This window comes from Lactuca sativa, chromosome 5, assembly GCF_002870075.4.
Source record: "Lactuca sativa cultivar Salinas chromosome 5, Lsat_Salinas_v11, whole genome shotgun sequence".
In the NCBI taxonomy this organism is placed as follows: Eukaryota; Viridiplantae; Streptophyta; class Magnoliopsida; order Asterales; family Asteraceae; genus Lactuca; species Lactuca sativa.
This window is the reverse complement of record NC_056627.2, coordinates 292,217,601-292,358,809: the sequence shown is the minus strand read 5'-3', so window position 1 is coordinate 292,358,809 and position 141,209 is coordinate 292,217,601. Positions and strand designations below refer to the sequence as shown.

The following is a 141,209-nucleotide window of genomic DNA, read 5'->3' as shown; positions in this document are numbered from 1 at the left end:
ACCATAAAGTTGGAAACTTTATGGTCAAAGACATCGTTTTGGACTTGGATCTAGAAAATGGAGTTAAGGGATTAAGGGTTAAGCTCTTAATGAGTTGGGTTGGTAGCCAACTACGTACGTTGGGCGTACATGGAATATGATGCGCGTATGTGGTTACCAGCTTCGTGTCTGGTCAATCATCGTGTATGTTGGGTGTACAACTGAGTATGTTGGGCGTACTCAGCTGGGTTAACTCACTTGACTTTTTGGGAATGTTGACTTTTACCTGCTGTTGACCAAGTTTGAACTAGGGGTATTTTGGATTGTGTTTGAGAATTGTCCATTTGGATGAATATGTGAGGGTTAAATTTGAGATTCGAAGTTGGGACCTCATCAGCTACTGTTCAGACTATGAGGTGAGTCTTCCTCACTATACTTGCGGGCCGAAGGCACCAATGGCGGCCCATTTGATTGATATTCTGTTATACATTAGTTTATGATATGCTGAGTAAGGAAAGACCTGTATGATTATATGATAGTTGTTGATATGCTTAAACCGGTAGATCTATAGGACTACCTGTGATTTTTGGTTGCAAGATTATCTGTCTATTGATTTTGTTTGTTATCTGTTATATGTCGACATATGGTGTGGGATTCTAGCCCGATGGATGAGTGTACTAGAGGGTATTCTAGTATGATGACTGAGTAGGCCCCTATATATTGGTATTCCAGTCCGATGACTAAGTGGACCTGTACTATATTGGCATTCTGGTCCGATGACTAATTGGGCCAGGGGTAATCCAGACCGATGGATATGGACCCGGGGGTATTACAGTCCGATGACTGATTGGACCCAACATGCTTGCTTGTATATGATATGTGTTTTATGTATTGGTACTTTGGAGGAAACTCACTAAGTGTTGGTTTACAGTTTTTGGTTATGGTTTTCGGTACCTCCGAGGATCGTGGGAAGGCAAAGACATTACCATACACATCCTGATTTTATGTTATTGATCTTGAGAAACTATGTTTTGAACAATGTTTTGAAAATAATGGTTTTGTATACACTTTTATTAGTAAATGGTTGATTTGAAAAGTTTAAATTGGCTGTGATTTTTTAGACGTTACAAATTGGTATCAGAGCCCTAGTTTGAGAGAATTAAATGAGCATTCGTGCGAATCCAAACTCAAACTAAGGATATGTAAAAGTTTTCAAAATAATTTCCAAAACAAATTCCAAATGGTTTTCAAAAGTTGCTTCCAAAATTGTTTTCAAAAGTAACCAAGAAAGGATATGATGTGTACGATCAACCGAAGCCAGTAAGTAGACCCCAAATTACCACACTATTATTTAATATTATGATATGTTAGAATAGCATGCTAGTGATAGGCTAGGGATCTTCAGGAATTGCATGATAAAATTGCCTAATTACAAGATGCCTTATTTCCTATAGAGTTTTCTTGTTGATTGTTGTATAACTCTTTCGGGTGTGAACTAACTACTAATTGAATACGTTAAGTCACATGTTGCATGGGTTAAACAATTTTAGGGTAAAGGATTTGATCCTACCGTGCAGCTCTTACTTGAGTACAACCGTTGTAGGGCTGAATCTTTTATTTTAAGATTATTTAAGTTATGTTGCATGTGATTGTATTCATGTAGTAGTTAACTGGCACCGATGGGGGTCGTTTGACAGTTGATGGCAAGGTGATGTATGGATCCTAGGATAGGATAGGGAGTACATAGTACTCATTATGTGCTATTTATCAAGTGTTGGGAGTATCATTATGAATGAGTATGTCTGTGAGCGGTCTGCGTGAGGAGGAATGTTTTAGCCACTCTCGAGAGAGTAAGATAGGATGTATGCATATCTCCGTTGTTGTATTAGTTTTAGGTGGTCGTGATGATCCTTGAGAAAAATACGAGTAGGTGTGGAAGGTAGTATGAGCCCGTACTGCTGAAAGCACATGACCCGTGCGCACAGTGTTGTAAAACTCGCCGAGTTGGCCGATTACTCCTTCAAGTACTTGCTACTCCCCCCTTGCCGAGGCGAGTTACATAATCTCGAGTACTCCCCGATCGGCCCCTTACGAACTGAGTAATGTTGTGAAATTCAGTCAACTCAGTGATTAATATGTATAATATACTTAATGATTTATTATTTAACACACACATGTGATTATTACTACATATATATCTTAAATTTTCAGTAATTATTCACAAAGTGAGACCGTTATGTGTTTTTCATTTTTTGTGTATTCACATATATCCAATTTTGTTATATATTTCAATCAACTTATGAATTTATCTTATGATTTTGACATATATAATTTCCTTAAAAAAATTTCTACACAAATTTCCAAATTTGAGTACTCCCCGAGTACTCCCGAGTACTCGCTACTCGGTAGTCGGCCGAACAGGTACCGAGTAACAAGTTCTACAACCTTGCGTACACATAACAACGAAGTCACAACCCCAAGGGGTAGTCTCGTTGTGTGGTTGTAGCAAGATATATTGTCGCATTTCTGATGCTTTTGGTTCATTTTCAGTATGGAGTTCACGAGGGGATCTGGAGCTGATGGCTAGGATATGTCAAGGTGGACTTTCGATCAAATGTGGGAGATGATTACCGTTGAGGTTTCACAGATATTGCATAAAGAATTATTGGGTATCGTCGATCAGGTCACTAGCAGGCTAATTGCCAAGCTCAAGGAGCGAACTGCAGCCTTGCAGCCTGTGGGGGGGACCACTGAGATGACTACTGGGGGAGATCTTGATGTATGGGCACGACTCGGAAAGAGAAGGAAGGCTCTTTCAGCAATGGATGAAGAGTTCGAGGTTGCTAACATGGGCAATGGAAGTCAAGGGAGCTATGATATCTGCGAGAAGTGTGGGGGAACCCACGGGTTTGCTTGTCTCATGCTCAAATGTTATATGTATGGAGAGAGAGGGCATGTCTTTCGCGACTGAAAGAAGGATCGAATGTGTTTCCACTAACACCATCTGGGTCATCTCAAACATGACTTTCCTACATGGGTAGCGGAGGGAGTGCAAACCCAAATGTCCACCATCCGACAGGAGGTCAAGGTTGAAACGCAAGAAGGCACAGGTATGAAATTTTGATCATCCGTTCAATTTCGAATAGATAGTTATTCGTGTAGTAGCTTGTTAGAACTTTTATGCTAGCATCTTTAGGCCGTAATGGGTCAGGGATTCGGATGTATGGGTGCTTTGTGAATCATAAGGTATGAGGACCATTCCTGAAGGGTTGGAAACGGTAATGATGGAAAGGTTTCTTACATACTCATATAAGGTTTGGGATTTTCCTTGTGATTTCTAATTATTATTCAGGAATTGTTATATTCCATTTTGTATACAAAGAGTTGGAAGATCCGTCGCGGATTTCTATCGCCAACGAACATGGGGTTTCTACATCCAAAGTGTATCAGGGTTGCGTATTGGAGATCTTTGGGGTGCCTTATCCAATTGATCTGATCCCTATTCCAATGAGGGATGTATTTGTGATAGTGGGGATGGATTAGCTAAGCAGGTTTGGTGCCATGATAGCAAGTAGTAGTTAAAACCCTAAGTGGGGGAGAACTGGTTATCTATGAAAAGGGTACCAGGGTTGGCTCAGGGTTTTGTTCGACAGCCAGGGCTCGATAGTGCATTCAACATGGTTTTATGGGTTATCTTGTCTATGTGGTTGATACACGGGTTGGGGAGCAGACATCGGTTTCAGATGGGCCAATTGTGGATGCATTTCTGGAGGAGTTACCCGGCGTGCCTCCTAATAGGCAGGTTGAGTTCAGGATTGACCTAGTGCTAGGTACGACTCCGATTGCAAAGGCACCATGCCGTTTGGCACCACCTAATACGTAGGAGTTGTCCTCTCAACTTTAGGATCTGTTAGGCAAGCAGTTTATCCCACCAAGCAATTTTCTATGAGGATCACTGCTATTATTCGTCAAGAGGAATGATGGTTCACACCGGATGTGCCTTGATTACCGGGAGTTGAACGAGTTGAAGGTGAAGGACTGCTATCCCCTTCTAGGGATTGATAACCTCTTTGATCATCTGCAAGGAGAATCTTGGTTCTTCAAGATCGATATGAGGTCGGGATATCACCAGGTGACGGTTACAGAGGATGACATGTAGAAGACTGCATTTCGGTTCAAGATTTGGTCAAGTCAAGGTTGTAGAGCAAGTGGCTATTGGATGAATGTGTTTAGTAAATATATGATTTGTCTCTCAATAGGAAGTAATTAGCTAGGGAGCTCATTTTAGCCATTGGCTCCATTTAGGATGCCAATGAATAGATGAGGAGGCGCTAGGATCGCTCATGTTGAGTGTCGGTTATTGAAGGATTTATTAGCTCGTTGTATGGACTACTATTTACAGTCTAGATTGGGCAGTTGTCAATCGATAAATCAGTTTCAAAGATGGGTATGTTCAGCTCCGCGTGGGTTTGGTTCACTAGATTATGTGTCAATGTATTCTCGACAATTGGTAATTTCATACATCATCAAAGCTAAGATTCTTCGGAACTTTTGAGATGCATCAATTAAATTTCAACAGATTCATCAACCTATCATCAAGTTCGCCTCGAGTTTGGAAGATGTCCTTGGTTATTGGGAGTCTAGAATTTGGGACAATGCTTCTCAGTTTTCCAGAAGAAACATTAAATCTTTGTGGATTCTAATTTTTGTCATGTCGTGCTGGTAGGGTTGGTATTTGGGTGGATCCGACTAGACTCTTAGCAGTATTTCTGGATAACCTTAAAAGTTTTATCGAGCTAGTTACGTATTGATGGGATCCATTTAGTCTCAATCAAGGTATTTGATCTTGTTTCTATCATTTATAAGGATGTTTTATGTTAATGATTGAGGATCATCATTTTGTTAGAACTCAGGTACTTCACCACATTTGGGTAAGGTTATGGGTTCCCTAAGGGTGTGTATTATGGTAAGTTCATTAGATATTGTCGTGAGGGGTGTGTGTGGGATGGGTAAGATATCAATGGAGCACTTGGTTTGAACTATATGCATGGTTCTTATTTTGGGTTATAGACTCTGAATTGGAACAAGAGTGCGACCGATTATTCCATTCTCGGTTCGTTTGCGGCCATGTTTTCATCGGATTTTACATTGGTAGCAGCTTATACTGTGAAAGGAATTGTGCATGGTAAAAGAGTATGGCATTGTTGTGCTTGGTTGGCACTGAGAGGGACGTTGATTGGGTGCCTGCAAGGCGATGGAACGAGGTTCAATATCTTTAGGCCCCCGTGCTATTGGTCGTGAGTTTCCATACGAATGATAGAATGTTAACAAGATCGGCGTAATAACGGGAGCATGCCAGACATAGAATGTGGGCCCAGTGATCAAGTCTGTTTATTTATGCTTGTAATTTGTTGGATCTTAGTGCATTTTTGGGAGTCAGGAGACTCAGGGACTAGCTGGTTGGATCACATGGTCAGAAAAGTTGATGGTTGATGTATTGGTTGTGCATCGAAGACCGCTTGACGAATGTTTGCCTTAGTGAACCGCCTTATGAGCGTCTGTATGGTTGGTGATTTGGTGCCACTGAAGGTCTCACCCTATAAGGGTGTGATATGCTTCAGGAATAGGGGGAATGGATCCCCAGTATATTGGATCGTTCCGTGTGATTTCCAGGGTAGGCAAGGTAGCCTACTAGTTGGATTTTTTGAGTGAGCTCAGTCAGATCCACAACACTTTCCATGTCTCCCAGTTTCGAAAGTCTGTGTTGGACAGAGAGACAGTGGTTCCTTTAGATGATATTCAGGTTGATGAGCACCTAAATTATATTGAGAGGTCAATGGCTAAATTGGAGAAAAAGATGAAGGTCATGTGCAACAAGGAGATACCTTTGGTAAAGTTTCAGTGTCAACATTGGAGAGGCTCCGAGTGGACCTAGGAACCCGAGGATGAGATGTGGGAGCACTACCAAGAGTTATTTATTGCAGCAAACTTCAAGTACAAATTCTAGGTTAAGTGGGGGAGAATTGTAACATATGGTTTTGAGGCACTTTCGCTTTTGACCCTTATATTGAGATTTATTACATTTTGGTTCTTAAAATGTAAGATTTGTGGCTGGGAAGGGGTTAATATTGCCATTTTTGGAACTATGGGGCGCAGCAACGTGCGCTGGGCATACGGGATGAAGTCCCAAACCCTAATATTTAGCGTTTGGACCATATTTGTTCTTTATTAACTATCAAACCTAGTTCCTTTCATCAACCTCCATACTCTCAAAACGTTTTTGCAAAACCTAATCTACCTTGTGAGCATTTTTAAGCTTGAGTGTGTTTGTTTGTGCCTTTGAAGAAGACGGAAGAAAGTAGAAACCATCTTGGAGGAGTGAAGCACTTTAGATTCAGAATCACACCATCATTTTGGCACCACTTGGAGGTATAAATTTCTAAACTTGGTGAAGTTATACTTAGATCTTGGTTTGGGCTTGATTTTATGTTGTTTTGGTCCCATAATCTTGGTATTATGAGTAGGGGTTACTACAATCCATTCGATTTGTCCTTTCAGTGGTTTTAGAGCCTCTTTAGTCATAAAAATGTAATCTTGGACACTAGTTTCTTCCCGTGCAGGGTCTTAATGCATTAATAGGTTAGGATCTTTGGTGTTGGGCACTTAATGGCCATGCAAGACCATAAAGTTGGAAACTTTATGGTCAAATACATCATTTTGGACTTGGATCTGGAAAATTGACTTATGGGCTTAAGGGTTAAGCTCTTAATGAGTTGGGTTGGTGTAACACCCCCCTCTGGCACGTATCACAATATTGTCCGCTTTGGGCCACTCGGTACGAGGACTTCCCAGGGGGTCACCCATCCTGGTACTACTCCCGCCCGAGCACGCTTAACTGCAGAGTTCTTATGGGATCTGCTGCCCTCACGACTTTAAAACGCGTTGTTATAGGGAAGGTATCCACACCCCTTATAAGGAATGCTTAGTTCTCCTTCCCAGCCGATGTGGGATCAGATCTAACCCACTTTCACCCCCCATTATAGGGTTCGACGCCAATTTGAAATAATAAAATGTATTATTTGTGAATTTGTGTGTTATATGTTTATTTGCTTAATTTTGTGATGTAATTAAATTAAGAATAAAATAAGCGTCAAAATTTAAGTGTGAGATAAGCCTGATATCTTTGCATAAAGTTGTAGTGGTTGAAACAAGGATTCCGGAGATATAAGGAATGCCAAAATCCGAGTTATAACGAAGAAGTTATGATTTTCTGAAGTTTCGACTGGGCAGTATGCAGCCCGAATACTCGATTTGAGATCGAGCGATTTCTAGCCGAAACAATCTAAATGAGAATCGAAGATCTCGTTGTTAGTAGCGAAACGATGAAAAGATAGGCGAGAACGGACATCGGACGAAGAAGTTATGATTTTATAACGAAGTTTTTCTGTCCGAGCCTTCTAAAAATAATTAATAAAAATAAAAGTCAAAATTAGCCGACGGAGTCTAAACGAAAGTTGTAGAGCGTAGTCTCACCTTCGCGTGGATATAAAGAACGTCGAAAACGGAGTTCGTATGAAGGAGATATGAATTTTTGAAGTTTAATAAATATTTAATATTTATTTTTATCTCCGATATTATCCGAAGAAGGATGAGGCGGTCTATCCGAAGTACGTAGCGCGTACTGCTGTACGCCCCGCGTACAGCGTAGGGCACTCGAGTTCTGCGGAGTAGTGAGTCGTAAGCGATGACGTAGAGGGCCCGGTGACACAAGCGCTGACGACCACCGAGGCGTACGCCCCGCGTAGCGTCGTACGCCCCGCGTACGTGCGAGGGTTCAGCACCTATAAAAGGAGATCCGAAGCAGCCGAGTTTCCTTTGCAAATTCCCTCATTCTCTCTAGCCCTTTGCCTCGTTTTGCGTGCCGTTTGTACCCCGAAGCCCCGGTAATATTCCCGAGCCCCGAAGCGAGATCCGAAGCCCCGAGAATCCCGAAGAGCGTTATTCCCGAGCCGAAGCCCTGCCCGCGAGGAGCCGGTTTTTTGTGAAGATCTTCCAGATCTGCGGAGAGACGCTACTTCTATAAGCCGTAGTGTTGTCGGATCATCTTCTGATCAAGTGAGTGTGTAGTTATTTTCTCTCCAACGCAATATTATAAAGTATTTAATATAAAATACGTGCTACGTGTATATATTTTGTGGTTATATGTGTGAATGTATATTCTCTATGAAATACGTGTTATGTGTGTATGCCTCATCTGTTATGTGGAATGTGTATTGATTAAAGCATGCTATACAGGTTTTTAAACAATGTATAAAAATGTATATTTTTATCTACTAATATGTTGGGTAGAACATGGGTAGATAATTGGTGTGAAATAAACAGATGAGAGGCCTCGATGTTATTGGTGTTATTCTAGTCATTCAGCAGAGTATGGATGACGACCACGGACTATTCTAGACTGTCCTGTGGAACACTAGCAGGCTCATTACCTATAGGTGTTGTGAACGACGTGTTCACCGGTGTACTCTATCCCCCACATGGTTGCCTTTAGGACACTTATCGTTGAGGAAGCCCCTCTGCAGTAATGTCCGTCCCGATGAAAATCCTGAAATAAGTTCCTTATAATAGACGTTATTTTTAGGAACGTAAGGTGAGGATAACGGGAATGGGTAATCGGGTTTATTGTTGATTGTTGTAATTAAATATAATTATTGTGGGTTTGAAAACCCTATATGCTCACCAGGCTCCCAAGCCTGACCCACTCAGTTTAATTGTATTACAGGAAGTGGCGCAAGAGCTTAAGATGGGCGAATCATCAAGTTGTTTAGTTTACAAGTCTGTATATGTATATATTTGATGAACGACTTGTAATGTTATCGTTTATGCTTTATGATCTATATCGGAACATGACATCCCGACTTTTGATTTATGAAATGAAATCATATTTCTATATGAAATGTTTTGATAAATTTATATTTTATCATGTTTTGTTTTTGGGAACAAATTCCGCATCTCTTTTAAAATCAAACGGATTTACTCTGAAAATGTTTTAAAAAGCATAAATGAAATCGGTCTTTTCTGTCGAGATTTTGGGGATGTCACAGTTGGTATCAGAGCCAGGGCACGGGTCAATGTGTTCGACGGGGACGTCGAACCCTATAATGGGGGGTGAAAGTGGGTTAGATCTGATCCCACATCGGCTTGGAAGGGGAACTAAACACTCCTTATAAGGGGTGTGGATACCTTACTTGTCACAACGCGTTTTAAAGCCGTGAGGGCAGCAGATCCCATAAGAACTCTGCAGTTAAGCGTGCTCGGGCAGGAGTAGTACCAGGATGTGTGACCCCCTGGGAAGTCCTCGTGCCAAGTGGCCCAAAGCGGATAATATTGTGATACGTGCCAGAGGGGGATGTTACAGTTGGCAGCCAGCTGCATACGTTGGGCGTACAAGGCATATGATGCACGTTCGTGGTTACCAGGTCTGTACATGTTCAATCATCGTGTATGCTGGGCGTACTCATCTGGGCTGGCTCAATTGACTTTTTGGGAATATTGTCTTTTAACGGGTTTTGACCTAGGCATATTTTGGTTATTTTCGATTATGTTTGAGAATTGGGCATTTGGATGAATAAGTGAGTGTTAGAGTTGAGATTCGAAGTCGTGTCCTCATCAACTATTGTTCAGACTGTGTGGTGAGTCTTCCTCACTATACTTGCGGGTCGAAGGCACCAAGGCCGGTGGATGTTATTCTGTTATACATTGGTTTATAGTATGTTGAGTATGGAATAGACCTGTATGATTAAATGACAGTTGCTAATATGCGTAGGTCGGTAGATCTGTAGGACTACCTGTAATTTCTGACTGCATGATTATATGTATGTTGATTTTGTTTGTTATCTGTTATATGTTGACATATTGTATGGGATTGAGACTCTACTGCTTTGTGCCTGAGTCAACAGACCAGGGGTATTCCAGCCCAATAGATGAGTAGACCCGAGGGTATTCAAGTCTGATGACTGAGTGGGCCCACTGTATATTGGTATTCCAGCCTAATGACTGAGTGGACCTGTAGTATATTGGGCCAGGGGTAAACCAGACCTATGGTTGTGGACCTGGGGATATTCCAGTCCGATGATTGATTGGACCCAACATGCTTTTTTGTATACGATATGTGTTTTGTGTGGTGGTACTTTGGGGGAAACTCACCAAGCATTGACTTATAGTTTTTGGTTATGGTTTTAGGTACCTCCGAGGATCACGGGAAGGAGAAGGCATCACCATACACATCCTGATTTTATGTTATTGATCTTGGGAAACTCTATTTTGAATAATGTTTTGAAAACAATGGTTTTGTAAACACTTGTATTAGTAAATGGGTTAATTTGAAAAGTTTAAACTGGTTATGATTTTGAGATGTTACGAAAGCAAAAAGGTTTTAGTAATAATATATTTTCTATTATTCTAAGTATTTCCTCAAAAGTTTCAACACATTGTCACTTTTGTTCCCTCCTCAACTTTTTCAAAGTTTTGCCACAAAAGTTTCAACACTTTACCATTTTTGGTCCATCATCAACTTTTTACCATATTAGTTTGTGGAGATGAGACTTTTGGTGCCCCAACTTCGATATCCTCTACTGCTAGACATAAAGGGTTCAAAAGATTCCCACTTTTGGTCTCTTGCATTTACCAAATGTGACACCTCAAGTTTTTGCCACATTAATTTATGTATTGTCGCTTTTGGTGCCCCCCCCCCCTTCGATATTCTACTAAACTGTCTTATTTTCCTCAAATAAATACACATATATTTAATCACCAATGATAGCAATGGATATTATATTATGCATTTGTAGCACTATATAAGAACGTTGCTACTCTAGGTAAAAATAAACTTTGTTAAAGTACGGTGCCCTTATTGGAAAAAAGGTTTAAAAAAATACCGATCCGGAGCGAAGCCCGAGTTTTTTTTACTATTTTATTATTAAATCTTATATGCGTTGAAAAATTATAAAAAATATATTAAAATTTATGATTATTAATTTTTTATAAATAGAATATAATACTGATATGTATTATTTATACATATTTAAAACTCTCTCAAATATATATATATATATATAAGGAAATGTGGGTTGCACCTGATCCCACGTCGACTTGGAAGGAGAACGAAACATTTCCTTATAAGGGGTGTGGATACCTTTCTTGTCACAATGTGTTTTAAAGCCGTGAGGGTGACGGACTACATAAGAACTCTGCAGTTAAGTGTGCTGGGCGAGAGTAACCCAGGGATGGGTGACCCCATGGGAAGTTTTCATGCCGAGAGCCCAAAGCGGACAATATTGTGATACGTTCCAGAGGGATGGGTGACCCCCTGGTCTTTCATACAAGTATCACAGAAAGACCTAGTATTCCACATAACAAGTAATGGGCCGACATTAGTACCTTCGACCCATTAATATAGTGAGAAAACTCACCTCACAAAAAGATAAGCAAATTGAATAGCACATTGAATAGCACGCTGCTCCTAGATCAATGTTACCAATCACCTTAATAAATTAAATGACACAGTCTTAGCATATAGGTCAAAATACCTAAAATACCCCTAGGTCAAACCCTAGTAAAAATCTAGGTCAAAGTCAACCAAGTTGACTCGGTGAGTACGTGGGGTGTACTAAGTGATTGACCAAGGATCGGGGAGCTGACCATGTACGTACAACATACCCCTTGGTACGCCCAACATATGTTGTTGCTCACCACCTTACCATTAAGTGCTTAATCCTTAATTATTGACATCCAAAATCCAGTTCTAGGCTCAAAAGGATGTTCTTAACTATAAAGTTTCCAACTTCATGGTTTAGCATCGCTATTAAGACCTTAGCTTCAAAAACCCTAGCTTATTTACCCATTAAGACAATCTAGCTCAATCATGGAGAGAAACTAATGACCAAAAACACTATTTTATGACTTAACACACCCTAAAACCTCTTAAAGGACAACTCAAACGTCATAGAGTACCTCTTACTCACAAGGACCAAGTTTGGGACAAAAAGGTGGCAACTTTGAGCTAAAACTAAATTAATAAGAAACATACACCAAGGTTGAAGCTTTTTACATCCACAAGATGCATAATGAAGAGAAAATGTTGGATCCAAAGTCTTGAGAGCAAATCCACTTCCTCGATGATCTTCCTTCACAACCAAGAAAGCCCACTATTCACTCCAAAAGCTCATAATGCTCAAAATAGATTAGGGTTTGCAAGGAGGGTCGATTTTAGGATGGAGGCTAATAAGAGGAAAGGTTTTGGGACTATAATGGTGCTTATATAGTGTACACACCCTAAATATTAAGGTTGAGTCCATGTTGCGTATTCCCTGCGTACCAATGTGTACGCCCAATGTACATGCACGGGGCCAAGTACGCCTAACGTACCAATGTGTATGCGCAGCGTAATCATGTTGCACCCTCTATTACAAAATGGAGGACCAAACTTGCAAACAAATCTTAACTCAAGGGTCAAAAGTAAAAACATGGAAATGAGATGTCACATTATCAGTGGTCCCAATGGGTTAACAACACGCCACGTGTATTAACAGCACACCTCACAAGTTATCAACAACCTTGGAGACTATTAGTAGTCCCATGGACATATAACAGTCTAGAAGTTAGCAACAACTCATTTCACATATAACAAAAATCAACAAATAAGACCCAACAGGTCGACTACATATACTACTATACATGCAAGTATAGTAGAAGACCCACATCACAGGTAATAACTAAAACACAATAGCTCTCACATGGTGAAGGATGGTACTACAAAACACCTAAATAACAATAAAGAAGTACCCACTCAGTCTACACCCTAAAACCTATAAATTGACCAAAAGTCAACCTTGGTCAAAAGTCAACGATCAAACTCAACAATCAGCTCTCCCATTGACTGGCCATCATGTCATGACTAATCCTTGGTCACGTCATCAGAAAGCGAGTCCAACCTAATCACTAACTAAATATCGGTTTAACTTGATCATCCTCAAATCAACAGTCACATTGTGACAAAACTTATGTCATGCCATGAGAATTCTCAAACAAAACAGTTAGGACACCCAGACTATCCTCACGTCGTGAAGGCCAACCCTTCACGTCATGAGAACTGATATGGATTCCTAATTGCATTAAGTCCTTAATCATCCCAACCATTCATTCATACTTCCTTAGTGGCTTTCCGACTCCAAATACAAAATAAGAATCGGTGCTTTATGGACATGTATGTCCACTGCATGTCCCTTTCTCCCTAGGGTATAATCATGGAAGAAATGGACCCAAACTTGCACCAAAGATCCAAAATCATCAAAAGGGCATAAATCTGGAACATCAAACCTAAAAGGGATCCCAAGGATCCATAAAGTTGCCAACTTTATGGAACCTTGTCACTCAAAACTTCACAAACATGGAGAAAAGGGGCAAATGAGACTAGATCTAGCAACTTATAAGCATAAATGTGGAAACTTGAATCATACCCAAGGTCCAAAAGATAATTGGAAGTTGAGATCTTCTTATACAAGGCTCCAAAAATCCATATTGAAAAAGCTTCATTCCAAAATCCACTAAGAAATCCAAAAATAAATAAGAGAGGAGATGGGAGACTCAAAGTGGTGGTCAAAGTGAACAGTCATCTTTCCTATTGATTGACCCTCACGTCGTGACCAATCCTTAGTCACAACATCAGAAAGTGAGTCTATCCTTATCACTAACTTAGTCCTGATTCAACTCGATCATCCTCAAATCAACAGTCATGTCATGAGAATCCTCAAACAAAATAGTCAGGACATCCATCTTACCCTCATGTTGTGATGGGAAACCCTTCATGTCGTGAGAACTTGTAACATCCTGTTCAGGATCGTTATGTCATTTAAGGCCCATGGGTCGTAATCCGGGTATGATAAGGTTTTGAGGCTTTAAGGGAGAAAGTCTAGGCCAACTTTGGATATGGATAAGGTAGTTTGTGTGATAAAAGAGTACACCATGCGTACCTAAAGGTACACCCCGTGTAATGATCAAGATGCCAAACCTAATTTTTAGGGTTTGGGCACTATATAAAGATCATTATAACTTCAAGACTCCTTTATGTATCAACCTCCATGGTTCTAAAACCCTAATTATGAACCCTAGCCTCCCCCAAGAATGTTGTGAGCTCCTTGTGTGCATCTTTAGTGGGTTTTGGTGTTCATTTAAGAATTGAGACTTGATAAAAGTTGGTGGATCAAAGGGAAGGCTTGTAGATCTGGACTCTCTTCTTTATTTCCAGCTCATTAGAGGTATAAAGCTCCAACCTTGCTCAATTGAAACTTAAATATAGTATTATATGAGTTTTGGTCCCATTTTGTCTCATGCGTGAGATCTAGTGGTTTGCCACCACTCCAGGGGATTTGAGATGCTACTCTTAGTATCTCTGAGGTCATTAGTTCATAAAGGTGCTTGCTTGATGCTTATGAATGGACCATGCATATGTTAAGGTGGTTTTATGGATCTTAAAGGATTAAATTGCATTGTTAGGCCTCTTTAAGACATGCAAACTGATAAAGTTTCCAACTTTATCAGTTAAGAGTGAATTTCGAAGGTTCCCTGAAGTTTGGGTGCAAAGAGCTTAAGTGGTTAAGTCATGAAATCAATTTTGGTTAATCCGAGTTACGCCCCACATAAGATTTGGTACTCCCAATGTACCATGCATGAGTCGTGATTTGGTTCGTTGTGTACGCCCAGCGTAGTTGAACGTATGCCCAGCGTACGACGTTCAGTCGGGCTTAGGCTTGTGGTGTTTTGGGCTTTGCGTTCTTGGGCCACTTTGTTGCGTTGAGCCTTTTTGGGCCATTTGAGATCAACTTTTTGGGACTAAGGATTATTGGGCTTTAGGTTTAGGTCTATATAGGGTTGGGCCCAATTTGGAAAATTGGACCGTTAGTGGGCCCTTGTGAATCCTTTGGTTTTGGGCCTTGGTGGCCCCAATAGGTTTAGGTCGTTAGTGGGCTTGCTTATCTGGGCTATCTTTAGGCCTAGGTCTGGATTCTAGCTTTGTTCAGTTATTGATTATGGCTTTGGTTGTTTGGCTCAGATCGGGAGTGGTTAGCAGCAACAGCGGCAGAGTAGGATTAATCGCTAAGCGTTGAGATGAGTCTTCTCACTATACTTACCTGTGTGGTAATACATGAGTGAATGGAGGGTCTAATTGTGTTATTAACATGAGGGTCTTATTTATGTTGTTGACCGGAGGGTCTTATTTATATTATTGACCGGATGGTCTTATTTGTATTACTGACCGGAGGGTCTTATCCTCTTTATGTGTTATTATGCATTCTGTCTTTGTGACTTATGTTGTTATATATATATATATATATATATATATATATATATATATATATATATATATATATATATATATATATGCATATGTTGAGCTATGACCGGAGGGTCTTCACCGAGACACATGACCGGAGGGTCTACATTGAGACACTTGACGGGAGGGTCCAAACCGAGACATAGCCATGAGAGGTTTATTATTTGTGTATGTGGTATTTTCGGGAACTCACTAAGCTTTGTTTTTACAGTGTTTGTGTAAAATGTGTTTCAGGTACATCTCAGGATCGCGGGAAGGCGGAGACATTATTGCACACATCCGTCGGCTTATGGAGATTTGAGGATTTTGGGATACTATGATATTGTTTTGATAATAACATACAATATATGTGATGACTCGAATTTATGAGTAATATTTTAAGAATTAAAAATGAGAAATTTGTCTTGAAATTTGAGGTGTTACAATTTGGTATCAAAGCCTTGGTTTGAGGGATTCGGGCACACCCTCGGGTATGTATGGACTCAAACTGAGGAGTTGATAACTTTTCAACAGAGAATGATTTTTCATCACACGATTTTTCAAAGAGATTAAAGAGTTTTGAAAACAGATCCAAAGTGGTGTGTACAATCAACCAGAGCCCGAGCGGTGATTTCCCAAAATACCCTTACATTATTATGTGTTGTTATTATGAGCTGATAGAATTACCTGCTAGTTTAGGGCTAGGGACTTGCTCAAAATTGCATGCTAGTGTGCCTGCTTAGGAGAGATGCCTTTATGCTCGTTATGTGAGTTGTTGGTGTTGCATATGTATGATTAGAGATCTTCAACGAGTTGAGAGGTAGGATTGTCTGAGTTCGGTAATGCCTTTTGTGTTGTGGATAGAGCAATTGGAATTGTATGCTAGAGTGGTCATATGAGCTGGTGGAGGTCGCTCGATGCCCGAATACTGCTTCCTTTGTGCTTGGTGGAACTCATGAGTGATGCAAGTTAGCTAGAATAGCTAGTTGACATTGTGAGGAGTTCCTCAGCAGCTTGTGGCAGAGAAGTGTAGGAACCTAGGAGATCCTAGGGAGTAATTTCATTCCGATGAGTGTGTTGTTTAGAGGTGAGTATTCACTGGGGAGCGAGCATGTGGAATAGGATTGGTCGATCGGGAAGGTTGATCAGCTACTTAGGAATTCTGGGATGATCCTTGTGGTAAGTATGGGTAGATGTGGAAGGTAGTATTGGGCCCGTACTAAAGAAAGCAGAGGACCCATACTTGAAACAAGAAGAATTTCAAAGGTTCTAAGTAGCACGTTGAGGGGAGATAACATGGTTCGGGTACCATCATTTCTAGCAGAGTGTGTTTCCGTCTTTACCGGTTATCTGGTTGTGTTTGTTCAGAATGAGAGTGGATATGGTAAATTGTGGGGCTAGAGGGCCATGTCGGTTGAGCTTAAATGGAGTATACCTTGTGAGGAAAATCTAAGTTTAGATCTCGAGGGATTTGACTGGTGAGGTGCCAATTAGAGTCGCAGGACTCAAAAAGGAAGTGGAGATGATGCGTTGTGGAGGATTGCAGTCTGAGCTGAGTGATCGGCCGATGGATTGTGATGGAAAATTCTATGTAAAGGATTTTATTATTATCGCTTTTCGTTTTAGAAGGAAAGATGAGTGAGCTTTTGATTCTAGAGATTTGAGGAAGACCCCGTGGGGTACTAGATAGTTACGGTATTAGCACCAAAGGTATTTTTGTGGTATGAGTGCCTTGAGTTATTCGTATGCCCGGAAGAAATCATCAGTGGGGACTGTGATAGATGAGGACAAGGATACGCCTCAAATGAGCATGGTAAGGTGTGTTCTAGCAACAGTTCCAGGTAACCAGGGGAAGTATCTCGGGACGAAGACCTTTGTTATCTATGCTGGGAATCGACTGTGAGAGTGAGGTCTCCTGTTTTTATGTCGATTCTTGCGATGGGGTGTTGGTTAAGGATTCAGAGAATCAAGTGTGCGATAGTCCATTATTTCCAGATAAAGAGTTAGTGTTATTTTAGGACTGTCGAAATATCTGTTTGTGCAACCGAGTAAGATTTTGGGTGACTGGAAGCAGTCACATTGGAAAGTTTCCGAGGTTTCCATATGAGATTCAGAATACGTGGAGTTGCTTGGTCTTTATCTGGAAGATCATCGAGTGTTGCGTGGTACGCCCCAAGAGTCGAGTATGGTATATATGGTGATCCAGTCTATAGTGTAGTCTGTTTGGTATGCAAATTAGCGATGGTTCAAACCCTAACTGGGGGAGAACTGGGTATTATGTTAGGAGGATCAGCAATCCATTTAAGTTGCAGTGCAAAAGATTGGTTTATGGGGATCTGCGGTCCAGGTATATAAGGCTTGGGTCTTGTGGTAGTCAAGGCAACATACATAGTGAGATGATGCATGTTGTATGTACTCGGGAGAGAATGAGTATCTTCACGGCAGGTAGTCATTGGACAGGGATCTTATTGTGGTCAGTGTTTCTTTCGGGTTCACCAATGTTCCAGTTTCGAGGAGGTTGGGTCGTTGAGGTCAAGTTTCGATTGTTGAGAGATTTTCTAGTTCAACGTATAGATTGCTATCTATACTCCAGGAGGAGCAACAGTTGATCAACTTTAGAGTTGGTATGTGTAGTTTCGCACGGGTTTCGATCAGTAGAGGTTGGGGTTTTGGATTGTCGTCAATGTGTTCTCATTCATTGACGATTCCTCCGTACTTAAAATTATGAGTTTGAGTACTTTAAAGGTTTCGAGTCGTGTAAGTTGAAGATCAGTGGTTGTGGCAAGCTATTGTGAGATTATGTGATGGTGTATCGTGGTATCCCAGTATGATGACCTAAATTGTTGGATTATTATAAGACTCGGGTTTGTTAGACGGCAAGTGGAGTATCACGCGACTATTATCTATTCTAGTTGTGGACCCATCAATTAATTGTCGCTAGACGGGGATTGTCCAAGGATGTAATTTGTATTGAGGGAAAGTGCTTTGTTTCCATAATTGTCGTCAGGAGTAGTGATGCTTAATCTGGGTGGGTGTGCGCACTTATCTATGTTGGATCGCAGAGCATGAGTTTAGTGAACTCAATATGGTGATGGTTTGATTATGAGATTGTGGGATTGTTCGGTAAACTAATGGATGTGAGGTGATAAGAGAATAGATGGATCCAGGTGGGAGTAATCAATTAGGAATGTCGGGGAAAACCACAGGGTGAGCCCATGTTGAGGGAGGGAGTGTCGTAGACTGCGGGGAGCCGTAGCATTCACTAGTCGGTGAGAGAGTGTTGTAAGGCTGCAGGGAGCCGTAGCATTAACTAGTCAGTGTGTGACACAGAGGGTTAGGCTTGGTTAGCTTTGCCATTTAAGTCTTTGGGAACCTGGTGGCTGGACCAGGGGAGAGACTGGGGTCTCAGTGATGGTCGAAACCATTATATCTTGATTTAGGGAGGGGTTTCCACAATTCGGAAAGATTGGATTGTAATACACGCATAGATTCGCGGATCTCAGGTCATGAGTTGAGTATCAAATTGAATATGAGTGGGTTCATTTTTTTGTTGTCGGACCAAACTCTTGTGCTTGAGTTTGGATCTATCTGTGTAAAGGATAAGCAGGTTGGGATTTCGGATTGTTAGATGGATTTCATTTTGAGTCGTTATGGTTTCCATCTGATGTCTTAGACCAGGGTGGGTCGGTTCATTTGTCTTAGGGAGGACCGCAACACACATGGAATTAGTAAGTGGCAAATGACAGACGTTGGAGGTGAGGTGTGACTTCAGATCGGTTGTAATATTCGTTTGGGGTAAAGCGAACTTAGTGATTGCATATGCAATGTGATTGGTTGAGATGGCCCTGTTGGGTTGAACGACTGATGGAGTCGTTCTGGAGGATAGGCTAAAGCAGCCTTTAGCGGTTCAACTTTTGGGTTGGGTGTCGATCTTGTATTCGGATTTGGTGTTAAGCATTGGAAGGTAGCTGGGGCTTATATTTGCATATATCAGTGGATAGTTCCAATCGGGCATGGTCATTTAGTTTGGGGTCGAAGCTAAATCGTCCTGAGTTTGGTATTGGAATGGTCCTGTCTGACAGGAGGTCAGACATAGGCAGGTTATTCTTTTAATGTCCGAGGGCAGAGTATCGAGGTCCATTCCTCAGATGGGGTTTGACAGTTTTATCGGTGGTTGGTCCTTGGTACGAGGAGACCCCTCCGTTCAGTAGTTGATTATGTTCAACGACTTGATTCCATCAATCGCATCGAGATATTCAGGGTTGGAAGTGTTTTGTTAGGTCTGTTATTCGATGAGGGATTGATATGGTGATGTTTTGCATGGACGGTCTGTCGGGGAGACAGACCAATATAGATTCTAGGTTTTGGAGAGGCGGAAGTGTTTCTACATCTGCAAAGGGTTCGTCCTTCTTCGGGTTGGAAGTTTCTGATTAGTTTCGGTTATCTTGGGGAGATCGTTCTATGTTTTGAGTTTTCCGGTTGTGCTTCTAGGGTTGTTTGATTCGTTCTACGTGTTGATAAGGCGTGATCGATGGCAAAATCTAATTTAAGTGGGGCAGAATTGTAACATCCTGTTTCGAATCATTTTATGATTTAAGGCTCGTGGGTCGTAATCCGGGTATGGGAAGGTTTTGAGGCTTTAAGGGAGAAAGTCTAGGCCAACTTTTGATATGGATAAGGTAGCTTGTGTGATAAAAGAGTTCGGGTTGTGCTTTAGAGCCCAAGAGTATCGGTAAAGGCATCGAACCAGTCTTTTATGAATATTGAGTTTTTTGTTCGAGGAGTTTTAAGGCTATGATGTGTTGCTAGAAGCGTGGGGCTTCTTGCCACCTTTCTGTGGATATAAGGTTCATTAGAAATGGACTTATAACGAAGGAGTTCTGATAGTTTGAAGTTTTGGCAAGTTTGGCCCTTGGTGGAATAAGTTGGTAGATTAGTCCTATGTGCCGAGAAAAGGGACGCGCGGATGAACTCGGTACGCCCAGCGTACCTAAAGGTACACCACGCGTAATGATCAAGATGCCAAACCTAATTTTTAGGGTTTGGGCACTATATAAAGATCATTATAACTTCAAGACTCCTTTATGTATCAACCTCCATGGTTCTAAAACCCTAATTATGAACCCTAGCCTCCCCCAAGAATGTTGTGAGCTCCTTGTGTGCATATTTAGTGGGTTTTGGTGTTCATTTAAGAATTGAGACTTGATAAAAGTTGGTGGATCAAAGGGAAGGCTTGTAGATCTGGACTCTCTTCTTTATTTCCAGCTCATTAGAGGTATAAAGCTCCAACCTTGCTCAATTGAAACTTAAATATAGTATTATATGAGTTTTGGTCCCATTTTGTCTCATGCGTGAGATCTAGTGGTTTGCCACCACTCCAGGGGCTTTGAGATGCTACTCTTAGTATCTCTGAGGTCATTAGTTCATAAAGGTGCTTGCTTGATGCTTATGAATGGACCATGCATATGTTAAGGTGGTTTTATGGATCTTAAAGGATTAAATTGCATTGTTAGGCCCCTTTAAGACATGCAAACTGATAAAGTTGCCAACTTTATTAGTTAAGAGTGAATTTCAAAGGTTCCCTGAAGTTTGGGTGCAAAGAGCTTAAGTCGTTAAGTTAGGAAATCAATTTTAGTTCGTAAGAGTTGGTACACCCAGTGTACCGTGTATGAGTCGCGATCTGGTTTGCCGTGTACGCCTAACGTAGCCGAACGTACGCCCAACGTACGACGTTCAGCTGGGCTTGGGCTTGTGGTGTTTCAGGCTTCGTGTTCTTGGGCCACTTTGTTGCGTTGGGCCTTTTTGGGCCATCTGAGATCAACTTTTTGGGACTAAGGATTATTGGGCTTTAGGTTTGGGTCTATATAGGGTTGGGCCTAATTTGGAAAATTGGCCATTAGTGGGCCCTTATGAATCCTTTGGTTTTGGGCCTAATATGTTTGGGTCATTAGTGGGCTTGCTTATATGGGCTATCTTTGGGCCTATGGCTGGATTCTAGCCTTGCTTGGTTATTGATTATGGCATTGGGTGTTTGTCCCAAATCGGGAGTGGTTAGCAGCAGAAGCGGCAGTGTAGGATTAATCGCGAAGAGTTGAGGTGAGTCTTCTCACCATACTTACATGTGTGGTAATGCATGAGTGACCGGAGGGTCTTATTGTGTTATTGACAGGAGGGTCTTATTTATGTTGTTGACCAGAGGGTCTTATTGATATTATTGACTCGAGGATCTTATTTGTATTACTGACCGGAGGGTCTTATTTGCTTTATGTGTTATTATGCATTCTATCTTTGTGACTTATTTTGTTATATTATTTTGTATATATGTTGAGCTATGAACAGGGGGTCCATACTGAGCCGTGAGACTGGAGGGTCTTCATTGAGACACATGACCGGAGGGTCCAAACCGAGCTGTGAGACTAGAGGGTCTTCACTGAGACACATGACCGGAGGGTCCATATCGAGACATAGCCATGGGAGGCTTATTATTTGTGTATGTGATATTTTGGGGAACTCACTAAGCTTCGTGCTTACAGTGTTTGTGTAAAATGTGTTTCAGGTACATCTCAGGATCGCGGGAAGGCGGAGGCACGATTGTACACATCCGTCGGCTTATGGAGATTTGAGGATTTTAGGATACTATGATATTGTTTTGATAATAACTTACAATATATGTGATCACTCGAATTTATGAGTAATATTTTGAGAATTAAAAATGAAAATTTTTTCTTGAAATTTGAGGTGTTAAGATTTGGTATCAGAGCTTTGGTTTGAGGGATTCGGGCACACCCTCAGGTATGTATGGACTCAAACTAAGGAGTTGATAACTTTTCAAAAGAGAATGATTTTTCATCACACTATTTTTCAAAGAGATTAAAGAGTTTTGAAACCAGATCCAAAGTGATGTGTACAATCAACCAGAGCTCGAGCGGTGATTTCCCAAAATACCCGTACTTGATTATGTGTTGTTATTATGAGCTGATAGAACTACATGCTAGTTTAGGGCTAGGGATCTGCTCAAAATTGCATGCTAGTATGCCTGCTTAGGAGAGATGCCTTTGTGCCTTAATTTTTTTGGTGCTTTATGAGGGCATAAAGTTATTTTTTCGGGTCTAATTGGTCATTTTGGACAAATAAAAGGGATAACCTGGTTACCCCTTTGCCATATAGACCCATTTTCCCTTAACCCATGTTAACTTTGAAAAGTCTCGAATTTCCCATTACTCATTCTTCTCTCTCAATTCTCAATCTAATCATACGTTTTCATCTTCTTTACAAACACCCTCATACTTTCTCTTACTTAACACATTTCACCAGAAAACAACACATTTCAACACATTAGATCACAGGAACTATAGTTTAAACATACGATTACTACACCACCAAAGTTCTCCTCTTCCAAATCCATGCTTTCACGATTAGAAATTCTATTTACAAGAACAAAAAACATGCTTTCCAAATCCATCGCCGTATGTTCCTCCATAGTTGTTAAACGAATTACCACCTCATCTGAAAATGCAACCGATCTCATACGATATGCCCACAAACTATTCAATCATATGCCTAATAAACATGACACCTTTATCAACAACACCATGATGGCAACTCATCTCGGTATTCAACATTTAGGAAGAAGGGGTAACTTTAAACTAGATGGTTATATGTTCTTGACTTTGGGAAACTTGTGTACTTCAAATCTAGATGTCCGGAGAATCCACCAAGTGCATGAACATGTTGTTAAAGAAGGTTTTGGACATAACTTGTTTGTAGCTAAATCATTAGTTGATATGTATGTAAAACCAGGTCAGATGAATTATGCACAAAAATTGTTCGATGAAATGCCTGAAAGAAGTCAAGTTTCTTGGATTGTGTTAGTTGGTGGGTATGCAAAGTGTGGAGATAGATAACGCAAGGATGTATTTCAACCAGATGTCTAATAAGGATACACCTGCAGTTTCTTGAATCATTTTCATCGGATATGAATTGCTAAACAGTTGAGCAAGTATAGGTACATATTCATTGTTTAATGGAGGAGTCCAGGCAACAGTAAGAAGATCAATTATAGTTGTATTGGTGGTATCTTAAAGAAACAGAAGGATCGGAAGACGAGATCAAAGTTGAGGAAAATTCACAAAAGTATTGATAAGATTTTCAATGATATTTTTGAAGAAAGGAAAATCAAAAGAGAAAGAAGCGAAGGATCGTAATATATATATATATATATATATATATATATATATATATATATATATATATATATATATATATATATATATATATATATATATGGTGGGATGTCAAACCCACCAAGCAAATTACACCCTTTGATTGCTAAATAAACGTAATATAATGGTAAAAAGGGGTATCGATCCTCGGGGAAATGGTTGTATTCAATCACCAATGCAATTCAATAGAACTAGTGAAATTAAACTAACTAACTACAATTAAACTAAAAGGGGGTGTTTGATTACTTGAAAACTAAAATACTTGAATAACTAAAAACCTTGCAATTAAGAAAGTTGATGAGATGCTCAAAGGTTGGGAATAATTGGTTAACTAAGGCAATTCAACACAATGAACATTTGTGTGTTTATCATTAGGATCTAATACAAAGCTTATCCTTCATCCAAAATTGGTTATAGCAATCATGAAGCATGATATGCCAAGATTCCTCATAGGTAGTATGGAGGTTGGGGAAGCCCACAACACACCTTCTTAATTAAGATCAAGGGTCAATTGAAGCAATTAATCCCATGAAATCAATTAGCCTTAAGAATGAAGGAGTCCCCAATTCCTAGAGGATGTCAAATGCTTACACATCCATAAAGGAGATATGATTCATAAGCTAGAGATGATTTCTACCATCATAAAGCCTTTGTTCTAGATAAATTCAATGATCCAATGCAAAATCAATGAAACAAATCAACCATTGCTCAATCAAATACTAAGCTCATGATCAAAGCATCAAATAAGCATAAGAATAGTAAACTAGAATCATAAACATGGAATAAATTATAATCAACATAAATCCTTCAAAACCCACAAACATTCATTGGTTTTCAGCCAAAGTCAACCAAATAAGAGTATTAGCCACTCATGGCAACAAAGTAACCAGAACAATAATCTAATTGCATAAAGAAACTACCTAAGATTTGGAAAGATGAAAGGAAATGATTTCTAACTCCCAAAATCGCCTCTTGCAGGTCTCCAATGGTGGAAAAACGTGAATGAGCCTCTAGATCTGATCCCCAAGAGTTATGGTGAGCCAAATGACCATAATGCCCAAACTGGGCAGTTGCGCGGGTACCCGCGTGACGAAAATTCCACCCGCGCAAATGTTGCTGTGTTGCCATTGGTCCACCAAGTCACTTCACCCTTCCACTACCAAAGATTCCTTTGGTCCCCCCTTGTCCATGTAATTTGAAATGCACCAATCATCATTTAGCCATCAAATGGATACTCCAAGCCCAAATTAGAAATTTATGATCCATCTTCACAAGCCCAAATAATCCAAGCCAATAACTTTCAAAGCCCAATTCTTCTTCTTTGATTCCGCCAAGCCCAATAATGCCTCGGGAGCCCACTAAGTTCGTCTCCAATCAACCCGCAACCGCAACAAGCACCGAAAAACCTACAAAATATCTCATGCAACATAACAAGCACCCGGTACGATCCATACTAAAGAAAAATAAATAAAATGCAATGCATTAATGATAAAAAGATTTAAAATTTTGAAATAAACTAATAAAAATAAGGAAATAAAATAAGCTATCAAATCACCCCAAGCTTAAACCTAACTTGTCCTCAAGTTAGAACAAGACTAATAATGAGCTCGGGATGAACTATCTAAAAAGGAAAAAGAAAGATACCATAGAACTTGGTCAACATCAGTCAACATGGTCAGAATTAGTCCTTTAATGGACCCTACGCATCTTCTAAATGTTCCCCGCTTTAGAACCATAAACCACATTCTTAACCACTTGATGGGCGAATAGATCACGGCTGGATGCGGTCGCGGTGTGCAAGACAAAGGAAACAGAGATGCGCCCAGTGGGGGCACTTTAAATCACCAATGTAGACCATAGTGCACGAAGGAAAGGCGCCTCTTCACACACTATGATTCCTACATTTGTCAGGCCAAAGTGTATAATAATGAAATAGGGTTTTGTAGCATGGCCTCCGGGAAAACATCCGATTTTAGAGGCTTCTCCCTTGTACTGTCCTTTACACTCTACCGTCTCATCGTCGGGGCCTTTTCTCATCAAAAATCAAAAATAAAACAAAAAACATAAAATTTCTACTTAACCTAAATCTAAACCTAACAACCTAAATCTTCAATCTTGAACTTCTTTTATTTGGTCTTCAGTCACATTTGCTGCTTGACATCCTTTTTTTTTTTTGAAAACTAGATATATAACATAAGTCTTGAACTTGGAACCTTGTTCTTCTTTTTGTGTTGCTCTTTTTCTTCATTTTTCTTCTTTGTTTTTGTTACTTTTCTTGAATCATCTTTAATAAGCTCTTATTGTCTTCACTTTTTCAAATTTCTTCATTCTTTGTGTTGCTTCTTGGAAGGTCTAAGGAATTTCACCAAGTAACATAGGACTCCAATAGTGAAAATTGAGTGGTAGATAGAGGCTAATATGAACACCTAATGATCATTGACAATGTGCCAAGATCAACTAAAAAGGGGTGGGATATGACTCAAAAATGGGTGTTACCGAAAAAACTTGGTCCCAAAAGATGTGAATTGGGGGACCCACTTCAAATTTCATCAAGCACCTCAATGCAAGGTGTGATAAACAAAATCTATCTAAGTATCTACTCTAGACTCCTAAAAAAATAACCTATCTTAAAAAGGTGGTGAGAATCTAAATAAGCAAGGCTCGGACGAGACTCGAGAGTACTAAGGAGTACTCCCTCAAAAACCAAGATGCGAGTCTTCAATATCTTCAATGTCTTCAAAATACCTTACCGGGCTAGTCTTTGCTCGCACACATTGGCATGACCAACCACATCCCTCCGCACCTAGACCCAATCAAGCTACTTGCATCTGACCCTCACACAAGCGGTCTCAAAGTGGTCTGTGAGGCTCAAAACGTGTCCCATTCATCAAATACAAGGAATTCCATATCAAGACCCGGGACCAATCTATGATTCAATACTTATGACTCGACGCTATGGTACTTGTAGGGATGAGAAGACAACAGAGAACAAAAATGCATGAACCTAACCTAGAATGCATCTAAAAAGTATGAAAATTAGAAAAGAAAGAAACAAAATATGCAATATTTTTATTTTTTTTTTTGGATTTTTAATGCAATTTTTTATAAATGCCCTAAATGACTAACTCTAAATGCAACTATATACAACCTAAATGCAATAAAAATAAAAGATTAAATTACCTCACCCCAAGCTTAAAATTAAGCATTGTCCTCAATTCTTAGGATGAGAGTAAGGAAGGATCATACCGGGATCAGGGTGGAGGAGGCCCGCAAGGACGGTATGGAAGCAACACATGGGTCGCATAATGATGCTTGGATGGAGTTCTTGGCTGCCCAAATACACATGGATGAAAGCTTGGTTACGCAAAGGACGCATATGAAATGACTCGAAATTTTTTTATGAAATGACATATTTGCGCGGGTACCCTCGCAAACTTTACGCGGGTGGGGGGCGGCCGCGCGCACATGTCAGAATACATCCCATGTTGGGGTAATTTGGAACTCGAAATCTGTGCGGCTGGGGGTCGGTCACGCAACGGCTGCGCGGGCACCCGTGCGCAGCAATCAGAGAGCACCCCATGTTGGGGTAATTTGGAACTCGGGACCTGCGCGGCTGGGGTCGGTCGCGCAAAGTCTGCGCGGGCACCCGCGCAAAAGTCAAATTTTTGGAATTTTTCAAACTTCACCAAAATCACTAGAAGACTTCTATATGCTTATTTTTAGGTCAACTTCAAGTTTAGAAACTCCCAATACTTCAAGCGGAGATTAGTTATTCACAATGCATTTATTTAACGTCTTTGCCAATACATAGCCCCGCTTCCGTCAACCTTCGTAAATCGGTGTTTCCATTGTTACGTTGTCGAATTCTCCCGTGTCAAAGCCTTCATAAAATAGTTTCAAATGGTGCCCATTCACTTTGAAGATTTGGTTTGTTTCCAAACTCTTGATTTCAACCACACTAGGATCAAACACTTTTATAACAATAAAAGGTCCATGCCATCGAGATCGGAATTTTCCCGGGAATAGCTTTAAGCGTGAATGATAAAGAACTTTTTGACCAGGAATAAAGTGTTTTTGGGTTATGTGCTTGTCATGAAATGCCTTTTTCTTCTCTTTGCACCTTTTGAACCTTTTAATTATCTTCTTCTTGACCACTTCCATCATTGGAGGATCCAATCTTCTTTGAGGTTCCCTCTTAGGATTACAATCATCTTCCATAATTATCTTGTCTGTGCATACATTAGGGCTTATCTTGTTTATTGGCTCAATCACATCAACCCGATACAATGGAGAAATGTTACTAGGGTACCTCATTCCTTCAAAGATGTTGAAGTGAATGGTTTCTCCATCAAACTCCATAGTTATTTTTCCTTTATAGACATCAATGATTGTGTGAGTGGTATGCATGAAAGGTCTTCCAAGGAGGATCATAGATGATTTGGAAGGAGTCTTCTCTTCAAGATCAATGACATAAAAATCCGCCGGAAAAACAAGTTGATTAACTTGTACTAACACATCCTCCAACACTCCTCTTGGAGACACACTTGACTTGTCTGCTAGTTGAATGATTACTCCAGTTTCTTCCAAAGGTCCAACATTGAGAGATTGAAAAACCGAATATGGCATCACATTGATCGAGGCTCCAAGATCTAGCATGGCACTTTCGACATGCAAATCACCAATGGTACAAGGGATAGAAAATATTCCTGGATCCTTGCATTTGGGAGGTAAATTCTTTTGGATAACCACAGACACATTTGTATTGACTTGAATCTTTTCATTTGCCTTGAGTTTTCTCTTCTCGGTGCATAAATCCTTGAGGAATTTTGCATAACTTGGAATTTGCTTAATAGCATTCAATAGTGGAATGTTGATTTGGACCTTGCGAAAAGTTTCAAATAATTCATTTTCTTCTTCTATCTTCTTGGAAAAGGCTAACCGGGAAGGGAAGGGTGGTGGTATGACCAATGGTTTGATGGGTTTGTTGGAAGAGTCGGGTTGATCAACGTTTGGCACAACCGGTTCCTTTGGGGGAGCTACAACTTTTGAAGATTCCACAATGATCACTTCATATTCGACTTCTCTTGAAACTCTTTTAGGTTGACTTTCTCCAAGTGTTTTCCCACTTCGCAAGGTGATGGCACTCACATTGGGGTTCTTCTCGGTTTGTGATAGAAGTTTACCCCTTTGTTCTATCTTGCTGAGAGCGGTTGCCAAGTCTCCAATTTGTGCTCGAATGCTGGAGAAAGTATTCTTGGTTTCTTGTTGAAATTGGGTTTGGCTTTGAGCAAGAGAAGTGACAAGTTCTTGAAGGCTCATTTGATGGGTACCACTTGATTGGCCTTGTTGTGGAGGTTGTTGGTAATTAGGAGAGTTATAAGAATTTTGTGGATATGGAGGTTTTTGGGATTGGTATTGTGGATGTTGGGGTCTCATCAAAAGATTTGGTGGATTTTGCTTTGGTGGATAAGGGTTTTTTTGGTTATTCCTCCAATTTGGGTTGAAATTGTTTTGAAATCCCGTGGGTCTTGGTTGACCTTGATATCCGCTCATTGCATTCACATCTTCCGGTTCACTTCCAAGTGTGGGACACTTATCCGTATAATGGCCTGTAATTGCACAAATACCACATACCATCAATTGTTGACCACTTCCCACCACCATTTGACTTAACACATTAGTCAAATCCAAGAGCTTTGATTCCAAGTGTTGAGTGTTGGTAACTTCACCAACCACTTGTGTAGAAAGTTGACTTCAATTCAATCCCTCGGCAGTTTGCGGGATAAACAATAGCAAGAGGTGTATGAGTAACATCCGTTTCCATCATTTGTCAAAGTGTCAACTCTTGAGGGGATTGGGTGGATTGGGGTTGTTGGGATTTGGTTGCAAGTAATTGAGTGGCTGATGATAAGGTGGATATGGGTATTGTTGGGGATTGTAGATTGGTGGTGGATAAGGTTGGTAGTTAGGGTATTGGTTGTAAGGAGGTTGTTGTTATGGGTACATTGGGTTTTGGTACATTGGAGGGTGTTGGTAATTGGGTTGATTTGGGTAATGTACTTGTTGAACTTGAAAAACATTGTTTTGAGGTTGGTTGTTTTGGTGGAAGTGTTGGTTTTGTAGTCGTGGTGGTTGATAATTGGGTTGGTTTTGAGGATGGGCTTGATTCCAAGGTGGCATATCAATGAGAGGTTCTTGTGGTTGTTGTCTTGGTTGATGGGGTGGGGTATTAGCATCTTGATTGATTGAGTTTGCGTTGGGATTGTGAGGTGGAGTGTGATTCATGGCTATGTGGTTTTCAAACGGAATGTCTTCAAAGGAATGACCAACAATTGGAGAACTCGGTTCGGTGTCGGTATCACTTGAAGTATGAACTTGATCTTCTATGTTTATTAGTGGAGAAGAGGAAGAAGCTTGAACTAGTTGTTGTTTCTTTGCTTGTTTGGCTAACTTTTTCAACCTTTTTGCTTCTCTTTCAATTTCCGGATTGTAGATTAGTTCACTGGTTCTTGTAGACCTAGGCATAAACAATCAAATAACAATAACCAATTTCCCCGGCAACGGCGCCAAAACTTGGTGGGATGTCAAACCCACCAAGCAAATTACACCCTTTGATTGCTAAATAAACGTAATATAATGGTAAAAAGGGGTATCGATCCTCGGGGAAATGGTTGTATTCAATCACCAATGCAATTCAACAGAACTAGTGAAATTAAACTAACTAACTACAATTAAACTAAAAGGGGGTGTTTGATTACTTGAAAACTAAAATACTTGAATAACTAAAAACCTTGCAATTAAGAAAGTTGATGAGATGCTGAAAGGTTGGGAATAATTGGTTAACTAAGGCAATTCAACACAATGAACATTTGTGTGTTTATCATTAGGATCTAATACAAAGCTTATCCTTCATCCAAAATTGGTTATAGCAATCACGAAGCATGATATGCCAAGATTCCTCATAGGTAGTATGGAGGTTGGGGAAGCCCACAACACACCTTCTTAATTAAGATCAAGGGTCAATTGAAGCAATTAATCCCATGAAATCAATTAGCCTTAAGAATGAAGGAATCCCCAATTCCTAGAGGATGTCAAATGCTTACACATCCATAAAGGAGATATGATTCATAAGCTAGAGATGATTTCTACCATCATAAAGCCTTTGTTCTAGATAAATTCAATGATCCAATGCAAAATCAATGAAACAAATCAACCATTGCTCAATCAAATACTAAGCTCATGATCAAAGCATCAAATAAGCATAAGAATAGTAAACTAGAATCATAAACATGGAATAAATTATAATCAACATAAATCCTTCAAAACCCACAAACATTCATTGGTTTTCAGCCAAAGTCAACCAAATAAGAGTATTAGCCACTCATGGCAACAAAGTAACCAGAACAATAATCTAATTGCATAAAGAAACTACCTAAGATTTGGAAAGATGAAAGGAAATGATTTCTAGCTCCCAAAATCGCCTCTTGCAGGTCTCCAATGGTGGAAAAACGTGAATGAGCCTCTAGATCTGATCCCCAAGAGTTATGGTGAGCCAAATGACCAAAATGCCCAAACTGGGCAGTTGCGCGGGTACCCGCGTGACGAAAATTCCACCCGCGCAAATGTTGCTGTGTTGTCATTGGTCCACCAAGCCACTCCACCCTTCCACTACCAAAGATTCCTTTGGTCCCCCCTTGTCTATGTAATTTGAAATGCACCAATCATCATTTAGCCACCAAATGGATGCTCCAAGCCCAAATTAGAAATTTATGATCCATCTTCACACGCCCAAATAATCCAAGCCAATAACTTTCAAAGCCCAATTCTTCTTCTTTGATTCCGCCAAACCCAAATAATGCCTCGGGAGCCCACTAAGCCCGTCTCCAATCAACCCGCAACCGCAACAAGCACCAAAAAACCTACAAAATATATCATGCAACATAACAAGCACCCGGTACGATCCATACTAAAGAAAAATAAATAAAATGCAATGCAGTAATGATAAAAAGATCTAAAAATCTGAAATAAACTAATAAAAATAAGGAAATAAAATAAGCTATCAATATATATATATATATATATATATATATATATATATGTGTGTGTGTGTGTGTGTGTGTGTGTGTGTGTGTGTGAAATACCCTTATTACCCTCTTAATAAACTTAGGTCCAAATGGATTGCCACGTGCCAGCCACATCATGCTAATTCGCGCAACCACATATTCTCCAACTAATTGTATGTCATAGTGAACATGTTATATCATGTTAGAGATACTAAATAAACATGTTAACTTCTATTTTATGTCCTCATAAAGCAACAAAGAAAATTAAGGGACTAATTCAACAAATTCCAAAAATATTGTTAGGCTAATGTGTCATTATCCCTATTAGTTTATATGTTGCAAACTCATTTGAATGATTCTTTTGATATTACAACAAAGGCTTATATACATGAATAACTTACTTTTGTTATAAATTTGTAAAAAAAAAAAAAAAAAAATTTATAAAGTTATAGCAATAAAAAGATATGGGTCAAATTCGTGAAAACCAATAAATAGCAGGGTTGTTTTTTTTAAATCTGTAAAAATAGTGAAAAAAAAAACACAAAATATTTGTCGGTGCAACTTAGTTTAAAGTAGGGCCGAGCTACATACACCTTAGGTGGGTTTTAAGACCTATCTAATTTTAATATGGAACCACATGGTTTTTTTGTTTTAAATTTGCCACTTGGTTAGAGGTATGATCCAACATTAACATGAAAGTGGCTTTGTTATAACTCTTTGCAAAATCTTTCTTAGTAATCTGATAAAAATGTAAAAGTAAGCAACTTCTCAACTTATGTTTGTTAAAAGTCTTAATTTAGTGGAAGAGATAGAATATGTAACAACCAAATCAACTCTGAGGAAACTGGTGATCAACACCCTCCGCTTAACTATTTGAAGGAATTCTCAACGTTTTGACATTTTCAAATGTTGTTTAACCAATATCAACTACTCAATAACCAAAAAATGATAACATGCTTATGAGACTTTCCAATTTGATTTTGGATCGATGGAGTTATACAATTTGCTGAATGATAAAAAATAATAATGTCAACTGTACTATCCATTCATAAACAATTATTGCTGAATCAAACAGCCTGCAACCCCAAAAAGTAATGACATCAACAACATAAGGTATTAAAGTGGCTAATTATAATAAGTTGCATAACTTTTTAGTATACGAGTATTTGGGAATATTCTTGGTCTCTTTCCACTTTTATATTTGTTCCCTTTTCTCAAATGACTTCCACATAGCTGGGATGGCGTTTGTTTAATGAGTTGCATTTTTATTTGAATGCTGGTGGTGTGACAGATGTTGCATTTGATAGCTTTAGTAACGCGACTCCTGATTTACAGATTCTTGATTTTGCTTTGTTTGCAAATGATTTTTTGCCTTTTTTGTTGTGGAGGTGAAGGTGACTACTTTCGTTGATGATGCTACTGTGAATTGAAGAAGCTTAAGGAACCATTAATCTTTTATGTTGATTAATTTACCTGTCTTTTTGTGTCTGTTTTCAATAACTTAATGATTATGGCATGCAAGTCAACCCCTATGTATATAGGATTATGTTGGTCTTAAGTGTTCTTCATCACAAGTTTGATGTACTATTGTCTCAATTCCATTCTTTTTTCTGATTTTGTTTTCTGGATTAATTAGTATTAACAAAGGTATTATATACTAGATTCCCATATTGGTGAACTAATAATTAAGGTTGCGCAATGCACTCGTATTATCAAATGAAAGAAAAGATTCATATTTGACATTAACTACTATTTTCTCAATTGCGACTTTCCAAAAATTGATTCTAAATGGAGTCATACAATTTATTGAATGACAAAAATAATATTGTCAACTGTGCTACTTATTCATAAAAAATTAAGACTAGATCAAACAGCCTGCAAACCGCTAATTAAGTGAGCAATATCCATAGATAAAGTGTGTAATTAAGTTGCATAATACATTTTTAGTAAATGTACTTGAGGGAACATTCTATGTTTGCTATGTTTATATCTAAGAAAGCATTTGCATATTTTGGTCTCTTTCCACTTTTATATAACTTTTGTTTCCCTTTTAGAAATGACTTCCACTCCAAATAGCTGGGATGGGGTTTCTTTAATGAATTATTTAAGGTAGGCCAAAAAGTCAAATCTAATCTTGAGCCAATCTTAAATTTTCCAAATTTAAAATCTTCCCAACATAAACATCATGACGTAATCTCATCTAATCAAATGTTTTAAAACTTTCAATTTATGTAATATAATACAAACCCGACAAGTTATCATCATTAAACCAGGCCAAAAATATTTTAATTAGCTAATAAGACAGGAAGGAGTAGACCCACACAAGAACAACTTGTTTAATACCTAATTAATCCTATAAAAATACAAAATTGCCGTCTTGATTACAAAAATTAAATCAAAAAAGCCGATTGTTGTAATACCTTTCTAACTATCATACAAATTAATGAAACATATATATTTTATATGAATGAATCAATTTTTATCCACATAAAATAAAACAATGTTGCAGTTATATACAAATCCGTTAAACATATATTTCATATGGATGATCCAATTTGTGGGTTTTTGATTCATCCACATAAGATAGACTATCTTTCGGAGAATCATACAAATACAAATCGGTAAAAGATATATATATATATATTTTATTTGGATGAAATCAAAATAGTTTCCAAAAGATTTCTTTCAAACTCCCCCTTTTTTGTCTTTTAAGATTGATTTTAATAATAATTACCAACATCATATCTTCCAAAAAACAGCACACCCATCTCACCTTAATTATGCTTTTCATCCTCCAATCCCCTCCTATATATATTCTTAATTATCCTCTGATCACAATCAAGATCACAACCTTCTTCCTCTATTCACAAAACTTGTAGTATCATTTCTTGTTTCAGATATATCCAATGATTAAGCAAGATTCCCTGTTGTTATCTTCTTTTCCCCTAAACACAAACCCAGTTTCTGAAACCATGTTGTTTGGAGAACCAGATCCATATCCGGATCTCAGCTCGGGTCAAATCATGGATTGGTTAGAAGAGTCATTACCTTACCTTCCATCTCTTTTAGATGATCTATATGACTCCACTGATATCATCGATGATCCATGGTGGGCACCATTGGAAGAGCTAGAACATGACGTCATCAATGCTAATACTATCTCTACTTGTAACTCCGTAGAAAACTTAATCACTACAGTCAGCAGTTGTACTACTACAGCACCTACTCATCTTCTCAATGTCCCTGAACAACCGGTGGTTGACTTGTCAAAGAAACGAAAAGCAACAGAAGAAGGAAAAAGATCCGGTGGACACAAGAAGGGGACAGGAAAAGCCACCAAAGATAACTGTAATGGCGGGAAGAATGATGGGAGCTGGGCGGAGCAGTTGTTGAATCCATGTGCTGCAGCAATCACCGCCGGAAATGTGACACGTGTCCAGCATCTACTCTTTGTTCTTCACGAGCTGGCGTCACCAACCGGAGATGCTAACTACAGGTTGGCGTCTCACGGGCTGCAAGCGCTCCTGCACCACCTCTCTTCCTCCACCGGAAAGGTGGTGACCCGGACCCCTGCCAATGCCATGAATTTCACCACGGCGACACCTAAATTCTTCCAACGATCTTTAATAAATTTTAATGATATAAATCCATGGTTCACGATTCCTTTCAACATTGCCAACAACGCGATCCTACAAGTGTTGTCGGAGCAAGTCAATAACAGGACTCTTCATATCCTCGATATCGGAGTCTCTCATGGATTCCAGTGGCCTACGCTTCTAGAAGCACTGAGTCGCCGGCCTGGAGGTCCACCGCCGTTGGTTCGACTCACTGTTGTCTCACCGGAAAACCGACAATTTCCTTTCGCAAACTGCCCTCCTGGTTACGACTTCACCTCAAACATCCTCCGTTTCGCGAAAGATATCAATGTCAATTTACAGATCAACACACTCGACGATTGTCCTTTGAATAATCTAAATCCCCAAATCATCAATTCATCCCCAGATGAAACCCTAATCGTATGTGCTCAATTTAGACTCCACGACCTAAACCACCACACGAAACCAGACAACAGAACAGAGTTCTTGAAACTGATGCGAAGTATGAACCCCCAAGGAGTGATTTTGAGCGATAACAACATGGATTGCAGCTGCAAAAGCTGTAGCAGCTTCGATGCAGGTTTTTCCCGGAGCTTGGACTACTTATGGAGGTTTTTAGACTCCACAAGTGTGGCATTTAAAGGGAGAGAAATGGAAGAACGGAAAGTGATGGAAGGGGAAGCTGCAAAGGCTCTGGTTAACATGTGTGAAATGAATGAAACGAAAGAGAAGTGGGGAGAGAGGATGAGGGGCGTTGGATTTGTAGAGAATGCATTTGGAGAAGATGCCATGGATCAAGCTCGTGCATTGTTGAAAAAGTATGACAGTCACTGGGAAATGAGAGTTGAGGAAAAAGATGAGTCTATTGGGTTACGGTGGAAAGAGCAATCTGTGTCGTTCTGTTCTTTATGGAAAATAGATCCAAAAACTAGTGATTTGTAGAATTATTAGTAGAATAAAGTCTGGATTGTGCTGATTTTGTATCAGTTTTTTCTCTCTTTTTGTGTAGAGCAAAACTAAGCCTTAAACTGCACTTCTTATTCTCATTTGTTAGTTAGATTGTTACTACTCCATTTTTGCTAATTTTCCTTGCCATTATCATCAAAGATTTCAATGTCTGAATCACCTTAATCGCATTTATCAAAAGGTGAAAAAGGGAAGTAACCAATTAGCAATGCTCAAGATTTGTAAATTAAATACATGTATTTGTGAATACCATAAAAAGGGAAAATCTCCTTAACAAACGAATTTTTTTTTCTATATATCAATCTTTCATGAGTTTTGATATTTATCATTTTATGATATTTTTAAAATAAATATTATCTATTTGTCATTTTTTAATTTGTTTAAATTTTTAATATTAAAATCATATACCTATATATGTAAAATATTAAATATCATATATATGATATTAAATTGCAATAAATACGTTTTTTTTTTATTTTAAAGTTGTACATTAAAAAATATTTTTTGTTTACATTTTAATGTTTAATTTTTTTTAAATCAATCCGTATAATACACGGATTTCACACCTAGTGTTTAATAAACTTAAAAATCATACTACTTTGGTCGTGTATACAAAAGATAACTAAACGAACACCACTAAAACAAATGATTCTCGTACAACATGACACCGAACATAGGATTCTGAGGCATTGGCCAACAATAAAAAGTGATTATGATATACTAGTTTTCATACATAACAATTTATTATAAAACAATTTACAACGTAACATTTTTAAACACAAATTTTTGTATAAAAAACTGTTTTGTGTACGAATAATTCCTTTTGCCAATATACCTGGCTTACCTATGATGTCATAACTTTTTGCATATTAAATATTATGTCTAATGTCTAACGTTAAATAAAAGTCGTTCAGTTTTGATATGCCAACAACTATTAGTTGGATCCAATCATTTTACCATTTCAAAATTATTTTGATATATAAAACTAAATTTTTTGTTTTTTTTTTGTCCAATTCAATAAATACGACAAATACTATGGTCCAAAGCCCAAACTCTAAAAAACTATAAATAGGCATCTTTCCCACTTTTGACTCGACCACTAGTCCACTACAACGCATGCTAGATTAATTTGTCGACTTTCGTAATTTAAAAAGTAATGAAGACGATAATATTTATAAATATATCTTGTAATATAATATGGTAAATGTGATAGAAACCTTACATTTATAAATTTGTTTTTTTTCAGTTAAAAACTGATTATTTCTTCATGCTTTGTATGGGCAAACTTTTTTACAAATTGAAGATGAATTTAATATCTAATTTAGTATATTATTTCAGCAATAACATATGAAAACACGTTATGTTGGTTTTAAATTAACTCAGGTGATAATAAATTCGTATCAACAACTCAGCTTAAACTAAAAATAAAAAATAAAAAATTTGAACCAGCAATATATTAATAAAAAAAAGTAGAAATAACCCCACTAGCGAGTAGCTAGTAGAGGTGTTAGTCTACAACAATATATAAGGGAAGAAATTCATATTCTCCAATCTTTACTATCTTTGGCTCCCTTATTTTTAACCCACACATATGTCAACGATTTCACACCCCCCCCCCCCAATATCCTCTCCAAATTCAACGAAATTTTTTAAAAAATTCTATCATTACGGGCTTTCCATAAACACCATATAGCTCCAAATAATATCGTCGTTAATCTTCTTCTCTTCTTAGGACAATTGCCCCATCTAGACGCATAATCGATAATGTCTGATACCGAATGAAAGTCCATCCCCGGTAATCCACACCGGTGAAGAATCATTCGCAATACGTTCCTCGCCAATGAGCATGTTACAAGGATATGGTCACCAGTTTCTTCTGTCGTATTACATACACCACAAACAGTTGATTCCAATGCAACACCTCTGTTATTGAGTGCTGCTGCCGAGGGTATTCGACTTTTTTTTGCTCTCCAAATAAATCCCAATACTTTTAATGGGATCATTTTTAGCCACGAGAAGTTCCCATCACAAACCGGGAAGTATGCTCTTTCGATTCTGTCACGTAGGGCTGCCACACATAATTTCCCATCATTGACGAATGAAGATACCCATGTACCACCAGCCTCCTCATGCCGCATTACATCTTTGAATGAATTATTTAATTTCTCTAACTTTTTTTGCAATACTATATTATTCTATACACTGCTCCAAGGATTTTTTGCTCCAAATCTATTATTTGTATCCACTAATTTATGAAGCCCATTGATAATCTGAACCCAAAAGGAGTTGGGTTCGTTTTTTAGCCGCCATAACCATTTGGTTAGTAACGCCAAATTTAGAGATCGAATAGAGCCGATACCCAAACCACCAACCGCTTTTGGAGCTATAACATTTTCCCAGGCCACCCATTTTATGCTATTCTTGCAAGTAGGACCTCCCCCAAATGAACTGTCTACGGATTTTCTCCAATGAGCTTATGACTCCATTCGGGGCTCCAAAAATGGATAGGAAGAATGTGGGTAAGCTTCCCAGTACCGTTTTGGCAAGAGTAATTCTTCCTCTGAAACTGAGGGTTTTGGCTTTCCAAGTTGAAAGTTTTGACCTCAGTTTTTCCATTACAATGTTCCATGAGGTCTTTCGGTTCATATTTGATCCTACCGGGATGCCAAGGTAGGTGAAGGGGAGCACTGCAGGTTCACAACTAAGGGGGGTCGCCCAGTTAACAACATCATGGGACGGGACACCAATACCATAAACTTTGGATTTTGTGAAATTGACTTTTAAACCGGATCAAACATAAAAGCATCTAAGAATTCTGGCGAGATTTGCAACATTTATGTATGACCAATCCCCCTAGAATAAAACATCATCTGCGTACAGAAGGTGAGATAGACATACACCTGTATTAGGGATATGGATACCATCAGATATACCTTTAGATGTTGCAGATTTCATTGCAATATTAATTCCCTCCATCGCAATGATAAATAAGAACGGATATAAAGGGTCTTCTTGTCTCACCACCTTTGTCATTGAGACTTCGGCAGTGGGGCTCCCATTAATAATGATAGAAGCCCTATCCGATACCAAACAGCCTTGTATCAACGATCTCCATTTACACCAAAAATTCATATGAGCCATTATGGAGTCTATGTATCCCCAGTTGACTGAGTCAAAAGCCTTGTTAAAATCTACCTTTAATAACAAAATTTTCCTTCCATTTGATTTCGCCCAAGAGAAAATTTCGTTTACTATTAAGGGCCCCTCTAATATGTTCCTCCCCTCCACAAAGGCAGATTGCACTTCATCAATCACATTGGCAATCACCTTTTTAATATGCAGGGCAAGAATTTTTGTGATGACTTTATACATCGAACCGATCAGGCTAATTGGTCGATAGTCATCAAGCCGAAGCGAGTCCTTTATCTTTGCAGCCAACGTGATGAAAGAGGCATTGCAACCTCTTGAAAATTTACCCCATCTTTCAAAATGTTTGACCGAAGCTAGCACATCACCTTTAATGATCTCCCAATATTTCTTGAAGAATTTCATGGTGAAACCATCCGGCCCCAGGGCCTTCTCACTACCACAAGACCATATGGCGTTTATTATTTCATTCATCATTATCGGGGCCTCAAGAAATTCAGAATCTGATGAGGATAATTTTCTAAAAAAATCACTTCTAAAGCTTGGTCTGTCCACCCACTTCTCATGGAACTTGTTTGAGAAAAATGTTACTGCTGCGTTTTTCATCTCTATAGGTCGAGATTTCCATTCACTATTTATCACAAAACCATGGATTTGGTTTCTCCTATTCCTGTTGTTTACGTATCCATGGAAGAAACTAGTGTTTTCGTCACCATCTACCACCCATTTAATCCTTGCTTTTTGCCTTCGGTCTAGAGAGGCAAATCTTTCCAATTCCATAATTCTACTATAGTCCCTCGTCCTGTCATCCATTTCAATTTCGGATAATTGTCTCGATTCCGCCATTAGATCCGTTTCTGCCATTCTTTTTTTCGCCTCCAGGAGCTCGTGATTCTCCTTTCTATACTCAGTGGCTCTCCATTTTTTATTTCACCTTTTAGATGTTTAGGTTTACAAGCTAAAATGGTGTCCGCCGCTCCAAAACCATTAAATTCTTCCTAAGCCTTAATCACAATCTGCTCAAATCCATCGCGCATCATCCAAGAATTAAACAACATAAAAGGAGGTGGTCCAAAATCTACCACCTCCGTTTTAAGTATCACCGGTGAATGATCTGAGATTTCTTTCGGGAGAGCAGTGGAAGAGGCCAAAGGAAAATGAATCATGAATTTTTCACAAACTAAGATTCGGTCTAACTTACTCAACTTTGCCCCATATTGTTGAAAGTAAGTAAACCTAAATCCCCACATCTTTAAATCATGTAATTCTGCCCTCTGAATGAAATGATTGAAACATTCTGTGCTTGACTTACAGAAGGTAGAGTTTATTCTTTCATCAGGACTTCGAACTTCGTTGAAATCGCCAAGAATTATCCAGGTAGCCATTCTTTGTTGTTTCAGGTTCAATAGATCCCACCATAGTTGCAGTTTATCAGGGGAGGATTTAGGGCCATAAACATTAACAATCACTACTTGACCATCAATAGATGTACAAGTACCAATTATCATTAAGAAGTACATGGATTTAACCGTTGCTTCAATGTTAAAGAAGTTTGAGTCCCATATTGTGAGTAGTCCCCCTGATCTGCCAGTAGCGTTGACATACTCGAAACCATGATTAAAATTGCCCCAGCAACTTGAGACGTCAAGTGAGTTATGGAGGTCACTAAGTTGGGTTTCTTGAATCGCCATAAGAACTAGATTATGAGATCTTCGGAGCCTACATGCCCATTCTGCCTTGTGCTTCTCTCCTAACCCACGAACATTGAGGGTCACCAGGTTCATTTGGGAATATGATTCTCGCCAACATCACCCATAGCCTCAGTGAGGATCGGATCCCCATACTCAATCTCAAAACCAAGGATTTGACCGATCTCCACCGTTTTTAGTGCTTCATCATTTGGCGATAGCGATTCAGGGGAGTCCGGGAGCAGGATTTGTTCAGGAGAAATTATGTTTGGACAATTTAAATCAATTGATAGTGGAATTGGTGGTGAATCTGTAATAGGGGACCTATTTATTCTGTGCCTTTTATCAATAGTGCTACCTGATTCATACCTTGTTGTGACCCCTTGTACCTTTGTTGGGTCTAAAGGTCGGTTATGATTCCCACCAGAAGGAAATGGCCCAAAACATCTCGTGGCAGCTAACGAGCTAAGTTGGCAGCCAGCCCAAAAAGAACTTGCTCCGTATGTAACACCCCAAAGTTTGGAAAGTCAAGAAAAGAAAGAAGACCTCAATTTTAAGGGGAGACTCGGCGAGTCCTAGGAGGGACTCAGCGAGTCCGAGCGGGATCCGGGTCGAGGTGTAAGCGACTGACTCGGCGAGTCGGCCAAGGAGACTCGACGAGTTGGGTCTGAACGAGGAAAACCCTAAATCCGGGACTTGGAGCCTATTTAAGCGTCTCATTCTCCTTCCTAGGGTTCCTTTACTGCCTCTCTACCCCAGAACACCAAACCCTAGCCACCATATCCGTTTTAGAGCTAGATCTTGCCTTGAAGAGTGCACTAAAGCTTGGAAAAGGAAGAAAGGCTTTGGAGGTGCAAGAAGGGACTGTAGATCCGGGATTGAGAAGACATTTCAGACCAATTGGAGGTAATAAGCTGTTGCTTGGAATCCCTTTGCACCTAGATCTATTCTCATGTGTGAGTTTTGGACATTTTGGCATGATAAGTAACCATTTCGAGTTAGAGGTCCAGATCTGAGGTTGCTACCTCAGATCCATATTTGTTTTGGTCTAGAATCCCCTAAAGTATCAGCCCTTGGTATGTTGAAGAAGTATGTTGCCATAAACCCTAGTTTGAATGTGTTTTAAGCCTAGATCTCTTGATCTACACGTAAAGTTTGCCACTTTACGTGGGGGATAGGCCTTAGAAGTATGGATCTATGAGTTGGAAGCCCTGCTTGGCTCGAAAAGCCACTGCATGGATTAAGGACTGAATAGACTCGGCGAGTCCTTCGAGTGGACTCGGCGAGTATCTTGAAGATGAGGAGGAACTCGACGAGTGGGATGAACAGCTCGTCGAGTCGGATGAAGTTAGGCATTAACTTGGCGAGTTGGAAGAACAACTCGACGAGTTGGTTGAAGATTGCCTTGGACTCAGCGAGTCTATTAGTGGACTCGGCGAGTCAGGTCGCGAGACCTCAAACCCTTCGAGTTGAGACTCGAATCAGTGAGTCGGGTGGTGACTCAGCGAGTTGGACAGGACAGGACTTGGAACTAGTTGGACTCGGCGAGTCATAGAATGACTCGGCGAGTCGAGTCGCGAATAGAAAGACCCTGAGCTTATGAACTCGGCGAGTCATTAGGAGGACTCGGCGAGTAGGGTTGACCTGGAAGGTTGACTTTGACCAGAGTTGACTTAGTTGACTGTCAGACTAAGTGATATATGTATATTGATAGCTCGGAGAGCTAGAGGAGCAGCGGTTCAGGGGATTGTCGAGTAGCAACCAGAGGTTTATCAGCAGAGCTCAGCAGTTCAGGTGAGTTTTCTTCCAGTAGGAACAGGTCTAAGGCCACAATGTCGGCCCGTTTAACTAGCAGTAGTATCTGGATTTTGATCTGATGCAGTAGTTAGCATGTTTGATGCCTTCGTGGCTCAGACAGGATTTATGTGTTCATGCTAGTAGATATGTTTATGATATGTTCAGTCAGCTTCGGACTTCGGTCCGATGTAGGGGACAAGGTCCCAGTCAGCTTTGGACTTCGGTCTGATGTAGTAGTTAGTATGTTTAATGCCTTCGTGGCTCAGACAGGATGTATGTGTTTATGCTAGTAGATATGTTTATGATATGTTCAGTCAGCTTCGGACTTCGGTCCGATGTAGGGGACAGAGGTCCCAGTCAGCTTTGGACTTCGGTCCGATGTAGTAGTTAGTATGTTTAACGCCTTCGTGGCTCAGACAGGATTTATGTGTTTATGATAGTTGATATGTTTATGCTATGTTCAGTCAGCTTCGGACTTCGGTCCGATGTAGGGGACAAGGTCCCAGTCAGCTTCGGACTTCGGTCCGATGTCAGCTTCGGACTTCGATTCAATGTAGGGGACAAAGTCCCAGTCAGCTTCGGACTTCGGTCCGATGTAGGGGGCAAGGCCCCAATTAGTCCGGACTTCGGTCCGATGCAGTGGGCAAGGCCCAGTATGTGCTTTATATGTTATTGTGTGGTAGTGGTAGATTGGGGGAGCTCACTAAGCTTCGTGCTTACGGTTTTCAGTTTGGGTTTCAGGTACTCGGTTTTCAAAAGAGGAGCTCGGGAAGATTGCAGAGCACACACCATAGTCAGTTAGCCTGGGAATGTTTGACTCTGATAATGATATTATGTTTTGAATTCAATACTCGAAAGTTATGTTTAACTATTGATACATTTTTATAAATCTAGTTTTAGTAATGTTTTAAAAGAAATTTTTAGTCGTGATTTTTGGGTCGTTACACCGTATTTATTGGGCTTTGATAATTCCCAACGCCTGGGTTATTAGCCACTGCATCTTGATTGTATTTATCATTAATTGCCTCCTTATCGATACAATTTTTTAATTCTTTTAGTGGTGGCGATTGACTATCGCATACTGGCTGTTGAACTTCTAACGGCTTCTCAGCTCCCAGCATCTTAACTTCTTGGTCCAAGTCCAACGTCGCCGGAATGACAGACTCTCCGGCAGCTTCATCTTGGATTTCTCCTTCCTCTAACAACCCCTCATCAACATTCATCACTGTGTTACTAAAATCATTCGCTTCTCTGACGTGATCAGACTCACTATTTTCAATTGTGTCACATGGTCCAGATAGGAAAGGGGACCAATCGAAATCTCTTTCCACTACCCCATATTAAAGATATTTCGATTAAATTCCACTTGTATTTCTTCATTAATTCTCAACTTCTTTCCCATCAATATACAAATGTTTCCAATAGATAAATCTTGAGAGCTTGGAAGGATCTTAACTGGTTCAAGAATTTTACCGAATTCTCCAGCGATTCTAGAAAAGTTTTCCTCGTTCCATAGACTAAGGGGGTGTTTGGATAGGAAAAAAAGAGGGTGTTTATTGTTTATTGCTTACTCCCACCACAATAAGCTAACTTTGAGTGTTTTGATAAAATCTTTAAAAATCAGCTTATTAAGCTAAATAAGCTAATTTTAATAAGCATCTCTCCTCATGCTTATTGCTTATTGTTTATTCTCACCACAAATAAGCTAATAAGCAATAAGCTAATAAGTTAATCCAAACACCCCCTAATTGGGAGCCCAATAATTTGCAACCAAGCTATTCTATCAAAATTTTCAATTATTTTATCCCCATTCTTGAAGTCCTTGAACCATGCATTCCAAACATTCTTCTTTGATAAGAATTCACTGACATCAGACGGGGATCGGAAACGGATTCCCACCATTAAACCACCCAGATATTTCATTGCGTAAGCTTGTTCATTTCCCAGTCTCATGGAGAGTGGAATTTTCCTTAGTTTTTCCAGGAAATGGGCTTCACCAATTAGAGTTAGGGGACTATGTAACCATTCTGCCATACAAGCCCCATTTACAAGTGTCACCGGTTTCTTTGAAAGTGGTGGAGGTTGATGATTCCTCCCTGTCACAGCCTCCACAAAGGATCTACTATCACGTACTGATAGCATCGACGGTCTTTGAACAAACTGGGGTTTTGTTTTCACCCCTTCATCCATCACAGCAGCCGTCTTTCTTTTAAATTTTGCAATATTAACATAAAGCAACGTACCTGAGCACATAATCTTCTGTAACGCCGCTTCCATTTCCCATTCCCTGCTAAACTTTATGTATCTGACAAATGTAAAGTTCTTCTTTCTTGAATCCTTCTTGGTTGCCATGTACACATCTATTAACTCTCCATATTTACTGAATATTCTTCTTATAATTTCCTTACTTACACCGTTGGGAATGTTTGATACAAACATGGTGATTACCCCTTTGTGGTCCCATCTTTTACTCACAGATTTGTTTCTCTGTGGATTCACCACTATCCATTCACCTTTTTCTGTTCGTTGTGCTATTTACCCTTTTAACTAGCATGTATTTTTGAGTTAAAATAAATAATAATAATAATAATAATAATAATAATAAATATATAACTTTAACTAAAGGACAACTGATAGGATCAATGATTTTCCAGTCAAATAGTGTGTCCCATGATCATTCATATTGTAATACGGTATTTTTTTAATATCGAGTAAATTACACGAATAGTCCCTATGGTTTAAGGTAATTTGCGCGTTTGGTCCCTAACTTTTTTTTTAACTCGGAAGATCCCTACTATTTTTTTTGTTACGCGTTTGGTCCCTGTCTTACCTAAAAAAACTATTTTGCCCTTGATTTTTTTAATATATTTAAATAAACACACCGCGAACCCCACCCCCTCACATTACCTTACCTACCCCACCATTTTCCTTATTTAAATAATAGTCTTTTTAGGTAAGATAAGGACCAAACGTGTAACAAAAATAAATAGTATGGACCAAGCGCGTAACAAAAACAAACAGTAGGGACCTTCCAAGTTAAAAAAAATAAATTAGGGACCAAACGTGTAAATTACCCTAAACCATAGGGACCATTCGTGTAATTTACTCTTTAATGTTCTTTATTCTACTTCATATGGTTTCTACAAAAAAAAAAGTAATTTATTTCGGATACCATTCACACGGTTGTGCACAACATAAGAGTCTAGTGCCTATAAGACCACCCCTTATATCCGTACATATTACATATTTGGTGTGTTACATCAAAACTATATTCTCCTACCACTAAAACGGGTTACCTGCCACTAACATGCCACTCCACCTCATTTTTTCATTTAAATTTAATTCAAAAATAAAATAAAATGATTTTTTAATACTAGCTTTCCATTAAATTAAAAGACCAAATTACATTAAATAAAAACTACATTAATTGATATCAAAAAATAATAACAATAAAAATAAAAATTACATTACTTAAAATAAAAAAATTAAAATAAAACATTAAAAAAAACTAAAAATTGCAACCATAAATAAAATAAACTACCCCATATGCCTATGTCAGGCTCGAACCGACTCTTTCATCGCGAGGAAAAGTTCCAAGTCTTTGTCCTCGAGGTCGTCCGCTTTCATTTTCAAGATTTTCATATCGGTTTTTGTTTGGATCGTCGTTTGTGTCTCTTGAAATGATGTTTTTGGTTCAATCATTTTTTGCTCCATCCGAGTCATCACCTCGGCCTTCGTTTCTTGAAGTTGCACATATCGATCAAATTTATCGCCAAAAAAAAATCCATAACACTAGAGCTCGAAGATGTTGAAGCGCTTTTTTTGCTTTATTCTTCCAACGGGCCGACGAAGAGATTGCTCATTTTCAAGATCTAGTGGATCATCGTTGATGTTGATGTGTGTTCAGCCGTCCAATTGTTGGGAAGTTCCATCAGGGTTTCTCAAACGCTTTGAACTGGAAGATTGAGAAGTTCCTTCCGTTTGCTCTTTCCATTTTGGAGAATCTTTCAATTTTATCCACGGTTTCATATACGGAAAAGTTTTGCATGTTGCAGTTGTTTTTGCAAATTTCTCCATGGTCGCGTTGAAAACATCAAAATCATTCAAGTCGCTTTTGCGTATGTTTAGGAGGTTGTAGTAGATTCCTCCAAACTCGGTGCATTTTAGTCGAATATCTCGCCATTTCGACGTAATTTGATGGCATTTCGAGTTTCACTTTCCATTAATTCGTAGAAAATGACGCGGACTTTCTCCCAAAAACTTTCGTAAGGTTTACTATCTCCTACAATTGGATCGTGGGAAGCCGACACCCATGCCTCCGCTAACTTTTCTTCTTCGTCTTTTGTCCATGGGACCCTTTCTTAGATGGTAGTAACTCGGGCCGGATTTTTTCCTTTTTTCTTTTTTGGTTGAGGTGGTGGTGAAGCTTGCGTTTCCGAAACAAAATTCGGCGTTGTGAAATTGGTAGTTGTTGTTGTTGTAACGCTTGTTGTTGGAGTTGTTGTAGTTGTTGGAATTGTTGAAATTGTTGGTATTGTTGTTGCATTTGTTGTTGTTGGAAAGACGGAAAAGGTTGATATTGTTGTTGGAAAAGTGGTGTTTGTTGGATATGGGAACCAGTTTGAAGCAAATTGACAAAACCGCCTTGAGGTGACTCCATAGTCGGGAATTGGCGAGGGGTTGTATCTAACGCAAAAGCGTTATCGGGTTTGCGATTTCTGTAGTTTGGAGGGGGTATTTTCGTTGGGATCCATGGTTTTTGGTTGTGAAGATGTAGTGTGTAGTTTGTGTATAGAGAAAGAAAAGAATGATGTAAAAAATAAGAAGTAAAAGTGTGGTATTTATAGATAAATAAAAAAGTTAAATTTTTGTTTTTTTAAACAAAGTAGCCGTTGAACGGCTATACAAATTAGTCAAAGTGGGCTTCGATTTCATTGGATGTTTCCATCCGTTATGGCCAACACGAAACACCACGAGAACGGCTAACCACGAAACAATGGGGTGGTGTGCACGACCGTTGTGCGTGGCCAGCTCAACCACGACCAAGCTCATTGTATGTATACCACACGACCTATGGCTATATGACATAGGCACCATGGACATGCATGCATGGCCGTGGTTTTCTTCCACCTCGGCCTCTTTTCCCACATTGCCACCATTTTCTTCCACACCAACTTCAATGTATATATCACCAACCACAAACACTTTTGTAGAAAAAAAAGAGGGTGGAAAAAAGAATAGAAGAAAGATGATTGGCCATCCTCCATTGTTGTGTTAATCACAATTCACAACACCGCAACCACCATGACACACAAAGTATGGTGTACACGGTCGTGGTGGGCTACGTTGGTGGCAACGAAGGCCCTTCGTAAAAGTTATATCAGATGGTCTAATGAGCTCAATCCATAATGAAACTACAACTCTCGTATAAAAATTGTTGAGACTCGGTTTGACTACATCTACAAGTATACCAGCACTACTACTTCCTGTTAGGTTCAAACTCCATATTATGAAAATCTAGCTATTAGACTACATACTTATCTTATAGATAAATAATTAGCTACAATATTTCCATATAACGTATGTTTTTTAAATGAAGGAAATTTTATATGCTAACAACGAGCTAGATAGAAAAGGAAACTATATCGTGGAAATTACAAGAACCAGATCCTATATCCAAGGTTGGCCCCAAGAAATCGGGAAATTACAAGAATCGGGTCCTATATCCAAGGTCGGCCCCAAGGTTATGTGCAATTTAGTAAAAAATAGCCTTGAAACTTGAAAATTATAAATATCACACTTTTAATATATTTATAAAAAACAAAGATTCATTCAAAATAGTAAACAAAAAAGTAAATTTGTTTCTACCTAAAAATTATCATCCTTTTAATATTTGAACACAACCATTCAATAGCACCTCTCTATAGAAGATATATTATAATAACACCTTATTTGCAATTTTCTCTTTTCCAGCCCTTGAAAAGTCAATTTGAAAAGTGAAATGTAATATTATGAATCAGAAAGACAAAAAAAAAAACTGGATGAATGAAACTTAAAATTCAAAACGGATAATTTGATATAATCACAATTGTTAATTACCTTTTCAAAATTTATAAAATCTGGAGCTAATAACCTTATTTGTAATTTGTCTCATAAAAAATATGTAAAAGTGGATTTTGATTGACTGTCTAGCTAAAACTAAAATTATATAAAAACCAAAATCATAAGAGTTGTTAAAATTAGAATCGTATACAAAATATATCTCTTATGAAGGATAACGGTCGATTTACCCTTCTCCCGGGTATCCATAACATAGGCAATAAATCTGGAACAACCCTACTGAATATAGCGTCTGGCCCTAGCTGTTGAACATAGAACCGGCCCATGCTGAACACCCTCTCCTTGAATCACCAACTTTCCCCCACTTGGGGTCCGAATACGCATCAACTGCTGTTCAATCAATCATTTCCTCATTGGGGCTCATCCAATCCATCCCTACAATAACCGTATTCTCACAGAGGGGAATAGGAACCAAATCAGTCGAGTACCGCTCACTAAACAACTCCAAAAGACAACCCCGATAAACCCTCGATACTCGCAGAGGACGATCATCAGCAATCTCAACCTCTAATGGATATTCCGGTTCCCCCGGAGCATTGGAAAATCTATTGTTGAGCACGAGAGGTACAAAGGATCGGGTAGCCCCCGAATCAAACAGAACCATAAAAGAGATACTGTTCACATGGAACGACCCTAAAAGTAAACACAAAATATAAGCAGGAAAATTAACATAAATAAAAAGATAAGGAAAAGATACATACCCGTCACCACATCTAATGTTGCACAAGCCTCCTCGGTTGTCAGTTGAAAAGCCCTGCTCCTCACCATAGGCGCCTCCGCCTTGCCCGGTCGGCCATCTGTAATCTGCAAAGTCGACGAAGCAGGGGCTACAACCGGGTTTCGTGTTCCTCATCCCCATACCCATACTCGAACCCATCCCCATCGGGGATTAAAAACCTATGCCCATCCCCATTCCCAATGGGTAACGGGGTGTTACCCAATAGGTAATCGGGGATTTTTCCTCATTACAAAGTTTTGAACTTTTATGAAAAATAAATCATAATTATAGATTAACTAACAAAACAAAAACTAACAGAATTAATATAAAGCACTATAATCATTGAATGTCTTCAAATACGAACCATAACATTCAAGTTTACAAATTAAATTATTTTTTGCAAAAAAAAGACAAAAAAGGTCTTCTCAAAACTATACGTTTGATTGTTAAAAAACCTTTATTTGTCTACTTAACATTTGCTTATGCATTATGTAAAATAAAAACATATATATATATATATATATATATATATATATATATATATATATATATATATATATATATATATATATATATATATATATATATATATATATATATATCGGGTACCCATCGGGGTCGGTTTCGGGTACGGGTAAGGGTACTCGACAAATAGAACCATCCCCATCCCCATCCCCATCCCCGTTTTTTACATTCGGGTAATACTCATTCTCGCCCTGTCCCTGATCAACTCGGGGATTTACCCGGTCAACTCGGGTTAAGGTTTCGGGTACGAGTTTTTTTGCCATCTCTAGCCGCACACTTTTGTATACTACTAAAACTCATTCTTACTCTAGTATCGGGTTTTTGTTTGAAAAAAGCATAATGAGTTTCTAAAGCATTATTAATACGTAAAAATATAGCATTATTTAGACGGAAACGACGTTCAAATGCGTCATCATTGTAAACACAAATATCCGCGAAGTAATCATGTACCAATAAGTCATATGCGGCTTGGCGATCACGATTGACGACCAACATTGTAGGAGCAACATTCGAACTTTCTTCATCGTGAATGTGTTGCACAAATATCCGCGAAGTAATCATGTACCAATAAGTCAAAAAATTGTTTTTTTAAATATTATTTTCGGAACTTGAATTAACTAAGAAAAATAAAAAAAATGCGTCCTACGGTCTTACAAAATTAGGCCGTCTCACATGAACCTAACCCTATATATGTATAGGGTTAGGTTCATTTGAGACCACCTATATTTTGTGAGACCGTGAGACGCATTTATTTATTTATTTTTTTAGTTAATTCAAGTTCCGAAAATAATATTTAAAAAAAGAATTTTTGGATTTTTCCATTTATTTTGCATTTTAAAATTATTTTTAGATTTGGTCTCACGGTCTCACAAAATTAGAATGGTCTCAAATGAACCTGAACCTATATATATATATATATATATATATATATATATATATATATATATATATATATATATATATATATATATATATATATATATATATATATATATATATATATATATATATAGTACAAGATTCGGTTGCATAGAGATTAAGGATAGCAATTGCATGATACTCTGTAAGAACAAAACATCATCAGCAATACATTCATATATCTACATCCTTTTTTCATTAGATTATACCAATAAGTAGTAGCAACCTCTAATCTCCCAACCAAAACCCATTTTTATTTGTACCTCAAGAATCATATATCCTCACTGAACTACGAATAGTCTGCCTACAAACGGGACATTTGGGGGACAACTCCCTCTCAACCGAGAGAGCACACCGCGGACAACAAACCAAATGACCACAAGGAACAAACGCAGACCGCCGTTGCCTCATCAAACAGATCACACACAGCTGCCCTTCCGGAACATCACCGCTCTCTTCCGCTGCTGTAACACCACCTTCCGCCTCCCTCATTTCCTCTGCAGCATTTTGTTGTTCAATCTCCCTCCGTTGCTTCCACTCTTTCCATTTTTTCCAATTCCTGATATAGTATCCCCAAAACAGAAAAAAACCTTTGTTTAATATTTTGTTACATCATATAGTGATATTTTATAGTACCTTATCACAGCATATCCAAGGATGCCAGTTGCCACTGAACCAATCACAACTCCACTCCACAACAAAACTTTTGTCCTAAAGTCAAGTTCATCCACCATCTGATCTTTACTCAAATTTGATCTTGCAAATTGAAATAGCAATATTAATACATAATCAGGTTTACAGGATAATGGAAAAGCTTCATGAGGAAATATTCTTACAGAAAAAAAGGTAGATCCTTGCATGCCATCACTTCAGGAACTCCATTTTTCAAACTGGCAAGACCAACTGCAGTGATTTCCTTTCCAACGGGTAAAATTTTCTCCTCATCAAGAAGTCCAACCTTCAACACCAACAAGAAAGAAATATAAAAAATAAGATCATATTAAGAAATGAAAGAACAGATGTAATAAATCATGTATGTACTTACAGGGTACTCATGACCGAAAAATGCTTGGAGGAAAGTATAAGGAGAAGCACTTATAGGCTGCAGATTGTGGTATACAGTTGTAAGAGGTAAAGGATGGTTTGATCCATCCAAGTTTACTGTTAGATAATCAGATTGTGGCCACTTTCCTCCATCAACAAGGATAAAAGGAACCTATACAGGAAGATTATCAGATTGTTGTATACAGTATACATAAGAAACTAAAGTGGTATTATCATTAACAACCGGAACTAATGGATTAAAATCAAATCTAACAAGAATGGATTCTAATAGCAAGAATTTTGAAGTTACCGTTCTTATTGATGAAGACTCTTGCTCTTTCCAGTGTCTTGCAAACAAGGAGCGAAAATCTGAAGTCCATCCAAAAAATCCCCTCCATTCGTTGTATATACACTGCAGGAATTCAAGATTACTTACACTTTGAACTGGACGTAGAAGAAAACAGGATTTATAAAAAATGAACAGAAATCAGTTTGATCAGTCAAGCAGCTGGTCGAATTAGTTATGCTATTTACACAAACATTACATAAAGCCCTAAAAGATAGTGAATTAAGAAAGGCAAATTGATCTAAATTTTTGGTTAAAGTAATTTTAAATGGCATAGTTAGTTCAGATGATGCATATCAGAAAACCTCTAATATATCAGCATATGAACAGATTTTGATAGAAATTGAGATATGGAATATAAATACCGTTTGCGTCCTCTGCAAGATAACCGCTTTCTCGTTAGACTCATGAGAGACCAAAACGTTTTGTTTCTTCCAATTGCCGTTGACGACGGATTTCGTCTCCACAACTCCTCGAACGATGACGATCTTTTCATCACTGAAAGTAGTCGTATCTGACTCTTGATCGGAAGGCTGAGAGAGGACAGAACGGAGATCGGAGACGCTGACAGAGGGTGCCTTCTTGACTTTGTTCAAGGCAGATGAGGTCGTCTTGAACTTGAGGAGGCTGCGGACTGCAATGTACGCTAAGGCTAAACCAAGTACTGCGCCATCGGCGGCTAGGGCTACTTGAGATAGGACTGCGACGGCTGCTTGATCGGGTGCCGACATCGTGTATTAAGAAGTTAAGATGGAATCGAGGGTTTTGACTTTTTGCATCGAATCGGCGACGAAGATGCGTAGTAGGTCGATGTAACGGGTGGCGGTGTCGCCTTTGCCGGCTGGCGGAAAACAGCGGAGGAGGCGAGGGTACGATCCGGCTGGTGGGTAAACGAGCGAAATAAAACTCGTAATGGGTAGTCGGATAAGTATGGAACTATGGATTATCTACGGCTTATTTTGTAAAGTTGTATAAAATTAAAAATTAAATACTCTTGGCTTTTAAAGCTTTTCGAAATAGTTTTAGAATTTTTTTATTGACAAAATTGTAAAAATAGTCCTTGTAGTATGTATTTTTTTTGGAAAGTTTTAGTTTAAATTTCGATTTTTTTGGATTAGTAATCTTTTTGAGTTTGTTTCATTGCGGATTTGGTTACTCGGTAAACTGAAATAATGTTAATACCTTGGGGTATTTATTTTCTATTTTTCTTTCTACTTTCTTAAATCTAATAATTATTTATTTATTTAAAAAATAAAAAATAAGAAGGTTCACCTCTCTCTCTCTCTCTCTCTCTCTCTCTCTCTCCCCCCCCCCCCCCCCCCCCCCAATGACCCATTTGCAAATAAACCGATAATCTCCATCCGCCATCAATATCTGGCAAGAACAAAATGGTATAATAGAAGATCTGCGACAATTGTTTAGAGACTCAGTTGACCACCACAACCCCCCCCCCCCCCCCCCCCCGGTCTCTATGTCTAAAAATCCCCTTCGGCACCCCCAAACATATTCCATCGATGGAGATTTAGATTCGGCATTTCCCTTTCAAATCGTCACCAGATTCACCTGCATCTCGGTGCCATACATCTTCTGGCGGTGTTTTATTGTTCATCTCCTATAACCCCACCATCGCCGGAGAAGACAGTAGAGAAGGTGATGTCGACAGAGTCCCGTAATGCACACCTCCAAAAAAAGAAAATGGCAAGTCGCTCGTGCCAGTAAGGTGGGTTTGAACCAGATTGTATGGAAACTCTGATGGAGGTGTTCATTTTGCAAATGGATGATCGACAAGAAGGTGGGTGGTGGTCACTAATTGGGGGAGGGTATCGTCTATCTCATCGCTTCAGATTCAGATCCCAGTTCCTTAACACATCAATGTTTACTTAGGTGTAGCAAATTCCTCTGCTTTACACCCATGTTCCACAATCGAGTTTGATATTAATTTAAATATATTGCATTGATTAAGTTAATGTCGGAAGGGATCAATCATAAGATTGGGAAAATGAGTAGAGTTTGGATCAAGTACATATACTTATAAAAGATTATATGGGTTTTGGGCCGGGTACAATATAATAAGCATGGATATTTGGTTCTTGCAATTTCAATTGATCTTTTGAACACATATACGGAAGAAAAAAAACTGGTTTTGCGGTTTTTTTTTTTTTTTGAGTTTTTGTATAGGTTTGTAGTGATTGTGTTTAAAATTGGAACTGGATGCAACAAGGAATAAACGAGAGCAAGAATAGAAGTGCTAAAATTGGTTTTGAAGATATACTCGTCGGAGAAGACAACTTCACCGGAAGAGACAATGGTTAGGGAAGTGGGGGTAGTGTCAATGATGTGTGTGTGTGTGTGTGTGAGAGAGAGAGAGAGAGAGAGAAGGTGGGCCCTTCTTATTATTTTGATTATTAAAATAAATAAATCATTATTAGATTTTAAAAAATGAAAAAATATTAGAAAATAAATATCCCAATGGTATTAGTCATTTCAATATTTGGAGGGACCAAATCTGCAACGAAACTAATTCATAAAGACCATTAATCTAAAAAAAAGTTGGGGTTTGGACTAAAACCCCAAAAAAATACATACCACGTAGACTATTTTTGTAATTTTTTCTTTTTTATTTTAAGATATAAACTTTAAACTCGTTGTAAGTGGTTTGCTAAAAATATTAGGAAGTTATTACGATGTATCAATATTAACCATATTAATATTTTTAACCATCTAAATTATATAAATTATATGACAAGTTATTTTATAGTAGATGCATGTCAATTTCAATAGGTTTGGCATACTCGTATAATACATAATTTAAGAGTGCTGAGAAAACTGAAGTATGAAGATATTCATAGAACCGTTATTTTTTATGTAAGTTATAGAGTTTCCACTTCATTTTGAAAGCTCTTTCAAATAGCATAAGCGTTGAAAGTTTTCAATTAGACTAAAAGGTTAGATTTTTTTTTTTTTATTTTACTTCTTTCAAATCACACATTAACTTCAAAACCGAAATAAATTCACTGAGTAACGGTCATTAATGTTACATACTCTTCTGATGATGATGATTAATTAATTATCAAGTGTTTTTACTTTTCCATTAATTAAGGAAGTTGTCGGAAAAACAAGCAATATCTTATAGGGGTTGGCTAAAGGGACATCCTATTTGGCTATTTAGACAACCCTACAATCAATCATTACATAATAATTACTTTTAAATTATGATTATCTTCTACTTTTCAACATATCTTTTATTATTCACAAATTTAATCCCTAAAAATTAATTTGGTCAAATTTAGTCTCTAAAAATTGGTTGTATCAATTTAGACCCTTTTTTTCATAAATTTGTTAATGCAATACAATTATAAAGTAATATAATCGATAAAATTTATTTCGCATATTCACTAAATCTACTTTTAAATTTATATAATTTTTTTACTTATCTACCCACTAAATTTATTATTAAATTCATATATTTTAAAGTTTTTCTTGTTTTATAATTGATAAGGGAGACACATTTTTATCGTTTTTTAAAGTTTTTCTTGTTTTATTATGTTTTTACTTATCTTGTTTTACAATTGGTAAGGGAGACACATTTTTATCGTTTTTCTTGTTTTATAATGTTTTTACTTTATCTTGTTTTACAATTGATAAGGGGGACACATTTTTATCGTTTTTTAAAGTTTTTATTGTTTTATAATTTTTTTTACTTATCTACCCACTAAATTTATTCTTAAATTTATATATTTTAAAGTTTTTATTGTCTTACAATTGATAAGGGGGACACATTTTTATTGTTTGTGGCCACATAAAGTTTTAAACCAAGAGGTGTTCGAAATGTATATGAAGATTACTTATTATTTATGATTTTTTAAACAAAAAGTTATTATAATGAATATCATAAATACATTATTAATAATGAAAATTGATTCAACAACAATCATCTAATTTAATAAAATCATCTTCAAATACAAGACATAAATAATACTCTTCAACAATCCTCTATAGTTATAAAATCACGATTACAGGGTTTCAGTTGTCTATAACTTTGCAGACGTGACATAAACATCGTTTCCCATCCAGCTGCACATGGGGCTTTATGGCGGATCCAGTAAGCCGAAATGGTAGGTGTCGGAAAATCTTCTTTTAATTGTACCATAACATAATGATTACCATGTACAAGTGAAATTGTAATAAGAAGATTTGTACCTTGATAATTTCTCAACATCGATTGGAGTGTTTTGTAGTTTTCATTGTACACTATCCATGTTAGAGAGTCAACAAGTACAATCCACATTATACGAAAGACTTTTCACTCATCGTCTATCTTGAATGTTCTCCTCCAACGCTTTCTAATATTTTCAGTAATGTGCCATCTACAAAGTAACCGAGTGGCACCGGGGAAAACTTGTTGACATGCGTTCATCAGTGCCAATTCCCTGTCTGTGGCTATAACACGTGGGTGCATGCACTTCTCTAGTGTGGACTTTAGACACGTTAACACCCAATTATAGTTCTCATCCTTTTCATTAACGATAAAGGCAAAAGCTATGCTAAATGTCTTGTTGGTTGAAGTTGTGCCAACAATCTGAATAAAAGGCATACCATATTTGTTGGTCTTGTATGTTGCATCTATAATCAAAACGTGTGGAAATGTCTTCCATATATTCAACGACCGTGGATGAATGAAGAAAAGATTTTCCAATTCATTTGAAATACTGTTTATCGAGAAATCCGTAACAAAATGTTTCTCGTTCAAAATTTCCATTAGAACCTACATTTATATACTGTTAAATAATAAAAAATTTAATATATAAATTAAATTTAAAATACTACTTGTTGGATATACTAACCTGCATTGGAGTTTTTCCGTAATTCCGAGACGAGCGAAGCTTGAGACGCTCATTGTATATGGTTTTTAGTGTAGAAACATTATTCTCGTCGCGCTCCTTTATTATCGAGAGTATGTCATGTGGTGTAACATTCAAATTTGTCAAGTCAGCTACCAATTGTTTCTCGTGTTTTTTCAACCGCCTAGCAAAAACGTGTCCCTCCATATATTGTGCAGGTGGATGGTTATGTTGATCACATATCACCCTAAGGGTCCAACCGTCATATTTTTTTATATACGAACCTACCAATTGAAAGTTACAATTGATTTTTTTGGTTCCATAATTTTTAATTGTTGCTTTGCTTTCGTATTCTTGGCCACAGTCACAAATAAGTGTAATATAAGACACCATGCCATTTTTGCCTTTGATCTTCTCATCACGATGACATAACCAAGAGAGAATGCAATGTTTTGCACCCATTCCATCAACTCATCACGAGACTCAAACACCTATTTTTTTTTTTAAAAAAAATTGTTAACAAATTGTAACACAATGATAAAAAATGTTAATCAACATTTGAATTATACCCGCTTGGTAGAAAACGATGATATCGTCGTCGTGTTCTCAACGCCGTCATTTAAATTATTTCCGTTGGGTCTCCACATTTTTTGCTAAACACTGCAAAATAATAAATAATTATAAAAAATAAAATTATATATAAACTATTAATCTAAAAACTAATATGTTTTATAAAAAAAAAAAAAAATTAGTGTAAACTAAAAAACGTGAAGCCCAAGTTTTAACTTTCAACCCATTTTTTTTAGCTCAATGTTTAACCCGTCCATATAAATACAAAAGAAAACCCTAAAATTTGTTAGCCTCCACTCCAAAATCTATAGTATCTCTGTCAATCCACGCTCTACACTCTCACTGAAAGCCACTACTCTCCACCCTCTCTCATCGGATTGATCGTCGGAACGACACACCACCACCATCAGAAACGACGAACCACCATTGTCGTCGTCTCTTTCCTGTCGACCATTGTCGCCGTCTCTTTACCTCCGCCGTCTTCTCCGATTCTTCCTTCATACCGAATCCTGGTATTCGACCATGGTTACTGACATCGCATATGGCCTTGACATCGTCAGAACGACAATTGCAGCATCCGATTTTTGACAGAACTCTCCACTCTCCACTCTTTCTCAATACACATCTGTATACTCGGTATACCACTGTCGGACCACCGGTAAAGGTGAAGATGACAACATTGCAATAAATACTTCAAAAGATTATTTAAGATTTAGAATAGATTATTTACCTAGATTTTGGTCTGTTTACTGTTAATTTGTGTTATTAGCTTATAAACTAAGAATTTTTTTTAACAATTGGTTAGTAGTTGATTTTGAACAAGTTTCAATGTAATCAAATTTAATTCTTATTAAAAACACAGTCTTCAAAAAATGGTTAGTGGTTATTTAATTGAAATTTATGATTGTAAAAAAAAAATTACACTGAAAGAAAAAAAAATTGGATCGTAAGTGGTAGTTTGAAAAATATTTGAAGTATAATGAGTTTAATTTAAAAGCTAAAATTGTTATTTTGCTTTTTATAAGGGGCTATGTTGTAAAATTTTAAAATATACTTTGCTGAAATCTTTATTGAATGTTAAGCAGTCAAACGGAAATTCCAATGCAAATAGTTATTTGACTTTTAAATTGGGTGTTTAAAGTTGTCTACCAAAGGTGACTTATTAGCAGCACCCTATCTTATAATAGTTCTAACGCTCTTACCTTAATCAACATCTTCCCAAACAAACAAACAAAGTGTAATATTCATGGAAATAATAATTCATTTTCCCGAAAATCTACTCTAATAATAAATAAAGATTTTTTTGTCATATGTCATATGTTAATTCATTTTGCTACATATCATTTTGTGTTTATTTTAAATTAATTTTTATTCAACATGTCATTTTATGTTTTTTTTTCATTTTATTAAAATTCACATTGTATTTAAATCTAATTGCAAAATTCATAATTTAAAGCCTAATTAGTTTCAATTTTTTATTTATCTACATTATTGTTTAAATTAAAAAAAAAACATTTTAATTTTAATGATTCAATATTTTTTTCTCATTTTTCTTATTGATTTAAATTTCTCATATGTTTAGAATTTCATATTAAAATTTTCTTTTAAATAAACTCATTTAATACATGGATTTCACACCTAGTTGTTTACATAAATTTAATTCAAATATGAGACATACAAAGATGAATGAGTTTCACAACCAACTTTTGAAACTCAGTCACATTCACAAGAAAATCATCATCCAAGCTAACTCCCTTGTTGCTAACAACCGCATATAAACACAAAGTAATGGTTGTTAGTTTTGAAGCAAGTAACCTAAAACTCATAAACAAGTTCAAAGACAATACTTCCTTTGTGAAAGATTTGGTACGTACGGATGATTCAAGAATTTTTATTCATAAAAAATACTTAAGAGTGTTTAAATCTTTTATTAAACACTTAGTTTTTGAAAAAGCCTTTAACAGCCTCAATCAAATCCAACAAGGATGGCGTAAGTTCTTCATTCCACTTTATTAGGGATGGTTTTAACCTGTATAATTCCATAAATAACTTACATACTTTGTCGTTCGGAGAAAAATAACCTGGAGGAAGAGACATAAACATCGTCCTCATGGGATCCATAAAGAAAGACATTATTTATATCATGAATATGATGATATAATTTCCAATCAAATTGAATAGCCATCCTAATAATACACCTTCTAGTTACAAGATTTTCAACCGGAGAGAAGGACTCGTCAAAAGTCTAGACATTCTCTTTGATTAAATGTCTTTTATTACAAGTCTAGATTTAAACCTTTTTATTTCTCTGCTTGATTTATATATAAGTTTATATACCCATTTGCATCCAATGCGTTTGCGCCTTTTAGGTAAATCAATAATAATCCAAGTCCCATTTTGGTTTAGAGCCTCCATTTCATCATTCACAAATCTAACAAATTTAGGGTATTTAGCTATTTTAATAAAACAACTAAGTTTAAAAGATTTATTCAAATTCATAGAAAACCACATGGGTTCGTCACTCAACTTAGCATAACCAAAATAGTATTTGATACCAAACATATGTTTACCTTCTACCACAAAACCATTAAACCTAAAAGGGACCTTCTTATCATGATTAGACCTTCGATGTGACATCCCAAAATTGGGGCTAGAATTTTTCGATATAAATTAAATAAGTAGCTAATAAATAAATAAATAAACTAAATAACAAAATTTCATCATATTTAAACTAATGTAAAAGTTTAGTAGATTCAAGAATCTAAATTTCAACATTTGAAAGTTAATGACTAAAACTGTCAAAATGGTGAAAGTATGTTCGACCAAAGGGTTGACTCACTTAAGTGATTCTTGGACCACAAAATTCATAAAATTGATTTGGAATAAGACCATTTTTATCAAACTATGTGGAATTGAGGGTAGAAATCGAAAAATGACTTATATGATGCACTTATTATCCCCATTTCATCCATAACACGATTTGATAGATAGGTGGAGGTTGGAGATGGTGATTCCATGGTGTAATACTCTCTAGAGTTGATTTCAAGCAAACATAGATCATTTTGTGCAAGGAGTGGAAGAGATCTAGAGTTTTAAGGTATAATTTTTCCTCTATTAACAATATTTGAATTTGAATCTTGGAATGGAACCCCATGTTGATTTCATGATGAATTGTTGACTATGGTTTTATTTTCTAACCTTTCTCAGATAATTGATGTAACGCCCGCAGATTCGGGCTAGTCAATTTAGAGACATTGAGCGTCACAAATGACTTTTTGATAGAAGGTTATTTAGAATAAATAATCTTAAACAAAGTATAGTATAAGTCACAAGGATTTTGTACATATAACGAATGTTGAAATCCGAGTTATAATGAAGAAGTTACAACCTGTCGAAGTTTTACTGCTAAACCGGCACGGCACCGCATAACGTAAAAAGTGAATTTTTGATAAACTTTTTAGCCTTAGAATCACTTCTTAACCAAACCCTATGAGTTATTTTGGTTATATTAGCTCATAAAACCACCCGATTGAATTCTTGACGTTAACCGAACTCACAACGTGAGCTTTAAAGCTCACGACCTGAGAATTGGGTAACTCAGTTTCTATTTTTTTGTTAATGCTATATCTATGGTTTTTTGCTTGCGATTGGTTTGATTTCTATTTTTCGGGTATTATGGGTATGAGAAAATCTCCTCAACCGCAACAAGGCGATGTCTCGAGCTTACACCCGTTTTATGAATTTCCGGATGATATCCCACGTGAAATTTTGAACAACTATACGAACAAGTTGGGATGGCTCTACAATCGTGAATTTGCCATTTCACCAACAGTAGATTGGAGCAATCTGAACAAAATTGGGATTTTGGAAAGAATGAACCTATATCTCACAAAGACGTATGTTGAAAATGGGATTTCTTTCACTTGCAACGAGTGGAAAATTTTATTTTCAATTAAGGAACCAATTTTCAAGGAATTGTGTATGGAGTTTTTCTTAACGACTTCTTTCGAAGAGAACACAATTGATCCTCATTTCGCCATGCCTTTGGTGTTTCGTCTTGGTGGCCAATATCGAGCATGTAGTTTGGCCTCGTTTGCATGGAGAATGGGTTTGCACAAACAACATGAAGCAATGCCACCTATTTTTGACAGGTTTTTAAGATTAGCTGCTCGAGATTACTCTCAATGTGTGAATGGGTATACTTTTTAGACAACAATAGCTAATGGCGAATTTCATTCTGGGGTATCTCAAGAAAGCCAAATTCAGTCTCCTATCCATCGTCTCATTCACCTCCTTGTGACAATTTCAATTAATAAAAAAATGGGGATAAAGTGATGACTTTGAATTTGTTTTTTATGTGGAGCATAATCACACCGACAGTTTGTTGCAATATTCCTTATTTTCTTGGGCAATATCTGGCAAGTAAGGCAGTCACATCAAGAGTCGGGAGCCCAATAGCGGGTGGACATCTTGTAACCCGCTTGGAAAAATCATATGAGATATTTGCGCCAAGAGTGATGCATACTCTAACATGCATCAAGGGTACCGATCTTACAATGGGTTTCTTGGAATATATGAATCTTGTAATCAATATAGGAAAACAATGGAGTATATCGGCTGATGAAGCGGTGGTACCATTAGAGCAACCCGAAGAGGAATCGAGACCACGAGGAGGCCATAACATGAGGGGGGAGGAAAAAAAGGCCAGTCGCAACTCGCAACAACACCATGCACCCATGGGAGGAGGACCGTCTCGTGATGAAATGATGGTGGGGTATATGGATAGGATGTGCTTGAGCATGAATCCGATTGGGGGTACAATGGAAAACATGGGTCAACATTTTAACATTACTCCACCACCAACATTGGGAACTCAATACCCATTTTGTCCATCATGGAACGAGATGTGGCCGAGACAATATGACGGGGTCGGTTCAATTGGAGCACATGGAGACGATGATGATGAAGCGTGATGAATTATTTATCCTTTTATTTTATTTAAGTTTTTGTTTTTATTTCTTTGTTTATTTTTGGTGTGTTTTAATTTGGTTTGTTTTAGATGATGTAGCCGAATGATGAATGTTTTTTTCTTTTTGAAACCTAGGAGTTTGTTTTGTTTGAAGGATTAATATTTTATCGAGAGAAGAGAAAGAGAGAGAGAGAGAGAGAGAGAGAGAGAGAGAGAGAGAGAAAGAGAGAGATAAAGAGATAGAGAGATAGAGAGAGAGCCCGGTCAAGGTAGATGGGAAGGAGTCCTATCAAGACCATAACCAATCTCTTTATTTATGTACGTATACCTTTGTTTCAGGGTGGGGCCGCCCTTCCTCCTTCTAATCCGGCCATACATGATCAACCGCCGACGAACGCACATGCAAAGGCAATTGAGAGAAAATAGGACGATAGTGATAGACACAAGAACTTAAATAGATTAAAAGATGACTTCTATAGAGGAGAAGGGACACCTACTTAGATAGGGTGATAGCACGGTTTTGATTGAATATCCTTTCTTGTGCTTGTCTTGTATTGAGGTATACTGCGAAGATATGAGTAAAAGTAGGTAACAGAAGGGGAGGGATTGTTTATATATATATATATATATATATATATATATATATAGAGAGAGAGAGAGAGGGAGAGAGAAAGAAAGAAAGAAAGAGAGAAGCCGTTAGCATTAGAGATAAGAATCGAAGACCACACTTTTTGATATGTGTGGGGTGACAATTGTGTGCGATTTTAGAGAAGAAATGAATGAGTTACAGAAAATATGGTCTTAAACTGTATCTTAATCACTTAACAAGACAATTATGATTTCTCACATGAAGAATTTGAAGAAGATACACATTCTGTGTTGCTCCAGTTCTCACGACATGAGCTCTATACTTCACATCGAGAGAAAGATTTTAATCACGATTCAAAAGATATTTAATCCAGACTCACATTGTGATTCTCTATACTCCTAATGTGAGCTATAAAAATCATATTTTTGCTCTTCCTTTCAACCATAAAACATGATGTATGCTTTCCTACGTTATGATTCATTGCTTTGAAGATTTTATGCACCACACTTTTTGAAGATGTGAGTTTTTTATTCAACATTTTAGTCGACACATTCACGAATGGTACCACAATTCCAGTTCCAGTTACATATTCAAGATGTTTGAGTTTTTCCACAACAATAAGAATTCGATCATGCCACTACTACCCATGGGAGCCTGTTCATTTTTATCCCTTTTATTTGCTTTATATTTGCATTCATTGTTTTAGCCTACAATGAGGGCATTGTATGAAATAAGTGTGGGGTAGGAGGTCGAAAAAGGATATCAAGCATAAAATAATTATTTAGAAAATGCTACAAAATTTTAAAAAGTTAGTAGGCTTGCAACAATAGTCTAATAAATATAGTCAATTTTAAAATTTTAATATTAGTGCATATGGGCTAGTTTGCTAGTATTATGTGGGATGATTCGATGAGAACCTGTAACGCCCGTGTTTCTAGGCTAAGCATTAGTATGATGATGTAATAGTTGGGGTCAATAATTGTAACCTACTTTGAAGTAATAAATAGGAATTACTTAAATATTATGTGAATTATATGATTTTATGTGTATTATACTTATTTATAAATATAATAAGTTAAGAATACATATAAGCGTCAAAATAAAATAATAGATAGACCCAATGCTGTAGTGGTAGTGAAAAGGATTCCGGAGATATAACGAACGTCGAAATCCGAGTTATGACGAAGAAGTTATGACCTGTCGAAGTTTCGCGACAAAACCGACACGACGTTGTGTGACGTAACCAGTGAGTTTACAATAAAGTACTTTTTAGTCTTAGCGATCTAAATGAAAATCGTAGTATACGTTAAACTGAGAACGTGCATAAAAAGAACATCAAAATCTGACTTCGTAAGAGGAAGTTATGATTTTTCCAAGATTCGACATAACAGTATGCAACCCGGAGTCCAAATATTAGATCGATCGATTCTTAATCGACACAATCTAAACTAGAATTGAATATCTCATCAATAGGATTTCAACGATAAAATCACAGACGAAAACGGACGTCGGATGACAAAGTTATGAATTTTTAACGGACTTTTTCTGTCCCGGTCTGTTAAAATATAACTTTAAAAATAAAGTCAAAATTAGCCGACGGAATCTAAAAGAAAGTTGTAGAGTACGTCTCTACCTACACGTGGATAAAAACAATGTCGAAAATGGAGCTCTTATGCGAAAGTTACGAATTTTAGAAGTCGGGAGTGTGAATTGCGAAGTTGTTCAAGGAACGCCCCGCATAGAAGGAACACCTCGTGCTCTTTTAAAGACTAGGCCTCGGATCTTCCACGTCGCCCCAGCCAGCTTCGGACACGTACCCCTCTCGAACGCGCTGTGTACATAGGAGCGCCCTGCGCACCGAGGGTCAACTCCACTATAAAAGGAGGTGCGAGGGTCTCCATATTTCCCACACCAAAAACCCATTTTCTCTCTCTCCCTAACTTCTCTATAAGACCTCCCAAAGCCCTAGTAACCTAAAGATTCTAGAGGAAAGTCCTGGAGAGCCAGAAGGCTCCGTGAAAAAGAGCTTTTCGGCTCGGAAAGTTTCGCCCCCACAGAGCCCGGTTTCTAGCAAACCTCCGGGTAAGTGAGTTATGTTTACCCTACTTTGAGTATAGCTTAGGTTTAAATTTATTATTGTTATTATGAACCTTATATATATATATATATATATATATATATATATATATATATATATATATATATATATATATATATATATATATATATAAAGTGTTATTATAATATCTTTTAACTACTTACGGTACGGGGAATCTGGTTTGAAGGGCTGCATAGGATTGTTGGATTTCAGCAGTGCTATAATGCCAAAATGGTCCTGCCCTCCGGTGTTTCATGTCTGGCCCATGTCTGTACATAGTGGTTGAAAAGTATTGTTTCAAAACTTATAAAATAATAACGCCGGTAATTTGCCGTGATAAATATTAGACTAAAATCTAGTGGTAATAATACTAGTTTTCGTCGAAGGAAATTATATTATTTAGAAGTGAAGCGTTGTACGAGTTTGGAATCATCACTTTAACAAGTGCATATATACTTTCATCTTACACATAGATATGAAGTGTTTAATATAAATTACGTGATATGTGTACATATTATCTGTGTTCTTGATATCTATGCTAGATGAACAATTTATACATGTTTTAAATGATTTAAACTGTATATGTATTTTATATCTACGAAAATATTGGATAAAACATGGGTAGATGAAATAGTTGATGTGTAATAAAATGATGAGAAGCCTCGATGTTTACAATGATCCAGTCATCTAGCGAAGTATAAATGACGACCGCGGACTATTCTAGACAGTCCAGTGGAACGCTAGCAGGATCGCAACCTGTGGGTGTTTATTTGAACTACTTGTTCACTAGATGTACTCCATCCCCCTCATGGTTACCTTATTTGACATAAATTGACAAGGAATCCCTTGAGCAGTGTTGTCACCCCGATGAAAATCCTCAGACTAGATCCCTTATAATAGATGTTTTAGGGACGTAAAGTGAGGATAACGGGAAAGAGTAATCAGGTTGATTGTTTTGATAAAATTAATAAACTATTTATAGTGTTTTGAAAACCCTATGTGCTAACCAGGCTCCCAAGCCTGACCCACTCAGTTTCTTGTATACAGGTAGTGGCACAAGAGCATAAATGCGATGATCTGATGAGAGATTATAGATTATAGGCTAGTAGAAATAAATAGAGGTTGTAAGGCCTATGTTGTTTTTGTTTATGGGACAAAAACACAGACTTTCTTAGTTTGAGGGACATAATATGTTTAACATTGTGTACCAAAAATGTATCTAGGAGAGCTTATGTAGTCATTGCACCTTAGACTAATACATTTAACAAATAAAGGTTGAAGTTAAGTTCCCTTACGCAAACATATGTTTTTTTTAGGATTTTTAGTTTTGAGTGAAAAAATTGAGTTGTGAAAAAAGAAAAAAAAAGTTGCAAAAGTTTGAGTGAATAAGAGTCTACAAAGTTATGAAGTTAAGAAATATTATGAAGAAAAGTTCAAAGTTTCAAATTATTGAAGACTCAAAGCTGAAACCGAGAGCTTAATGGAACCTAAAAAGAAGAAGAACCATGAAAATACAAGTTCTGCGATGTGGCATCAGAGTATGGAGGCGTGGTAAGAAGAAAAATCTCAATGATAAGCACAATAACTGAGCTCATGACGTGAGCATTATAATCTCATGTCATGAGGAGGATTATTCCAGAAGATAACTACGTGGAATGCAGTTTCCTTGCCAGACACGATTTGCACTGATCTCATGACGTGAGACCTTAATGCTCTTGACGTGAGCTACGATTTTATGGAAACTATAAATATTGCTTTACATATCGACTTTGGGAGGTTGGAATCAAATTTTCTGGAGAGATAGTCGATTTTAGAGGCCAGAGATCTGTGAAAAACAACCACTTGGAATAGAGAATGCTTGGAGATTGAAGATTTGAAGATTACACAATACATTCGGTTTGCATTTTGATTAAACATGTCTAAATCTTATGTGATTGTGTGCTTATTTTATGCTATGAGTAGATAATCATTAGGCTTTCGTTCAGTGTAGATGAACCCTAATATTATATGTTATTTTCTAGCTTATAATTGGATTTTATGAAGTTGGTTAATGCATGTGTTTGATTACCATTACCTAGCATGTTAAAGCTTGCATCTTTGATTCAAGTTAAGTGTAGTTTAATGACCAATGAATTGCATGAAATTGTTTACCTAGTAGTTTATGATCATTAGATTGCTAGAGCTAGGATTAATCACATCTTAGATTAAGTAACAAATGTAACAACTTTAACTGTGTTGGAGCATAATTTGATCATAATTGTGTTTAATTAATTGTCTTGATCATAGATAGTTAAGTTAGATATATCTTACATAGCCCAATTATCTTTATTAAACAATTATGTGTTTTCTTGTGTATGATCATTACATAGTATTTAATGAATTGATGAAAATATTAGGAGTTCGGATCAAGACTGCTAATTACATCTAAATTGGCAACCAACTGAATAAACTCATACTTAGAAACTACACATAGGAAAAAGGGGGATTCGAAGCTAAACGGAAGTGTCTTCTTAATCTTGTTTACAATCATTTTTAATTGAGTGTTTAGTTTTAAGTTAATTTGAACTTGCAAAATCAGATAAACCCCTTATTTACTTATTGTTTTTAGATTAATTTTTAGTAATTAAGTTATTAGCTAAATCCGTTTAATGTGTTCGACATTCGACTTACCTGAACCATTCTATAAATTTGACTAGGTACACTGCATAAGTGCAATTAGTTAGTTAAATAGGTTAGGATTATAAATTTTATACTAGATAGTATATAAATTGCACATTAGTCTTCAACCAGGTGATGAAGGTCAAACCAGTATACTTCGATATAAATCATTCAACAAACAAGAACCATCCGTAGAAGCAGATCACACAAGATCGTATAACTTTGGGAAATTGTCAAAAAAAGTCTCAATATTTTCGGAAAAGTTACGATTAAGTAATGATTTTTTTAACGTAAAAGTCCAGATTATTTCATTTTGGCTCAAATTAATAATTTTTTATTTCTTTTAACATGAAATGACATATTATCATGTAAAATCAAATAATCAAACTTTTCTGTTCATTTTTTTGGACTAAGGTATAACTTTTCTGAAAATATTGAGAGTTTTCTGACAATTTCCCTATAACTTTGATATGATAAAACGAACTGCAAAGAAACAATGATTACCTAGTATAACGTATGCTCTGATTTACTTTCATCGGAACAACAAACCATAAAAGATTACAATATAAAGCTCACTACAATAGAAACTCTCAATCTATACTTCTCACCACTAAGTTAATTCAAATGATTAATTATACTTAAACTTAAAGGAGTGGAGTGAGGTGAGACCCTACATGACATGTCTTACCACAGTGAACACCGCCCCTCCTATGCAGTTTGGTATGTGCGGCCAAAAAAGAGAGTGCTCTCTCTCTCTCTCTCTCTCTCTCACACACACAATGGTATACCACTCTTTGTGTGTGGTAAGGGAGTGTGACAAAATGAGGAAGTGTGACACCACTCCCTCTGGTCTTAAAGCTTTGAATATGCATGCCGACTCACAAACACACAAAGACGAGAGAACCAGGGTTTTGTGACGAGAATGATGGTAATGTCTCTCTGTCTCTCTATCTCTACTTATATATTCACAACTTTTGCACTTTAGTCCATACAACTTCCAATTTAGAACTTTTAGCCCTCGGTACAAAGTTGATTCCACATCTAGCCCTCCATCTATTTGTAACTTTACTCACCGATCCCAACATTTTATATTTAAATTTATCTACATTAAATAAAACCAAGTTAGAAGCATTACCAAAAAAATCCCTTCAAGTTGTGGTTGCAAAACGTCATATATTTAACGTTTTTAACATATTGGTTGGGACATGTTCTGTGCACGTCGGTAAATGGTGTGGTTTACCATTTAAAACAAGCATTCTTTTCATTTCAATTTAAAACCACTTTAGTATCGAAAGTAAAATTCTCTTTAAAAAAATAGTATCAAAAGTAAAAGAAAAATGCGTCTTGATTGTTGCGTTTTGTATGTTGATCTCTATTGAGAATACACAAGGTTTGGTCATAATTCTTAGATTTTTTTATCTTGGAGGAGGCTCAGAGATGTAGAAGAGACTGTGTGTCTGATTGGATATTCACCTATAGGTTGGCATTTTGTGTACCTTAGTTTATAGGTTGGGTCTAATATAAGTCATATTCAAAGTCGGAAGGAAGTTTTTGACAAATTCACGACAAATCTATCAAAATGGAAGATAAAGACGCTTTTTATAGAATTGGCTAACCCTCTTGAAGTCGGTGTTGTGAAAATGTTTAAGAGGCGAGCTGGAGCTCTATTTTTTGGGGATCGAAATGAGCTAAGTTTGGGTAATCTTAGGCTTAGTTCGGCTCGTTTACACCCCTAATCATCAACGAACTGTGAATTGTTTGCATACAAAATGAACATTTGGGGGAGAAATCCTGCTCAACCAAGAGGACACACCGTGGACAACAAACTAGATGACCACAAGGAACAAACACAGACTGTCGTTGCCTCATCCAACAGATCACACACAACTGCCCCTCCGGAACACCACCGCTCTCTTCCCCTACTGCAACACCACCTTCCGCCTCACTCATTTCCACTGCAGCATTTTGTTATTCAATATGCCTCCTCCGATGTCTCCAGTCTTTCCATTTGTTCCAATTCCTGATACGCTCGAAAAAAAGGCTTTATTTATTATTTTGTAACATCCCAGACACACATACCAAGAAATAGTCCACTTTAGGTAACCTGTGTAACGCCTGTGTTTCCGGGCTTGCCATTTTTAGCAATGTAATAGTCTAGGTTAACCTCTGTAACCCGTTTTGAAATAATAAAGATTGTATTATTTAAGTATTGTGTGTTTTGTGCTTAATTGCTTAATTATGTGGTTTGATTAATTAAGAATAAAAATAAGCGTCAAAATTTAAGTGTAAAATAAACTTAATATCTTTGAATAATGTTGTAGTAGTTGAAACGAGGTTCCCGAATATATATAGAACGCCCAAATCTGACTTCGTATGAGGAAGTTATGATTTATCGAAGTTTCGGCTTAGCGGTGTGCAGCCCGAAATACTCGATTTGAGATCGAGCGGTTTTAGCCGAAGCAATCTAAACGAGGATCGAAGGTCTCGTTGTTGGTATCGAAGCGATAAAAAGTTAGGCGAGAACGGACGTCAAATGAAGAAGTTATGAATTTATAACGAAGTTTTTCTGTCGCGGCCTATTAAAAATAAATAATAAAAATAAAGTCAAAATTAGCCGACAGAGTCTAAACGAAAGTTGTAGAGCGTAGTTTCACCTTCGCGTGGATATAAAGAATGTCAAAAACGGAGTTCGTATGAAGAAGATATGAATTTCCGAAGTTTATTAAATAATTTGTATTTATTTTTAATCTTTAATTCGGAAGCATTATCCGAAGGAGTCACCGTCTGATCCGAGGTACGCCCCGCGTACTCCGAAGGTGTCGACACTCGCAGCAAGTGGCTCGGATGACGCATGCAATGACGATTTCGGAAGTAGTACGCGCCGTGTACTGCAGTACGCCCCGCGTACTCCGAGGCTCCAGCCTCCTATAAATAGGATCCGAAGGCAGCCGAGTCTTTTGTTCATTTTCTCTCTTCTCTCTCCCGTTTTGCATCGTTTTGCGTGCCAGAAATATCCCGAAGCCCCGGTATCATACTCAAGCCCCGAGGCAAGTCTCGAGATCCCGAAGATCCCGAGAAGTGCGGTTCCCGAGCCGAAGCTCTGCCCGCGAGAAGTTCGATTTTTGTGAAGATCTTCCAGATCTGCTGAGGATTACTACTTCTGCAAGTCGTAGTGCTGTCCGATCATCTTCTGATCAAGTGAGTGTATACTACCTTTCATAAACACGATAATAATACAAGTTTGGTTCGAGTGTATTAAGTATATTGTTGTTTATAGGTGTGAGTGTGTAGTTACCTTCTTCTAACACATAAATATTAAGTATTTTCTATAAAATACGTGCTATGTGTTTGGTATATTGTTGTTTATATGTGTGAATGTGTATTCACTTTCTTCTATCTCATAGATATGATTTATTCTCTATGAGATATGTGTTATGTGTGTGTGTGCCTCATCTGTTATGTGGATTATGTGTTGATCAAAGCATGCTATACAGGTTTTTAAACTATGTATAAAAATGTATATCTTTATCTACTAATATGTTGGGTAGAACATGGGTAGATAGTTGGTGTGTAATAAACAGATGAGAGACCTCGTTGTTGTTTGATTTAGTCATCTAGCAGAGTTTAGATGACGACCACTGGCTATTCTAGACAGTCTTGTGGAAACATTAGCAGGTTCGCCACCTGTAGGTGTTAATGAACTTGGGTGTTCATTCGCTGTACTCCATCCCCCTCATGGTTGCCTTATTTGACTTATATTGCTGAGGTACCCCCGAAGCATGTGTTGTCGCCCCGATGAAATATTCTTAGACTAGGTCCCTTATGTTAGTTGTTTTAGGGACATAAAGTGAGAATAACGAGAATGGGTAATTGGGTTATTGTTGGTTGGTGAAAAATTAAATATGATTATTTATTGTGGGTTGAAAACCCTATATGCTCACCAGGCTCCCAAGCATGACCCACTCAGTTTTATTTGTATTACAGGAAGTGGCGCGAGGGCATGAGATGGATGAACCATCAGTTGTTTTGTTTACAAGTCTGTATATGTATATATTTGTTGAATGACTTGTAAGGTTATCGTTTATGCTTATTGGTCTGTATCGGAACATGATACCTTGAGTTTTGATTATATAATGAAAAATACATTTCTTTTATGAAATGCTTTGGTAAACATTGTTTTATCATGTTTTGTTTTTGGGAACAAATTCCGCAACTCTTTCAAATCAAAAGGATTTACTCTGAAAATATTTTAAAAGCATAAATGAAAATCGATCTTTTCTGGCCGAGATTTTGGGGATGTCACAACCTGATAAGTGAACTTCCAAATGGGTCACCCATCTACTCTTACCTAAACATGCTAAACTGCGGAGTTTTGATATCCAAAGTCTCTGGTGACCCCTTGGGAAATTCTCATACCAGGTTGCCCAAAGGGGACAATATCTTGGTTTGTCATCTCAAGTGTTACATACATATTTGGAGAACTTAATCATATGGTAAAAATATATCACATGCTTGTAGTCAAATTTTTAGTACCTTGTCACAACATATCTAAGGATGCCGGTTGCCACTAAACCAATCACAACTCCACTCCACAACAAAAATTTTGTCCTAAAATCAAGTTCCATTACCATCTAATCTTTGCTCATATTTGATCTTGCAAGAGAAACATAAAGTCATTAAAATATTTCGCAGGAAATATCATAAAAAAGCTTGATAACAACTATCCTCACAAGAAGAAAGGTAGATCCCTGCATGCCATCACTTCAAGAATTCCATTTTTCAAACTGACAAGACCAACGGCAGTGATTTCCTTTCCAACTGGTAAAATCTTCTCCTCATCCAGAAGTCCGACCTACAACACCAGCAACAAAGAAACACAAAAACTAAAATCAAATGAAGAACTAAAAACAAGTGACAAAGTAATAAATAATGTATGTACTTACAGGGTACTCATGACCGAAAAATTCTTGGAGGAAAGTATAAGGAAACGCACTTATAGGCTACAAATTGTGGTATACAGTTTTAAGAGGTAAAGGATGTTTTGACTCATCCATGTTTATTTTCAGATAATCAGATTTTGGCCTATTTCCCCCATCAACAAGGATAAAAGGAACCTATACAAAAAGATTATCAAATTATAGTAACACACTGACAAATTCAGTTGATAAAATAAGATTTACACATAAAATTCATTAATCAAATAGTCATATAATCTCATGTTACACCACAAACACATTGATGAATATACTTCTGAAACTAAAGTGGCATTATCATAGACAACGGGAACTGAACCAGCATTATCATAAACTAATGAATTAAAATCAAAGGTAACATGCAAGAATGGACTCTACATCATGAGAAGTTCTATGTTAAGTTGTTAACAACTTACAGGATATCAAGAATTTTGAAGTTACCGTTCTTATTGATGAAGATTCTTGCTCTTATCAGTGTCTTGCAAACAAGGAGCGAAAATCTGAAGTCCATCCAAAAAATCCCCTCCATTCGTTGTATATACACTGCAGGAATTCAAGATTATTCAAACTTTGAATTGGATATAGAAGAAGACAGGATTTATAAGTAATGAACAAAAATTGGTTCGATCGGTCAAACAAAGCAAATTGTTCTGGATTTTTAGTTGAGCAATTTTGGAGGGCATACTTAGTTCTGATGATGCATATTAGAAAACCTCTTGTATATCAGCATATGAATAGATTTTGATAGAATTCAATGCGAAAGAAAGTAAGATTAAGATATGGAATATATATATATCGTTTGTGTCCTCTCCAAGGTAACAACTTTCTCGTTAGACTCATGAGAGAGCAAAACGTTTTGTTTCTTCCAATCACCGTTGACGATGGATTTCGTCTCCACGACTCCTCGAACGATGACGATCCTCTCATCACTGAAAGTAATCGTATCTGACTCTTGATCAGAAGGATGACAGAGGATAGAAAGGAGATCGGAGACGCTGGCGGTGCCTTCTTGACTTTGTTCAAGGAGGATGAGGTCGTCTTGAACTTGAGGACGCTGCGGACTGCAATGTACGCTAAGGCTAACCCAAGTACTGCGCCATCGGCGGCAAGGGCTACTTGAGATAGGACTGCGAAGGCTGTTTGATTGGGTGCCGACATCGTGTATTAAGAACTTAAGCTAAAATTGGGTGTTCTGACTTGTTGTGTTATGAACCCAGTAATTCAGCCCAATAAAGACACCATAGTCCAGCGAAGACCCAAAAGAAACACCAGGAGACCAGCACGTTTGGAGGATTGAATAAGTCTTCCACCTTCTGTTTTTCATGCATGCATATAGGAATAGATTACTTTCCATGTTTCCATAATGTCCCATGTTTCCGTTTAATTCTCATGCACTATATTATCTTGCATTTAAGATTAGGACTTCATGAATAAAAGGAGATCAGAAAATTGTTCCAGTGTGTTTCTTTTCTTTTTCTCTGTTGTTATTGGAGCCTCGCCCCCTCTAAGGGTTAACCTAACAATTGGTGCTTTCATTCACGTCTCAACCTTCCACAATGCCACCCCGAAAAGATGTCTCCTCTACATCCGATGATCTACCACCTACCATAGCCGACCAACTAGCCTAACTTATTTCCGCCACCAATACAGCCACCCAGCAGCACAACGCCCACCTCAGTACCCTCATCAAAGCAACAGAAGCCTTAACAACTAAATTTGACTCCCACTCCCAGACCACCGCTAATCTCGTGAACCACATTACCACGCTATCCGACCACCTCTTGTTGGATGACACCGCCACTCCGTTATGTCATACACCCAACCACCAACCACCCCCAACCCACCACCACCGCCACATCATAACCAACATACACTTCGACCACCCAAAATCTCCTTGCCCCTCTTTAATGGATCCAACCCACTAGATTGGATTTTTCAGGCCGATAACTACTTCACATTTTATCAAGTTCCACCCACCCAGCGTGTTCCTCTCACAACATTTTACCTCACAGGGGACACCCTTTCCTAGTACAAACACTTAGCTCAAAATGATATCTTGGGATCCTGGTCCCAATGCAAACGAGAACTACAGCTGCGCTTTGGCCCATCTTCTTACGAAAACCATGAAGTAGCACTCTACAAGCTACAACATACCTCCACCGTTACAGAGTATCAAATGGCTTTTGAACGCATCAGTAATCGGGTCAACAACCTCTCTCAACAAAGTTTAAAAAACATCTTCGTTTCAGGGCTTCGCCAAGACATCCAAAATGAGCTCACCATACTTAGGCCCGTTTCTCTACACTAGGCCTGCTCACTGGCAAAATTAATAGAAGACAAACTTGCGCCTACAACCAAGTCACGATCCCCTACAAGCTTCAAACCCACCTGGTCCACAACATCCCCATTTACACCTACCAAGCCTAATGTATCGCCTACCTTCTCTCCTTCGCCACCAACCAACCCGCCCAACACGAGAATAAACCCTACACTACCACTTACTCGCCTATCAGCGGACGCACTGCAGGAACGAAGGAAAGCCGGACTCTATTTTAAATGCCCAGAAAAGTACACTCCAGGCCATAAGTGTTCACCACCACAATTCCTTCTGATTGTAGACAACGACGACCACGAAACCATGGATAAGGGAAACACCACCACCACCATTGAAGCATAGCAACCACCCGAATTCTTGTCCCTATCAGACGCGGCGTTTTTTGGGATCTCATCGCCACAAACACTTCGTATCACAGGATACGTTGCCAACAAACCGGTCAGAGTTTTGATTGATTATGGGAGCACACATAATATTGTCCAACCACGAGTTGCTTCCCTACTAAACCTACACACCCAATTTATCAACCCATTCTCAGTGATGGTCAGAAACAGTCAATACATCCATTGCCAAGGGTGTTGTCCTAATGTTCATCTACAACTATCAAATGCTCGATTCCAGGTACCAATTTTCGTTCTCCCCGTAGAGGGAGCAGACGTAATCTTGGGTATTACATGGCTTAGCACATTGGGATGACTATTAGCAGATTTCTCAATTCCTGATATTACCTTCCTGCACGATGGCCAATCATGCACCTTGACTGGCGAATCCTGGAGTCAACTGGTATCACCTAGTGCATTATCTACCTTACTGCGCCAAGGTACCATCGCCTCTCTACACACCCTCAACTATAATCCCACATCACCCCACCCACCACGACTCCATTACAGCTCACCCACCCCAACCCTACAATACACTCCCTTCTCTAACGATTTCAAGACATTTTCATGGAACCTACCTCTATACCACCACCGCGACCCCATGACCATACCATTCCGTTAAACAGACCCCAATACCACAATCAATGTAAAACCCTACCGCTACCCACAGTACCAAAAACAAATCATGACCGGGTAAATTATAGAAATGCTACAACAGGGCGTCATCCGACCCAACCAAAGTCCCTTTTCATCTCCCGTGCTTTTAGTAAAGAAAAAAGACGGATCGTGGCGACTTTGCGTAGACTACCTGGCACTAAACGCTGTAATGGTGCGTGATCAATTTCCGATATCGACGATCAACGAACTACTCGACGAGTTACATGGCGCCACAGTCTTTTCCAAGATAGACATGCGCTCCGGCTACCACCAAATTTGGGTATCAGCAAACGACATACACAAGACAATATTTCGTACGATAGACGGTCATTACGAGTTCCTTGTAATGTCGTTCGGCCTCACTAATGCCCCATCGACGTTTCAATCTGCCATGAACGACTTATTCCGACCAGCTCTCCGACGGTTCGTTCTTATCTTCTTTGGCGACATCCTCATCTTCAGCTCCTCCATAGACGACCATTACAAACATCTATAGATTGTCTTTGAAAAATTACGAGAACACCAATTCCATGCAAAGCCATCTAAGTGCATGTTCGCCATGCATGAGATCTCTTTTCTAGGACACAAAATCTCAACACAAGGCCTAGCTCCAGGACCAGATAAGATACAAGCCATCCAACAATGGCCGACACCCACCTCATTCACTACCCTACGTGCCTACTCGGGATTAACGGGATACTACCATCATTTTGTTCATTTTTATGCCAAAATCGCCTCATCTTTGACCAATATTCTTAAACTCAAAACCTTTCAATGGTCAGAGGCTGCACAGGAGGCTTTTCAACAGCTCAAATCGACCATGCAAGACCTAATCATGTTAGCATTACCAGATTTTGAGTTCTTCTCACTATATCAACAGAGTCTAAGGCATCAATGTCAACCCTTTTCAGATTTGTATCCGGGTTTATTGCATGATATGCTTATTGATTTGCATCCTAGTAGTTTGGATGGTGATATGCTTAGTGACCTGGTAGGTCGATATCCTGGTATATAAGATAATGATATGTTTGTGACCGGTTAGGTCGTTATCCTGGTTATAGGATGTTGCTATGATTAGTGATCTGTTAGATTAGTTTGACTGTTATATATGCTAGCGTATGATATTTATGTGCACATAATTGTTTGATTTGGGGGTTTGGTTGAGGCGGACCTGCTTTGTGCTGAAGGCCAAGATACCCAGGGCGGACCGAATAGAATGTAGGCCCGGGACGGCATACTAGCCAGGCCGAACGCCCGACGAGCGGTTCGGATTGGCTGAAGGCCCTGAGAGGCGATCCAGATGTGTCGATGGCTCGGAGAGCAGTCCAGATAGATTGATGGCCCTGCGAGGCGGTCCACTCAGGCTGATGGCTCATTATGCATGTTGTTTGTTTATATGATATTGATAAGGTTTGTATGACGTTAGTATTTTGGGGGAACTCACGAAGCTTCAGGCTTACAGTGGTTGGTTTTGTTTTAGGTAGTTCTGATGGTCGCGGGAAGGCGAAGGCGTGATCGTGCATCTCCTTATGTTTTTTTATTATTTGATTTTGGGATGCTCTAACACTAAACCATCTTGAAAACATATTTCTAATAATTATGTAACGCCCCGTTCCTAAGAGTACTTTATTGTGAGTCCCCGGGATTTAAGAGGAAGGGTATTTTGGTCCTTTTGTGGGAAAAGTGGAAAAGGAGGGCCAAATATGAAATTTGGGGACACGCCGAGTACGCCGAGCGTAAGATGGGATTACGCCCAGCGTAATGGAGCAAGTGATGCGGGTGCAAGGTTGAGTACACCCAGCGTACTAGAGGTACACCCAACGTACTAGAGGTACACCCAGCATACTCTCAAAGTTCTAAAACCCTAAAATTAGGGTCAGCCACTATATAAGGAACATGTTGGTGCATACCCTAGCCTCCATAAGCTCTCTCTTAACCTCAGAAACCCTAGAATAGCCGTTCCACCTCCATTGTTGGGTGTGTTTGGCCTTGGAAAACTTATTTTGGCAAAGGAGAGGCTAGAAGAAGAAAGAGGAAGTTGTCAAAGAAGGAGTTGAGTGGCTGGAGCTTATAGATCTGGGAAGATCTCATCCTTTGGAGCTTATTTGAGGTATAAAGCTTCTTGCTTGTCATTTATATTGCATAGATCTATATGTTGTGAAGTTTTGGCATCATTCTTGTCCCAAAAGTCCTCATCTTGATGCATGTTTTGAGTTGGTCGAGATTATCTGTCCTTTCAGACCTTTGGAGAGGTCTTGAGTGAGAAAAATGAGGTCCCAAGGGCTGTGGTTGTCCCATGTGTGAGATATGTAGGTCTTAATGGATTAAGACCTTGGATTAAGAGCTTTATGGACGTCCCAAGTGATAAAGTATGAGACTTTATGGATCCTAGGCATATTTGGCCTAAGGATCTGAAGTTTGGGCTTAAGAGCTTAAGCCATTAAGAAGTTATGTGGACTTAATGAGCAGCGAGGTTACGCCCCGCGTAGCGGGTCAGTGCCCCGATCCCCAGTTGTGAATCAGCATGTACGCCCAGCGTACCAAGGAGGGTACGCCCAACGTACCAAGGAGGGTACGCCCAGCGTACTGCCTATGTTGGGTTTTTCATTTTGGGCTTTAGAGATTGGGCTGTTATTGGGCTGCTGGATTTTGGGCCGTGACTGGACATATTGGATAGATTATTGTGGACCCATTAGTTGTTGTGGACCATGGGTCTAGGTCCATTTGGTGAGGTGGGCCTAATTTAGTAAATTGGGCCAATATTAGGCTTTACTTTGGACTTTTGGTCTTTGGGCCATTAGTGGGGTTGAGAGCTTATCCAGTGTTGGGCCGGAATGAGTTAAGGGTAAATTGGTCAATTTATACTTGGAAGGGTATTGTGCTTAGTCTAATTATTATTTGTGCTATGTTGGCTAGTTCGGGATTTCCGGTGAGTCGATGGTTCGAGAATCTGCTTCTTCAGTTCAGAGTTTCGGCAGTGGCAAGGTGAGTTATCCTCACTATATCAACAGGGTCTAAGGCACCAAGGCCGGCCCTTTTATTCGATTGAGATCCGGGTATTTGTTGTTATGTTATTGCTTTGATATGGCTGCATCCTGGTAGCTAGGATGGTATATGTTATAGACCTGGTTGAGGTCGGTATCCTGTTATGTAGGATGATGCTATGCTAGTGACCGGTTAGGTCGATATCCTGGTTAGGATGATGATATGTTATGTGATCTGCTAGATCAGCTTGTTGACTGTGAATTGTTATATGATTGTATGTTATGTGCACATGGTTGTTGGACTGGGGTTGGGTTGAGGCGGGTCGTGCTTTGTGTTGTAGGCCAAGATACCCAAGGCGGACCGGTTGTCCCGAAGGCCCAGCGAGCGGTCCGGATATGCTGTAGGCCCCAAGAGGGCGGACCAGACGTGCCGAGGCTCGGAGAGTGGACCAGGCCGACTGAAGGCCCGGTGAGGGCGGACCAGTCATACTGTAGACTCAGAGAGTGGACCAGGTGTATTGAAGGCCCGGAGCGGGCGGACCAATCACACTGCAGAGTCGATGTATATGGCTAGACTCGGAGGGTGGACCAGGTGGACTGTTGGTCGGTGCCGCAGACTAGTCACACAGTAGACCCGAAGTGCATGGCTGTTCTGTGATCGGATATGATATGGCGTGCTATGCGTGTATGGTATATGTGGTTGGTATTTTGGGGATATCTCACTAAGCTTTCGGGCTTACAGTTGTGGTTTAATGTTTTTCAGGTTCTTCAGGAGACCATGGCAAGGCAAAGGCGTGATCGTACCGCTCCTCATGTTTATGTTGTGATGTGATTATGGGAATACTCTAAATCATTTGTATTAAAAACCTTTTTGTAATAATTTAATGAAATCGGGTTGTTTTAAAAAGTTAAAAATTGGTTGGAATTTTTCGGACGTTACAAATTATAATTTTTTGAATGATTTAAAAAGTTTAAAATTGGCTTGATTTTTATGGTTGTTACACAGATAACGGTCCCAATTAAAATTTCCAAAACATTTAGTGGTTTAATACAACAAATCATGCGAGAGTAATACAACATATGTCAAAACAAAGGTTTAAGAAGATATTACAAACCAAAGGTCTTCTAAATACCAAAAGCTTATGAATCCCTTAAGCTTCTGACAATATCTACTAACCTGCAACAATTTATCAACAAGTGGGTTAGGCTATGGGGAGCCTAGTGAGTACGATCCCAGGGTTAGACATTATGGACGGTGTATAAATGAACATTATGGTTCATACACCAATGTATAAACCTGTACCTTCTCAAAAACAACAAATCAAATTCAAGAATAGCTTGGGAGTAAAATGATATATAAAACAAAATACATTTTTATTTATGACAACTCCTAAATAAACTTCACTGTTGAGTAAATAATACTAAGTGGGTGTACCCAGAGTAGCACCTTTCCATAATAAGAACAAAATACAATAGGAAAACATTTAAATGCTCGAGTGACGTAAAACATGATAAAAATCCACATTGTTGAATACATGTTTCCAACACATCCAAAAGAATTATAAGAAATTTGATTTATAATCCAAAATAATACTAAGGGTCTTAAATGCCCAAAAGGTTTCCATAAAACATTTAAGTTTCCAAAAAGAGACAATATGTCTCATATTAACAAAGGGGTAAAACAATATTTATCATAAAAAGTATGATGCAATGCATGCAACTACTCCAAACCACTTGTCACTCTCAAGGTACAACTCACAACAAAAGTCGGATGTGTAGTACTCATGAAAAATAGTCAACTTTTGTACTCACCTCCGATAATAAGGTAAAGATGATCGAATGTGAAGAACGCACGAAAGACAAAATTGTCGAGTTGCACTTACACCCATAACAAACCAGGAACTAGGGGCCATCCAACCTAGGCCACATGAGGGGTAGCAAGCCTCTACTGGTGCAGGTGAGGATTATCTAGAAATCTACCCACAAACAAATAATAAGCAATAACAAATGTCCTTGGGTACTTGGGACCACAAAATCACACCCATCCTAGCATGATATTCATGTATATAACAAGTAGGATGCCAAAAATCTATTTTCTTAAAATAAGCATTTTAGCTTTATATCAATCAAAAGCATTTATGAAAATAATATTTCATGAATGCACAAGAAAATCCCATACGGGCAACTAATAATCAAGGATAAGCCAAATAGTTTCCAAAAACACTAAATCAATAATAAGGATGTGTACTTCCAATATTTCACAAGAAAGACCAAAAAGGCACTTGTGCCCATATTACTAAAGAATAAGTTTACCCCTCCCCCCCCCCCCCCCCCCCCCACAAATAAATCAATTTTCTCAAAACATAACCTTAATTCAAAAGGAGGTCACTGAATAATAAAAAATCATAACGAGAAAATGAAACATATATTTTCAAATAATATACATATGTATAACATAGCACAAAAGGGAAAACATAAGTAGAATACTTATTTTGGGGACAAGTGTTGCAAGGTAAGTGTACTCACCTTAAGTCGTAAGCTTGCAACACCAATGATTCTCTAATCATGAGTTATGCCACTTCCAACTCCAAAATCCCCAAATAAAACACCTAATATCATTACAAGGTGTCAAAAGACTATAATACCCTTCTATGGTTAACTTAACATTCTAAGTTTAAAATACCCCAAAAATGGTCTATGAAGTCACTTACTATGTTCTTAATTCCAAAACTTAATTTTTTATGGTTTCAAAACCTTCCTCGTGTTAAAATAAAAATGTACGCAAAAATTGTGCGCGATTTCGAGTCCGGATGAAAAAGTTATGAACAAAACAAGTTTTCCAATTTGTGATGTGAAATCAGAACACTATACACGACCATGTGTCTAATTGACACAACTCGTGTCATACACAACATGTCAAAAATGGCCAAAATCTCACTTTTATGCATCCAACTTTGGCCCCAATGCATCTTGACATCCTATAACTTACCGAATGACTTAAGGAGCTTTAAATACATAATAAAACAATACAATTGACATAAGAAAGGATCCCCAAAAGCTTCATATCCTTGGAATAGAAATTAAACACCAAAACATCCTACAAAATTCACCTAGAAGCTTAATGAGGTTAAGGAACTTAAATTTTCAACAATTCACTATGTGTGAAAGGTAGATGCAACCAAAAAGACCAAACATGATTTCTACAACTTAAAACATATGAATTGAGAGGTCTTGAAGATTATCCACTCATTAGTTGAGTTCAAATCTTCATCTAAGTATGAAAAATAACTTTGTAAAAACATTGGTTCACTGATTTGGGTCTATGATTCATAGAATTGAAAACACCCAAATCACCACCATAAATGTTGGATTTGATCCAGACATCAAGAAAATATCACCATACGTCACAATTTGACAAATAAATCATAGATTTGAAGTCAAATACATCTATTAATCATAAAATCAAGCTCAAATCTAAACAAATAACATTATATTTGGATTTCATCATCTAGGGTTTAGAAAACCCATAAAAACAACCAAAAACATACAAAACTCACAACTATTAGCTAGTTGGAGCTTGGAGATGGATCATGGAATGAAATTACAGCCTAGATTTCATGGAAACACCATGGATTGAAGAATAAATTGGACTTGGAGAGCCACATAACCAAAAACACGAAATGAAAGAGAGAATGGAGGAGAAAACTACCTCTAGTTGTTAGACTATGAAGGAATTTGACCAAATTCGAGTGGGATCTTCAATCATCAAACTCCATGGATTTAAAGTGAAAAAATCATTCATATGGTAGAAAATGGCAGAATACATGAATGAGGGGAAATAAGGAAGAATAAGGCTTCAAATAGATCCATCTCTGGCCACTTACACATTTTTAGTCACTCCTTACAAAGTCTTTTCAAAAATACTCTAAACTAAGGAACATATAATATCTTTTACAATGGTCCCTATTCATTATAATCTTCACAATTTAGTGCAAGTCATTAAGTTGGTCGACTCTCAAGTCAAACCTAAGCTTCACCCATTTGACGCAAATAGCCATTCTAACAAAAATACTTCGATGGACATTAAAATTCTATTATTTTTAAAACACCATGTAATGAAAAGATTTTATTGTTGTTGTTGTTATTATTATTATTATTATTATCATCACATAATCATATTTCCATTATTTAATCTATTTTGCTTCGATTTATTTTATACCATTTTTTTAAAAAGATTTTTGTTTTACCAAAAAACACAAAACTTTTAGCCCCCAAAAGAGGAAGTTACAAATTTACCCTAATGAAAAATACCAAATCCCAATTAGATGTTGTACGAATTAAGAGGGTAAGATTGTATAGATTTAGTCTTGTGCATATAAGAGAATCACAATTTGAAGATTAGAGTACTCATTAAAGAAAAAACAAACAAACCCTAAACCCTCATACAGATGAAACAAATAATATGAGAAACGAACTTACAAATATATTTGTTGGTTGTAGCCAAGGTTTCAAGAGAGTGTCGGTCAGGTAGCCGACAACTAGTGACGAAGGTGGAACTTGCATCAGTTAACAAAAGGGAGAAAAAATTGAATACCAATTTAGTCTTAAATTAAAATTGTTGGGGGAGGCCATTCCTACCTTGTGGCTTGTGTCTTCCCTTGACCCAATCATCGCAACCATCGTTGATAATGAAGTTGGTTAGCTGCATGCCAACTGTCTTGGTTTTCTCTCCATCAACATGTTGCAAGAATAAGATTTTCTGTGAAAACATCAAACCAAACATATGTGGTAGTCAATCTTCGAAGAAGAAGGGCATGCATTACATAGGTGGAGTAAAGCTTGCATTGATAGTGAAGCAGATGATGAATCGTAGTAAGAGATAGAAACCTAAGCTATAGACGAAAGATGTGGTAGCGGTATAAAATGTTTGTTGAATCTAAAATCGAACCCTAATCTTTGGTTGCTCATCGATATATTATGTAATCGTGAGGACTAGCGAACTTGAACCAAATATAGGTGGTAGTTAATCTTCGAAGAAGATGGGCATGCTTCACATAGGTGGAGTAAAGCTATCAGAGCTAACATGCGGTGAATCAGAAGAACAACACGTCAATGATCGGTGGAGGAAAGCCAGCTAATACTAGAACATGTGCGGCTAAACAGAAAACCACTTTGCTTCAAACTATTTATATAACCTACTCCTAAACTACTCTTTAAATTCATGACGGGACTTGGACCCTTAACTTCAAATAGAAAGAGCAACACCGGATACCGTTAAGCTAGAAGTCGTTTGGTTTTTAATATGTATATAATTATGAGAGGTAAAATATATTAGCATTAATAACCGGAACCTATTCCTCAAATGCAAGCGTTAACATATCTCGGGCCTATCATCATATTTCGGGCTTATCACGGGCCCATATTTGGTAATTTGGGTATCCGGTTTCCATGTGTTACCACTTACCAATAGTAGATGTTGGAGCAATGTTTTAAAACCCGGGTTGACCCGGCCGGTTCAACCGGTTGGACCGTGACCCGGGGTAGAAGGCTGGTCAATTGAGACCGGTTTTTTGTAAAAATACGAACCGGATTGAACCGGCCGGGTTTCCCCTAAACCGCGGTTCAACCGCTTATGTGGAACCGGTTAAAACCGGATTGACCCATTTTAATAGGGTTTATATAGTTGAAAACAAGTAGCGAACGCCAAAACAACGAGCTGTTTGCAGTTTCTTCAATGTTTTTAAATATTTAAACTTGGTGGACATTAAATTATTGGTTTTATATGTTTATGCATTATACATGAAAGTAAAATATATAAAAATAGAAAGAGACCATAAACCGGGTTGACCCGACGGTTCAACCGGTTGAACCGATTGACCCGTGAACCGGTCATCATACCGAGTCAACCAAAAACCCGGGTTTTAAAACATTGTGTTTGAAGCGTATAATTGAAGTAGTGTTTGACATCTAATGATTGTTTTTACTTTGTCGTGTATTGGAGACCTTTTCTTTGGTCCATAGCTTTAATATAATTGAACTAGATGAAATTTCCCATGATCCCATCCATCCCAATAATTTAAACTTTAAGGTAAGTAACACAACAACTTATTTCTATGTTTTATCAGCGTTTTCTTAGAGTATCCTTTCAAAGTCTTCTTTTTCAAGTTTTAATATTTTTATTTCAAAACACGAATTACCATACAAAAACATTAAGATGTCAATAAACACCCATTATGCAACTACTACAAACATACCAACACTCAATTAAAAACGATACATCTCAACTGGAAGCCTCGGCTGAGCCACCGTGAGAAGTGGAATCTTCTTGGGAGTCGATAACCCAAATATCTCCTCCATATTCAGATCATTTTCACTCATTGTCTTCGGCAATTTCCAATAAAATCCATGAAGCAAATTAGCCAACGTTGATTCAATCACTTTCAACCCTAAACTATATCCAGGGCACATCCTTCGTCCTGCACCAAACGGCAAAAGCTCAAAATCATGACCCTTAACATCGATCTCTTTTCCGATGAACCTTTCTGGATAAAATTCTTCAGGTTTCTCCCACAATTTAGGGTCTCTTCCGATTGACCAAACGCTAACCAGCACTCGAGTTCCTTCAGTAATGTCGTAACCGGCGACTTTGCAGTTTTCACGAGCTCTTCTCGGAACCAACATCGGCGCCACCGGATGTAGCCGCATTGTCTCTTTTGCGATTGCCTCGATGTAAGGTAGGTTAGGCATGTCCTTCTCGCTCACCCATTTATCCTTGCCTATCACCCGATCCAGTTCTTCGATTGCCTTCTGGAAGATCTCTGGTTTTTTTAGGAGTTCGGCAATCGCCCATTCAACGGTTACGGCGGAGCTTTCGGTTCCTCCGGCGAGCAAGTCCTGTCATTGTCAGATTGGAAAAGTATTAGCGACACAGTGTACACCAGTCAATCTTTGTAGTGCGCAGATGGGGTCCATTTAATTTAGATCTTTTTAAAATATGATAGTAAACTTCAAATTGAATTTTGAGTAAATATGATATTATACCAATAATTTGTGTGTTTTGTCGTTATCTTATTTTTTTATCCTTGCCATTTATTTTTGTTACATGCTTGGTCTCTAGTTTGGTCTCTAGTGTTTGTTTTTGTTACGCGTTTGGTGTCTGTTTTATCTAAAAAGATTATTATTTAAATAGAGAAAAATTGTGAGGTAGGTAAGGTAAGGTGAGGGGACAGAGTTGGGGTGTGTTTAATAAATTAAAAAATCAAGAGGAAAATAGTCTTTTTAGGTAAGATAGGGACCAAGCGCGTAACAAAAACAAAGAGTATGGACATTCCGAATTAAAAAAATTAGTTAGGGACCAAACGCATAAATTACCTTAAACCATAGGGACCATTCGTGTAATTTACTCTTCAATTTTATTTTATGATAGTTATCGATTCAAGACTGATATTGATGTTAATTTACTACAAGTATCTTTTGGTTCGATCGTATTAACGTTTTTAATATTGCAACCAAGCATCAATAAGCAGAAAGTGGTTGGAAAATGAAGGGAAAACACTTAAATAATGACGTTATTGTAGAAAAGTTTTAGTTATATACAAAACCTTCTTTAAATTAATGAAGTTTGAATTAAGAAATGGATAAGTCTCCACAGTTTTCAATTAATTTTGTTTGCTAATAGAAAAGAAATAAACGATGAGCTTTCGTTTGAATTTGAATAATCACCCTGTCTAATTAAATGTTAAATATTATATTGAAAAGGATGCGATTCTGAATATTTTATCATGAATTTTGACTAAAAACATAAAGTAGTAAAATAGTAACCTGGGTAAAAGCTTTGACGCCATGTCGCTCAAGTTTAACATCAAGATTTGGATCATCCGCAAGTTGCAACAGCAAATCAACCATGTCCTTCGCTTCGAATTTCTCTCCGGCGGCCTTCCTCCGTTCATTATGCTCGTCAAGAACATGCTCGAGAAACCGATCGAATTTCTTACTCACAGTCTTCATCCTCTTCACATACCCCTGTAAATCCATGAAATCGATCCACGGAATCGAATCTCCGATGTTAAAAACACCGTTCAACAGAAACAACTCGTCCAGCATCTTCTTGAACTCGTCCGGACTCACCACCGAGTTCGATTCTTCGTCCAAATACCTTTTCCCCAAAACCATCCGGCTAATCACGTTCAAGCTCACCGTCGATAGTAGATCCTTCAACGGGATCTCCTCGCCAGCCGATTCAAAAATGGATTTCACGAGTGAATTCGTCTCCTCCACTCGGATGTACTCGTATGATTCGAGGCGTTTAACGCTAAACAGCTCCATTAGACACATTTTACGAGCTTGGCGCCAGTAAGCTCCGTAAGGAGACCAGGTGATATCAGAGTAATTGTAGGTTGTGTATTTTCCGGCGGCAGTTTTAGGCCGGCAGGCGAAGTTGACATCCATTGTTTTGAGGAAAACCTTCGCCATCTCGACTGAGGATCCAACAACGACGTTGAATGAACCGAATTTGAGTTGCATGATTTCGCCGTATTGTTGCGACAGATCATGGATGGAACGGTGAGGGAGGGTGCCTATGAGGTTGAGGTTTCCAATGATAGGCCAAGGTTTGGGACCGGGCGGTGGATTGAGATTTTGGGAGCGGCGGAGGCGGCGAGCTAGGAGGAAGAGCGCCACCGTGGCTAGCCATGCTGCGGCGTAAGGAGTATAGTAAGAAGTAGAAGAAAGTGAGTCCATTGGAAGTAGGTGAGTGTCTGTTTTTTTGCTACGAACTTATGAAAAGAAAGGCATAATATGGTGGTTATTTATAGTTGGATTTTGCAGAAAAAGGCTTGATAGCATGTCTTACATGTATAGACTTTAGACACTGAAAGTAACATACATTAAAAGCTGGGCTCACATTTTAAATTATTACAAACCACTATTAAAGTTATTGCGGTCACATTGAACACTTCATATTACATAAGAATAATTTTCTTTAGTTCTAAAGGTCGTCGGAGGGCGTAGATACACTGTGTGAAGGTGAGTCATAAGATTTATTATTATTATTATTATTTTTTTATAATTGTAAGAGATGTTACATATGAAAAAAAATAAAAAAATAAATAAGAATTACCTAATAATCTTTGAAAAAAATATCAACAAACCCATATTTTTTATACACAATAACCATTTAGATTAGTTGAATATCTTAATATATCACAATCCATTTAAAGTTAAATAAAAGAAAAATAGAATCGTCACATACGAATCACGATTCATCAAGATTCCCTAATCGTGTATGGTTCAATTGTATTTTTAAATATTTTGAAGTTTACTCTCATATTTTTTTCAGTTTCAATAACATAAAGAACAATATGGTTTTTGGTTCTAGATTCGTCGGACGGAATCCTTAATAAAAAAAATTGAATTTTCATACTTGTCAAAGTAAATCATTGCATTAATCATCAATCATGATTTATACGTTAGTTATGGGAATATGTTTCACCAAATCGGTACGGAGGATGAGATGGATATTGCGATCATGTATTTCTCTTCTATTTGCCCTATAACGTGGCATACCAACATCTACTCCTGTGAATGCAGAATTTTTTTTTGTTGCATGATAGCGGCATATCGCTCTTCTTCCATCTTCTAAAATCATATTGTGTAATATGATGCATGCATACATTATGTTTCGTAGCCTTGCGGCCTTATATGATCATGCCAGAGTTTCAGTATCTACCAACACCTCTTAAGTACACCAAATGATCATTCCACGTCCTTCCTAGCTACTATTTGTGCATACATAAATTTATTCATTTTTCGTCATTTGGACATGTGAACGATTTAACATAGACACATAATTTTGGATATATCTCATGAGTAAGATAGTAATCACGCTTATATGTTACTCTATTTACTTGAAATGACATATCATGTGCCTTCCCACGATAGACGCATTGAATATTGACGATTGGTCAAGAACATTGATATATGTAATTCTCATTTTCCAAAGTATGATCTTGATTGCAAGTTGGTAGTTTCAAGATGAAGTTTTGTGGGTTTTGGGGCTGAGACACAACATGATTTTGGAGGATCACGACGCGTTTGGCGCATTTCCAATGACATGTCTAAGTTATGGTGCGCGCACCCTAATGGCCGGTTAAAACCCTAATTTCTTGGGGTTTATGCCCTATTTAAGGGAACTAGCTTCCGGGGTTACCTTATTTGGTGACCTCCATTCTCCATAGACCTCATCCTCGAAACCCCTAACCTTCCTTTGTGTTTTTGAGCTTCATTTGGTTCTTCTTGTGTGTTATTGAAGAACAAGGGGTGTGGTTTTATGCATAGAAGCTATCTCCAGTTAAGATCCAACATTCTCCTTGCTTTTCGGACCTTAGTAAGTCATCAAGTTCTTATATTTACGATTTTTGGGTTATGAATCTTACTTTATGAGTTCTTTTGGCTCCTTATTGTCACATTTCTATGGAATTAGAAACTCCAGGCCCCTAAAGGTGGTTTAGAGTAGTTTTCTAGAGCAAATATGGTGTGAAGAGGTGAGTTTTCATCTACCAGTTGAGTCTTGGACATGTTAACAAGAAACGCATGGCCCAATTCCAAAAGGATGGAGTTTTGGAATCATTTGACATAAGGTCAGATGACACATGCAGGTCTTGTTTATTGGGAAAGATGACAAAATCACCTTTAACTAGTTCTTGTGAAAGAGGTGAAGGATTATTGGATCTCATACACACAGATGTGTGTGGGCCTTTCAGATCCCCCATGAGGGATGCAAATTGATTCGACGTGACTTTTACTGATGATTATAGCAGGTATGGCTATATCTACTTAATCAAGCATAAGTCAGAAACCTATGAAAAGTTCAAAGAGTTTAAGCATGAAGTCGAGAATCAATTGGGTTGGAAAATAAAGATGCTTAGATCCGATAGAGGCAGTGAATATCTTAGTATCGGGTTCAACGACTACCTCAAGGAATGTGGAATAGTTTCACAATTAACACCTCTTAGGACACCACAACTTATCGAGTTCAACGACTTTTTGACTACTTTGAGTTTTGGTTAAACTTTGATGAATATGAGTGAAGGACCACCCTAAACCAGGTATGGCTTGAAACCCTCAAAGAATTTACATTTTTACATAATTGGTTATTTAAGTACGTTGGGCATACTTAAGTGTACACTTAGCTTACTATGTATGGATGGTCGCGGAGGAGCTGGACGTATGTTGGGCATACGTGCTGAGGGTGCAAACCCGAATTTGCGAACTTGGGACCTATTTAAACGCCCTTACCTCACTTGAGCCCCATCCTTATCAGCTCTCTTCACCTTCAAATGTTCCTGGAAGCCCTAATATCCTTTGTGAGTGCATTTTGAGCCTTGAGAGTGAAATTATGGTCCTTTTAGTGTTCATCCAAGAAGAAGGAATTAAGCACTTAATGGAGAAAGTGCTTAATCTGGTAGTACGTTGGGCGGAACCCAGTGTACGATGCGAGTAGTCCCAAGACCCCAGTACGCTTCACGTACCAGGATGGTACACCGAGCGTATGCATCATCAGCTGGGCCCGAATCTGTTTTGGTCCTTTGAGCCTTTGGGCCTCATTTGGTTATTGGACTTGGTTGTATTCTGGGAATTATGATCCATTTCATCTGTTATGGGCCATGGACATATTGTTTGGGCCTTATTAGGCCAATAGGCCCATTAATGATTTTGGACATGGACTTTGGGCCCATTAACACGGGAGGGATAATTGGGCCTCATGGAAGGGTTTGGAGTTTGGGTTTCCTTTGATTAAGTAAAGTCCTAACATAGATTATTATTAATGATTCAACACGGGCGGTTATGGATTGTTAGGAGAGTAGCTTCGCATTCAGCAGACAGAGGTGAGACTTCTCACCACACCCATGGGTCTAAGGCACCAAGGCCGGCCCATTATGTGATTATGATATATGTGTTAGCCATTATGTGATTTGATATGCTATGTGATTGCGTGTTTTTGCATGGAAGACCCCGGGGGAGCCCGTGACATTGGATATAAGACCATGTAGAGTAGCCCATGACATTCCTAGGTAAAGACCATATGGGGTAGCCCATGGCATTGGATGTAAGACCATGCGGGGTAGCCCATGACATTCCTAGGTAAAGACCATGTGGGGTAGCTCATGGCATTCTTACAGGTTTTATGTATGCATGGCTTATGTGATATGTGTGTAGCTTTAATAGCTAACAGGATATGTGTATATGGATTGTGTGTGGTATGCTATGGGGAACTCACTAAGCATTTCACTTATAGGTTGTTTATTTGTTTCAGGTACAACTGAGTCTAAGGGCAAGGGCAAGACGTGATGGCGCGACATGCACTCTATCTCTCTTTCACTGATATGATTTGGGGGCACTCTAATGTTTTAAAAATAAAATCGTAATGATTTGGGGGCACTCTATCTCTCTTTCACTGATATTGCTTAGAACTCTTGATCTAGATTTATTTCATGGTTATTGTTTGATATATTGATTTCTATTAGGAACAAATGTTCAACTATCTATCTTTTTTCCCGACTACATGTGATTATGTATTCATGTAATACGTACCATGGTTCTGACTGTGTTTTCATTCCAAGATAATAGCTTTTAAAGTCTAAGGAAATATAGAGGTATAAAAGGAAGTATTAATCAAGAAGGAACTTAATTGAGATGAAAAACATGTAAGAGTGGGGCGTCGATAAGCAGATGTGACGCGTTTCAGATGGAAGGCCAAACCTTAATTCTCGGGATTTGAGCCATATTTAAAGGCATTAACTTCTAGGGTTAGTCATTTTCATGAGCCTTCATCTCTAAAAACCCTCCAACCTCAAAACCCTAGTTTCCCCCCCCCCCCCCCCCCTTCTCTTTTGGTGATCTTAGTTCTTTTGGTGAAGTTTGAAGTTGAAGTAAGGAAGGCTTTGGTGCTCCAAAATCTAGATCGAGGGAATAAAAGCTTCTTGACCTCTACTTCGTGCGTTGTAAGTATTCAGGCTTAGAACTTTATGCTTGTTGCTTTCTCGATTTGTGATTTGGAGTATAATTGGACCCCTGTGTCATAATTTCTATGGATTTTGGACAACTCAAAATCCAAAGTTTGTATTTAAGGGTCTTCTGGACCTATTGTGGTGTAAAGGAATGACCTTTGTCTTCTCATTTAGGCCATGCATCAAGCTTCGTGAAATTTTCAACTCTTTTAGATCTCGGGTTTTGGATTTGTTGCAAGAGGCTTCTTTATGGATAAAGTTGAAAATTTTATCCATTAAGATCATGTGTTTAACTACTTTTGGAAAGTTTAAACCTTTAGCTGAAAGGAATAAGCCCTTAATGTATTATGGATTCTGCCTAGATAAGTGTTGCTCCCCCATTTCTTTGTCGTGGTGCACCTCTTGAAGATAACTTGATTGTTTTGTTGTTTTATAGACGTGACACATCCATTGCTAGTCGCAACGCGTCTGGTTGTTTACATGTTGACTTTTCTCGTTGGCTTCTTTTGACTAATTTGACTTTAAAATTTAAGGATTTGAGCCATAGGTTGAGGTTTGACCTCTGATTGTTATTTAGGTGATTTGTGTTAGCTATTTCATCTGCAAATCTTGTTGTTGAGATTCTGCTATTTGGGATCAGGTGTGTTTCCTCAATATACTATGTATGACATTGTATATCCTTTGTATGATAGGATATAAGTACTATTAGGGTACAAATATGGTAGGAGTTAGGGTGGTCTTTGTTATGTATGTAATTGTTGATTGTATGATACTATTATGTGTCATGTTTGTTTGGGTATTGGTAGTATTGGGTAATCATTGAGTGAATGTCGTAGGGATTATACGTAGTTTAAATTGGATAGCCTTAGAACCCTAGTCTAGCGTTATTGACGTGTTCTTGTTTGATATATTACTTTCAGGTAAGATCATGACTGTTTATCTTATTTACTAACTATGTATGATTATGCATTCATGAGGTCACTGTTAGTATTAGTAACAACCTTGGTATGGTTGTGGGTTGGTTGAGAGCATGTGGTTGTATGATGGCTGAGACCCGGTATTTGTATGATGGCAGTGTGCTTATGGTTGATATGTATGACATGTTATGTTTGAGGGGTCGATGGTGGATACGCGCGAAAGCCAAGAGCCTTGTTTGTATTGTATGTATGGCGGAATGTATAATATACTAGGGAACCTTCTAAGCTTTATGCTTAAGTTGTCATGTTAAATGTTTTTTCAGGTTGTTCGAGAGAAGGGCACGGCGTGAATGTACATTTGCATCAAGGTTATATTGTTATTTGATTTCCGCTAGTTTTTGTAATTTAACTTTGTTTAAACCATATATTTTTGAAAGAAAATGGATGTTATTATTTGTTTTAAGAAATGGAATTTGAATGATTAATCTAGTTTTACATGAAAATTTTTGTTTCCAATTTTGGACGTATTAATTCATAAGGCGATTCCTTGATATTACCATAATCTTTGGTATGGTTGTATGTTGAGTGGTTGATTTCATGGTGTATTTATGTATCATGTTTGAGGGGTTGATGACGAAACGACGCTAGGTTGAGAGCCTAGATACCTAGAGTTGCTAATAGAATGATGCAAGACTGTGAGTCAACTGTTGATGACGGAACGATGGTAGGCTATGGATCAGGCGGAACGACATAAGGTCTTGAGCCATTGTTCATATGTATTATATGTGTTTTGGAATATGTGGTGTACTGGGGAACTCACTAATATTTATGTTTACATTTTTAAGTTAATTGTTTTTCAAGTTGTTTAAGTTTGAACAAGAAGGGTGCGACATGACTGTACAATCGCATCAGTGTTGTTATTGTTTTTGAGACTTCAGTTGATGCTACGATCCCACTCTGATTTGATACTATGTTTTTGGAAACTATTCTTTGATGTTAAATCAACAATGATTTTATAATTCCTTGAAAGAATGGTTTTGAATGTGTAAGTACTTTACTTTAAAGGATATTTTTGGTTTGAAATTTGGGACGTTACAATATCATTGTTTGATTCCACGGGACCAAAGAATGCACTCCATATCCAAAATTGTGGGACACAATTGCTTCTAGAATTATCATCGGTTCTTTATGAGCACCTCGTATATATTGATTGTATCATGCATTAGGCCATAATTATTACGCCAATACATGAATTTGATCATACCTAGCATTCCAAGGAACCCATGCTTATTTTCATGTAGCTTGTACAATTGGTGGAAATCATTAATCGTAGGTTTGGACAAATATTGGTTGGGGTAAACCAAAATTAAAACTTTATCAAACTTGTAGAAACTTTCTTGTAAGGTCTACTTAGACATCCATAAATACTCATCCCATGAGTCTGCTCCTATGTCGTATGCCAACTACAGAATTACGTCTGTGCACTTTTGTATTGGATAAAAACATTCCTACCTCTCACATCCCATTTCAACTGAAAAAAATGGTAATCGACACTGCAAGACATCAATAACTCGAAGAAATAAATCTTTCCTCATCGGGAACTATCGTCTAAACTTTTCAACGTACATGGAGTCATAGGCAAAGTAGTCTTATATAAGTCGATTGTTTCCAAATTCACGATTTCTCTTCAAAGGACATCTTCTTATTCTAAAATGTAAACTTTGAGCTTCTTGGTCTTGACATGTGCAGTTGTTTTCGCCATAACTTTCTTGATAGATGTTGCTTCCTATAATGCTAATGAATCTGCTAAAGTCAATGATGATGACATTGTGGATGAACTAATTAGTGAGAGAAAGTGTAGAAAATTGCGTGAGATGAGAGATTAAAATGGTTGGAATTTATGGAGTGGTATCAATATTTATAAAAAATTTTAAAAAACAAAAATAAATTTTCTTGTCTTTGAAGAGGGAAAAGAAGATGAGAGAGAAGGCAGAAAAATCTCATGGTACGTTTCTTCCCATCGAGTTCACCGCACTGACGGTACGATGTTCACCATTATGATGAAAGCTCCACCCCCACCCCATCGTATCGGGGAGGGGGACTCTATCTAGCCTTACATATTTTTGATTACATCTTTTTCAAGTTTTTGCTTGATATTTTTTGCATGTACAAAATGTATTCTTAAGGAAACTATTTTTACATCTAAACGTTTCCAAATATGGTGATATATATATATATATATATATATATATATATATATATATATATATATATATATATATATATATATATATATATATATATATATATATATATATATATATATATATATATATATATATATATATAGGGTTAGGTTCATGTGAGACGGCCTAATTTTGTGAGACCGTGAGACGCATTTTATTTATTTATTTTTATTTATTTATTTATTTATTTTAGTTAATTCAAGTACCGAAAATAATATTTAAAAAAATAATTTTTGATTTTTCCATTTATTTTGCATTTTAAAATTATTTTTAGAATATGTACAGTGTAATATTCTATTTAGAATAATTCACGTATTTAAAAAAAATAGATTTATTTTTTTTAGTTAATTCAAGTTCCGAAAATAATATTTAAAAAAAGAATTTTTAGATTTTTCCATTTATTTTGCATTTTAAAATTATTTTTTAGAATATGTCAGTGTAATATTCTATTTAGAATATTTCACGTATTTTAAAAAAAAAAACGGGATTTTTTTTATTTTTATTTTTTTAGTTAATTCAAGTTCCGAAAATAATATTTAAAAAAATATTTTTTGGATTTTTCCATTTATTTTGCATTTTAAAATTATTTTTAGATTTGGTCTCACGGTCTCACAAAATTAGAATGGTCTCAAATGAACCTGAACCTATATATATATATATATATATATATATATATATATATATATATATATATATATATATATATATATATATATATATATGAGTAGCTATTTTTTCACATACTCATAAGGTCTTCCCATCTCTTCCACCAACTTAAAATGTATTCCAAATATATGACGAAACACAAATCTAAAATAGGACAGAGTGATTGTGAAAAAGAAAACCACACATTTTCTTAAATTTTCCCATTTATCAGAGGACGGACAACTTTGAAAGGTAGAATCACTCAAGCTCAAATGAGAAAAGGCAAGACAATAATAAAGTGCACAAGAAAGAATCATATCTGTAGAACTCCACCTAATAGGAAAATCATGAGAAGTATTCATATGATAAAAAAAAGTTACTAATATGATCAGGAGTAATTTATATCAACCTTAATGTAAACCACGGGGAAAACACCCAAACAAGTAACTTTAATTCATGATATGATGATAGTAATGATATAATAATGTTAAATAATGTTGATTAATTTTAGAATGTAGCTTAAACAGTAATAGTTATTAAAATGGTGCTTGAAGTGTTGAAATTAGATTTAGAAAAGTAGGTTGTTTCCAACCAAGTGTTGTGACTTACTATTCATGTTGTGACTTACTATTCATACGAGTTGTGTGTTTTCCTTTCACATCAATTTTCCCGACTAATCAACTAATGACGTCAGAGTTGTAAGAATAAGGATTTTCAGCAAAATCTTATGTCGTGGTGCGGTTTCTTGGTGTTCACAGTGCGGCCACATCATTTAAGTGGCGGCACGGTGGCAACTAGGTTCAAAACCCTAAATCTAGAGTCTTAGGATCTATTTATGAAATGATATCCCTTAGGGTTTCTTTAATCTTCATCCCCCACTCTCCCAATGTAATATCCATTTTTCGAGATGCCCTTTGTTAGTATAAAATGATGGATTTCAGAATTCTGATCCTATGTTGAGTGTAGGAGATCTACGTTGCCTAGGGGAACCACATCGAGCGTAGGGCTATGCTAAAATTATGTATGCCTATGCTAAGCATAGCACCGCTAATTGTAGAAAAACCCAAGATTTTGGGTTTGGGCACTATTTATGTATCTCTAACTTTTAGGGTTTCTAAGGATCAGGCTCTACCATCTAAAGAAAGAAACTCTATCCTCCATTTCCCCCTCATCTCTCCTTCTAAGTCACCAAGCTCCCAACTTTATGATTCAAGCTTTCTAGATCTTTCATTTTATGGTCTTTGGGACATTTTTTGAGGTTTTGGTTGGAGTTCATGGAAGTGAAGGTTTGTATGAATCAGATACACTTCAAGTATAAAGACGAAAGTAAAACTTAACCTAAGAAAATAAACAATGGAAGGTAAATAACACAGTGAGTTCCCCAAAATTTCATTTACTAAGAAAGTGTTTTGTCTTCACTAAGAAGACGAGTTGTCACAAAGACGGTCACCAAGACGAACTCAGCATTAGGTTTTACCCTAATGTTGATTATATACTGATCTATACAAGTATATCCCTTGATTAAAGGGATTGCGTCTAATCTATACGAAGAACTGATCTCTATAACAAAGATATTAGATATGTTATCTATTCTATACTTATATATATATATATATATATATATATATATATATATATATATATATATATATATTACCTAATATACAAAAGATTATAATAGAATAACTATACTAAGCGCTGACACTGATAAGTTTGATACGTTGGCGCTGCTGGTGTTGTAGACGCTGACGCTGACAGATGTATAGAATGTTTGACTCATCAGATCATAAGGTGTGACCTTACAATCTCCCCTATCTGATGATGTCAAAACTTTTCTTCAATGAATTCTTTAGCTCATGCTCCCATGAGAATAAGAAAGAAGTTTCAACTCTTTAGTTTTAACAAATGACCACCCCCCCCCCCCTAAGATGAATGAATTCCCATGATGATCAAGCATCTGAGGATAGATAATGTTGATGTCAACTTGACTCCCCTTAAATTGTGCTTGGCTGAACATCCAGTAGTTTCTTCAGCTTTGGCAAGATTATTATGTAACATACCAATGTTCAGGAACTTCTAAATGCATCCCTATAATTCAATTTCATGTCAAATTGGTCCCTAAGTTCAAGAAGTATGCTTTGAATCCCTAGTGGCAATTTCATAAATATGGCAGGAGGAGTACGTCAAGCGTACATGTGTGTATGTTGAGCGTACTAGGGCGTGCCCTAGTATGCCTGGCGTACACTTATGCACGTGGGGCATACTAGTGTCAAGAGGAAACCCTAATTTTTAAGGTTTGGGTGGTATTTAAGCAACATTATGGCTCATTTCTCCCCACCTTTTCAGCCTCCACATCCTTTGAGACATTTTTGCAAACCCTAGCACTCTTAGTGTGTGTTTTGAGCTCAATAATGTGTTCTTGGTGTGTTAAAGGAAGAAGAAGTTGCATCAAGGACCCTTGAAGTGGAAGCAAGCTTGTGGATCTGGGATCTTTGCCTTCTTAAGAAGATCTAGAAGGTATAAAGTCTATACCTCGATGTCTTGGTTGTTAAATCCCATTTTTGGGTGTTTTATATTGCTTTTATTGTCCCATAGGTCTCATCTTGTGCATGGTTTGTTATTGTCGTTTTGAGTTGTCCTTCCATACACTAGGAAGGGTCCTAAGCCATAAAAATAAGGTCCCAATTGCTAGAATTGTTTCATGCATCTTGTAGAAGGTCTTAATGGATTAAGACCTTGTGTTAAGCACTTTTTGGACTTGTAAATTCATAAATGTAACATCCGGGATTTCAGGTATATTAATTATTCTTTTTATTTTGGGTTTTGTGGAAGAACTCGGCGAGTTGGTGCGTAGACTCGTCGAGTTGAGACGCGATTTCTCACCCGGATTGATGCCCGGACTCGGCGAGTCGCCTTGGTAGACTCGGCAAGTCTGCGCTGTTTAATGAAATCCTAATTTCTCGGGTTTGAGGCATATTTAAAGGGCCTTATGGCCGTCACTTGCGCTCATCAGTCCCCAGAGTGAAACCCTAGAGCATTTGAGCGATTCAAGTGAGGGAAGGAGCCATTATTGATCTTGGAGTTATTGCCTAGCAAGGAAAGAGGAGATCTAGCCAAGAGGAAGCAAGAGAGGGGTGGATTCCTGAAGAACTGAGGTCCAGGACATCACAACTGAGGTACAATTCCGAATCATTCTCTGTTATTGTGATGTTCATGTAGATTTAGGGCTTTTGAACCCATTTGTGGCTAGATCTAGTGTCCTCATGGTCCCTTAGCGAGTTAAGGTCCTGGATCTGGACCCATAGAGGTCCAGAGCACCTCTTTACCAAAGCTTTATATGCATCCATGGAGGTTTTGGCTTGGGATCAATGTATTTGAGGCTAAAACACCATTCATGAGCTATTCGATGCTTAATAAGCACCAAGACTTGGACTTTACGTGGTCAATAAGCTTAAGAAGACTGGATCTATGAGTTAGTGAAGCGGATCTGACCTCAGAAGGTCGTTTGGGGTTGTGCATGGAATGCACTCGCCGAGTCCATTCCCAGACTCGGCGAGTTGGTGCAGGTTGTTCAGTGATTACGAACCAGGAGTTGAGTAACCGAGTCGGGTGAGTGACTCGGTGAGTCGGAAGAGATTCAGAGGGATCGGGTTCCCGTAGGGACTCGGCGAGTCCACGCCAGACTCGGCGAGTCGGGTCGACCGTTGACCGTTGACCAGTGTTGACTGGTTTGACTTCGTGGTATTAGTCAGCCAGAGTCAAGGTAGTATTAAGTAGAAATATGCTTGTGTTGTAGGAGGACGATAGCTCGGGAGATCGAGCACTAGTGGTTACAAGATTTACGAGTTACCGAGATACGCGAGGTGAGTTTTCTCACTATACATTACCTTGAGTGGTATTTCGAGTTGACCAGAGGGTCTTATGTGCTATGTATGCGATTATGTGTTGTCTTAGAGATTTCTTGCTATGTGTTATTTGTATGCTGTATGATTATATAGACCGGGCCGGAGGGCCCAACGATTCTGACCGGGCCAGAGGGTCCAATGAGCTGTGACTGGACCGGAGGGTCCGACGAGCTACGGGACTGGAGGGTCCCGCTGAGACATCTAAAGCAGAGGGTCGGATTTAGCCTTGAGTGGCGTATTTGTGGTATGTGGTATTTTGGGAACTTACTAAGCATTTATGCTTACAGTTGTTGTGTTTGATGTCTCAGGTACCAGCGAGGACCGTGGGAAGGTGACGGCTTGACACGTACACACACCGATGGAGTTTATTATGTGTAGAGATCTTGGGATTTGTTTTGAAAACAATATTGATTATGGATTTGAAATTGTGATGTGATACATTATGTGATTTTGAAAACAAAAAATTATTTTGAAAATTTACGGTGTTACAATAAAGTTGGAAACTTTATGACTCTAGGGTGCATTTGGACCGTAGATATGATGTATGGGCTTGAGTGCTAAAGCCATTAAGCACTTAATGAAGTTTTTGGGATTACGAGGATATGCCCCGTGTATATGGGACTACCGCTCGCGTACTCGGTCAACCACCCCGATGGTGGTCTTCTGTGAGGCTTCACGTACGCTAAGCATACCTTCGGAGTACACCCCGCATATTCGCATGGCCAGCCTTGTTGAGTTGGCTTGGTTGAGTTGACTCGGTTGGGTTGACTCAGTTGACTTAGTAGGATTAACTAGTTGACTTTGACCAATTTTGGCCTTGAGGGCATTTTGGATATTTTGTGATTTTAATGGAATTGGTCATTTGGTGGAAATAGGTATCGTTTAGAGAGCTCAGATTCGGAGTCGGGCCTCATCAATTCTGTTCTGTTTGCGAGGTGAGTTTTCCTCATGATATCGTTTAGTGATTTGTTAGATCCGAACCTGGTATATAGGATGATGTTATGCTTAGTGATATGTAGATCTGTTTGACTGGCTGTAGACTGTTATATGATTATCTGTTATATGTGCGCTTGTTTGGTCGGTGGCTAAGGCTTCATTGCTTTGTGCGTAAGCCAACAGGCCGGGGCATACCAATCCGATGGTTGAATGGGCCCAAGGGCATTCCATCCTGAGGATGATTGGACCTATAGTATGTTGGCATTCCAACCTGATGGTTTAGGGCTTGGGGTAATCTAACCCGATGGTTGATTGGACCCATAGCATGTTGTTATTGTATATGTGTTATTTGTTTGGGTGTTGGTACTTTGGGGGGACTCACTAAGCTTTGGCCTTACAGTTTTGGGTTATGTTTTAGGTACCTCAAATGATCGCGGGAAGGCGAAGGGGTGATCGTGCACCTCCTCGTGTTTTGATTTATGATTTTAGGAAAACTCTGATATTAAACATGTTTTGAAAACTAAATTGAAAAGAATGATGATTTGTGGATTGGTTTTAAAACTTTTATTTTTTCATGAATTTTGTGGATGTTACATATTCTCCCCCTTTTTACATCAACAGAAGAATGGAACTTGAAGAGAGTATCAGATACGCAGCTTTGTAGTGTAGTATAGGACTGTGATGTCACCTGATAGTATGGGTTTGAACTACCAATTATTTACATAGTATTGTGAGATTTCATCAGCATGTGGTTTCATACGCTGACTCATTAATCACTTTTATTAGAAGAAAAAGGGCAAGAGTGATATGTTGCGTGTAATACATTCTAGTATGAAATGTACCCATCGGCAAAGAGTGTTGAAGTTTTATCAGTGTATAGCTAATACAGTGAATCATTAACTTCTTAATAGAAGAATAATTGGGAAATAATAGGCGGGTGCATGTAATATATCATAGACAATGATATACCTATCGACACAAATTTTTCGAATTCTCATCTGCGTCGAGTATCATACGTTGAATTATGAAATTCTAAAAAAGAATTTATGGAAAGAATGGTTTGATGCGTGTGATAAGCTATGGTGTTTTTTTTCTTAACCATCAACATAGATTTGTCAAGCTCTCATCTGCGTATGGTACATTATGTTGAATCATAAAGCTTTTAAGAAGAATATAAAGGCAAGAATGGGTTGGTACGTGTGATAGCCTACGGTACATATACTAACCATCGGCACAACGTTTCAAACTTTTATCAGTGTGTGGTATATCATAGTGAATCGTTAAGTTTTATTGAGAAGAATTTAAAGGAAAGAATGGATTGTCTCAGTCACGTTGATGTATAATCAGCATGGATCATAGACGATGTTAACTCATCAATAAAAAGTGGTTTAAAGTTATGTATCATAGAGTTAAGTTGCAGTCTAGAACTATACAGTTCACCCTCAATTCATTTAATATGGTATGGGATAAAATAATAAATAATATAAGAATACAACAAAAGTGTTATTCAAACAAAGAAAAAGAATATACAACCTTTTTTAGAGACTCTCTCTCTATATATAGCCTTTTTAGAAAATAATTTGCGTAGAATCATAAAAGATAGATCTTTTGAATTAATCACTCATTAATTAATTTCCTTTATTAAACATATATACCCTTCGAGTCCGCTATAAAATAAAACACAAGTAAAGATAAACACACCAAAACACAATACATTTCACTATAAATCAAAAGTGAAGAAGCTATTTATCATTGAAACGTTGCATATGGATTTCAATCTTCATATTTATCAAGAGCAAATGAGAAGTAGCGATCCGTTTTTATAACCAACGAGTTAACTGAATTGAATCCATAAAACCATCATGTCCTCAAGATCAACATCAGGGAATTCGGGGTTTTATCAGATTTTGAGTCAACAGATTAAAACAAGACTTACTGCGTTGATGGTTGCTCTTTGCATCCATAACAGTGAGTGTAGGAGAAAGAGGGTATTTTCATGAAGAATAGGACATGATGTCGTTCTTTTTCTTAGCACCGAGAGCATTGAGATTTTTCAAATCTTACAAACTCTAAAGAAAGGAGATGTAGATAAATCCTATAGGCCTGAAATATGTATAAGAGAGAAAAGAGAATACTGCTAAATACTTAAACATAATAAAAGTAGCATTCGTTTTTGTGTTTTTTAGAAAGCAATAAGAAGCAATCAAAAGAGTTATAGAGCAATAAAATCACTGAAAGCATGCCAAGATATGTAATCATTTTTAAGTCTTTTCATTAAACATCTTAGTAAAAATGTCTGCCAGCTGATCAGTGGATGGAATATAGAAAAACTCCACTTTTCCCTTTTAAACTATGTCCCTGATGAAATGATGACGGATCTCGATGTGCTTGGTCTTGGAATGTTGCACTGGATTTTGTATCACTTGAATGGTACTGGTGTTGTCACGGAAAATGGGAGTCTTCGAGAAATTTAGACCATAGTCTAAGAGTTGATTCTGAATCCATAGGATCCAAGCACAACACCTTCCAGCGGCAACATATTCAGGTTTAGCGGTAGAACAAGCCACCGATGTATGCTTTTTTTTGGACCAACTTATCAATCTATTTCCAAGCATTTGAGCTCCTCCTGAAGTGCTTTTGCGATCGATACGACATCTACCATGATCGAAGTCAGTGTATCCTACCAGCTTGAACTCAGAATCACGAGGGTACCATGACCCAAGATTGGTTGTATGCTTTAAGTAACGAAAGTTCATTTTCATAGTGAGATTATGACATTCCTTAGGATTGGCTTGATAACGAGCACAAAATATAGTAGGAAACATAATGTCAGGGCGACTGGCAATAAGATAGAGTAGAGAGCCCATCATTCCTTGAAACAGGATTGCATTCACATCATCGCCATTTGGGTCAGCGCCAATAGATGTTGATGAGGACATCAGAGTCTTTGTCGGCTTGCAATCAAAGAATCCATACTTCTTCATCATATCTGCAATATATTTAGCTTAGCAAACAAAAATACCATCAGTTAGTTGTTTGACCTACAAACCCAAAAAGAAGGTTAGTTCACCCATCATGCTTCTCGAACTTTTTTGTCCATGATCTCTGTGAATTCTGAACTTAGCTTTTCATCAGTGAATCCCAAGATGATATCATCCACATACACTTGAGAAAGAATGATACAGGATCCTGAATACTTTATGAACAAATTGTTGTCGATCTTTCCTCATTTGTATCCACTTAAAAGAAGATAGCTCGCAGTATTTCATACCAAGCTCTAGCCGCCTGCTTTAAACCATAGACATCTTTATCAAGATGATACACATGATTTGGAAACCCCTCACTTTCAAACCCTGGACGTTGCTTTAGAAAAACTTCTTCTTGAAGTTCTCCATATAAAAAAGCAGTATTTACGTCTATCTAATGTACTTTAGAGTTATTGAAAGAAGCAAAGGCAAGAAACAAACATATTACTTCAATTCTAGCAACAGGAGCAAATGTTTCATCATAGTCTAACCCTTCAAGCTAACAGAAACCTTGAGCCACAAGTCTAGCTTTGTTTCTTATCACAATCCCATCCTCATCCATTTTGATCCTAAAAACCCAACAAGTGCCAAAGATATTCTTTCCTTGAGGCTTTGGAATAAGATTCCACACACGATGGCATTCAAATTCATTCAACTCATCCTGCACAACCTTGATCCAGTCGGCTTCTTTCAAGTTTCAATGCATCAATGACATTCTTTGGATCAATCGTTGAGACGAAGTTAACAAACATGCAAAATTTGCTGTTGACTCTGTTACAGGTGAGAATCCCAAAAATTTACATCTCCAATGATTTGAGATTGAATATGATCATGAAGAATTCATGGATTATAACTTTCATTTGTATTACTTTGAGTTGAGTCTTCCTGATTTGATGGTTCAGCTTCTTTAGGGATGACAACCTAATCTTCAGAGATAAGCTGTGAACTGATTAATTTATCAACATTTGGGACAACAGGCTCAGTGTCACTTGGCAAGAACTCAGGAACAGGGTCTGAAGGACCATAAGTAAGTTTATTTAGAATTAATGATGAGTGACCAACTCGATCATGAATGAACGATTCTTCATCAAAGGAGACATGAGTTGTTTCCTCAACAATTTTTCTTGAAAGATTGAATACCCTGAAGGCCCTGGATACGCTGGAGTAACCTATAAATTCTCCTTCATCAGCTTTAGCTTCAAACTTCGAACACTGATCTCTTTGATTCAAGATGTAACAAACACATGAAAATAGGAGATGCTCGGTTTCCTTCCTTTTAGTAGCTTCAGCCCAACAAGACAAAAGAAAACCAACTTCAATTACCATAGTTGTTCCAGCTTTACTGAGAGTTTTGTTTCTTCTCTCTACAATACCATTTATTGGGGAGTTCTAACAACATAGAAGTTCTTAGAAATTCATTAGTTTGAGCAAAAGTCTTCCAAAGAGGAGTTTCTTAATTCTGTCCCATGATCACTACATAATTGCGTTACTTTGTGATTATAGAGAACTTCTCACTGCTTGAAGAGAGCAATAATTTCATTAGCGGCATGACTCTTCTTTCTTAAAAAGACTACCCACATAAAACTTGAAAATTCATCCATAATGACTAGAGTGTATTTCTTCCCAGCTCTTGACTTAACTGAAATTGGTCCAAAAAGATCCATGTGAAAAAGATGAAGTGGTTTGATAATGGAAGAGCATGACTTTGGTTTGGAGTATGACTTGGTTTTCTTTCCTTTTTCACACATTAAGCATAGCTTATCATTGACAAACTGCATCTTGGGAATTCCTCTTACAAGCTGGTTCCCAAAGATCTTTTCTTGAAATTATATCTGATAACCTCTTGTGTCATAACCAATTTAGACGAGACTGAGCACGAGAGAAGAAGCAACAACGAAGTGAGTTGTCAGCAGAAAACATATGCAGAACATAGATGTCATTCTGTCGATTTTCAGAGAGAACAGTTACACTCCTTTGACCAACAACCTTTTATTCTCTCCTTTTAAAGAGAACTTCATAGCTAGTGTCACACATTTGGCTTATTGAAATGAGATTATGCTAAAGAACTTTCACATAAGATACATTCTTGAAAACAATATAATTGCACTTGATGGATCCATATCCCTTTGTAACTCCCTTGCCATTATCTCCATACGTAACAGTCGGACCATTCGTCTTTATGAAGTCTTATAGAAGTGACTTGAATGTGGTGATATGTCTTGAGCAGCCATTGCCTAAATACCAAATATGCTCCTTACCCTAAAACTAAAAATATACAATAAGCCCTAACCCAAAAGAAACAAAAATATACACACAATATACATTGACCCACATGCAATGGGTCACTCAAGAAAAGATGTTATAACAATCATCAGGGAGACATTTCAATGAGTTTCCCTTTTTGATCCACTTATCATTGCGAGTCATGATGTTGTCAGCATGAACAAAATTCTTTTCAAAGGTACACTCGCTGAATTTCTGAGAAGCATCACCATATCGATAACAAATTTGGTTTTTGGATTCTTTACTTTAGCATTAGATTTTGATTTCTTTTCAAATGAAGAATCTAAAGAAATTTTATTATTTGGTTTAATATTTCTTTTTTTAGTTATTGAAAAACGAATGTCATCGATGGTATGCTCAGACACTACCTTGTCATGAGGCTCATGATGCATTAAAGAGTCGTTTGGGGTAGAAGACTTTGATTGCTCTTTAGGTTAAGAATTGCTAACTAAGCACTAAGGAAACATGCTAAGAATTCCGTTTACATAATGAACTTCACCATTACATATAGGAAACTTTAGCAAAATCTTAGTGGAGGGAAGAACATACTCACGATGTGAAGGTTGGTGAGAAGGATCAAGAGTAGATAATTTAGAAACACATTTAGTAATGCTGTTAGAATCAGTAGGGCAGTGAGTATTAATTAAAGTTTGATTTATGAAATAAGAACTAACAAATCTACTCTTCAATCTTCTTTTAAATAGTATGCTTTATAGAAGGTTTGTTTAGTTTCAATAACTTTGGTTAAGCAAACTGCACCTTCTATATCACCTCCAAGAATATTCTCACACTGATATGAGATCTGAACATTTATAACTCTTGTGACATTGAAGTGAGAAGAGGCCCAGTTTTTTAAAATAATTTGAATGCATTTAGCATGATCAATAACTTTTTCTTTTTCAGTGTAAAGAAAATTATTGGTTAGAGAGATACATGTGTTTTCTTTTTTTAATACAGAAATAATTTTTTCAAGAAAATAAAGTTTTTCTTTGAGTTTATTTAACTCAAGCATGGGAGCAGTTTTTTTTATTTGAGACCAATAAATCGAAATGTAGGTGATCAATCGTGTCATATTTTTCGATATTTTCAATAGAGGAGAATTTAACAAGATTGTTTACCTGATATGTTGAGGTATCGTCCCATTCTGACTTGAGGTCCTTAGCAGTATGAGGAAGATTAGCGTCAAGGATCCCAATGCTGTCAGCAGAAATGTCAGCATGATATTCAACAGTCTTATCCATGAGACACTTACCTTCATCGTCTAAGGAATTTTCCTTTTCAAAATAAGATGATAGAGTGATCATCATCTCTTGAGCAGTTGAGCAGTTTTGGACCAAATGATAGACAGAAAACGGGAGTTAGTTTCTAATAACAGTTTTTACCTTTATATCAAGATTCATCATCCTTTTCTCTTCCTTGTTATATCCGGGAACAAATTTCCCTTTTATCATACTATTAGATGCACCATCATTGGATGATTGATGCATAGCGGCGATAGGACCTTTATTGAAAACATCGAGAATATCAAAGTCCATGAACTCAAGAGCTTCCATGGCCTTTGATTTCCAGTTAGAGAAGTTTGTTTTATCAAATGGAGGGATCTTGTTGCAGACAATTGATTTTGGAGTGAGGGAGGTTGACATATTTACTTTAGTGTATCAAAAACTTGTTTTGATACCAATCGAAGGTTTGTATCGATCAGATACATTTCAAGTATAAAGACAAAAGTAAAACATAATCTAAGAAAATAAAGAACAAAAAGTAAATAACACAGTGAGTTCTCCAAATTGTCTTTCACCAAGAAAAGGTTTTGTCTTCACCAAGAAGATTGGTTGTCAAGAAGAAGGTCACCAAGACGAACTCAATATTAGGTTTTACCGTAATGTTGATTATATACTAATCTATACAAGTATATCCTTTGATTAAATGGATTATGTCTAATATATACTAAGAACTGATCTCTATAACAAAGATAGTGGATCTGATGTTGACAAATGTGTAGAGTGTTTGACGCTGGTAGGCTTGATACGTTGGCGTTGTTGGTGTTGTAGATGCTGATGTTGACAAATGTGTAGAGTGTTTGACTCATCAGATCATAAGGTGTGACCTTACAGGAAGAACTCTGGATAAAGCTTGCAACTTTATTGTTTAGATCTATAGTTTGGACTTGTTTTGGTGTCATGTATGGTTTCAAGGTCATACTTTCACTAATTTTGATGTAGAAGGGTATAGGAAATGCATGGGTCATGTATGTCCATAAGGTTTCAATTTGTATGAGTCATTTTTTAGTATAATGGAATTCTAGAAATTTTAGGATACTTTCTTGATGAATAAGTTAACCACAAAGTTGGTTTGATGAACAGTTTTTGTGACATGTGCTCAAGCTGTTGGGTCTTCTGTCTTGGATCTGAATCGGAGATCTAGAAGTGATGTCATTAATGAGTTTCTGGTGAGGTACCTAAGATGCAGTCACATAAAACTCATTAGAGTTACCCTAGGGATTATGCATGAGGATCAAGCTCCAACGATCAATTTAGATCGGTTGGTAGAGATGAGATGGTTCTCCTTAGCTGGAGAGGACCATCTTGGTGTGTTGGGTGAGAATTTGTCCATGTTAGAGAAGGTTAGAGAAGGTAGCTAGAAGCTTGTTAGAAGTTGCCTCCTCATGGAGGAAGAAGCATTCTATTTATATGGGAAAATTAGTTCAAAGGAGAGTTAGGTTAGGCCTTGGGACAACCTAACATATGCCAAACTAGCAAGGAGTTGGGAAAGAGCACTAGGGCGTCAGGTGAGAGCTAGCCATAGGTGCCAACCAAGACTGAAAGGCGAGCGCCAGGCAAGGCTGGCGTGCCAAGTCTTGATGTATGGGTCATGCTAATAGACCATACGTCAACAAGCCCCCCCCCCCCCCCCAGTTCGACATTGTTGGTGTGCAGCCAATAAGATTGGACTGGATACATTCAAAGAAATAATGCATTAAAGAGATAAAAAGAATGACCAAACCTTGACCATGAGGGACGTGGTGTTGCGTGATAAGGTAGACATGGACTTACGCAGCACTGGCTGGCTTGATACTCCTTTCTTATCGAGAGTATGAACTGGTCGATGTGATGTACTGTAGCTATTGTTGGCAATGTGATGCAAGTCAGGGAAGCTAATGATGTTATGCAGCGCAAGGCTGCTATGTGACAATGGTGTCGATAAGATGTTGGGCCAAGGTAGCTAAGAAGCGCGACCTTGTCATACAACCTTCGAGACTGTTATTCCATGCGGATGTTGTCCCAAGCTTCGAGGTTCGTAAAGAAAATGCAATGTACTCGATCCATGATTCCTATCTCCAAGTCACACCCAAAAGTTATCCATAGAAACACCACTGATGAAAATGTGCCTGCTTCAGCGAGGGGGAAATGAGACCCGTGGCCAATGTTGGGTAGCAGGTTATATTTCTATGCTTAGGGGGAAACTTTGGGTGACTAATTAGCAGTACACACTTTGTTAGTCCCTTGTAAATGCTTTAAAGACTGAGCTTTGCTCCACGAGCCTACTGTCGGTATACTCTGAGTGTCACGACACTTGGGCGGTTATCTGAAAAGTGAACACAATCAAATCATAAGTCGATTTGAATTTTCTATCGTGATCATTTTGAAATGCTTCACGGAGTAGCAGCAATAGCGTACTGCTCTTCTCCCTCCTATTTTTGAAAAAATCAAGTGGACCGAGCCTCAACGCTTATTATTAAAGTGTATTTTGTTGAGTGGGGTTGCAATGTACGAACGGTGAGCAAGACTGGTTTTTTTTTCTTTCAAAGTTAGTGGGCTTTTTGTTATCTTAAGCTTGCTTTCTTTGGTCCTGGATGATTTATGTTGGCCCATGATATTTATTTGCTCGTGTTTTCCCATTAGGGGGATTTCTTTCCAAAGGTTTGTGCTAGCCTTAGGAATTGATTGGAAATGATTCCTACTTGCTTTGTAGGGTGTTAAGATTCGAAGGATTCTTTCTTTTTTCTAAGAGAGGGTTTATTTTTACGCAACCTAAGTTATTTGGCTTTGTCACTGGAGTTGGCACTCACGAGCTTAGGGCTCGTCTTTCCTTCGAATCCCTAGCCTGTGTTTTCAGGCCGAGACCTTGGCTGGTCGCTTTGTATGAACCTTGACTGATCCGTTTTTCTAGGGTACAATTTTTAGCTAGAGTTTTCCAGTTAGCCTTTAAGACTTTAATCTAAATCTTGGGCCAAGGAGGCTTGCACTTCGGGGCTAGTCATCTAAGTTAAGTCGAGATCGTTACCTCGAGGCGTTGGGGACATAGGTATCTTTATATCAAGGGAAATGTTATGAGCCTTTAAAGCCTTTGTTCCTGTCATGCGAAAGGTAGTGGTCCTTTGGATTAGACTGACATGTTTAAGGAAAGGTTATGAGTCTTTGAAGCCTACTGGTTGCATTCTCTCATCGATCTCGCTCAAGTGACGCAAATGATCAGTCATTGTTATCACTCGGTAAATCTGCACAACCTCTTTTTGAAATGATATCAAGCTTTAATAATAACAAACTTTGACAAGAAAGTTGGCCCAACACAAGAGCTAACTGTCGGGGTATGATTATCCACTTAGAGTTAGATCTCATTACCCTCACCCTTGTTGTGTCATATTATGTAACAACCTCTAAATTCGAATCAATAAAAGTCAATGCGAGTCAACAAAATTCAAACATGTTAAAAAAGTCAAAACATGTCAAATCTTAGGACAAATAATGTTATTATTTATTAAAACATTTTATATACTTCGATATTGAGTATTAAATTCCAAAAATGTGGACCGAATCACCATTTGGTGATTCCATACAAGACCGAGAACCCTCGCATGACACCCACCTCAGACCGAAATCGTCTCCACCACAAAAAGTTTGGACCAAGAACCCCCATTGAAATCCTCTTGCATCAGGAACCTTCTTCGGACTGCAAACAACCTCGACCACAAACCCTGCTCGACCGAATACTTCTTTTCTCGGGTAAAGTTCTCGGCCGAAATCTCCAAACCGACTCCTTTATCCTTCATACTTAAGCAGCCAAAATGGATCATTTTAAACACTTCCACAAGATATATTTTCACCTCATTCTCTCTAAATTTCGAACATTTTTTCTTCCCAAGAGTTAGATTCTTCCAAATAATTACAAGTTTTTGGTAAGTATCTTATATTATTTAGTGTTAATATAACACTTTAAAATTATTCATTTCACTAATTTTGAATACAATATCGTGTGTATAATATTATTAGGATACGTTTGTTTAAACGTGTTTTAACCTGGAAATCATCACAACCACATCGTAACCAACCAAGAACACGCACCTGAGGTGAGTTCATACCCCTACGTTTTCATGATTTTTCACTGTTTTGGGGGGAGAATACAAATGTAACATAAGAAAATTTGTGTTAATATCTAAATGTTTTCAATATTTTATTAACTGTTGTCGTTCTTAATATATATATATATATATATATATATATATATATATATATGTATATGTATATGTATATGTATATGTATATGTATATATATATATATGTATATGTATATGTGTATATATATATATATATATATATATATATATATATATATATATATATATATTATAATTAGGATTCAACAGACTTAGAATTGATAATTTGGCTCCATTTCCTGCTCCTTGCTTGGTTATGGGCATGGGATAGAATTATTTATTCGACTGTCTATTTAATCATAATCATATAAATATTATATTTATATAAATACAAAATAATTTAAAACTTGTTAAACAAAAATATAATTTTTGCAAACTATTTTAGTACCATTTGGACATAAATGTTGGATTTTAAGGAACAACCATATCACCGATTTTACAATTTAAACTTGCCGAATTATTAACAATACAAAGGTTTTCGTATCGGTAAAATACAAACATATAAACTATAATAGGTATAGTTTATGGAACTTACATATTACTTTTCAAAGTTTAGAATACAATACGAAAAACAAACATATAAACTATAATAGGTATAGTTTATGGATCATATGCACTACTTTACATATTCAGAATACATTATGGAAAACAAACATATAAACTATAATAAATATAGTTTATGAGATATACTTACAAGTTTATCCATTACAAAGTAACTTTTCATTATTCTACACGTAACCGTCAATATAGCATTTGTGAGACACACTTCACGTACTTATCTAAGTACCAACCAAGTCCTGAAATTATAACCAGAGTCTCCTGGAGGGAGAGCGTGACACTTGTGTATGGATCTATACAAGACTAACAATCCTGCACTTTAACTGTTCGCTACAGTTAGGCCGACAGACCTGGGGTGACAAATATCATACCGATTGTAACGCCTGAAGACCGTCGTGTTCAGGCCATCTTAGGTCATCAAGCATGGTTATGATAACTCACAATTTGGTATTGAACAATACGATTCATGTATGAATAAGTAAACAACTTCACATATTTTTATTAAATAATAAAACTATAATACAGTATTTTATAAGTATAGCTGGTGAATCCTGGCACTTACAATTACATAGTTTTCATACAAGTACAAATACAGATTACTATTCCAGTACAGAGAAAACATATTTTTCATGGTTTTATCTGAATTAAAACTACATTTTACTATCTCAGACTACAATAACATTTACACGTTTTGATTACAACAGAAAATATAGGGCTTTCTGGGAAAACATACTTACATTTTCAAGGAACAAATGACAAGTTTCAATTACAAACAGGCTTATGAACTCACCAACTTAATTGTTGATACTTTTTTTCAAAACTACTTGTATTCACAGGAAATCAGTAAACAGATACATCCACGAGTATTTGAGAATACGGAGCATTATAGAGTCACGTCTTTTAGTTTTTGCTATATACATTTTTGTGTCATATATACGATGACTTGAACACATATGTAAAAAATTATACTTTATTAATACATGGTTGTTGTACTTTGATTACTATTATGCAATTGTTGTGATATTGTACATGACGTCCTCCGGCCGTGAACGTTTCCGCCATTCCGGTTTGGGGGTGTAACACATTATGTCTTATCTCCTTGCTCTGGGAGTAAGAGTGACACGAATTGTGCGCGTTCCAAGTCCGGGGGATAGGCCTCTCATATTGTGCTTCCGATATGCAAGCTCCATTATGATGCGTCTCCGCTATCCGGTTGGTACGCCAGAGCTGTCCCGGTGATGGTAATGGACCTGGCATCAACAAGTCCTTCCAATGGTAACATATATAGCAAGGCTTCTATATAAACATGTACCATGGATGCCATGGTGTTTCCATCGTGTCTTGGTGGGATGTCGCCAATTAATCATCTACATAGTCTGTTTTGCATGAGCATTGATAGCCATATTCAAGGTATTTATTACATGGGCTATACTTAACTAACCTCCATCCAGTCTGATGTGGGTAGCATAGGTAGACGTATCAGACTATGGTGCATATGACAAGGTTGCTTTAAGAGTACACAACGAGTTTGTTTTCATGATAATCAATAATAAGATTGTTGCCAAAATCTAGGCAACAAAGGTCCGGAGGGATTGTAAGTAGCAGGTTTGCTGTCGTGTTATCATTCTTTAATGAAGAGTAACCTTGCCATAATATCATATAATACAAGAAACACCTTATTGGTCGTCTGAGCATAGGAAGACCATGTTGACTATAAGAGGAGAAAACACCAAATGTGTGGCATTAAGCATGTCATACGCTTGTGACATGCAACTTACGGTGCATGGTGGCATGTGGTTTATATTGTGCAAATTAGCAGATTAGACCGGGCTTAGCAGACAACGATCATGGAGATGTCATGTGGGAAAGATTAGGCTTAGCAGCCAACGATCATGAATACATCATGTAGAATGATATCACGTGGAAATAGATTGGGCTTAGCAGCCAACGATTCATGCATATAACACGTAGAATGGTATCGCGTGGAAATGGATCGACAAAGGATGTGATCCTTCAAGCCTTTTTCGTGGAACACATCATGATAGTGGGTTAGGTCAAGGGATTTAAGGAGAAGGATGTGGAGCTTATGCTCCTTGTAGGCAGAGCAGGACGCAATGATGGAGTCAGGCGGAGAAACCAAACAGCTCAAGGCAAAGGTTATGTCTAAACCTTGCAAGCGAAGCTTGCCACTATAGTAGAGCGGGGATGAGAAACCAAGCTACTCAAGGAAAGGGTTATGAACCCTCTGAAACTTTATCAAGATTGGGTTTAGCAGCCTTCAATATATGTGCTCGGTTCGGGTGGTCGGTTCGACCATAATGTAACAACAGTTGATGCTTTGCTAAAACATTGGCTGTTGTGATAATTAGTGTCTTGTTGTCTTGGGATGTACATAACATTAATGGATTGATAGCGGCATGATTCATGTAGCAATGGTAGTGTTACGCACCAAGAGGTAGTCGACATCATAGTGATACTATTTATCTAGAGTTAAGGCTACTGAGAACTAGACAACAAGGTTTTTAAGAGCTGAGCAGCACGACTGCTGAGAGTTGTGCAACGAGATTGCAGGGAGCTGGTCAATATGAATGCTGAGAGCTGAGTAGCAAGACTGCCTGGGGCAGGACAACATGGTTGCTAACAGCCGGGAGGCGTGGCTACTGGGAGATAGGCAAAGAGATTTCCAAGATCTAGTTAGCGTGACTGCTGGGATCCAGGCAACGTGGCCGCTGAGGATTCGACCGTGAAGTTGTGCCTTCATTTGTAACACTAATGTCTTCACGAGGGTGCACAATTATATACATTGTTTGCTTGTTTTATAGTTCATCTCTTTGCTCAAAATAGAGTTAACACTTATGCATAGTGTTGTACCAACCCTTCTACTGCCCATTTTTTAGAAAGGGTGAGGAGTGAGAATGGTTTGCTCCTCCGCATTGCTGATTCACCCGAAGGGGTATGTTGGTGTGCATATGAGACTTTTCCATTTGTAATGTGTTGTGTGTCTTGTTCACAACTTGATGTTAATTAAAAAGGCAATATTTTGGTGGTTCTGATGTAAGCATGGTTGTATTGGAGATTGGTATGCCATTGAACATCGCCATTTTTGTTAGCGCTTTTCTAGTATTAGGTACTAACGTGGCTAAACTTGAGTTGTTTTGTATATATTGGCTTGTGCTTTTGCACATTTGAGTTTCATTCGTCTGTACATGACATTGTAAATAATGATAACAAGTTATCCACCTCCATACTTTGCAAATAATAGTAAGATAAATGCGTGATAACGACAGGTAAAGTGTATAGAAACATATGTTTTGGAATCTGTTCACAATATGTGCCTTTGTGTAAGCTTGTAAGGTTAAATACTTGTATATTGGGTAAAAACGTTTCAGTAGTATGCAATCAGTATCTAAGCACCAATGATAACAAAATGGTTTGATTAAATCGAAAACTATTTCCCAATTCATTTATCAAAATGTGGCATCTTTGCATATGAAAATAATATGTTGTGGTAAAAAGATTTTCTACTATGTATAGAAGGTTAGAATTTTGCTGCATAAATACTTTAACTCCCTATAGGTAAATGCTTGCCACAATTGTCATAATAGAGTTTTAGTAAACATTTTTCATTTACTAAATAGAGGTAATATACATACATATATATATATATATATATATATATATATATATATATATATATATATATATATATAGTTTTGATTTACTTGAGAAAAGAGGGATAGGTAGACCTTGTATCCAAAGTAGGTCGATGTGTGTCTAATGTCGGTTTTTAATATGATCCTTTCCATCATGCTAAGAAGCGTAATCTCGCCATGCAGCCCTTGAGACTGTTATCCGACATGGTTGTTGGGTTGAGCTTCAAAGTCTACATATAAATTCAACATACTCATTCCATGGTTCCCACGGTCCAGTCACAGTCGAAAGTTGTTCATAGAAATACCATTGGAGGACAAACGAACGAGCCCCGATGACGGGGATGAGATCTGCAGCCAACACCGGGTAGAGGTTTATATTTCTATGCCCAATGGGGAAACTTTGGGTGATTGTTCAAAAGATGCTTTATTGACCGATCTTTTCTCGACGAGCTTATCGTCGGCGCATTCTGAGTGTCGCGCACTGGAGCGGTTATCTGAAAAGGCAACACGACCAAGCTTGATAGTATATATGTTTTCTTGAAATCATCGGTTGATTCAGATTTTATACCGCGATTGTTACTCGAAACACTTCGTGGAGTAGCAGTGGTAGCATACTACTCTTTTACCCTCCCCAACCCCCCCCCCCCCCCCCCAATTTTTTTGAAAAAATCGGGTGAGTTCGGACCAAATACGCATTCAATGAACGTATTTTGTTGCTCGTAGAAAGAGTTTGGAGTTAGAGACTCAACATCGGAAGAAAAGACAGGATCAGGTTCATACATATGCAGCAATAACTATGAAGGCTTGGGTGGCGGGTTTTTGGTTAGTAGATCGAGAGATTCATGGATTGTGCTGGAGGTGTGGTAGGATTCATTGGGTAATTGCCGCACGCATGTTTCTTAATGTTTCAGGTGTGGTCAGGTGGGTGATACATATGAAATATACTAGTTTTAATCCTAACTAACTTAGACAAAAACCAACACACGATACGCAGTTTATCCAATCGAATAGTAGTTTAGTACATGTAAGTAAGGTATCGAACACAGGGAACGGTAAAACCAATTAAAAATACTACTAATGTTAACTAATTTAAAAATGATTAAAGAGGAAATTTTCTCTAGTTTTACAAGACTAGAAACTTAGACAATCAATTAAGAACTTAACAAAGAAACAATTAACAACTAATTGAAGGAAAAAAAACGACTTGATTCAAGAATATTAATGAGACTACCTTTTAGATTCGATTCATTTACTCCAATGGTTGATTTTGTGGCAAGTTCAATGGATTAATGTATCATCAATTACCGATTTATGATTAGGTTCATGTTCATTATTACTAATCATTTAACAAACAAATCAATCCAAGCATTGATCAGTTGATTAAACTAAAAAGTTTACTAGTATTAAGTTCGAATCATGCAAGACTTGTAATGGTGATTAATTTAATTGGTTGGTTAAATTAATTCATATATGGTTGGTTATCATATATACCTCATACATTAATTTACTTATTCTTTAGTTAACCCTAGGTTATGTTCACAACACTAGGCTTACAATTTTGATGGCCATAAAACTATATGATGCAAGCAATCAAAAAGATGTTCATACAATCTCAATTTACCTAGTAATTAATAGAAAATAATCATTATTGACACATGAGGTTCTTTTAACAAGCTTAACATGATAAATAATCACTTCAACATAATCCAAAACCACAAAATCAACACATAGTCATAAGATCCTCTACGCTAAATGAAAGTAGGGTTTTTAGCCCATGACTTTAGCTAAAACAATCATAAAAATGAAATTCAACATTGCATGCATGATGTAAACAAAGGAATTAAGTAAAGTAATGATGGATTGCCTTTGATCTCTTCAAGAACAAGCTTCTAGTCAAATTCTGTAATCCACAATTCCTTAGAGATGTCACTGGCCTCTAAAAATCGATAAAACCTCCAACATAAGTTAGCATTTCGACTAGAAATGATCTAAATATAGATTCTGAAAAACGGTGCACCACAGCGTGTTTTAGGACCCAACATGTCGTGTTCTTTATTAAAAACGCGTGTACGACAAGGCAATATTCCATCACGAATTTCCAATGCAAGACACCGTGTTCAACGTTAACACGTTGTGTTCTTCTTTAATTTCTTCTTTTTCTTCAAAATCCAAGATCCAAGCTTCCATTTGCCAATTCCGCTTCCTTTTCCTTCCGAGCATGTCTTTGTTGTTGCAAAAGAAATTTTAAACCAATTAAGTACCTTTTGTTCAATATTTGAAACAAATGCAACATAAAATATTAAGATAATGCATGAATTATATGATTAAATATGTCAATATCAAAATATCCCACACTTGATTTTGCTTGCCCCCAAGCAAAACTAAATTTTAACATACCAATACCACATAAGACAATCCAAATTGAATCCAACCATTATGCCAAGATCGCAACACATGTATTAGTGTCTAATTTTTCCCAAGAACCTCCCTAATCCTAATTACTTACAATCTTCATAAACACTCACTCACTTCTTTTGAACAACACTCATTTTATGCATCCCTCTGAATCCATCCGTAGAAAACTTTCTTAACCTTAAGGTATATTTGGTTAAACCCCCAAGCATACATATGAAAAAATAATCTAGAAAATAAAATTACAAATAAATAAAATAAAATAACAACTTTTTCCTTGAATCTTTGATAATTTATAACTCTTCTTGATGTCTTCATTACTTGTAGATTTTTTCAAACATTGCAACACTTGTTTCTTTCATATGCGCTTTTTCCCCTCAAAACTAAAATTCCTAGAAAAATATATGCTTACACAAGGGGATTTAACTTCATCCTTTATTGATTAAAGACATTAGTCTCATGTGCAATGACTACTTAAGCTTTCCTGGATACATTTCAAGTACACGATGCTAAACATGTTGTGTCCCTCAAACTAAGTAAGTTCATGTTTTTGTTCCATGATTTCATTAAGATAAGGAGTCGACAAATACACTATAACGTATGTTGGCTCAAGTAAACATTTAGGCTCGCATCAAATCATCAAACACAATACTAGCATGGAATCCTAATAATGAAAATTGCTTTTACCATAATTTTATGAATTAAGATAGCAATTTTGATGCAATTTTTAAAAAAAATTATACTTAGATTCTAATAATGTAAGAAACCCCATGCCCCACACTTAATTCATGCAATGTCTCTATTGCATGTTATGCAAATTAAATAACAGGTAAATAAGGAGAAAATGAACAGACTCCCCTGGGATAGAAGTGGCGAGGTTGATTTTCTTCTTTTTGCTCCTTCTTCAGCTGACTTTGGCATGGAACAGCCCATCCATGCCTTGGTTGTCATATGTCTCGTGTGGTTGACATCTCGTAACATAACTGGAAAAAGCACTTTGGAACGCCCTTGGAATGGACTCAAGAAATATGGAAAATACCCGCCTCGAGTAGGTACAAATTAATGATTTGAAAAAATTTGACTAAGATTTCAACATGCCGAGTATAGATAGGAAGCATGCCATGTTCTTTTGTTGATCAGACGAAAATCGTGTATTTTGACTAGAACACAACGTGTTTAGGTATGACCACGACGTGTTTAGTGGTAATTTCGTAATCTACATTCCTTCAGCTCAACGATGTTTCTTTTGGTTAAAAGGGGTACTAATGCAATACACCTTTTTATATCTTTTGTAAATATAGTTCCCCTCAGAAAATATAAACACGGAATCACTCAAAATCTTCTATTTTCTCGTCAAAGATTCTACCCCTCACTTGGTTCCTTTCAAGGCTTTAAAAATTCGCTCATTTCTCAACCCTAATTATGCAGAAATCAAAAACAACAACTACATAATAAAAAGGAAACAAAAACTAAATTATGATTCCTACACTAATCCTACATACCTAAAAGATTGAAACACACACAAATAAAGACAAATAGAAATAAAAATAGTCTTCAACAACTTCAAACATAAAAATTAAGATTGAAAAGGATAATCTATCTTCTCCTCCTGCTCCACTTCCACCAGCTCCTCCTTGCATTTCATCCCATAATTCATCCTAACTAGGGATGTATGGATAAGAGGTAGGATACCCATCCTTTCGTAAAATCTACAAGTGTTGGAATAGGATATTCGTATGCAAGTTTTGATAATTAAGCCCCCGACCAATATTGTCTTGGTACCTATGCATTGCCCGATTATATAAATCCATACGCATCTCATCCTCCATGGGGATCACTAGGGGTTCCTCCTGAACATCATTGGGGCGCGACCTCACCCTTCGCCCCAATCCCGATTGCTCTACTACATCGTCCCTGGGAATAGAATAATTATTCCGTCCATTGTCTTGTACAATCCTAACCCACTTGTAGAGAAGGATATTGAAGTGACGTGTTGGCATCAAAGTCAAGAAGTTTTCTACCCCTCTTTCAAAAAACCCATAGGATCTAACCAACATTGTCACCAACATACCACCACAGATTGGTGCCCCTTTTCTATCCTTAGCCACCCTTTCCACCAAGTACTTTTCCAGACAATAAGGTATGTTTCAGAAAACCCCGGGCATAAGAATGCTCCATAAGAAAAAAATGTCAAGGTTGGAAACTTTATTTGCGTCCTTCCTAATATTGATATTACTCGAGATAAAACAATGAATGAGGGGGCGAATGGGTGACCGAATGTCACCTTCTTGAGCTACCAATGGAAAGTGAACACCATTGGAAATAGTAGTCCACCAATTCACCCTATTCATTCCTTCTAGAAGGTCTGTGTTACAAGTGTCTAGAAAGATACCAAAAACCCTAGGTCATGGCCTCCGATCGATTGTATAGGTCCAACCTCCAAGCCAACTCTGCTACAAAACACTCCCGTCTTTACTTTCAAAATATTTGGGATGAAAAATCTTACCATTTTGTAGAGATTTTAGTAAAACTGATGGAATTGAAGATTGAGACTGTTGAAGGCACTCGGCGTGTTTGGTGGCTGTGGGGTGGGAAAACGTGGCAAGTTCATGTGGACCTATGGTGTTAAAATGCACCGCACGCATATGAAAAGCGCGATGCACACCCCCAAAACTCGACTATAAATAGAGGGTTGTGCCATTCAATCCAACACACCTTCAAAACACACCTCTATTTCTCTCTTGTTTGTGTGTTTCCTCATAGAGCGGTCCCCAAAGTTCCAAGCTTGTCTCTACCCTACATTAGTGGTTTTAAACCCTAGAGTCAATTCACGACCCCTATTTTACTATTTTAAAATGTTTTAAAGGGGGGATACATGTTTAACAAATTATTTTTAAAAAAAATATTTATCTTATAAATATTAAGTCATTTTATTATATGCAAGATACCATATGATAGTATAACTATAGATACTATGCCTAGATTTAAGCTATGATTTATGTCTAAAAGATATAATGCCCGATAATACAGGAGTTGGTAATACCTAGATGTTATAATGAACAAATCCCTAGGAACCTTTAAGTACCTAAGAGTTATGCTAGACAAGATTTAGGATATGCACTGTACTTAATTGTTACACTGCCAAAATATCCTGTTAAAATAACCATAATTAGGGTATGTATATGACAATTTATATATATATATATATATATATATATATATATATATATATATATATATATATATATATGTGACATCCCCATTTTCACGGCCAGAAAAGACCGATGTTGTTTATGCTTTATAAAAATCAGAGTACTTCATTTTATAAAACTGTTGCGGAATTTGTTCCCAGAAAAACATGATAAATACGTTATTAAAACATTTTCGAAGAAACGTATTTATTTCATTTTAAAACGTTTGGGATGTCATCGTTAATACAGAAACATAAGCATAAACAGAACTTACAATTATTTACACTAGTGATCTACATCTCTTTAAATCTCTCAGTGTAATGTCACTTCATATCAACACCTGTGATATAAATAAACTGAGTGGGTCAGGTTGGGAAACCTGGTGAGTACATAGGGTTTTCAACCCACAATAATATAATTATTATGTTTAAACAATCAAATAATCAACCCAATTACCCATCCCCATTATCTTCTTTATTCTTAAGGATCTACCCTAAGAATCAGCTATTTCTCATTCATTCATTCCTAAGGATCATCCTAAGGAAACAACATGAAGTCCATTGTTACCAATGACACTTTGGTCAAGCGTAGCTGCTAATCTTGTCACTTAGGCACAGCTGCCAGAATTGGGACATTTCCTATGAGGCGCTTCTGCCGGTATTGACCTTTTAACGCCACTGTCATGGTCATAAGGCTCCCTATTAGGCACAGCTGTTGATACTGTCCTTAGAGCGCAGCTGCTAGGACGTTTACCGTAGATCTAAAACATCTACGGGTTGTGGCGTAGCTGCCAGTGCTCATCTATAGGGTACTTGGTCCACTGCTGCCAATGTATTACCTATAGGGCACTAGGTCCGTACTACTAATGTTCCTCTATTTCAGCTTTTATCCCTCATCATTCATCTACCCATGTTTTACGCAACATATTTTGTAGATATAAAATACTTTATACAGTTTACATCATTTAAAACATGTATAAAAATCTTTCACCAGCATAGACAGCAAGTATTAAGACAATATGCACACATAACACGTAATTTATATTTAAAATACTTCATATCTATGTGTAAGATGAAAGGGACCATGCACTCACTTGAGAAGGTGGTGACTCGGTACTCGGACAGCGCTTCGTTTACTTTAAAATAATTTCCTTCGACGAAACAAGGAGATTTTAGCTAGGAGTCGGGCTCTGTAGGGGCAGAACTTCGTCGCTGAATCTTTCTAAGAAAGATTCGTGCAGCGCTTCAGCGCTCACCTTACTATACTAAAACTACAGAAAGAGAAGTCGAATCACGAGGGACCGAAATGCTCGGGGGATAAGGAGAGAAAGACTCTTGAATCAAGAGAATGGTGCAAGAAATATGAGAGCCCAAGGCTCTTATTTATACTAATTGAATTTTCAAAAACTACCCTCCATAATTACTTAATGACCTTTTAGTTATATAAACAACTAAACACCCCTCTATAATACTATTTTAAATGGATTTAATGATATTTGTACTAAACTAATGTCGAAAGAACTCAACATTAGTCTTATAATGACCGCATCATCGATACCTTTCTAATGATATATACATATGTATATATATGTGTACGTATACATGATTTATACTTTATTTTAATACGTAAATATGCTATTATAATTTGTAACTCGTTCATACGAACTCCGTTTTTGACGTTCTTTATATCCACGCGTAGTTGGAGACGTACTCTACAACTTTCGTTTAGACTCCGTCGGCTAATTTTGACTTTATTTTTAAAGTTATATTTTTAACAGGCCGGGACAGGATTGGTCCGTTAAAATCTCATAACTTCTTTATCCGATGTCCATTTTCGTCTGTCTTTTTATCGTTACGCTACTAATAACGAGATCTTCGATTCTTGTTTAGGTTGTGTCGGCTAAAAATCAATCGATCTAAAATTCGAATTTCGGGCTGTACACCGCTAATCCGAAACTTCGAAAAATCATAACTTCTTCATACGAAGTCAGATTTGGGCGTTCTTTTTATCGATGTTCTTAGTTTAACATATTCTACGACTTTCGTTTAGAGCGCTAAGGCTAAATCTCTCTCTATCATAAATTTACTATTTACGCTTCCAGGCGCCGTGCCGGTTCTGACGCGAAACTTCGACGGGTCATTACTTCTTCGTTATAACTCGGATTTCGGCGTTCTTTATATGTACGGAAACCCTGTGACATATTCTACAACTTGGTTAAGATTATTTATTCTAAATAATCTTTTTGTCGAAAAGTCGTTTTCGACCCCTATTGCTTCTAAATTGACTAGCCCGGATCTGCAGGCGTTACAATATATATATATATATATATATATATATATATATATATATATATATATATATATATATAACAGATAATTATGAGATCAAAATAGAATTATCAAATATATATATACACACACACACACATACACAAAGATTATTTGATGATATATACTCGGAAGAGGTATATACAAAGATAGTGTGATGTGTGTGTGTGTGTGTGTGTATATATATATATATATATATATATATATATATATATAGGTGTATTTATAATAAAGATAAAAGACTAAAAGATAGAAGATAAAACCATATCGTTAATACGTTAGTGAGTTGGTTATTCATCCAAAAGTATCGATTAAATTCGGCATATCCCCAATACCTATATATGTTAATCTTCCGAGAGCTAGGAAGTTATGTATAGATCTATACGAGACAATGAGCCACCTACAATTTCTAGCTACAATCCCAGTAGGATACCTTCCATATAAGTTACTATTTGACGTCCGATGAAGCGTCGTGATCAGGGGTACATTTATGGTTGTAGAGTCGATTATAGGGGCTCACGTTAATATATTAAAAATTTCCTTAGATCTTAGATTACCATTAGGATGCCTGGTATGGTAATTAAAATACGTTAGAATCGTTAGAAATCCTTAAAAGATAGTAAATTACGATTAACAAAAGACTATTCTAATTATAATATGTTAGGACCATTAGATATCCTAAAAAAGATAGTCATTTAAGATCAATAAAAGTTATCTTAAAAGATAGAAGACTATATAAATAAATAAGGTAGGTTTTTACTAAAAAAAGTATTCTTAAAAGGAATTCAAATTTTCAAAATAAAAATTTGTGCACTCACCAACATTGTGTTGACTTTCAAAACACATGTATTCTTAGGAATATAAGTGTGGAAGAGTGTCCCCCAAGTATGAAGGAAGTTTGCAAGGAAGTTGTTGACGTTTAGTATAGTTATATCAGGAGTTTGTGTCTCTCCATAAAATAATATAATCCTTCAAAATCAATAATAAATAAATATCATGTGTGATTGATTGTGCCTGTTGCCAAGATACAATTATCCCAACGTTGCACTGCCCGGTGTTTCTAACAACGGCTGGGTAGGGTGTGACACCAATCGCGCATAAACACCTCACCACAGTGTGGTAGGCAAACGTCCATTCTATGGGAACTTCAGAATCTTTATCTTTTGACCTTAGTTTACTCAATCCATTCTTCCTGCTTCCATCTCTACATTTGCTTCCGTTTAATCCCGAGCATGTCTTCACTGCTACAAAACAAAATTAAAACATCATAAGCACCTTTTATCTTAAATTAAACACAAATGTAGCTAAAAATATCAAAGATAGTGCACAAAATATATGAATAAATCAAGCAATATCATAGATATTATGATTAGATGAAGTTATGGTCATTTTGGTCCCTTCTGACACATTTGTATGTAGTTGGAAACTCCAAGTCCACAAGGCTTGTTTAGGGCAGTGTTTTGGACCTATTATGGTGTATAAAGTGAGTTTTGATCCTACTTATGATTCATGCAAAGATTGGGTAGGGTTTTGGACCCCCCCCTTAGAGTTAGGGTTTGGTATTTTTGCATGTTTAAGGATTGGATGTGGATAAAGTTGGGAAACTTACCCATTAAGATGTAACAACTCAAATTTTTCAAACAAATTTTTCATTTTTAAAACATAATATTTTCCATTAAAAACAAGGCATAAATAGTTTAATTATTCGGTCAATACAATTATTCAAACTCCCAAGATCCTAAAACAATCTTCAGTGTGTATCGATCATGCCGGCGCCTTCCCACGGTCCTCGCTAGTACCTGAAATACATACATACACAACAACTGTAAGCATAAATGCTTAGTGAGTTCCCCAATATACACTTACACACATACGCCTTTCCAGGCCCTGACCTTCTGGTCCTCATTACAACGCCTTCCGGCCCATAACATAATCGCCTTCCGGCCCATAACATATTGCCTTCCGGCCCACATATCATACATAGCACATATAACGCTTAACTTACCACATATAGCATACATATCCATATAACACTTAACTTACCACATATAGCATATATATCCATATAACACTTAACTTACCACATATAGCATACATATCACATAACATATTCGACCTTCCGGTCACACAGTCAAACCCTTCCGGGTACAGTATAGTGAGAAGACTCACCTCGTAAGTGCTGAAAGCTAGCAACTCCTGAAATCACTCGCGCACAAACCAACGAGCTACAACCCTCCTATAACATTACATAACTCATTAACACTCATATCATCTAAGTGTGACTATCCCTAAGAAGTCAGACTTAGGTCAACTCTGGTCAACGGTCAACGGTCAACTCGACTGGACTCGGCGAGTACCATGGCGACTCGGCGAGTCTAGTCGTCCTCACAGATTCCTGAATATTCCCTTTCTACTCGTCGAGTATACCTCTTGACTCGACGAGGTCCTCGTGGAAGAATCGCGGGGCCACCCCGACTCCACTCGCCGAGTCTGATGAACAACTCGGCGAGTCCCAGTAAATCTTCAAGCTACTCGCCGAGTCTGAAGAACAACTCGGCGAGTCCATGCCATGCAGACGAGTAACTGCTTCCTGGGATAGGTCCCGTCCCGAAGTACACATGCATGGGACCTTCTGGACCTCTAAAGGTCCTAATACAAGACTATAATCGTGGGGTAACAAGGCATTTCTTCATCAAATCACTAAATGGGTTCTATAAACCCTAATTTCATAAATACATCAAAATAACATATTTGGTCCGAGTATTACCTGAAAACGCACTCTCTGTGTCCCCCAAATCTCAGGACTCAATCCTCCTTGATATTCCTTTAGCCAAATCCCTCTTCTTCTTGCCTAACCAATTCTTCCAAGTTCCAAAGCTTTCTCCTTTGCTCTAGGCGTCCACAGCGATTAGGGTTTCTCTCAATTGACCAAAAGACTGAAAATGACGGCCTAAGAGGCGTTAAATACGATCCAAACTGAACGGTTAGGGTTTCTGCTGAACAGCGTCGACTCGCCGAGTCCATATCTGGACTCGTCGAGTCCAGTCGCGGACCCGCGACCAAGTCCGCGATCCTACTCGGCGAGTCTAGGCTCCAACTCGCCGAGTCCCCTCTTACATCACCCCAAAAACATAATTTTAATAATACCTGAGATTCCGGGCTGTTACAATTCTCCCCCACTTGGATTAGACTTCGCCCTCGAAGTCTCATTCTGCAAATAGTTCCGGATGCTGCTCCCGCATTTCGCGCTCCGGTTCCCAAGTCATTTCTGATCCCTTACGGTGTTGCCATTGAACCAACACCAGAGGTACTTCCTTGTTCCTCAGAACCTTGATCTTCCGATCCCTGATAGCCACTGGTCTCTCCGCGTAATTCAGGCTCGCATCCACCTGAATATCCTCCAATGGAACCACTGCCGACTCATCGGCTATGCACTTCCTCAACTGCGACACATGAAAAGTGTCATGGATCTGACCCAACTCCGCTGGCAACTCCAACCGGTAAGCTACCCGACCTATCCTTGCAATCACACGAAATGGCCCAATATACCGGGGCCCCAACTTGCCTCTCTTTCTGAACCGAATCACTCCTTTCCAAGGAGAGACCTTCAGGAGAACGAAGTCGCCGACCTGAAATTCAAGCTCGGATCGGCGCCTGTCTGCATAACTTTTCTGTCGGCTCTGGGCAGTCAATAACCTTTGTCTCACTCGCTGAATCTGCTCTGTCGTCTGGAGCACGATGTCCGTGCTGCCCATCACTCTCTGTCCCACCTCTCCCCAGCAAATGGGGGTCCGACACCTCCTACCATACAACAGCTCGAAAGGTGGCATACCAATGCTCGAATGATGGCTGTTGTTGTAGGAGAACTCTGCCAATGGTAAGTACGCATCCCAACTACCCCCGAAGTCTAACACACACGCTCGGAGCATGTCTTCCAGCGTCTGAATTGTCCGTTCGCTCTGACCGTCTGTCTGGGGATGGTATGCGGTACTAAAATGCAATTTAGTACCCAGCTCCTCATGGAATTTCTTCCAGAATCTGGAAGTAAAGCGCACATCACGGTCTGACACAATCGAGATCGGCACCCCGTGCCGAGACACCACCTCTCTAACGTATATCTCCGCCAATTTCTCCGCCGAAGAACTCTCACTGATGGCAAGGAAGTGTGCACTCTTTGTCAACCTATCCACGATCACCCAAATTGCGTCAACTCCCCTAGCAGTCCTCGGCAATTTGGTGATAAAATCCATAGTAATCTGTTCCCACTTCCACTCGGGGATCTCCAATGGCTGTAACTTGCCATGCGGTCTCTGGTGCTCAGCCTTAACCCTACGGCAGGTCAAGCACTTCTCAACGAACCATGCCACGTCCCTCTTCATACAGGGCCACCAATATTCCTTCCTTAGATCCAAATACATCTTTGTAGCACCGGGATGGATCGAGAATTTCGATTTATGAGCCTCTTCCATCAACGTAATACGCGTACCGCCCACGAACGGCACCCAAATCCGACCCCGAAACGTCATAAGGCCTCGACCATCCTTGACAAACTCTGAGATTAGCCCCACAACCCGCTCTTTCTTCTGCATTTCTGGTCGCACAGCCTCAGCCTGTGCCCTACGAATATCGTCCAATACAGGAGTCATCACGGTCAGTCTCAAGCACACATCTCGCAATGGAGTGCTCTCCGCCCTGCGGCTCAATGCATCGGCTACCACATTAGCCTTGCCTAGGTGGTACAGGATCTCACAATCATAATCCTTGACCACATCCAACCACCTCCTCTGACGCATATTTAGGTTGGGTTGATCCATCAAATACTTCAAACTCTTATGGTCCGTGTATATCGTACATCGAACCCCATACAAGTAGTGGCGCCAAATCTTGAGAGCGAACACTACTGCCCCCAGCTCTAGATCATGCGTGGGATATCTCGCCTCATGAGGCTTCAGCTGCCTCGATGCATAAGCTATCACATGACCCCTCTGCATCAACACTGCACCCAATCCCGAAATCGATGCGTCGCAATATACCACGAAATCTTCCATCCCTTCTGGGAGAGCTAATACCGGGGCTTCGCACAATCTCTGGCGAAGTGTCTCAAAGGAGGTCTGCTGCTCGGGCCCCCATGAGAACGTAACACCCTTCCGGGTCAATCTGGTGAGTGGCACAGCGATCTTGGAGAAATCCTTGATAAATCTCCGATAATACCCCGCCAACCCAAGGAAACTTCTGATCTCAGAGGGTGACTTCGGCACCTCCCAACTCATCACCGCCTCAACCTTGGCCGGATCGACCAATATCCCTTTCTGATTAACCACATGTCCTAGAAACTGGACCTCCCGCAACCAGAATTCACATTTGGAGAACTTTGCATAAAGTTTCTCCGACCTCAATACCGCAAGGATCTCCCTCAAATGCTCCTCATGCTGCTCTCTCAATTTCGAATACACCAGAATGTCGTCGATAAATACGATCACCGACCGATCCAACATCGGCCTGCATACCCTGTTCATGAGATCCATGAACACAGCCGGGGCATTGGTGAGTCCAAAAGGCATCACCACAAACTCATAATGCCCATATCGCGTCCTAAACGCTGTCTTCTGGACATCTTCATCCCGTACTCTCACCTGATGGTAACCCGACCTCAGATCGATCTTGGAAAACCAAGATGCTCCCTGCAACTGATCGAATAAATCATCGATCCTCGGCAACGGGTAACGGTTCTTGACCGTTAGCTTGTTCAACTCCCGGTAATCAATGCACATCCGGTGTGAACCATCCTTCTTCTTGACGAACAAAATAGGTGCTCCCCATGGCGAGCTGCTCGGCCGAATGAATCCCTTTCCCAGCAACTCCTGGAGTTGCGAAGACAACTCTTGCATCTCTGGAGGTGCAAGACGATAGGGCACTCTAGCAATAGGCGCTGCCCCCGGAACCAGATCAATACTAAACTCTACTTGCCTCACAGGCGGTACTCCCGGCAACTCCTCGGGAAAGACATCTGAAAATTCGCGCACCACCGGAACTTCCTCAACTGACTTCGGTTTCTCGGAAACCTCCCGCGTATCCATCACATACGCCACAAAACCTTTACAGCCCTGCCGTAGACACTGCCTCGCCCTAGCGGCCGAACAAAAAGCTGATCCCGAACGGGTACCCTCGCCGTACACCGAAAGAACTCCCCCTCTAGGGTCTCGTATAGTCACCAACTGACGCTCACAGTCGATGACAGCGCCGAACCGGCTCAGCCAGTCCATGCCCACGATGACACAGACATCCCCCATCGCGATAGGAATCAGGTCAATTGAAAATCCAATCCCGAAAATCTCTAGTACACATCCCCGAAGAACCCCCGTAGCACAAATCACCTTCTCGTCAGCTATAGAAACTCTCAAAGGTCGACTCAACGACTCACGACTAACGCCGATATGCTGACTAAAGGCCAAGGACACAAAGGACCTACTCGCACCCGAGTCAAATAACACTAAGGCAGGCACAGAGTTCACAAGGAAGGTACCTACGCGCATAATAATATAAGCATAACATATCGACATTAAAATAAATACATGAATTACAACATACCTGCCACAACATCGGGCGCAGCGCGGACCTCCTCCGCAGTCAGCTGAAAGGCTCTCCCACGAGCCCTCGGGGCCTCGACCTTCACCGGTCGAGTCTCAGTAGTCCTGGCAACAGGCGCAGATCCCTGACGAAGCTGAGGGCACTCGGCCTTCCGATGGCCGGTCTGGTTGCAATGAAAGCAAACCATAAATCCCTTGGGACACTCCCTAGCAATGTGTCCCTCCTTGCCACACTTGTAGCAAGCACCGGCTCGACACGCCCCATCATGACCCTTACCGCACTTTACGCAAGTGCGGTTCTTCGAACCTCCCGTCCTCGAATCGGCGGACTTGATCCGCTTGGCTGCCGGCTGAGACTGAGCCGGTCGCCGGTCTGCCTGCTGAGACTCGGCCTCCTCCCTGGCCTGAGTCTCTAACTCGATCTCACGCTTCCTGGCATTCGCCTGAAGCTCAGTAAAAGTATGGTAAGTGGAGTTTGACACAAACTCCCGGATCTCCCTCCTCAGAACACCCAAGTACCGGCTCATCCGAGCCTGCTCTGTGGCCACTAGCTCGGGGCAAAACATCGCCCTCTCGTGGAACTTCCGCGTGATCGCCGCCACCGAATCAGTACCCTGCTTGAGGGTTAAGAACTCCTGAACCAATCGTTCCCGCTCCACCGGGGGAACGTACTCATCCCTGAACATGGTAGTGAACCCCTCCCATGTCACTGCCGCAGTCTCTGCTAAAGTGAAGTTCGCCGTCACGAACTTCCACCAGTCCTTGGCTCCCAGACGGAGCTGGTTCAAAGCGAACCGTACCCTCAGGTGCTCCGGGCATGAACAAGTGTAGAAGCACCCCTCTATATCTGCGACCCACCTCATCGCAGCAATCGGATCCTGCGTCCCATCGAACTCTGGTGGCTTCGTGTTGCTGAACTCTCGGAACAGCAATGAATCACCCCCCTGTGGCCTAGCAGCGGCCACAGCTGCGGTAGCTGCAGCGGTTGCAGCCTCAGTCAATGCGGCGTACCGCTCGTCGAACGTCTCCATAAGGGTGGTCTTGATAGACCCAAACATCTCCGGGATCTCGGCCCGGATCGCCGCCGCCACCTCCTCGTGGATCATCTGACGAATATCCTCGTCACTCACACCGCTCGTACTCGCCCCGTGCCGCGGTCTAACCATGATATCTCTGAAATACAACATAAAACTATCAGAGATTCTATCAAGTGTAATTGCACTCGATAACGCGACCCTACCCCGTCCCCGACATCCAGGGATTCTTACTTGGGTCTCCCACTGACCCGGTGTCCTCGGTAGTACGGGCCCAATACTACCGACCACACCGCATCAGTGTTCATCCCAAGTCCTCCTCCCCAAACTTCGGATAGTGAGTACTCTACTTCTGATATGCACTATCTACCCGCATACTAGCAAAGCATCTCATATAAGCAAACTTCCCTAGACTAAGGCATCACAAATCAGGCCACTCTAGTCCTATCATGAGTACCTAGTCTTCTAGCATGCATAACAATTCATATCATATAATATTGTAAGGTATTTTTGGGGATCTTTACCGTTCGGGCGCTGACTGATCGTACACACTGCTTCTTTCTTGCTTACCACAAAACCATTTACAAAAGTTTATGCCTTTATTTGAAAAGTTTCCTCAAATCCTCGGTTTGAGTTCAGTTACCCCCGAAGGTGCACCCGAATCCCTCAAACCAAGGCTCTGATACCAATTGTAACAACTCAAATTTTTCAAACAAATTTTTCATTTTTAAAACATAATATTTTCCATTAAAAACAAGGCATAAATAGTTTAACTATTCGGTCAATACAATTATTCAAACTCCCAAGATCCTAAAACAATCTTCAGTGTGTATCGATCATGCCGGCGCCTTCCCACGGTCCTCGCTAGTACCTGAAATACATACATACACAACAACTGTAAGCATAAATGCTTAGTGAGTTCCCCAATATACACTTACACACATACGCCTTTCCAGGCCCTGACCTTCTGGTCCTCATTACAACGCCTTCCGGCCCATAACATAATCGCCTTCCGGCCCATAACATATTGCCTTCCGGCCCACATATCATACATAGCACATATAACGCTTAACTTACCACATATAGCATACATATCCATATAACACTTAACTTACCACATATAGCATACATATCCATATAACACTTAACTTACCACATATAGCATACATATCACATAACATATTCGACCTTCCGGTCACACAGTCAAACCCTTCCGGGTACAGTATAGTGAGAAGACTCACCTCGTAAGTGCTGAAAGCTAGCAACTCCTGAAATCACTCGCGCACAAACCAACGAGCTACAACCCTCCTATAACATTACATAACTCATTAACACTCATATCATCTAAGTGTGACTATCCCTAAGAAGTCAGACTTAGGTCAACTCTGGTCAACGGTCAACGGTCAACTCGACTGGACTCGGCGAGTACCATGGCGACTCGGCGAGTCTAGTCGTCCTCACAGATTCCTGAATATTCCCTTTCTACTCGTCGAGTATACCTCTTGACTCGACGAGGTCCTCGTGGAAGAATCGCGGGGCCACCCCGACTCCACTCGCCGAGTCTGATGAACAACTCGGCGAGTCCCAGTAAATCTTCAAGCTACTCGCCGAGTCTGAAGAACAACTCGGCGAGTCCATGCCATGCAGACGAGTAACTGCTTCCTGGGATAGGTCCCGTCCCGAAGTACACATGCATGGGACCTTCTGGACCTCTAAAGGTCCTAATACAAGACTATAATCGTGGGGTAACAAGGCATTTCTTCATCAAATCACTAAATGGGTTCTATAAACCCTAATTTCATAAATACATCAAAATAACATATTTGGTCCGAGTATTACCTGAAAACGCACTCTCTGTGTCCCCCAAATCTCAGGACTCAATCCTCCTTGATATTCCTTTAGCCAAATCCCTCTTCTTCTTGCCTAACCAATTCTTCCAAGTTCCAAAGCTTTCTCCTTTGCTCTAGGCGTCCACAGCGATTAGGGTTTCTCTCAATTGACCAAAAGACTGAAAATGACGGCCTAAGAGGCGTTAAATACGATCCAAACTGAACGGTTAGGGTTTCTGCTGAACAGCGTCGACTCGCCGAGTCCATATCTGGACTCGTCGAGTCCAGTCGCGGACCCGCGACCAAGTCCGCGATCCTACTCGGCGAGTCTAGGCTCCAACTCGCCGAGTCCCCTCTTACATCACCCCAAAAACATAATTTTAATAATACCTGAGATTCCGGGCTGTTACATAAGACCTTCACAAGATTCATATCTAAGGTTATAATCCTTGGTCTATAAGGATTGAGTGCATAATGAGTTAAGTGTTCTGCTACCAGAACTGTGATGCAGTCAGGGACAGACCACTTTGTGGTAGATAAAGAGTCCCACGACTATTTTGTCGTGACTGGACTACGACGCGGCCAAGGACTAGCCTTGGTGTGGTTGGCCATTGACGTTTACTTTTTGACCAGTTGATTTTTAGTCAGTTGTGTTGAAAATTAGTGGAAGGGCAAAATGGTATTTTGCCCATATAACAGTTTTTATTGGTCCCAAACTCGATAAAGAAGTGTAGTTGAGTATGTTTACCTTAATTATTAAATTAAGGTTATTTATTGTGTATTTTTGGGGAAGACTTGATATTTACTAGCTTGAGATTATGGATTTCATCTTGTCTTCTATTCAGGTGAGTTTTCATTACTTTCTTATTATATAGAATATGTGTTATATGTATGCCAACTAGATATAAACCTCTAGGAGAGAATCTAGTTAAATTAAAAGGATGTAAGACCATGATAAACCTCTAAGAGGGAAGTGGTTAAGCCCATGTAGACCGATCAAATAGAAGTGGTCAATATTGCCATGAGCAACCTCTCGGAGGGAAGTAGTTAATATTAGCTCAACTAGAGATAGAAATCATGGATGGAATATAATGGACTAGGGATTATTATGCTGGCATATATGTTATTCCATTATATGTGTAGTTAATGATATAAGATAGAATACTAGTTAAGGTTTACGTGATACGATGTGAAATGCATATGATATGTATAATGGGTGAGTGTTGTTATTACCCACTAAACGTTAGGCTTATAGTTGCAACCTTGTGTGTGGCATCCCCATTTTCACAGCCAATTTAAAACTTTTTATTTATGTTTATTTATTTCAATGTATAAAAGTTAATATACAATTTGTTCCCAAAACATAATATATTTTTGAAGAAATAGTTTTCATTTATATATAAACCCTTGGGATGTCATCATTCCATATAGACAAGATAAGCATAAATTTATTTAAATAGTCCTTACAATAGTTATTCTATTGTGGCCTAATAACTCCTCGAATCACTCATCATCCTTGTGCCTTCGTACTGCTACCTGTGATACATCAGATTGGGGGCCTGGTGAGCACATAGGGTTTTCAACCTACAATAATTAAGTTGTTTAATTATATATTTCACATAAAATAATTTACCCGATTACCCATTCCCTTTATTCTCACATACCAATCTTGAAATACTGATCTCAATGAACATATCCTAAGGATCATCATCAGCAATGGGTAGACGATATTGCTTATGGGATTCCTTTAGAAATATACGTCAATAAGGCAACCATGGGGGATAGAGTACATCAAATGAATTGATAGTTCATTAACACCTACATGTTGTGAACCTACCATCATTTCCACTAGACTGTCTAGAATAGTCTATAGTCATCATCTATACTCTGCTTGACGATTGGTTCATCAATAGTCATGGCCTCTCATCATTCTCATAACCCATCATGTGACATATCCATTTTCACGATCAGAAAAGACCTTTTTGGTTATGCTTATATTAAAACAGAGTATTCTTTATTTTGTGGAATTGGTCCCATAAAAGTATTTCCGAAGAAATGTTTTTCATTGATTTATCAAGACTTGGGATGTCATAACCGATACAATAAACATAAGCATAAACTTAGTCACTACAGGAATTACACTATTTTTAATACTATGGCCTATATTTCCTCTAATCTTTCATCAGGTTTGAACATCATTATTTTTGTACTACCTCCTGTGATACAAAGAACATGGACGGGTCATGTTAGGAAACCTAGTGAGTACATAATGTTTTCAAGCCACAACAATATAGTTAATTTGTTTAATTATCTATTTCATATCAAATAATTAACTCGATTACCCATTCATATTATCTTCTTTATTCATCTATAGAGGCCTATCTTAAAGACCATCATTGTAATTATCGTATTTGCCATATATATTCTATTAGATGACTAACTTGTTAGTACAATAGTACTAGTTCCTTCATCTTTAGTACAGTGGTACTAGTTTCTACATCGTTAGTATAATATTACTAGTTCTTACATCATTAGTACAATAGTACTATTGTCATAACATCCTATCATTATTTTCATCTTTCATTGTACTATCGCATCTTATCATTTTTACCTTTCATTACCCTTTATTACCCATGTATTGTATTCATAAAAATACATATATGGTATAAATCATATAAATTTATCTTTATAAAATTTCATTTAACAAAGAACATCTTTTCACATAAGCAATATAGCATTCAATTATCTAAATACTTCACATCTATGTGTAAGATGAAAGAAACTATGCACTCACTTGTTAAAAGTGGATGACTTATGATTTCAATAGTGCTTCACCTAACATCTTAGCTTTTTGCTTCTGATGTAACCTAGGTTCATATCACTAAGTTTTAGTTTATTATTTCCTATGACTAATGATAGTCTAGATTCCTCACTAATCCCAATGTCTACATCAAGATCTATCAATTAAGGAACAAACAGGTAGGATCAAATCAGAAGTAGGGTCCTTTTGCTACATAGAGTATACTGTTTGGAAATCCCACTTTAAATATCTCATTAAATCTAGCCTAGACATCATTCCTGTAAGTAGATCAATCAATATTATGACTTGGAATTACTTATAAATCTTATTTATAAATTCATAATAATGACTATGAATATAAATATAAGTTACATTGAAAGCGATACAAGTGTAGCTTAACGTACAAAGATTTTCTTGAAAAAAGTCCAAATATTACATTGCCGAAACTCCAAATCCAGATCTTCTATTCGTCGGGCTCTCAGAGACTCCTAATAGCTAAGATACCTTAGAATCTATAGAGAAATCAGACCAAAGGTTGAATACTTCAGAGGAAATGTTATGAAGTTATGTGAGGAGGAATGAGGGCTAGGGGTATTTATAGGCTGAATCTCGACCTTGCGGACCATGCCTTTAAAGGTGCATGTCGTGCACTCCAGCCACATCAATCCTCGTACTTTGTGACACGTGTCATCTTTTTGTTGGTCCATGCCCCCTTTATCAGTGCGTGCCATGCGTGCTGAGACACACTTGAATTTTAAAAACTTTGAAAATCGTTTTTTTTTTCATACGAACTCTGTTTTTTGACGTTCTTTATATCCACGCGTAGCTGTCGATGAGATCTAGAACTTTCATTAAGACTTCATCGTCTAATTCTCACTTTATTTTTATAGGCTTAGACTATTAAAGTTCGTATATAAAACATCACCCATCCATATGATATCCGTTCTTGATTGTCTTTATATCGACATATAGGTATTGATTTGATCTTCGACTCTCACTTAGATTGTTTTTCTTAACAGTCAGTTGATTTCAATGTCGGTTTGTATGTTAACATAGTTGTGCTGAATACTTCGCAAAATCATAACTTGCTCTTATGAAGTCAAATTTGGATGTTCCCTATATGCACAAGTTTGCTTTTACGAACACTACGACTTTTATTTAGATTATTTTTCCTAAATAATGTTTTATCCATTATTACTATTTATCGTTGTGACGAAAAATTATCCTTTTACACCTTAATCATCTATCCCTATCTTGCAGGCGTTACATATCACTACCCATTATATTTTACATAAATATATGAAAATAAATATTTCCTAATAAATAAAGATTTTTTTGCCACATGTCATATTCTTATTTTTTTGCCACGTGTAATTTTATGGTTATTTTAGATTAATTTTTATTCCACATGTCATTTTATGGTTTTTCTATTTTATTAAATTCCACATATTATTTAAATCTGATAATAAATGCATATCAATTTCATTAATGGACTTTCCTTCTAATTTCAAAATTGCTAAATTAAAGTTTTATTAATTTCTTTTATTTATTTATTTAAATTATTTGTGTAAACTGAAAAAAAATACTTTAATTTTTATAATTCAATATTTTTCTTACTTTTTTTTATAAATTCCAACTTCTCAAATATTTTAAATTTTATATTTAAATTTTCTTTTAAATGAACCCATGTAATACATGGGTCTCACACCTAGTATATGAATAAATCAAGTAAAAATCATATAATTCATCTAACACATATATCAAAGAAAATAGATAATAGGCACACATATCATTTAATCATCTGGATACTTTATTTATATATATATATATATATATATATATATATATATATATATATATATATATATATATATATATATATATATATATATATGTAAGCTAAAAGTAACTATTCACTCACTTGTTAAAGTGTATGAATGGAAAGTTGGACATCACTTTGCTTCAACACTTAACATTTCCTTTGATGTGACCTAGGTTTAATTATCACCAACTCTTAGTCTATATTCTTTGTGACTAATGATAATCTAGATTCCTCAACAATTCCAATGTTTACATCAAGATCTATCAAGTACGCAGCAACCAAGTAAGATCATATCAGAGGTAGGGTCCGTTTAGTATACATAATATAATGTTTGGAAATCCTACTTTAAACACCTCACTAAATCTAGCCTGGGCATCACCCCCATAAGTAGATCAATTAGTATAATGACTTGGAATTACTGAAAAGCCTTATTTATAAATTTATAACGACGACTATGAATATAAATATAATTTACATCGAAAGCAATACAAGTGTAGCTTAAATTACAAAGATTTTCCTGACAAAATTCCATAAATTGTACTGGCAGAAATCTGACTCGATAACTCCCAATTACTGGGCTCTCAGGGACCTCAGGGCTTCGCCAAAATGTCCTAACAAATAGGAATTTTCGAGATTTTAACTCACAGAATCAGAGGGAGAGTTGGGAAAGGTGTGAGGATCGAATGGAGGGCTGAAGGTAATTTCCAGGCTGAAAAATTGATATGAGAGTCGCACTCAAACCAGGTGCACACCGCGCCCTAGCCTGGTCGTCCCTCCCGCTTGCTGACACGTGTCATGCAGTGGTTGGAGCGGCGTGACAGCTTCTAGCAGCTTACGTGCAATGCCTTTTTGCGCATGGTGCATTCCAAGAAACTACCAAAATTTGTATCTTCTTCAGACGAAATCCGTTTTTGATGTTCCTTATATCCACACATAACTATCAACAAGATCTACAAGTTTCGTTTAGACTTCATCGACTAATTCTCAATTTATTTTTATAGTTATATTTTTAATAGGGTTAGACTACTAAAGTCCGTAAAAAATCAAAACTTTTGCTTACGACATCCGTTCTCGAGTATCTTTATATCGATGGAATCCTATTAAGGAGATATTTGACTCTCATTTAGATTGTTTCGACTAATAATCAACCGATTTAAAATTCTATTTTTGTGCTAACACTATTACACCCAAATATTAGAAAAATCATAATTTCTTCTTACGAAGTCAGATTTAGACGTTCTCTATATGTACGCTCTTGGTTTTAGGTTTACTACGACTTTTGTTTAGATTACTTAGGCTAATGAGTGGTCCATCTCCAATTCACTATTTACGACACTCGTTGTCGTATTGGATTTGAACGTGTAACTTCAAGTGATCATACCTTCTTCATATGAAGTTAAATTTGAGTGTTCATTATATCCTCGAATCCTCATCATGAGTACTTCCACTTCTATTAGGGCTATTTATCCTAATTAGTATTTTAATATTTTATTTAGCCCTATTTATTAAGTATTCACATAATATTGTACACACATAATATAAACACATAGATCACATAAATTCAAAACAAATCCTTTTATTTATTCATGTAAAGATTACAATTGTTGATCAAGGTCAATTACACATCTCATTTTTGTGTAGCAAGAAACGCAGGGATTACATTATGTTTCTAGTTGCAGGACCTTTAGGTTCGAAGGCAAGGAGCTGGCATGAATGGATATCTACACATTCTCGAAGGGGCATGGAAACCAGTTAACTAAATCTATGTTATGTTATGGTTTTTAAAAACATGACCTAGCTTCCACATTTTTACTATGATTTTGTTGATGTGACATGAAAACATTATTCATGATTTTAAATGATTACGCACAAAACCTTTTTTTTATGAAATCTACACTTCGATTTAAAATAAAAAAAACGAATTATGGTTAGGATTTGGGGACGTTACATTTCATTTGAAAAAAGACATGGATCGTGTATTCTCTAACTCCAACCCAAAAGGAATTTGTAACTTGATCTCAAGGCATCAACACAAAATAAATCACTTACATTGTTTCATTATGGATAAGTAATGCATGTTAAAGAGTTGTAATTTAAATAAGTTGCTAACACTAATTGACCATTTAGGTTTGGTCAATATGAATAACTAAGAATGTTTGTTTTTCATTGGATCATATTTGACCCTCTAATCACCATTAGAAGTGTAGTTATGTGTCATCAAGATAAGGTGAGTAAATACAAATATTACATGTACTTATCACCAAAGTTTGATAAAGTTTTAATTAGTTTATATATTCTAATACTCTTGAATGGTATGTAAATATTATATGAGCATTTTTTCATACACGAAATCTATTTTGAATGAGTATTTCATCTAGGAAATGTTTGGCTTGATTTGAAATTTGTTTTAGCATCTTATATATGCATATAATTTTTAAAGGGTCAACTTGAGTATTTCTTAAGAGCTTTGGGGGTGATTCTAACTTTTGTTATTAGTTCCCTTATAATTTATAAAATTTGAGGGATGATCTTTTCAAACTCATTCCATGGATTCATGTGGGTGATGTGGTTTCTAGATTACTTCTATGTACTTAAGAAATTTCACATAACAATTATGGACACATGCAACCAAGAAGTTCTATGGATTTTCTCATAATAGCAACTTACTTTTATAAAACAAAATAACCCTAGCAAAATCGAAAATTACAAGGTTTGATTATATAACTTATTACTATTATCGAAAATAACAATCTAATTTGAAGAACCCTTATTTGAGTTTTAGCTCCAATGGTATGGAAGCCTCTAATGAATCACACCCAAACCCTAGGATCGAAAATAGAGAGAGAGAGAGAGAGAGAGAGGGATTTCAAAATTTCCTTATGTTTGGGCAGGGTTCTTGAGTCCTGTGGAGGTCCCTATTTATAGTTGTAGGAAACCCTATTTTGAATTCAAAATAATAATATTATATTGAAATTTAAATTCACTTTCCTTATCAACCTAGGAGGATTCAAGAAGCCATATAAAGGGATTCCAATATCGTCCAC

The 141,209-nt window shown here is 37.9% G+C and overlaps 8 protein-coding genes and 1 pseudogene across 8 annotated transcripts; 2 read left to right on the top strand and 7 right to left on the bottom strand.

Moving 5' to 3' along the window:
- The first annotated feature begins 22,794 nt into the window (after positions 1 to 22,794).
- On the top strand, positions 22,795 to 23,253 carry LOC111910087 (pentatricopeptide repeat-containing protein At2g44880-like). The gene has a single exon (XM_023905879.1). The coding sequence runs from the start codon at positions 22,795 to 22,797 to the stop codon at positions 23,251 to 23,253; it is 459 nt and encodes a 152-aa protein (XP_023761647.1).
- An 11,066-nt stretch (positions 23,254 to 34,319) lies between these two features.
- LOC111910345 (protein NODULATION SIGNALING PATHWAY 1) lies at positions 34,320 to 36,276 on the top strand. The gene has a single exon (XM_023906178.3). It carries the CDS (start codon positions 34,541 to 34,543, stop codon positions 36,170 to 36,172), a length of 1,632 nt encoding a protein of 543 aa, XP_023761946.1. The 5' UTR covers positions 34,320 to 34,540; the 3' UTR covers positions 36,173 to 36,276.
- Positions 36,277 to 37,845: 1,569 nt separating this feature from the next.
- Positions 37,846 to 38,334, bottom strand: LOC111910085 (uncharacterized). The gene has a single exon (XM_023905876.1). The coding sequence runs from the start codon at positions 38,332 to 38,334 to the stop codon at positions 37,846 to 37,848; it is 489 nt and encodes a 162-aa protein (XP_023761644.1).
- Positions 38,335 to 40,341: 2,007 nt separating this feature from the next.
- LOC111910084 (uncharacterized) lies at positions 40,342 to 41,127 on the bottom strand. The gene has a single exon (XM_023905875.1). The coding sequence runs from the start codon at positions 41,125 to 41,127 to the stop codon at positions 40,342 to 40,344; it is 786 nt and encodes a 261-aa protein (XP_023761643.1).
- A 7,798-nt stretch (positions 41,128 to 48,925) lies between these two features.
- LOC111910145 (uncharacterized) lies at positions 48,926 to 50,110 on the bottom strand. The gene is made up of 2 exons (XM_023905927.3): positions 49,650 to 50,110; positions 48,926 to 49,581 (listed from the first exon to the last, which is right to left on the bottom strand). The coding sequence occupies exons 1-2, from the start codon at positions 49,714 to 49,716 to the stop codon at positions 49,283 to 49,285; spliced, it is 366 nt and encodes a 121-aa protein (XP_023761695.1). The 5' UTR covers positions 49,717 to 50,110; the 3' UTR covers positions 48,926 to 49,282.
- A 1,117-nt stretch (positions 50,111 to 51,227) lies between these two features.
- Positions 51,228 to 53,453, bottom strand: LOC111910344 (E3 ubiquitin-protein ligase SPL2). The gene is made up of 6 exons (XM_023906177.3): positions 52,865 to 53,453; positions 52,464 to 52,565; positions 52,155 to 52,325; positions 51,946 to 52,067; positions 51,746 to 51,865; positions 51,228 to 51,668 (listed from the first exon to the last, which is right to left on the bottom strand). The coding sequence occupies exons 1-6, from the start codon at positions 53,228 to 53,230 to the stop codon at positions 51,374 to 51,376; spliced, it is 1,176 nt and encodes a 391-aa protein (XP_023761945.1). The 5' UTR covers positions 53,231 to 53,453; the 3' UTR covers positions 51,228 to 51,373.
- A 16,481-nt stretch (positions 53,454 to 69,934) lies between these two features.
- On the bottom strand, positions 69,935 to 74,368 carry LOC111910083 (E3 ubiquitin-protein ligase SPL2-like; annotated as a pseudogene).
- An 11,338-nt stretch (positions 74,369 to 85,706) lies between these two features.
- On the bottom strand, positions 85,707 to 88,344 carry LOC111910343 (trimethyltridecatetraene synthase). Its single transcript, XM_023906176.2, has 2 exons — positions 87,375 to 88,344; positions 85,707 to 86,447 (listed from the first exon to the last, which is right to left on the bottom strand). The coding sequence occupies exons 1-2, from the start codon at positions 88,290 to 88,292 to the stop codon at positions 85,818 to 85,820; spliced, it is 1,548 nt and encodes a 515-aa protein (XP_023761944.1). The 5' UTR covers positions 88,293 to 88,344; the 3' UTR covers positions 85,707 to 85,817.
- A 15,210-nt stretch (positions 88,345 to 103,554) lies between these two features.
- LOC122197926 (secreted RxLR effector protein 161-like) lies at positions 103,555 to 104,797 on the bottom strand. The gene is made up of 2 exons (XM_042902124.1): positions 104,746 to 104,797; positions 103,555 to 104,198 (listed from the first exon to the last, which is right to left on the bottom strand). Exons 1-2 carry the CDS (start codon positions 104,795 to 104,797, stop codon positions 103,555 to 103,557), a joined length of 696 nt encoding a protein of 231 aa, XP_042758058.1.
- Between the last annotated feature and the right edge of the window lie 36,412 nt (positions 104,798 to 141,209).

Excerpts from the sequence above, each read along its gene's own strand:
- LOC111910084 (XM_023905875.1), bottom strand. The coding sequence starts at position 41,127 with ATGAACCTGGTGACCCTCAATGTTCGTGGGTTAGGAGAGAAGCACAAG.
- LOC111910087 (XM_023905879.1), top strand. The coding sequence starts at position 22,795 with ATGCTTTCCAAATCCATCGCCGTATGTTCCTCCATAGTTGTTAAACGA.
- LOC111910085 (XM_023905876.1), bottom strand. The coding sequence starts at position 38,334 with ATGCGGCATGAGGAGGCTGGTGGTACATGGGTATCTTCATTCGTCAAT.
- LOC111910344 (XM_023906177.3), bottom strand. The coding sequence starts at position 53,230 with ATGTCGGCACCCGATCAAGCAGCCGTCGCAGTCCTATCTCAAGTAGCC. Across the intron at positions 52,566-52,864 it reads TCTTGCAGAGGACGCAAACG|TGTATATACAACGAATGGAG; the intron begins GTATTTATATTC and ends GAATTCCTGCAG. Across the intron at positions 52,326-52,463 it reads AGTCTTCATCAATAAGAACG|GTTCCTTTTATCCTTGTTGA; the intron begins GTAACTTCAAAA and ends CTTCCTGTATAG.
- LOC111910345 (XM_023906178.3), top strand. The coding sequence starts at position 34,541 with ATGATTAAGCAAGATTCCCTGTTGTTATCTTCTTTTCCCCTAAACACA.
- LOC111910343 (XM_023906176.2), bottom strand. The coding sequence starts at position 88,292 with ATGGACTCACTTTCTTCTACTTCTTACTATACTCCTTACGCCGCAGCA. Across the intron at positions 86,448-87,374 it reads GCGTCAAAGCTTTTACCCAG|GACTTGCTCGCCGGAGGAAC; the intron begins GTTACTATTTTA and ends TGACAATGACAG.
- LOC122197926 (XM_042902124.1), bottom strand. The coding sequence starts at position 104,797 with ATGGATGAGGATGGGATTGTGATAAGAAACAAAGCTAGACTTGTGGCT. Across the intron at positions 104,199-104,745 it reads AGCTAGACTTGTGGCTCAAG|ATATGATGAAGAAGTATGGA; the intron begins GTTTCTGTTAGC and ends AATATATTGCAG.
- LOC111910145 (XM_023905927.3), bottom strand. The coding sequence starts at position 49,716 with ATGGTGAGGAGCAGGGCTTTTCAACTGACAACCGAGGAGGCTTGTGCA. Across the intron at positions 49,582-49,649 it reads AACATTAGATGTGGTGACGG|GGTCGTTCCATGTGAACAGT; the intron begins GTATGTATCTTT and ends GTTTACTTTTAG.